We start from the raw sequence: 144,179 nt of genomic DNA on the forward strand, positions 1-144,179 counted from the left end.
TAATTTTCAAGCTAGGAGCCTGCATGAGATCCCCTAACACATCTAGGGAAAATAAAAGTTTGAGGATTGATCTCTGGGGAACTCCCACATTTAGAGTTGAGGACACGACAATAAACCACCAAAGGAGATTGAGAATGATCAGTTCCCAAGACAGGAACAGAACCAAGAAGAGTGTCCTCTTAGACAATGTGACATAATGACATGACAAATGCTGCTAATGGATCATGTAAGACAAGGACTGAAAATTGACCTTGACATTCAGGTAGGTGGAAATTATCAATGACATCAACTCAGGCAATTTCAGAGGATTGATGAAAAGAAATCTAATGGGTTAAAGAGAAGATGGGAGAAAATAAGTAGAAGACAGAGTGTACATAACTCTTTAAAAAATAGTAGTCCAAACTGGAAACAACTCAGCTGCCCCATCAACAGGTAATACATAAAAAATTATGTATGTCCGTATGGTAGAATACAAGTCAGAAATGAAAACGGGTCAGTGAAAACACAACAGTAGCGAATAAAAAAAAACATGATGCTAAATGAAAGATGCCAGAGCATAAAGAGAAAATAGGAGGAGAAAAATAGAACACTGCTTTTGAGCAGTTTTTCTGTAAAGACAGAGAAATGGAACAAAGGCCAGAGGGTAATGTGGCATCAAGAAAATGTATTTCTTTTTTTTTTTTATTGTTGGGGATTCATTGAGGGTATAATAAGCCAGGTTATACTGATTGCATTTGTTAGGTACAGTCCTCTTGCAATCATGTCTTGCCCCCAAAAGGTGTGGCACACACCAAGGCCCCACCCCCCTCCCTCTTTCCCTCTCTCCGCTCTTCCTTTCCCCACCCTCCCTCCTTCTTTCTCTCTCTGCTCTCCCCTTCCCCCACCCCCACCGTGGCCTTAATTGTCATTAATTGTCCTCATAACAAAATTGAGTACATAGGATTGATGCTTCTCCGTTCTTGTGATGCTTTACTAAGAATAATGTCTTCCTCTTCCATCCAGGTTAATACGAAGGATGTAAAGTCTCCATTTTTTTTAATGGCTGAATAGTATTCCATGGTGTACATATTCCACAGCTTGTTAATCCATTCCTGGGTTGGTGGGCATTTAGACTGTTTCCACATTTTGGCGATTGTAAATTGAGCTGCAATAAACAGTCTAGCACAGGTGTCCTTATGATAAAAGGATTTTTTCCCTTCTGGGTAGATGCCCAGTAGTGGGATTGCAGGATCAAATGGGAGGTCTAGCTTGAGTGCTTTGAGATTTCTCCATATTTCCTTCCAAAAAGGTTGTACTAGTTTGCAGTCCCACCAGCAGTGTAAAAGTGTTCCCTTCTCTCCACATCCACGCCAGCATCTGCAGTTTTGAGAATTTGTGATGTGGGCCATTCTCACTGGGGTTAGATGGTATCTCAGGGTGGTTTTCATTTGCATTTCTCTAATAGATAGGGATGATGAACATTTTTCATATGTTTGTTAGCCATTCGTCTGTGTTCTTTAGAGAAGTTTCTATTCATATCTCTTGCCCATTGATATAAGGGATTGTTGGCTTTTTTCATGTGGATTAATTTGAGTTCTCTATAGATCCTAGTTATCAAGCTTTTGTCTGATTGAAAATATGCAAATATCCATTCCCATTTTGTAGGTTGTCTCTTTGCTTTGGTTGATGTCTCCTTAGCTGTACAGAAGCTTTTCAGTTTAATGAAGTCCCATTTGTTTATTTTTGTTGTTGTTGCAATTACCATGGCAGTCTTCTTCATGAAGTCTTTCCCCAGCTAATATCTTCCAGTGTTCTTCCCATGCTTTCTTTGAGGATTTTTATTGTTTCGTGCCTTAAATTTAAGTCCTTTATCCATCTTGAATCAATTTTTGTGAGTGGAGAAAGGTGTGGGTCCAGTTTCAGTCTTTTACATGTGGATATCCAGTTCTCCCAACACCATTTATTGAATAGGGAGTCTTTCCCCCAAGGTATGTTCTTGTTTGGTTATCAAAGATTAGGTGGTTGTAAGATGTTAGTTTCATTTCCTGGTTTTCTATTCAATTCCAAGTGTCTGTGTCTCTATTTTTGTGCCAGTACCATGCTGCCTTGACCACTATGGCTTTGTAGTACAGCCTAAAATCTGGTATGGTGATGCCCCCAGCTTTACTAAGAACTGCCTTAGCTATATGGGTTTTTTTCTGGTTCCATACAAAATGCAGAATCATTTTTTCCAAATCTTGAAAGTACGATGTTGCTATTTTCATAGGAATGGCATTGAATAGGTAGATTGCTTTGGGAAGTATAGACATCTTAACAATGTTGATTCTTCCCATCCATGAGCATGGTGTGTTCTTCCATTTGTTAATATCCTCTGCTATTTCCTTTCTGAGGATTTCATAATTTTCTTTATAGAGGTCCTTCATCTCCTTCGTTAGGTATATTCCTAGGTATTTCATTTTCTTTGAGACTAGTGAAGGGAGTTGTGTCCTTAATTAGCTTCTCATCTTGACTGTTATTGGTGTACACAAAGGCTACTGACTTGTGAACATTGATTTTATATCCTGAAACATTACTATATTTTTTGATGACTTCTAGGAGTCTTGTGGTTGAGTCTTTGGGATTCTCTAAGTATAAGATCATGTTGTCAGCAAAGAGGGAGAGTTTGACTTCCTCTGCTCCCATTTGGATTCCCTTTATTTCCTTTTCGTGCCTAATTGTCTTGGCTAGAACTTCCAGCACTATGTTGAATAGTAAAGGTTGACAGAGGACAACCTTGTCTGGTTCCAGTTCTAAGAGGAAAAGCTTTCAGTTTTACTCCATTCAGTAAACTATTAGCTGTGGGTTTGTCATAGATAGCTTCAATCAGTTTTAGAAATGTGCCACCTATGACTATACTCTTCAGTGTTCTCATTAGAAAAGGATGCTGGATTTTATCGAATGCTTTTTCTGCATCTATTGAGAGGATCGTATGATCTTTATTTTTGCCTCTGTTAATACGGTGGATAAAGTTTGTGGACTTATGTAAGTTAAACCAGCCTTGCATCCCTGGGATGAAACCTACTTGATCATGATGTATGACTCGTTTGATGATAAGCTGTAATCTATTGGCTAGTATTTTTTTGAGAATTTTTGCATCTATGTTCATGAGTGAAATTGGTCTGAAATTCTCCTTTTTGGCTGGGTCTTTTCCTGGTTTTGATTTCAGGGTGATGTTTGCTTCATAGAACGTGTTTGGGAAGATTCCTTCTTCCTTGATTTTTTTGGAATAATTTCTGCAGTACAGGAATAAGCTCTTCCTTGAAGGTTTGATAGAATTCTGGTGTGAAGCTATCTGGACCAGGGCATTTTTTGGTTGGAAGATTTTTTATTGTTTCTTTAATCTCAGTGCTTGAAATTGGTCTGTTCAGGAGCTCTGTTTCTTCCTGGCTAAGTCTAGGGAGAGGGTGTGATTCGAAATATTGATCCATTTCCTTCACATTGTCAAATTTCTGGGCAAAGAGTTTCTGGTAGTATTCAGAGGTGATCTCTTGTATCTCTGTGGGATCAGTTGTTATTTCCCCTTTATCATTTCTGATTGAGGTTACTAGAGATTTTACTTTTCTATTTCTCATTAGTCTGGCCAATAGTTTATCTATTTTATTTATTTTTTCAAAAAACCAACTCCTTGTTTCATTGATTTTCTGAATGATTCTTTTGTTTTCAATTTCATTGATCTCTGATTTGATTTTGGAGATTTCTTTTCTTCTACTGAGTTTAGGCTTAGATTGTTCTTCTTTTTCCATTTCCATAAGGTGGCTTGTGAGTTTGTTGATGTGCTCTCTTTCTGTATTTCGAATGTAGGCATCTAAAGCAATACATTTTCCTCTCAAAACTGCTTTTGCAGTATTCCACAGGTTTTGGTAGCTTGTGTCTTCATTGTTGTTATGCTGCTCAAGGAAGTTAATGATTTTCTGTTTTATTTCTTCCTGCACCCATCTGTCATTCAACAGAAGGTTATTTAATTTCCATGCCTTTGTATGGGGTTGAATGTTTTTGTTACAGTTGAGTTCCACCTTTAGTGCCTTACGGCACCTTATACAAGGTAAAATTTCAATTCTTTTGATTCTGTTGATATTTGTTTTGTGTCCCAGGATATGATCAATTTTGGAGAATGTTCAATGGGGTGATGAAGAGAATGTATATTCTTTACCTTTGGGATGGAGTGTTATATATGCATCTATCAAGCACAATTGTTCTAGGGTCTCATTTAAATCTCTTATATCTTTGTTTAATTTCTGTTTAGAGGATCTGTCCAGCTCTGTAAGAGGAGTGTTAAAGTCCCCTGTTATGATGGTATTATCGGATATCATATTGCTCAGACTGAGTAAGGTCTGTTTTAAGAATCTGGGAGCATTTAAATTGGGTGCATAAGTATTTAGAATTGAAACATCTTCTTGTTGTATTTTCCCTTGACCAATATAAAGTGACCATATTTGTCTTTTTTGACTTCAGTTGCTTTAAATCCACATGTATCTGAAAATAAGATTGCAACTCCTCTTTTCTTCTGAATGCCGTTTGCCTGAAAAATTGTCTTCCAACCCTTGACTCGGGGTTTTATTTTGTCTTTTGAAGCCTGGTATGTTTCTTGCAGATGGCAAATGGATGGCTTATGTTTTTTAATCTGGTCAGCCAATCTATGTCTCTTCAGTGGGGAATTCAACATTTATTGAGATAATTGATAAGTGTGGTGGTATTCTAGTCATCTTATTTTGTGAGAGTCCATTGCTTAGTTTTATCTTTTGCATCAGTGTGGAAGTTAGGTTCTGTCCTTTAATTTCTGAGTTCTTACTTTGCTGCTGATCCATTGTGATGGTCAGTGTGTAGAACAGGTTGAAGTATTTCCTGTAGAGCTGGTCTTGTTGTGGTGAATTTCCTCAATGTTTGTATATCCGTAAATGATTTGATTTGTCCATCAATTTTAAAGCTTAGCTTAGCAGGGTATAGATTTCTGGGCTGGAAATTGTTCTGTTTAAGTAGATTAAAGGTAGATGACCACTGTCTTCTTGCTTGGAAAGTTTTATTAGAGAAGTCTGCGGTCACTCTGATGGATTTGCCCCTGTAGGTCAACTGGCGCTTAATCCTGGCAGCTTGCAGAATCTTTTCTTTGGTCTTGACTTTGGACAGGTTCATCACAATGTGTCTTGGAGAAGCTCGGTTAGAGTTGAGGCGACCTGGGGTCCGATATCCCTCTGAAAGCAGTGTGTCAGAATCTTTGGTGATATTTGGGAAATTTTCTTTTACAATATTTTCTAGTATGGCTTCCATTCCTCTGGAGCATTCTTCTTCCCCTTCTGGGATTCCTATAACTCATATGTTGGAACGCTTCATAAAGTCCCATAATTCTGACAGTGAATGTTCTGCTTTCTCTCTCTTCTTCTTGGCCTCTTTAACAAGAAAATGTATTTCTAAAATCCAACTTCATTGAGGCATAATTTTCATACAATAGAGCATTAATATTTTAAGGGTACTCTTCTGTGAGTTTGAGAAACATAACACATGTACACCCTAGTAACCACTACCACAGTCGCTATATAGAATATTTCCATGCAGGGCAGCTCCTGTGGCTCAGGGAGTAGGGCGCTGGCCCCATATACTGGAGGTGCTGGGTTCAAACCCAGCCCCAGCAAAAAAAAAAAAAATATATATATATATATTTCTATGCAGAAAGTTCCCCACACGTCTTTCTGTCAGTACTCTTGCACCTATACCCTCTCTGATCAGATTTAGTTTTTTATGGTTCTAGACTTAATATGATCAAATCATACATTATGCCATCTTTTCTGCCTGGCTTCTTTTTGTTAGCATAACGGGAGCTCCCTTGGTTGGTTCCCATGTCCCTTTTCCATGCTGTAATCATTGCGTGTGTGTGTGCATGTGCATATCTGAGCACTTTTTACTTTCTGGCACTACAAGATGCTCCAGGCTCATCTTGTATATTTTCTGCCCCTGGAAAATATACTCCTAGAATTAACTATCACTCCAAGGATATGTTTTTCTTTAATCAGAGAATGAAATTAAAACCCAGATCTAATACATGGGAACCTTCAGAAACAAAGACTCATAGACCCTTGGACAACTGTGCATTTTTCTTTTCTTTTCTTTTTTTTTTTTTTGAGACAGAGTCTCATTCTGTTACCCTGGATAGAGTGATATGGCATCATAGCTCACAGCAACCTAAAACTCTTGGGCTCAAATGATTCTCTTGCCTTAGCCTCCCAAGTATCTGGGACTAGAGGCGCCTGCCACAATGCCCCACTACTTTTTTTCTTTTTTTTTGCGACAGAGTCTTAAGCTGTCACCCTGGGTAGAGTGCTATGGCATCATAGCTCACAGCAACCTAAAATTCTTGGGCTCAAGTGATTCACTTGCCTCAGCCTCCCAAGTAGCTGGGACTACAGGTGCTCACCATGTAGTGGTGATTTTTTTTTTTGTTTGTTTGTTTTTGGTCATAGTTGGCTTTTTTTTTTTTTTTTTTTTTTGTAGTAGTAGTTGTCATTGTTGTTTTTAGCTGGCCTGCGCTGGGTTCAAACCCGCAAGCCCTTGTGTATGTGGCTGGTGTCCTGCCTACTGAGCTATGGGTGCTGCCAATGCCAAGCTATTTTTAGAGATGGGGTCTTGCTCTGGCTTAGGCTGGTTTTGAACCCGTGAACTCAGGCAATCCACCTGCCTGGGCCTCCCAGAGTGCTTGGATTACAGGTGTGAGCCACTGTGGTTGGCCTAAAACTGTGCGTTTTTATGTTAAGTCTGATGAAAGTTGTTAGGTGTCAAGAAACATGATTAGACAAACAAGGTATAATCTAATGGTAAACTGGGGGGACTCAGCAAGGGGTGTCTGCTCAGATTCTTCTTGGCTTCTCTGTGTAGCCTCCCTTCTCCCCACCTGCCTCCCCAACACTCAGAATGAGGATACTTGACCTACTGTCCATTGATGTGGCTCAAAGAATTCCTTTATGAACATGCTTCACACAGAAACAGAGTAGAAAGTCAAAGTGACCTTGATTCTGCAGCCTTCTCAGTTGCCAAGGTGGCGTTTTGGGGATATTGTGTTTTGAACCCTGACAATATCAACATATGTTTTCTATTTTTTTCTCGAAGTAGTTCTGCAGCACATCTGGAGTTTTGTTTTCTCAGGAATCGTCAACTTACTCTGCCTGTAGTTTAAACCTAAAAACAGTTGCATCATATGTTTTGTCCAGTTGTGTGGGGTGGGCAAGTGGGAGGAGTAGTCTTCAACCGTTTACAGAAGATGAAACCAAATAGCCAGGAATGAAACCCAGGAAGATGTAGCCTTAAAATGGGGAATATTATCACATTTGCATATTGATGAAAATGATCCGTAGACAATGAACAACGAATGATGCTGTAAGTGTTGGTCTCTCGAGCAGCTATGAAGGCTTTCCCTGTACCCCTTCTGGGCAATTTGCTGCTTCAATTTTAGGCTCTTGAAAAAGAGGCCTTTCTGGCCCACTCCCCAGCTACTACCTTCAAGCTTCCTCCGTGTTTTAAACTCCAGATTACCTAACCTCCTGTAGGACTCTGGCGCTCCCTGGCTGTAAGTACATACCTTATAGATCTTGCCAAACTATGCAAAAGGGAACAAATTTGTGCTGAAAGTGACTATTTTCTGATTAAGATCAGAATTCACAAACTCAGAATTTTTTCCTCGTGGTTTACTTCCTGGGCCCTTAGTGTAATACAGGTAGAATACCATCTGCCTTATCATCACTTTCATTCACTTTCTAGATAGATCTTCATGAGCCGCTTGGATCTAGGACATTGCTTCTTAGATGACATTCTCTGGCCCTCTGCCAGCTATAATTTGCTTGTAACTTTAAAATCTGCCAGAGTTGATGACTTACTTAGTTGTCTAGTCAGTTAATCCTATAGGGCAATATACATTATACCTTTGGCTACTTCTGGTCAAAATGGTTCAATATATCGTGGTCCCAGACTCCTGCATATGCCTTCATAGTACACATTTTACATCAATGCTGATCTTTGTTTGATCCTGTGGTCTGGGGGTGTTATCACCTCCCAGGCAACTGTCTGCATTTCAGTTGGAGAAGTGGGGCATAGCATTCCCTGTAAAACAAGAGGATCCCCTCTTATTCTGGAGCATCTGGGCCAGAGGGGCCTGAACACAGAAAAGTCACGTCTTACATAATTCCTTTTTGATTCCACTTCACCCGGTAAGCAAGTTACACACTGTAGAATGGGCCATTGCCCATTCGCCCTCACTTGTTCTCAGCACTGCACAAAGAGGGGTTTATAGATACTTCAACACATATATAAGGGATCAGCAATATAAGGAGATGAGAAAGGAGCTCGGTGCGTAGACAGAAGATGAAACCAAATTGCTCTTTCTTAGTAGGCATTTGAGAAGAAGCACAAAGGACATAAATGGTGTTGGCAAATGGAGTCATTAAAAAGGCAAGATTATCTGATCCAATGTACAGCTGGAAGGGCTGGGAGGACCGAAAAATGAGATATGTGTGCAGCTATATATGTATAATATATTAAAAAAATATCAAATATGTCAAAAATTATTTACATGCAATTATATGTGCAAAATATATAAATTTAATCTTAACTATAGAAATTGGTTTCTTTATATGATGAAAACTTTTTTTTTTTTTTTTTTTTGTGGAGACAGAGTCTCACTTTATGGCCCTCGGTAGAGTGCCATGGCATCACACAGCTCACAGCAACCTCCAACTCCTGGGCTTAAGCGATTCTCTTGCCTCAGCCTCCCGAGTAGCTGGGACTACAGGCGCCCACCACAACACCCGGCTATTTTTGGCTGCAGTTTGGCCGGGGCCGGCCCAAACCCGTCACCCTCGGTATATGGGGCCGGCGCCCCACCGACTGAGCCACAGGCGCCGCCCATGAAAACTTTTTCTAACCAACAACTAGTGTCAAGGAACACTGTCAGAATGTCCAAGATAATATATGTTTATCATAACCTGTTAGATTATGGGATGACAGCAAAAACAAACAAACAAACAAAAAAAAAAACATCTGATTGCATCCAAGAAAGATTTTTATTTTCTTTTCCTCCATCCAAATACATCAGGCTATTTATTATGTTTTCTGTAAAAAAGTTTATATTGACTGAGTTACAAGCCAAAGTAAAACAATTACTAGAATGAGTTAGAAGAAAACAAGAAACATTAAATGTATACGTTGTATAGGTAGGCACAGAAAGAGTATGAGATTAAAGTGAGGAAACCTAGATTGAGCTCTTGAGTCATTACTCGTATGCTATCGGTCCTTGGACAGAATATTCAGCTGTTACTCCAGCCCGCCCGCCCTCCCTCCCTCCCTCCCTCCCTTCCTTTCTTCCTTCCTTCCTTCCTTCCTTCCTTCCTTCCTTCCTTCCTTCCTTCCTTCCTTCCTTCCTTCTTTCCTTCCATCCATCCTTCTCTCTCTCTCCTTCCTTCCTTCCTCCCTCCCCCCTTTTCTCTTTTCTCTCCTTCCTTCTTTTCTTCCTTCCTTCCTCCTTTCCTCCCTCCCTCCCTCCCTCCCTTCCTTCCTTCCTTCTCTCTCTCTCCTTACTTCCTTCCTCCCTCCCCCTTTCTCTCTTTTCTCTCCTTCCTTCTTTCCTTCCTTCCTTCCTCCTTTCCTCCCTCCATCCCTTCCTTCCTTCTTTCTTTTTGAGACAGAGTCTCACTATGTCACTTTCGGCAGAGTGTTGTGGCATGATAGCTCACAGCAACCTCAATTCTTGGGCTCAAGTGATCCTCTTGCCTCACCCTCTGCAGTAGCTGAAACTACAGGGACCCACCACATTGTCTGATTTGTTTTTTCTATTTATTTTTAATAGAGATGGGTCTCACTCATGCTCAAGCTGGTCCAGAATTCCTGAGCTCAGGCTGTCCACCTGCCTCAGCCTCCCAAAGAGCTAGGACTACAGGCCCGAACCACCACACCTGGCCTAAATCTTAGTTTTTCATCTGTAAAATGAAAGCAATGATAATGACATTGAGGGAGCACATATTCTAGGTCCCAGGCTTAAGTCCTTTATGTGCACAACCTCATTTAGTCTTCACTTCACTTCATCTCTTTGAGGGAGGTGCTGTTATATGCCAAATCTACAGATGAAGAAAACTAAGCCTGAGAAGTGAAGTAATTTTCTAAGGTCACATAGCAAGGAAGTGACGAAGTAGGGATTCAAAATCTGACTTTGAAACCCAGAGCCTTAACTATTACACTCTACTCTGCTATTGCCATGGTTTCCATATGGCTTGTCCCTACCAAAACTCATGTTGAAATTTAATTGCCAATGTAAAGACATTGGAGGTGGAACCTTTAAGATGTGGGATCTAGTATGAATGTCTTAACACAATAACTAGGAAAATGCCGTAAAGGCAATGTTAATCAGTTTGATGAAAATATTTCAAATTGTGTGTGGAACCAGCACACTGTACCCCATGAATGCATTAATGTACACAGCTATGATTTAATAAAAAGAAAGAAAGAAAGAAAGAAAGAAAGAAAGAAAGAAAGAAAGATAGATAGATAGATGTGGGACCTAATGGGAGGTGTTTTGGTCATGGAGAGTCCACTCTTGCAAACAGCTCTGTTTGTTGCCTCTCTACACAAAGAGAGGTCCCCTCCCCGTCAACCTCCTGTGCTGTTATGAGGCAGCACAGCTGCTGAGCAGATGCCGGCACCAGGCTCCTTGTACTTCCCAGCCTGCAGTACCATGAGCTAAATACACCTTTCTTCTTTATAAATTACCTAGCCTCAGGTATGCGTTATAACAACAAAAATGCATTAAGCCAACTACCTTATTATAGTGACACTGTTGTAATCAAAATAGAGTCTGTTCGAATGCTTAAAGCACTTCTAATATATCAATATATTCATCATTCAGAGGGGTATCATTAATCAGTAGAAAGACACAAGACACAAAGAAATACATCTTGAGATTGCTACTTAGGAGGCCTGAGATTCTAGTCCTGTTATCTGTAAATTAGCTGAGTGACTATAGCAAACCGCTTAACATTTTGGGCCTGAGTTTTCCTTTTTAAAATGTTATTTATGTTTTTGTTGTTGTTGTTGTTCGTTTGTTTTGTTTTGAGACAGAGTTGCCCTGGGATAGAGTGCTTGGGATCATAGCTCACAGCAACCTCAAATTCTCAGGTTCAAGCGACCCTCTTGCCTCAGCCTCCTGAGTAGCTGGAACTACAGGTGCCCACCACTGACACCCAGCTAGTTTTTTAATTTTTTTTTTTTAGTAGAGACAGGGGTTTCACTCTTCCTCAGGCTGGTCTTGAACTCCTGAGCTCAAGCAATCCATCTGCCTTGACCTCCCAGAGAGCTAGGATTATAGGCACGAGCCATTGCACCTGGCCTGTTATTATGTTTTTTAAAATTTTTTTTTTATTTTTAATTTCAGTTTGCTTATTCATTCTTCTTTGTTTGAAGTACTCCTTTTTTGTTCATTCTCTTCTTCCTCTGGCTGTGCTAGCTGTTTTTGATGTTGTTAGTAGAGACGGGGTCTTACTCTGGCTCACTGCTACTCATACTGGTCTTGAACCTCTGAGCTCAGACAATCCACCCGCCTCGGCCTTCCCCAGTGCTGGGACTACAGGCGTGAGCCACCACGCCCGGCCCTGTTATTATGTTTTAAGAAGTTTTATTTTTGGGTGGCGCCTGTGGCTCAAGGAGTAGAGCGCCGGTCCCATATGCTAGAGGTGGCAAGTTCAAACCTAGCCCTGGCCAAAAACCACAAAAAAAAAAAAAAAAAAGAAGTTTTATTTTCTTTTAATTTTTGAAGACGGAGTCTTCCTCTGTTGCCTAGGCATGAGTGCACTGGTGTTGTCCTAGGTCTCTGCAACCATGAATTCCTGGGCTCAAGTGATTTTTCCCACCTCAGCATCCTGAGTAGCTGGGACTACAGGTGTATACCACCATGCTCTGCTAAAAAATGTTTAATTATTAGGGTACATAATAGTTGTATACCTTTATAGGGTACATGTGATTTTTTTTTTTTTTTTTGTAGAGACAGAGTCTCACTTTATCGCCCTTGGTAGAGTGTCATGGCATCACAGCTCACAGCAACCTCCAGCTCCTGGGCTTAGGTGATTCTCTTGTCTCAGCCTCCCCAGTAGGTGGGACAGCCGCCACAACACCTGGCTATTTTTTGTTGCAGTTTGGCCAGGGCCAGGTTTGAACCTGCCACCCTTGGTATATGGGGTCAGCGCCCTACTCACTGAGCCACAGGTGCTGCCCACATGTGATGTTTTGATACAGATATACAATGTGAATTAATCAACTCAGGGTAATTGGGGTATCCATCACCTCAGGCATTTACCGTTTCTTTGTATTGGGAACATTTAAATTCCACCTTTTTATTTATTTTAAAACATACAGTAACTTATTGTTGATTATAGTCACTTTGTTGTGCTATCAAATATTGTTCATTCTATTTAACTCATTAATTATCCTCACTTTATTGTTCCTCCCCCACTACCCATCTCAGTCTCTGATGACCATCATTCTATTCCCTGTCACTATAAGATCAATTGTTTTTAATATTTAGTTCCCACATGTGAGTGTGAACATGTGAGATTTGCCTTTCCGTGCTTGGCTTATTTCACCTAATGTAATGCGCTCCGTTCCATCCACGTGGTTGCAGATGGCAGGATTCCTTCCTCCTGTGCGATGTAATATTCCACCTTGTGTCTCTACCACGTTTTCTCTATCCATTCATCCACTGATGGACACGTAGGTTCATCCCTAGTCTTGGCTATTGTGAATAGTGCTGCAATAGACATGGACATGGAAATATCTTTTTCATGAATTGAATTCCCACCCTTTGGATATAGAACCAGCAGTGGAATGACTGGGTCATAGGGCACTTCTATTTTTAGTCTTTTGAGGAATCCGCCATACTGTCTCCTGGAGGCTTCACCAATTTACATCCCACAGTGGTAGATGAGGGTTCCCCTGTCTCCACATCCTTTCCAGCACTTGCTATTGCCTGGGGTGAGATGGTCTCTCATTGTAGTTTTGATTTGCATTTCTCTGATGACCAATTTGAGCATTTTTTTTCATATAACTCTTGACCATTTGTACATCTTCTTTTGAAAAACTTTTAAACTGGATTATTTGACTTTTTTTCCCCATTGAATAGAAGAAAGTCCTTATGTAGTCTAGCTTTTAATTCCTTGTCAGATGGGTAGTTTACAAGTATTTTCTCCCATTCTGTGGGTTGTCTCTTCACTTTTTTTTTTGCTTCTTTGCTTTGCTGGGCAGAAGCTTTATTGCTTGATGTGATCCCATTTATCCAATTTTGCTTTGGCTGCCTGTGCTTTGGGGGTATTACTCAAGAAGCCCTCACCCAGACCAATGTCCTGAAACAGTTTCCAGAGGTTTTCTTTTAGTAGTTTCATAATTTCAGGTCTTAGATTTAAGTCTTTAATCCATTTTGGTTTGTTTTTTTATATGGTGAGAGATAAGGGTCTCATTTCATTCTTCTGCACATGGATATCTAGTTTTCACAGCATCATTTATTGAAGAAACTGTCCTTTTCCCACTGTATGTTCCTCATTTTTCTTAATTTATAAAAATGATAAGGTATCATTTGGAAGCTTCTAGCTGGGAAATTAAGTCATTTTCTCATTTTGTGATCTTAAAGATCTGGCTTTCTCATGCTGACTCCACGTTTTCTTTGAAAAGAGATTGTTACATTTTTCTCCCTTGTTCCTGCCTTGTTGAATGCCTCGAGTTCATATACATGATTGTCTGTCAAAAAGTACAACATGTGGGCAGCACCTGTGGCTCAAAAGGGTGGGGGCGCCGGCCCCATATGCCGGAAGTGGCAGGTTCAGACCCAGCCCCAGCCAAAAACTGCCAAAAAAAAAAAAAAAGTACGACATGCTTAGAAAAATCTATGACAAATAGGGAGAGTAATTTTTTTCTTTTGAAATTTTTATTTATTTATTTATTTATTTATTTTTGTAGAGACAGAGTCTCACTTTATGGCCCTCGGTAGAGTGCCATGGCCTCACGCAGCTCACAGCAACCCTCCAACTCCTGGGCTTAAGCGATTCTCTTGCCTCAGCCTCCCGAGTAGCTGGGACTACAGGTGCCCGCCATAACGCCCAGCTATTTTTTGGTTGCAGTTTGGCCGGGGCTGGGTTTGAACCCGTCACCCTGGGTATATGGGGCCAGCGCCTTACTGACTGAGCCACAGGCGCCACCCTATTTATTTTTTTTTATTGTAATATAGGCAATATGTGTCCAATGCCCAGAAGTCAAAACACTATGGTCAGTCAGACATTGAGAAGTCTTCTCCCTGCCGCATTTGTTTCTTATTTATCTGTCCAGTGTTTATGCAAGTTCAAGCCATATAAATATGAATATGAATATTCTTCCTTTGTTCCCTGTCTTTCACAAAACATAATAGATTATATTTACTGTTAGATATTTTGTTTTTTTCTCTTAATAATATATCCTGGAAGTTAGCATACATCAGTATGCAAAAGAACTACCTTCCCTCTATCTTTTTCAGCTTCATATTGTTTAACTGTGGGGTAGAACCATTGTTCATTGAACTAGTTTCCTAGTGAGGATACTGGAGGTGTGTTGCTAATATGTAGCTATTACAGAAAATGCTGCAAATTAATGGCAGACAACATTTCATATTACATAGTGGTGGATCTTTAGGATAAATTCCCTAAAGTGGGATTCCCAGGCTAAAGGGCAAATGAATTTGTATTTAAAAGAATATTATCATATTGCCCTCATTGAAAAGTCAGACTATTTTGCACACCAACTGGTGACGTATCCAAGTGCCTTCTTCACAACAGCTTCACCAATGCAACGTGCTGTCAAATGTTGGATCTTTAAATAATCTGATAGGGAAACTGGTAGGTAACATGATTTTAATTTGCATAAGGAAGCATTTTAAAAAGAGTCAGGAAGCTGCAATGCCCAGGAAAATTTAAGGTAAACTTTGATAGGAATGGATTCTTTAAAGTATCCCCCAAATCTGAAGCTTTGCAGTTAGCTAATATATAGAAACTCTTGTAAATAACAATTGGCATTGAAATAGAACAAAATATTTTTCTGCAATCTAAAGCTTTTTGTCAACCAAGTTCAAGGAACCTTGGCAATTGCTCACCAGTTATCAGTCTTAAACTGGAGAGATCAAATATTGTATTCCTGATGCCTGGCCTTGAGCTTTCCCACAGCATTGGCAACTGAATTTTCTTTATTCTTGGGCTCTTACTTGGTCAGCATATTAATAGCTCCAAATTAATAACTATATATTCATAAACTCCAAAGGCAAGATAGTATACATGTAATGTCTTGAGCAGATATAGCAAAATGGCAGAAACGAGATGAGATACAGACTGTAGGAGATTTTTTCTGCAGTTCTGTATCTGTGGAGAAGACTGAGTCAATTAAACTCATTCTTCTCCCCTACCTGATCCTCCTGTATTCACCCCCCAAAAGAAGCATTGCTTTCAAAATCAGAGAAATAGAAATGTGTAGATCCATTCAACTGTCCTCTCAACTCAATTGTTTTGTAGAATGCTATATAAAATATGCACTGTGATTATATGTTACAAAAACTACTCTACTGAAGACCATCTGGTACTCTTTTGGGAAGACTCCAAACTTCATTTAAGGATACACTGTGCTTCAGTTTATTCATCATTAAAATGGTAATGATGCTGATACCCGCCTTGTAGAGTTTTTAGTGAAGATTAAAGTTAAAGTATGTAAAGCACCTTGAAGAGTGCTTGGCTCAAGTAAGTAATAAATGTCAGCCATTGTTATCTTTATTCTTTTGTTAGTAAGAAGTTTCCTGTGATCATAGAATCTTTGGACATGTGCCCATGGTGTCCATAGTAAGCACAAATCACACCATTTCTGTGTATTAGGACAAGTCTTGAAACCTTACTGCTTAATGTATAGTGGCCTAAAAGCAGCTCAGAAAACAAGATAATGGAAAGGACTCTGTCATGGTTGGCATAAATGCTGAGCTTGTCTGATCCTTAAACCAGGAGCTGGAGGCAAAGTAATGACCCTTATAGATGGAATCCTAGCACTTTGGGAGGCTGAGGCAGGCGGATCACTTGAGCCCAGGAGCTCAAGGAGAGCCTGGGCAACTTCATTTCTATAAATATATGTATATATCAGCCAAGTATCAGCCAGGTGGCCCATTCTTATAGTCTCAGCTACTCAGGAAGCTGAGGTAAGAGGATCACCTGAGCCCAGGAGTTTGAGGCTGCTCTGAGTTATGATCATGCCACTGCACTCTAGCCTGAGCAGCAGAGCAAGTTTCTGTCTCTTAAAAAAAAAAAAGTGGCGGCGCCCATAGCTTAGTGGATAGGGCTCCGGCCACAAACACCAAGGCTGGCTGGTTCGAACCTGGCCCAGGCCATCTAAAACAACAATGACAACTGCAACAACAACAACAAAAATAGCCGGGCATTGTGGCGGGTGCTATATATATATATATGTTACAGTAAACTAAGGTTAATCTATTATTATTATTTTTTTTAATAGACAATTTCCCTTTGTCGCCCTCGGTAGAGTGCCATAGCGCCACAGCTCACAGCAACCTCCAGCTCTTGGGCTTAGGCGATTCTCTTGCTTCAGCCTCCCAAGTAGCTGGGACTACAGGCACCCACAACAATAATGGGCTATTTTTTTGTTGCAATTTGGCTGGGCACCGGTTCAAACCCGACACTCTCGGTATATGGGGCCAGTGCCCTACTCACTGAGCTACAGGTGCCGCCCCAGGTTAATGCATTATTATTGAAGAAAAATATCAGTGTTTCTTATAAACTTAGTATAGCCCAAGTGCACAGTGTTTATAAAGTCTACGATAATATACAGTAATGTCCTAGGTCTTCACATTCACTCACCACTGACTCACCCAGAGCAACTTCCAGTCCTCTAAGCTCCATTCATGGTCAGTGCCCTAGACAGATGCACAGTTTTTCATCTTTTACACTGTATCCTTACTGTGAGTTTTCTATGTCTAGATATATAAACCCTTACCATTGAGCTACAATTGCCTATAGTATTCAGTACAGTGGCATACAGATTTGTAGTCTAGGAGCAACGGGCCATACCAGATAGCCCAAGTATGCCTAGGTTATGCCATCTGGGTTTGGATAAGTACACCCTATGATGTTTGCATAACGACAAAGTTGCCTAATGACATATTTCTCAGAACATACCGCTTACCATGAAGTGACCAGTGACTGTATTTTTATTTTAGCCTTATTTTTGTCCTTTCTTTCTAGGAGCTCAAATAGAAATATGTTAGACCATTTGATATTGTCCCACAAGTCAATGATACTACATGGTTTTTTTTAGTATTTTTGTCCTCTTTGCACATGATTTTGAAAAGTTCCTATTGCTGTTTTTTCAAATTTACCGATTTTTTGTAGCATTTTTTTTGTTTTCGTATATTAAGAAATTTAAAAACTTCCTGGGCGGCGCCTGTGGCTCAGCGAGTAGGGCGCCGGCCCCACATGCCGAGGGTGGCGGGTTCAAACCCAGCCCCGGTCAAACTGCAACAACAAAAAAAAATAGCCGGGCGTTGTGGCGGGCGCCTGTAGTCCCAGCTACTAGGGAGGCTGAGGCAAGAGAATCGCGGAAGCCCAGGAGTTAGAGGTTGCTGTGAGCCGTGTGACGCCATGGCACTCTACCCGAGGGCGGTACAGTGAGACTCTGTCTCTACAAAAAAAAAAAAAAAAAGAAATTTAAAAACTTCCAAATGAATCATTTGTCAAAGAAGAATGGAAATTTGAAAATATTTAAACTGAACCAGTAAAGGAAATATGTTGAAATATGTTTTAAATTTGTTGGATGAAGCCAACCATACTTCTGAGAGAGAATTCCAATACTTAGAGAAATTTAAATACTTATTTTAAAAAAACAAAATTAAAACTTGATGACCTAAACACCTAGCTCAAGAAGTTTGAAGAAGAGCAAAAAGCCAAATCTAAATAAAGTAGAATGAAAAAAAAAAAAACAAATAAAGTAGAATGAAGGAAATTATAAAGATAAGTGAAGAAATATAAATAAAAGTAGAAGACAAAAATAGAAAATAAAACATCATTGTCCAAAGTTGAGAATTAAGAAGCCCAGCAACATAAATTAATAAAATAAAACAATCTTTTGGCAAGATTATTCTAGGAAGAAAGAAAGAAGGACCTAGAAAACAATTCAAGAAACATAAAAGGCAAGAGAAATGTAGACGTTCCAGAGATTTTTTTAAAGGTAACTAAATACTAGGAAAAACTTTTTGTCAATAGATTTTGAAAATGTAGGTGAATGGAACCATTTTCTAGAAAATTATAACTTTCCAAAACAAATTTTGACTAAATTGAAAGTATGAATATGTTCACAAGCATAATAAACAAACAAAGGTAAATAATAGAGCACTTCTCCTGCCTTTCTCATACAAACTGTGCCTCAGGGTCATCTGAATAGAAGGAGGGCAGGTCTGTATGAAAAGTATTCTAGATATGCAGTGAAGAAAAATGATTGAATTAAAACGCAGCATTTTTGCAACCCCCAAACCTTTTTTTTTTTTTTTTTTATAGGAGTGGCTTCTATCAAGAAAGGAAACAATCAATTATTACATTTGAGGAATATAGTTTCACCTAAAAAGTGATCTTAACAAAGAAATCGGTTTGAAACCAAGGCATTGATCCAAGTTCCTGTTTGCACGTAACCATTTAATTGCTAGCCATGACAGAGGGGTTTATAGTGTGTCAGGACACAGAAGGTGCGTATGTCAGAAAGTGCTTCCTTGGGGGATTCTGAACTGAGTTCTTGGAAGCTGGCTCTGAGTCAGCCAGATAAGTACGTCCCTCTCCCTCATAGGAGAAAAAAGCATGAGGCAGGACTGATGGGCAATGGAAAGAGCTTAAGGGCTTTGTTTATTCAATTAGATCAGTTTGTTTTATTCTATAGGTGAGGAAATGTTATTCAAAGGTTTACAGAAAGAAAATGATATGATTGTATCACAACTGTAATAGGATCAGTTTACTGGCAGTGTGGATCGTGCTTTAGTTGAATAAGACAAGATTTCAGGCAGAGAGATCAAAAGACTGGGATAGCAATTTATTTTAAATATCAGTTATATCTTTAATTTAAATTTAGGAGACTAACCAGTATCGTTAACTATATTTATAAATGGTTTTGGGCAGCATGGTAATTTATTGGGATGAAATCTACTGAGGTCTAATTACATACTTAAAAATTTCAGATAATAATACTTTCTGACCTTATTCCTAAATAACATGGATTGTGTAGATTCTTAAGCATCTACTGTTGAACATAGAATTAAAAAAATACATACACTTATAATAACCGAGAGGTACAGAATAGAGGTGGGGGAAGGGTCTGTAAAAAGGAGAGGAGGCCAGTCGCCGCCAGATTAGAAAGGCTTTATTAGCAGAGGGAAAGAGAAAGCGCAAGAGTGAAGTCTGCCGGGAGTGAGTCAGCTACCTCTCACACACTTTCAGGAGGCTTTTATTAGTGTAGTTGGAATGCAGGCGAGAGGTGTTTTTTTCTTCTTCTTTTTTTTTTTGCATAGTGAATGAAGCAATTATTCCCTTCAGGCAAAGGTGTTAATCTTGCACTAGCCCCTATCTCTGGTGTCAGCCAGGACCAAGGTAGGAGATTCTGATGTTTCCCAAGAGCACAGCCTCCCAGCATTCCAGGAATGTGAGGAGGGGTTGCTGTGGCCCCACCATTTGGTCTCTGACCTGCTTTCCAGCACTAGCTGTCCTCCCAAGATGGCTATACCCATGTCAGGGCTGTGAGGATTTCTTCCCCACAACTCCCCTCTTTTTATTTAAGGAATGGGGTTGCTGTAATCTCTCAAAACAGCTGCCTGCTGGACGTAGACTCTTTTAAGGGTCTGGGGGAGTTTCTTTGCTGTTGTCTTGAGCAAGTCTCTTTGAGAAGAAGGACCTGGGTGATGCGTCAATGGGTTAAGCTGCTAACAGTGTTTTGAATTAACTGGACTGCAGAAGAAGTGGACCTAGGGAGACACAAAGTAATAAAAGAATTAAAGGAGTAATTAGAGGTAAGACCTAGAAAAACCAGCTTTGTTAGGCAGATCAAGATGGCCAGCTGTTTTCTCTTTGTCTTCGGAGGTTGGCAGCCTGTTTAGCTAATTTCTTGGCCTTATTTGGTAGGAGTCCAGACTGGTTGACTGTAGGAGCAGCATCCTCCATCTAGAAAAAAACACGAGCCTCCCTTTTCTGTGAGAAGGTCTAAGCCATGTTTTGGAGAGTCAGGACTGCTAAGGAATCTGTTTGGTTTTGTTGTTTTATAAGGTTCTGGGATTTTTTTGTTTGTTTTAGGTTTTCTTATAAGAATTAGGATAATGTGTGGAAAAGTGTACAGAAGACTTCATGTTTCCATGTCTTGTCTTAATCCCTATGGCTATTTCCAGGGCAGTGAGGAGTGGGATTATGATGGGGGTTCTGGGGGGCCTGACATGTGTTTTTAATGGAATGGGTAGAGATTAATCAGGAGGGGCAACGTTTATATTCTGAGAATGATATACAAGAGTACAGCTGCCTGTCCAGTTGGTGGGCAGGTGGGAGTATGTTTTGTTTCTTATACAATTTTAACATTTCAAACAAGTCTAATATGTCTCTTTTAGACTTTCAATGGTTTTAATATTTTAAAGGTTAATTTGAGGTTAAAAAGACCAAGTTTAGAATTTTGATTTTGGAAAGGTTATTAAACATTAAAAGCTTAAAATATTTCTTCAAATAAGTTTACATATTAAAAGATTCTATAGGCAGCCAGGTGCAGTGGCTCACACCTGTAATACTAGCACTCTGGGAAGCTGAGGCAGGTGGATTGCCCTGACCTCATAGGTTCTAGACCAGCCTGACCGAGAGTGAGACCCCTGCCTCTAAAAATAGTCAGGTGTTTTGTGTGTGTGTGTGTGTGTGTGTGTGTGTGTGCCTCCCAGCTACTTGGGAGGCTGAGGCAAGAAAATCACTTGAGCCCCAAAGTTTGAGGTTGCTGTTAACTATGACATCGCAGCACTCTATGGAGGTTGACAAAGTGAAACTCTGTTTCAAAAAAGAAAAAAATAAAGATTCTACAGGCAATATGGGAGGTTATACGAGTGTAAACCTTAACCTTTGTAAAGTTTAGTTTTTATCTAGTTAGCCAAAACCCTAATAAAGACAACGCAAGGGTTGCTTCTTACAGGTAAGTTATTGAAAAGGTAAAAAAAAATCTCCTGTAGTGTGATTTTTAAATGAAGGGGAAACAGGACATGTAATTTCCTCCAGAGTAACTTAACATTTCGAGAAAACGTTGTTATTTTAAGCAAATGTAATAAATTCTAGCTAACTGGATCAAATGTAAATTCCTGCCTATGAGTTCTGTCCTACAAATATGGAGATTGTGTACATCCTTTGTTTTGTCCTTACTTTCCTTTTTCTTAAATAACCAGTCATTTTATTTCAGGACAAAGTTTACCATGCAAGATTCCTTCTTATGTAATATTATTTTCCCTTCTGTTTAATCTTTCTTAGCAAAAATATTTTCATAAAACAGTATCACACCTTATATAAAGTTAGTCATTAACTGAGCTAAACTGATAATTAGAAGGTTTTTTTCTTTTTTTGAGGCAGAGTCTTACTATGTTGCCTTTGGTAGAGCACTGTGGCATCACAGCTCACAGCAACCTCCAACTCTTGGACTTAAGCGATTCTCTTGCCTCAGCCTCCCAAGTAGTTGGGACTATAGGCACCTGCCACAATGCCCTGGCTATTTTGTTGTCGTTGTTGCAGTTGTCATTGTTGCTTTAGATGGCCTGGGCCAGGTTCGAACCCACCAGCCTTGGTGTATGTGGCTGGTGCTGTAACCACTGTGCTATGGGTGCTGAGCTGATAATTAGAAGATTTTAAAAGGGAAAAATCTTATTCATTGACAAGGAAAGACTTAGCTCCTAAAAAGTTAATAGACAACTGAAGTATTACCTCTTACAAATCATTCAGACATTTTGTGATTATTTTCTAACTTAATATAACATGACTTTAATGTTTTAAGTTATTGAGAAGTTTTTTGAAACCACAATATATGCACCATCCCTGATGTCTTTTCTGTTCCTCTTAAGTCTTACACGGCTACCTAGCATCAAAAATGGCCATAAAGGACAGGAAACAGGCTGGCTGGTGGATTTAATTTTTTTTAGAACAGCCAAGGGGCAAAGCTGGAAGAAGGTGCCCTGCGGCCTGACTGTGTCTTGCAGCTGCTGGCCGAGGCATGAACACGTTCTTAGGTTTTATTACAGCCACTATCTAGACCTCAGAATCCAGAGGCTCAAAATTAAGAACATAAGGGGACCTAGGGATCTTAAAATATCTGAATTTAAATAACAAATTTAAAACTGCTTTTATCTATTAAAGATTACCAAGTCACATGACACACGAACATTCAAAAAGAAGCAGATTTAAATTAAACATCTGGTTTTCAATTCTGTCAAGATGATTTTTGAGGTTAGCCATGAAATTGTTGTAAGTTTTTTTTTAGTACTGATCTTTTTGTGAGAGAGGATACCTGGAAAAAATAAGGTCTAAGAGAACAGAGGTCTTCTCAAGGAGACCCCAGGATACACCTGTGAAGTCCTCCCCTGGTGACTCAGCTCTTAGGACTTTATAGAAACTTAACTTCCTGGGACCTGGAAAATAATGCTTGCTTCTACTTCTGTAAAAGCCAGAGCCACTACTCCAGCTTGATTCAAACTGACAAATGAGAAAGGTACCCATGGGCCAGAACTTTTTTTTTTTTTAGACAGAGTCTCAAGCTGTCACCCTGGGTAGAGTGTCATGGTGTCACAGCCCACAGCAACTTCAAACTCTTAGGCTTAAGCAATTCTCTTGCCTCAGCCTCCCAAGTAGCTGGGACTACAGGCGCCCACCACAACGCCCGGCTATTTTGGTTGTTGTTGCAGTTGTCATTCTTGTTTAGCTGGCCCGGGCTGGATTCAAACCCGCCAGCCTCAGTGTATGTGGCCAGTGCCCTGCCAAATGAGCTATGGGTGCTGCGGGCCAGAACTTTTTGACTGGAGATAAAAAGGAGAAAACATCAGCTGTAAAGTAGTAATTATAGAGATGTAAATAAGGGACAGCAACTAAATTTTACCAAGCAAACCAGGAGTAGGAGACACTCTTCAAAGAGTGGAGACAATTTGAAGGCAGGGAGCCTCTGACCACTTTCGTGGTGGCATGGGGGCAAATGTTGTCATGGTCCTGAAGGACACTTAAATAAAAGATGTCATTTTTTAGGCTATTGAGAGTCATTATTAAGTTCACATTGAGGCCCAGCCACGTTACAGGAGAAAATGAGGCACTTAGGCTGGATATTCAGTGTGGGATAGAAGGCGTTGCGGTTGTGGAGAGGTAGGACTTTGAGGGCAGGCCAGAGGAGAGAGGGCATCCTTGATTTCAGTGTGACTGCCCTGAGAGTGAGAGGCGGTTTTAATCAGACATCCTTAGAGTTAGAGGAAGTTAGGGAGTGGGGCCCAGGGCTCGGCTCACAGGGATTTCTGCCTTAGAAATGGATGTTGGTGTAAGAGAGTAAGTGGATATTTTCTGAAAAGATTTGGAACAGTTTGATTGTTCTGTTGGCTATAGTGGTGGGATAATTTTTAAGTGGAGTGTCTTGTTGGGTCAGAGAAGGAGGCTCCCTTCTTCTCGTGGTAGGTTTGTTGCAGGAAGATGAGGCCCCATGGAGAGAACAAACACCCAAACTCTGCATTTCAAAGAGGAAGGGCTTTTTTCCAGCCGGAGGAGTGATGGCCCAGAAGAATTCAAAATGGCCGTGCTCCCCAATGGGCTCAGTCTTCTCCTTTTTATTCCCAGTCAAAAAGTTCTGGCCCAAGGGTACCTTTCTCACCAGTTTGAATCAAGCTGGAGTAGTGGCTCTGGCTTTTACAGAAGCAGAAGCAAGCGTTAGTTTCCAGGTCCCAGGAAGTTAAGTTTCTACAAATTCCTAAGAGCTGAGTCACCAGGGGAGGACCTCACAGGGGTCTCTCCTTGGGGTTTCTCCTTGACAGACGTCTGTTCTCTTAGACCTTACTTTTACCGGGTATCTTCTCTCAGGTTAAGTGTGGATGGATGTATTTTAAATGTAATCAGGAGCTGGAATGGCACTGTATGTGGGGAAAAACTCAGCATCATTGAGATAAAGTTGATGAAGACTGGTTTTGTCGAGGTTTATTGTGTTTAGTAAGCACTAAAGTCTAACATCAGGGATGTTTAAAGGGGCTAGTGAGGGTATAAGGGTGAGGAAGAAGGCAGATTTAACGAGAGTTAAGTATTGTTATGAGAAATCCAAGAAGTCTCCTTGGAGGTAGAGATTTCAGAGAAGTGTGAGGTTTTTGACAGTTAGAGGAGGATTTGGGATAATCCTATAGTTTTCTCAGGGAGGGCGAGTTGATGTCTTATAATCTGTAAATTAAATCTTGAAATGTAATGTAAATCAAAACAGGCCATTTGTTAAGGATTTGCCTTAAGGAGCCAGACACAGTAGTGTCAATTAAGAAAGAAAAGCGGCTGGCTAAGCACAGTGGCTCACACTTGTAATCCTAGCACTCTGGGAGGCTGAGGCAGGAGAATTTCCTGGTCTCAGGAGTTTGAGAGCAGCCTGAGAAAGACCAAGACCCTGTCTCTAAAAAATAGCTGGGCGTTTTTGTGGTGGGTGCCTATAGTCCCAGCTAATCAGGAGGCTGAGACAAGAGAATTGCTTGATCTGAAGAGTTTGAGGTTGATGTGAGCTATGATTCCACAGCACTCTACCCAGGGTGACAAAATGAAACTCTCAAAAGGAAAGAAAGAGGAAAGAAAAGAAGAGAGGAGAAGAGAGGAGGGGAAGGGAGAGGAGGGGAGGCTGGTCAAAGAGGACTTTAATTTTTCCTTTAGTTTCCAATGAGTAACTGACCTTGGGTTTCCTGCTCAGTGCTCGTACTTTACACCTGAAGGAGTCCATAATTTAGCAACCATTGTTTTTAGAAGGCAAAAAGTTAGAGAGCCAGTTTAACAAACTTTGCATTTTAACTCTACAGTAGCAGATTGACCTTTTGGATTCTAAACTTTTGGTGTATTTACTGAAAGACTTGGGGCAGGACCCCCCACTCTGCCCTGAGCTCTGACGACCCCAATCAACTGCAAGAGACGGCGCTTGATGCAAATAGCAAGAGGATTTTATTCCAGCATGCTGGGGCTTGACTCACAACTCTTTTAGGAGCCGAGGAGTCAAGCCCTGAACAGCAGGTTTTACAAGTTTATAAAGGCAAAAACCATAAAGTAGGGAGGGGCAGCAGACATAGCAGGGGCTTTAGGGAGGGGTAGGAGACATAGCAGGGGCTTTAGGGAGGGGTAGCAGATATAGGGGCTTTTCCAGATAAGAAGAACTCTGGTTCATTACTCATCTGTCTTAAGACAAGATCAGCAGTTAAACATTTGCTTAGCTTTTTTCTTTCAGAACCAGTTACCGGTTATCTGCTTCAGCTCGGGGCTATTTTCTAGGATAGTTACAAAAGGTCACATTCTTATGGTAGGGGGCGAGGGGTGCTGCCACTTATCTGGTCCCCCCCCCTTTTTGGATTTGGTAGTACTTTCCTTCATTCCCGCATTTGTTTTTTGGGAAGTTCCAATCATGGAACTTCTGGCTATGGTCCTTTCTACCGTGGTTCAAGGTTGGCTGTTCGGTGGCGCCGGATGTACACCGAATCTCCAACCTGGAACTGGTGAGGTATTTGCAGATCTCCAGGCTTGTAGGCTTCAATCAGCCGGCTCCAAAACTTCCTTTGCACAGTTTCAAGGGCTTTTAATCTGGTGTATAGAGATTGAGAGGAGTAAGATTATGGGGAAGGGAGGTGCTGCATGGCAACGAGTGGGGGGTGAGCTCCATATAGGATTTCAAAGGGGGTCAGCTTGAGAGTACTAGGGGTGTTGCGCACACAGAACAGGGCAAAGGGAAGGAGGACTGTCCAGTCAGTAATGCCAGTCTCTAAGGATAATTTAGTCATGGCCTCTTTTAGGGTTCTATTCATCCTCTCTACCTGCCCTGAGCTCTGGGGCCGATAAGCACAATGTAATTTCCATTCAAGCCCCAGGATTTTGGCCAAACCCTGACTAACCTGGGCAACGAAAGCGGGACCGTTGTCGGATCCGATTATTTTGGGTAGTCCAAATCTTGGAAAAATCTCTTCTAATATTATTTTGGCCACAACTTGAGCAGTCTCCCTCTTTGTAGGAAAAGCTTCGACCCATCCTGAGAAAGTGTCTATGAACACTAGCAAGTACTTGTATCCGTACTTAGCCGGCTTAATCTCAGTAAAATCTGTTTCCCAGTAGCTTCCAGGGCGATCCCCTCGGAGTCGTTTTCCCTGAGGTAGTGTGTTAGGCTGGGTGTTTACTAATTGGCAAGGTCTGCACTCTTTTACAGCTGCATCAACGAGTTTACTTAATTCTATAATATAGTATGGAGAGGACTGAACAATGGTTTTCAGATGCTTGGGGCCCAGATGGGTTAATTTATGAAGTTGCCTGAGAAAGGTGATTGCCTGCTCTTCAGGGAGGATGTTTTTCCCTTCCGGGGTTTCTCGGATCCCCTCTGGGGATTCTAGGTGGAGGCCTAATCTGTCCATCCTCTCGAGATCCCGCTCCGAATATTTAAAGTTTTTGATAAGGGGGGGGGGTGCTATTTCTTTAAGGCTAGGCCTTAAAGTGTTTTCATATAGCGGTAGGATGTTGAGTCCTTGAGCTGCTAGCTTAGCTTCTCGGTCGGCTCTTTGGTTTCTCTCGGCAACTCTGGACCCCCCTTTCTGATGTCCAGGGCAGTGGATTATGGCCACTCTCTTAGGGAGGTGAACAGCCTCTAGTAGACTTAGGATTTCTTCCCTGTGTTTAATTTCTTTTCCTGCTGAAGTCAACAGTCCTCGCTGTCTGTAAATGGCCCCATGGACATGGGCTATAGCAAAAGCGTACCTGCTATCGGTGTATATGTTAACTTTTTTTCCTTCTGCCAAACGTAAGGCCTGGATCAAGGCGACCAGCTCGGCCTTCTAGGCTGACATCCCTTCAGGCAGACTACTTGCCCAGATGGTCTGCTTATCGTCCACCACCGCCGCCCCGGCCACCCTTTTACCTTCTATTATGGAGCTGCTCCCATCAGTGAACCAGGTCAATTGGGCATCCGGCAGGGGCTGATCACAGAGGTCCCTCCGAGTCCAGTCTCCTCAGCCAGTACTTCTTGGCATGTGTGTAATACATCCTCCCGGACAGAGGTATCAGATAGTAGGGTAGCTGGGTTGAGGATGACAGGCGGGCCAAACCGGACTCTGTCTCCATTTAATAGGAGACTCTGGTAGTGTGTCATGCGGGCATTGGACAGCCACCGGTCAGGGGGCTGTCTGATGATGCTTTCTAAGGCATGGGGGGCAATGACTGTCAACTTCTGCCCCATAGTCAATTTGTCTGCATCTTTTACCAGTACCGCCACTGCCGCCACAGACCTCAGACAGGCTGGCCAACCATCAGCGACGGGATTTAATTTCTTGGAGAGGTATGCTACTGGTCTTTTCCATGGCCCTAAAGGCTGCGTCATCACCCCTCGGGCCACTCCTCTCTTCTCATCTACGTATAGGACAAAGTGCTTTGTTACATCTGGTAGAGCCAGGGCCGGGGCTGATAATAATGCCTTTTTAATGTTGTCAAAGGCCCGCTGTTGGCTGGCACCCCACTCGAAGGGAGTGCTTTCCTTGGTCAAAGGGTAGAGGGGGGCTGCCAGAGTAGCAAACCCCGGTATCCATAAGCAGCAGAACCCCGCAGTCCCTAAGAATTCTCGCACCTGGCGGGGCGAGCGGGGAACTGGAATCTGAGTCACAGTATGCTTCCTGACTTCTGTTAACCATCTCTGCCCTCCTCTTAGGGTGTAACCCAGGTACGTTACCTCCTTCTGGCAGATCTGGGCTTTCTTGGCAGAGGCTCGGTATCCTAAGCCGGCTAGCTCTTCCAGTAACAGTTCTGTGCCCCGATGGCACTCTTCCTTTGTCGTTCCAGCTAGTAGTAAGTCATCTACATATTGTAGGAGCGTTACCTGAGGGTGGCTGGCGCGAAAGTGAGCTAGGTCTTGGTGGAGGGCTTCATCAAAGATGGTTGGGGAGTTCTTGAACCCCTGTGGAAGTCGGATCCGTGTCAATTGCCCCGTCATTCCAGAGTCCAGGTCTCTCCATTCAAATGCGAAGATGTTCTGGCTAGAGGAGTGTAGTCAGAGGCAGAAGAAGGCATCCTTCAAATCCAGGACGGTGTACCAGATATGGTCCGGAGGGAGAGAGCTTAACAGATTATAAGGGTTAGGCACGGTGGGGTGGATGTCTTGTGCCTGCTTGTTTACTTCTCTCAAGTCCTGCACAGGGCGATAGTCTCCTGTGCCGGGTTTCTTGACGGGTAATAAGGGGGTGTTCCATGGTGACTGGCACTTTACTAGTATGCCCAGCTGTAGGAGACGCTGAATGTGAGGCCTAATCCCTTCCCGAGCTTCCCTAGTCATAGGATACTGGCACACTGCCACAGGAGTGGAAGTAGCTTTGAGTCCTATGACTATAGGCGGCCTTTCTGCGGCCAGTCCAATTCCGGCAGTTTCGGCCCATGCCTGGGATATTTTTCTAGCCAGTCATGTATGAGACTAGTCCCTTTCTCCCGTTGCTTTTCAAAGAGTCTATGTTCATCCTCCAAATGCATGGTCAGGGCTGTTACTCTCTTATTCTGGGTTACCTCTGGGCCATCAGGAGTGAAAGTGATCTGGGCTTCTATTTTGGTGAGTAAATCTCTCCCAAGGAGGGGCGCAGGGCACTCAGGGATAATTAAGAATGAGTGGGTTACCCGTCCCACTCCCAGATCTACTGATCTTCGGGTAGTCCATGAGTACTGCTGATGCCCTGTGGCCCCTACAACCCAAGATTTTTTCTTGGAGACGGGTCCTGATGGTTCGAGTAGGACTGAGTGTTGAGCTCCGGTGTCTATTAGGAACTCAACTGGCTTCCCCTCCACCTTAAGTATTACCCTAGGCTCGGGGAGGGGTTCCGAGCCCCGTCCCCGCTAATCTTCTTCTTCCTCTAAGGCTAGTACTTTCTTCCTTTTTTAGGACATTCCCTGGCCCAGTGCCCCTTCTCCTTACAGTAGGCACATTGATCCTTATCTAACGGGACGCGGTTGCCAAGGCTACCTGACTTCTTAGTTCTACCTTGGGTCTGTTCTTGGCTCTTCTCCCCTACTACTGCGGCCAAAATCCGTGTTAAGTTTTTCTCCTGTCTTCGGTCTCTCTTATTTTCCCTTTCCTCTCTCTCTTTCTCCTTTCTCTGCTCTTTTTCTTCCTCAGTTTCTCTTTTATGGTATACTTTCTCAGCTTCCTTAACTAAATCTTGCAAGGTATAGTCCTGCAATCCTTCAATCCTCTGCAGCTTTCTTTTAATGTTTACAGCTGACTGCCCTATGAAAGTCATAGCCACGGAAGCCCTCTGTCCTTCAGAGGCAGGGTCAAATGGGGTGTAGTGCCTAAAAGCTTCCATTAGGTGCTCAAGAAACACTGAGGGGGGTTCCGTGGCCCCCTGTATTACTTTTCTTAACTTAGCCAAATTAGAGGGGCGTCTTGCCGCCCCACGGAGGCCAGCCACTAGAGCCTGGCGATAGACTGTCAGTCGCTCCCTACCTTCTGCCGTGTTGAAGTCCCAGTCAGTTCTGGAGAGGGGAAAGGCAGCCTCGATGATGTTGGGGATCTGGGTAGGACGCCCGTCCGCCCCGAGTACATTCTTCCTAGCTTCTAGTAAAATCCTCTCCCTCTCTTCAGTAGTGAAGAGAGTCTGTATGAGCTGCTGGCAGTCATCCCATGTGGGCTGATGAGAGAACATCAGGGACTCTACCAGCCCAGTCAGGCGTTGGGGGGTCTTCTGAAAAAGGGGGGTGATTAGTTTTCCAGTTATACAGGTCTGCGGGAAGAAAATGGCCAGTACTGGAGGGGCTGGAGAGGAGGTGGTCCCTCATCTGTTGCCACCGGTGGGGGGCCGTATGCCCTCAGGGGCAGGGCAACAGTAGTGTCGGGAGACATTCCTCCCCGGCGGTGACTCCTGGTACCTTGTGGGGGCCCCAGTGAAGGTTCCCCCGGGGGTGCAGAGAGGGCAATCACCGGATCTGGCAATGCTGGTCCTCCCTGCTCCCCCCCCGACAGGAGCCAAGGCGGGAAGGTATGGGGGAGGAGGGGGCGGAGGGTTGAGGAGAAGATGATCAGTCTGAATTTCTGGGTAGATCTTCTTAGGGGGGGTCCGAGCTGTCGCCCCCTTTTCTGGAACCGGAAGATTGGACAGCGAGCACCCGAGGATTAGACGGGGGCCTGGATGTGGCAGTCCATGGCTGAACCCAGGGGGGTGGATTCTGCACCAGGTCCTGCCAGACTATGATGTAAGGTTGTTGATCCGGATGGGCTCCCGGTCCTCTCTGTAAAACAATCTCTTTGATAGCAAAAATAAGAGATAAGTCAAAGGTTCCTCCTAAGGGCCAGCCGACGTTTTAAAAGTGGGCCACTCCGAGGAGCAGAAAGTCTGCCATGGGCCTTTTTTTTTAACCTCTACTGACAGGTCACGACCTCTTCTCTTCACTTCAGTCCAATGATCTAGAGTCAAACTCAGAGGGGTTGTCACAGTCTGTCCCATCGTCAGTAGATATGTCAGAAACACAAATAACAGGAATAACAGAAATATTACAGATACAAGGACCTACCTAGCACACTTGGTCCCTCACAAGCCTACAACAGAATCAGACGGGCGCGTTTCCCGTAATTTTTGATGGAACAACCGGACTCGATCAGCGCCCTTACAGCAGGAGACAACCAGGTGTCCCTGGTTCTCTTCAGTTTCTGGGGCGTCCCCCAGGATTTCAGCCTGTGGTCCTCCGGGCACGTCTACCGACCACTGTCCGGCCACTCTCATGAGGTGCCGAACGGCTGCAAACCGAAAGCGCTCACACAAAGCCAAACAAAGGACTGAAGACACAGACCAGACAGTTTTCAGGGTACCCCTTTCTTACCTCCAAGGTCGACTCTGCAGGTGAAGGGTGGTCGTCAAATCCCGGGAGAGCCCCCAAATGAAAGACTTGGGGCAGGACCCCCCACTCTGCCCTGAGCTCTGACGACCCCAATCAACTGCAAGAGACGGCGCTTGATGCAAATAGCAAGAGGATTTTATTCCAGCATGCTGGGGCTTGACTCACAACTCTTTTAGGAGCCGAGGAGTCAAGCCCTGAACAGCAGGTTTTACAAGTTTATAAAGGCAAAAACCATAAAGTAGGGAGGGGCAGCAGACATAGCAGGGGCTTTAGGGAGGGGTAGGAGACATAGCAGGGGCTTTAGGGAGGGGTAGCAGACATAGGGGCTTTTCCAGATAAGAAGAACTCTGGTTCATTACTCATCTGTCTTAAGACAAGATCAGCAGTTAAACATTTGCTTAGCTTTTTTCTTTCAGAACCAGTTACCAGTTATCTGCTTCAGCTCGGGGCTATTTTCTAGGACAGTTACAAAAGGTCACATTCTTATGGTAGGGGGCGAGGGGTGCTGCCACTTATCTGGTCCCCCCCCCTTTTTCGATTTGGTAGTACTTTCCTTCATTACTCATTAGTTTAAATAGGTGTATAATATCAGAAACCCAAAAGACTTCAGGCATAAGTCTTATAAACTGAAAACAGAGAACTTTGTCGGTTTAAGTATATAAAGTTTCAGTTAAGTTTCTCCTCTCCTGAGAAAGGAGGCCTGAAGTATTAAGGGAGTTAGGTGTTTGACTTAACTTTAAGCTTTCATTTAAAGGGGTAGGGCAATTGGACTCCATCTCTCAGTGGGTAGAGAAGTTGTGGAATGTATAGGGGTTGTATTTTACCTTACATTCCAATGATGAAGGTAGAAGAGGAAAATAGAGGTACCAAAAATTTAGGGAAAGCAGAGGAAGTGGATTTGGTGTTACAAAGATCAGTTTGCTTACCTATAACAGAGAGTTACCCGGGACTTAGCCATCCTGGTGCAATGAAGTTGAGTTTGTTCTCAGGCTGGGGTACTGCCAGGTTGAAGTAGTAGTCCTGGAGGGTCCCTGGTGTGGAGGGTGTTGGCTCCGGGGGGGGGCTCTGTCAGTTCGGGCTGTGAGCTCCATTCCTGGAGGCATTTCTCTCCAGAGACCCAGCTGAGGTAGAGGGAAGCAGGGTGCAGTCCCCAGAGCGGGCGCATTCTTGACATTTTCTGGCCTGAGCCTACAGGACAGCTTTGCTTCTGAAAGGTTTCTACCATAGTGTTGGCCACCATCTGAAAAGCTTCTTTCTGCTCTTGGGGCCTGTGGCCTGCCCCACCTCTTCTCCCTCCTCTCTGTCTCCATTTGGTTATCAAAAGACTTTTAAAGGCCAGGTTTGAAGTTCCGCTCGTGGAGTCTGAGGTTTTTACCAGTAAGAGTCTGATTCCTGCATCCAGGCTTCTGTTCCATCATAAGTCTCTACTGGAGATCAAGTGCCCTGCTGATATGATGACTGTCTTCAGTAAAGCATTTTGTATATTCTGCCATCCCATCCTAAAAGCTCCTGTGAATCCAAAAGAGACAGACACAAAGTGGAGCACTCGTAAGGAACTGTCCAGTGCAAGAAATGCTATCATAGCAGAATGACACTTGAGTTAGTGGAGTCCTTCTGGCAATACCAATCTTTAAGAGCCTTGTTTGCTTCTCTAAGAACACAGTCACAGCACATCTGTAGTTTGGTTGACATAGGTGAGCTCCAAGGCCAAACTCTAAAACTTGCTCCATTGTCCAAAAGAAAAGTGCAGCAGGTAGGGGCAGAGTCCCACCCGTCCACAGAAAGGATAAAAATATAAATAAGATATTTAAATCTGATTCATCTGTTCTAAAGCTGGTGTATTTACCATAAACCTGTGAGCAAGGTCACTGGGGTTCTTTTACAAGGTTTTGGAGTTTATGCCGAGTAACAGGGAGACTGGGGTGCAGTGTCAGGATTTAAACTGGGAAGGAGGGAGTAGTGAAAGTGAAGACAGTGAGAGCAGACAGAATGCAGATCAGGAAGCTCAGCAAGCTTCAAGGAAGGCTGAGGTCTTCCTGGTTGACTGGCTAAAATGTTGGGTGTGGAGGAATAGGCATCAGGATCCATGTTCCCAGGACTTTGGCTCCCAGTACTGAGTGGATTGAATGAATGAGCAGAGTAAGCAGGTATGAGTGGGAAAAGAAACCAAGTTTATGAAGGATTAAAGCATAGTATGTTCTAAAGAAAGAATGGGTCAGTCCCCGTGAGTGGAGGAGAAAAGGAGCCTGATGGAGAGGTGGAGGGATGTAGGAGTTGGGGACTGAGCAAAGGCGGAGGGTTTGAGAGGTGGGGATACATAAGTAGGGGGCAGAATGGCCTGTAAGGTCAAAGTCACAGTTGGAAGTGGAAGGCTGGGGTGGCTGCGGCTCCTTGAGAAGGAGAATCTGAAAGATGGCTCAGGTCTGGCAGGGTGAAGGACAACTCCATCAGAAGAAGAAAGGTTGAAGATAGAGGACTCCAGAGCACTTGCCCTTGTGGGTTATAAAATTCTCAAGATCTCTGAGAATGTTTAAATTGAAAGTGACAATCGGTTTCCATTGTCTGCTTGGTATTGGCACCAAGCAGTACTGCAGAAGGGGTTTGATGTCTTCTTTTAAACCCAGGCTGCCTAGGTTTGGGGGGAGACTTCCCAGCGGCAGGTCTCAAGGAGGGAGGGAACTGAACAGCAACTGCCCACGGTGTACAGTAAGGAGAAGAGAAATGGGGTGGAGGCCCACCAGCAGGGAGGCAGGCGTTCCCAGTCACTGGGGGAGCTGGAGGGGAGGATGGAGTCCTGTCCCTGTCCCTCAGCATCCCAGAGGGAAGATGCAGGGGGACATGGGGAGAGGCAGAATAGGGACAGTAATCCCACATCCCGGGGGAAATCTCAACCTAGCACTAGGATTAGGATTTTTGGAGGAGTGAATGAACAGAGGAGAAATGGGAGACCCTGGAGGAGGGGGAGAAGCCCCTTCCTCCAATTTACCCAATCCTAATGAATTAGTACGAAGTAGTGGTCTTTAGGAGGGCTGCGGCAAGGTCTGGGATGGTCCCTGGACTGGTCTCACTGCCTCCTTTCCCGGCCAATGCACCATAAAGATGAGAGGTTTAGGGTTAGGATCCAGGTGAGGGTCGCACCCTGGTAAACTGTTCAGTCCAGGGATTAAAGAAAGGCTTTATTAGAAAAAGCAGAATGGAGCTTGACCAGGAGTCAGCTTGCTCTCTGTTTCCAGAGACTTGTCTTGGTGCAGTTGGAATCTGGCTGGGGCTGTGAGAGGCCAGGGAAGTCATCTCTCTTCTATAGAGTGAATGATGCTGTGTCAGGGACCGCAAAGGTGTTAATCTCACACCAGGGCCTTATCTCTAGGGTTTGCCCAGACCCCCGCTAGGAGACTCTGATGTTTCCCAAGAATACAGGCTGTAAAGCATTCCAGAAATGTGGGGAGGGGGTTGCTGTGACCATGCCATTTGGTCTCTGATCTGCTTTCTCTCACTAGCTGTCTCCCAAGACAGTTGTACTCTAGTCAGAGTCCCAAGGATTTCTTCCCCACAATAATGAAATGATAATTTCCTGTGCATATGCCTTAGACTTTGGCTTCAAAACATCTAGATTTGAATTTTGGATCTATTTAATAGCAGTATGTTACATTTCTAAGACAGTCACAATTACAGTGGGCATCAGTTTCCTCACCTGTAAAATAAGAGAGCAGGGATTGTTTTGTTCACTGCTATTTTGTTCCAGCACTCACACAATTAGCCACACACCGAAATGATGTCAAGACATATCTTTTGATTGAAGGCATATCTACTCCTCAGAGTTGCTGTGATAATTCAATGAGATAAAAAATTGTGAAAGTTTCTAAAATATTAAATGGCTGCTCGGTGCTGGGGGTATGAATGATAATGAATAAGACAGCATCCCTGCATTCCTACCCTTTGGAAGCCTAAGTCTAGATGAGCTACACCAATTATGTGAGACAGAGTAGAAAGTACCAGGAAGAGTAGGTGTTCGATGAACATTGACTTTTTGTGGCACTTTATACTTCACAAAGCCATTTCATGGACATTATTGCATTTGAAACAATGGATGCAATAAGTTTTTTTTTCCCTTTTATTAAGTCATATACACATAGATCATGAATACATTTATGCTTTTGTTGGGTACAATGTGTTGATTTTTTTTTTTACAACTTGGAATGGTTACACCAAACTTATTATATAGCTTTTACCTCATTTACTTAATTATTATGTTAAGACATTTATGTTCTATACTTGGTAGATTTGACTTGTACCCTTACAATATGCTCCATAGGTGTGGTCCCACTGTTTACCCACCCTCTACCGAATCTCCCCCCTCCCCTCCCATCCCATCCCCCTTTACTTCTTTCCCTTCATCCTAGGCCATAGTTGTGATCGATCTTTCATAAGAAAATGTGAGTAATTATAAATCGGTTTCATAAAAGTATTGAGTACATTGGATACTTTTTCTTCTGTTCTTGAGATGCTTTACTAAGAATATTTTCCAGCTCCATCCATATAAACATAAAAGAGGTAAACTCTCCATCTTTTTAAAATTTATTAATTTAAAAATCATTAAATTTTCTACAATTTATTCATCCATTCATGGGTCGATGGGCACTTGGCTTCTTCCGTGACTTGCTAATTATGAATTGACTGCAATGAACAATCTTGTGCAAATATCTTTGTTACGAAGTGATTTTTGGTCTTTTGGATGTAAGTTTTGAGAATAAAGAAACGTTTTAAGTGTTCAGCAGAAGATAAAATAATCTGTTGGGATGGACAGGCATGGTGGCTTCATGGGAAGGATGGTATTTGAGAAGGGTGTTGTCATTCCACTGTTTGTCCCCTCTGAAAGTCTTGTTGATTGCAAGAGGGACTTTACCTAACAATTGCAATCAGTGTAACCTGGCTTATTGTACCCTCAATGAATCCCCAACAATAAAAAAAGAAAAAAAGATTGCCATTGGCCTCAGAGGCAAAAAAAAAAAAAAAAAAAGAAAGTCATGTTGAGTCTTAGCCCCTAGTGCAACAGAATGAAGAGGTGAAGCTTCTAGAAGGTAAGTAGACCATGAAGGCTCTACCCTTACAAATGGGATTCATAGCTTTATAAAACGGCTGGAGGAAGCTTGGGCCTTTTGTCTTCCCCCCTCCCTCCTGTGAAGACACAGCACAAAGATGGCATCTTGGAATCAGAGACTGGACCCCATAAGACACCAAACCCACTGGTGCTTTGATCATGGACTTCCCAGAGTCTTGAATTGTGAGAAAAGAAATTTCTGTTCTTTATAAATTACTCAGTCTGTGCAGTATTTTGTTATGGCAATATGAGCAGGCTTAAAAAAAAAAGATGGATTTTGACAGGGGTAAAAGATGGAGGGATGGGGGTTTTATAGATAAGGAAATACTATACCTCGTGCCCTCAGTAATTTGAGGTTGCTTTATCTGTATTCATGACCATATGTTTATAAATCTCCTCTGCAATTCTGCTGAATATTGATAGCTGTAATCTTTGGATTTAGCCTTCACCCAGCTTTGAAAATCCGGAGAACATTTTCCCATCTCTAATCCCTGTGCATGTGCTTAATGAATTCTGATGATTACTAATGAAGTTACAACATCAATTTATCCACAAATACTGAACTTTTTGTACGTTGAAGACCCTTTGTGTGGTACTGTGGGGGGGTTAAAAGATGAACTATACAAATGGCTACTCTATGTGTACAAAGAACAACCCTACTAAAATGGCTTAAGTGCCATTACTGAGTTGAAACTGCATTTGCCACAGGAGGGATGAGAGCAGATGGGAACAATCTTCACTTTCTTTTTCTAATTCTCTTCCTACAACTAATTCATCTGACGTCGGAGATTTGATTTTTTTTTTTTTTTTTGTAAGTTCACTGTTCTCTCACAACCTCCTCTTCAGAGTTACTTTTCAAGGTTTGTTGGGTCCTTTCCAACTGGAATGCCTTTCTCTTTATCCAAAGATTAACATCGTATGTTCCCACAGAGACTTCACTCAGGTCTCTATTTTCTTGTTCTGAATGTTCTTTTATCTTGAGTAGCATATTTGCAATACCTACCTACTTCGGCCTTCAGGCTCTTTAAGAGGCTCTTACGGAGTGAGGCCCACAAGTCTTATGATTCACTTTGTGACGCGCTGTGAATGTGCGTTAGTTGGTCTAACCCTCAGAATGGCCCTGAAAGATGGAACATCTTATCTGTATTCAAGAGTTACGGAAACTCTGATCCTCTAAGAGAGTAATTTTTTTTCAAGGTTCCGGATCTCCTAAGTGGCAGACCTTGGATTTGAACATTACTATTTATGACCTCAACCCCCACGTTTTTTCCACCATGTATTAACCACGATAAGGTGTATTTTACAATTCACCTGTTTTTGTGAAGTCTTTTATAAATTTCAGTTCATCAAAAAATTTCCCAAGACTTATGGATTTCATACTATACCAACGGGCATTTATTTGCCAGTCCAAGCCTGTTATCTGCCTTCTGTACCGGCCCCAAGTCTTTTCATTTTTGTGATTATTTATAATCTTATATATATTTTTGCGTATAATGTGTATTGGCATTCAGAGGTTTTCTAAAGTTCCTGCCTTCTAACTGTGTACACGAATAATCAATTTCCTACACTTTTTTTTTAAGGGGGAGGGCGGAATAGAACGAAGAGTTGTAGTTTACCGACGGCGTTTATTATATCTCTCCACTGTATCTCTCCAGCAGACCTTCAACTTATCTTTTACATTTTTTCTTCTTGTGTGGCAACCGCAGACGCTAGCAAGGCATCAAGCTTATGACAAAATGTGGTCAGCAGGTAAAACAAAGCTTGGCCCCGCCCCCGGACTGAAGGCCGGGTCCGGGGGGCGTGGGCACCGGCGGGGCGGGGCTGCGCGCGGCCGGCCCGGGCTTATAAGTCAACCGGAAGGGGCGCCGAGACCGCGGCTGTGCTCGGAGCAGGGCCTGGGTATCGTCTGCTGCTGCGCGCCCCTCTCCGTCCGCCCGGCGCCGCGGTACGCCGGCACTCGCCAGCCTCTCGCGTCGCCGCGGGTAGTCAGCCAGCTGGGCTCGGGCTATGGCCACCGCGGGGGGCGCCCGGCTCCTGCGGGCCGCCTGCGCGGCCCTGGGCGGCTCGGCCCGCCGGTGGCGGCTCCTCGCGGGGCCCCGCTCGGGAGTGGGCGGCCTGCCGGGGAGCCGGGGGCCGGGCAGGAGCGCGCGGGCGAGCCGGCCGCTGAGCTTGTCCGCGCCGGCGCGGAGCAGGTAAGGCGTGGGGCTGCGCGGGCGGGCCGGGCTCCTCTGGAGCCGCTGCCTCCGCGCGCCTTTCGCGGCGCCCCACGGCGGCTCGGCGGCGTAGCTGCCTCCCTTTAGTTGCACAGCGGAGTTTCCTTTTTGAGCCTCCAGGCCTAGCGGGAGACCCGGCCCCGGACCCCGTGAGCTCCATTCCCGACGCCTCCGCTGCCCTCGGGAAAGCTGGCATGTCACTGCGGCAGATCGACCTTGCGGGGTGCCTGGAATCTGGCTCTGCGCTGCTCGCAGCCCGCAGTGACCTTTCTACATGCTCCAATTGTTCCGGCCTGATGCTCCTGATGGCGTTTTAGTTCTGGGCCTTTGTCCTACAGTGCTAGCACACTCCGTCCCCAGTGTTTTTTTTTTTTAAAATCAGATAGTGTCCTCGTAGAATACACTCCATTTTCTGTGCTGCGCTGTGTGCTCTTCTCGTTGTTAAAGGGTTGAAAATCTTTGGAGTGGGTGAGGCTGGACTTTAAACTGGACTCCTGCACGTACTGTCTAACCCTCAGTCCCTGGAAATGTCCATTTCCCCATTTTAAAATATGAGGAATCACATGGGGGATAACAATAGTGTAGGCCTCGGAGGGTTTTCGGAAGAATAAATGAGGTAACAGGCGAGATCCAGATGGTCTTGTGCCTGGTAGATAGTGCTGGGCCAATAAATGCCACCTGTCAGCAGGGCGGCAAAGAGGGTTTTGTGTTAAATGTCGAAAGAGATGTGGAAAGTGTTCCCCCAAATGCGTTGACGTTTCGTATTCTTGGGCGTATTTGTTTTCCAAAGACACGGTGTCACTAGAGATAAAATGTACTCACAATTTCAGAGTATGGCAACATAGTGGAGATTTACATAATGTGGATCTCCCAACAGCTCTTTACAAGTGTAGCAGGAAGGAAGAACGGAGGGAGTGTGTGTTGGATTTTAATGTTGCCTTTTTGAGTTTCTTATTGAGAAGGTCCCTGGAACAGAGTCTAGGATTTATCTTTCCGCCTTAATCCTGTTATGCTCAATAAGATTCTCTTGCACGAAGGAAGCCATAGAGTAGGCAAGCCAGATTTCTTTCTTTTTTTAATTAAATCAAAACTGTGTACATTAATGCAATGATGGGGTACAATGTGCTGGTTTTATATACCATTTGAAATATTTTCATCAAACTGGCAAGCCAGATTTTTGTTCCTATTTCCCCTGCACTTCCTTGCCTTTCTGTGAGGCTGCCTTGCTTTCTCCCAGGGGAGCATTTTGAAAAAACTAGATAAATTGGGACAGATATTGAACGTATTTGTGTAACTAGTCTTTAAGGGAACATGAATGTTTTTGTAAATGGAAATTATCTTCCCCAGATTTATTGTTTGGATTTGGATATGTCACCTTGCTTTAAAGGGGAGCACTTCTGGGGCGGCACCTGTGGCTCAAAGGAGTAGAACTATGGCCCTATATGCCGGAGGTGGTGGGTTTAAACCTGGCTCTGGCCAAAAACTGCAAAAAAAAAAAACGGGGGGGGGGGGAGGGTGAGCACTTCTGTTCTATTCTTTCACAGTCCTGCCTTGCCCTTCATTGGCATGGTTTCTGACCATGGCCTCATACTTCCTATCACAAACTTTGGAGCTGCAACTATTCCACCTGTGCTTATCCAAGACTTGCGCTGTGCAATATGGCAGGCACTAGCCACATAGAGCTTTAAGTTTAAGATAACAGAGTTTAAGATAATTAAAGTTAAATAAAATGAAAGATTCGGTGTCCCAGTGACACTGGCCACAGTTCAGGTACTCAGGATTTGGGCATGACTAGTAGCTTCTGTATTGGAGAGGGCAAATATTTGGAGAACATTTTTGTTACTGTGCAAAGTTCTATTGGATAGAGCCATTCCAGAAGCTTTTGTTTTGACATTGTTTAACGATTAGATCAACTATCAGTAACTGAGAGTCGAAAAACTCCTTTTGCTCTTAAAATCCCAGACACAGTCCTTGGTGCTTTGCAGTGATTTAGGTTGCAAAGGGATTTCGCATATTTCACTTGACTCTTAAGACAATCCTATCTAGAATGCAGGGAGGGTAGAAAAATCGGAATAAAATTTTCATATAAGTAGATGGTAGAACTAGGAGTAGAACTCCAGTAGTTTTTGTTTGTTTTTTGAGCACTGGAATGGTTGATAATTCTTGAGCCTATAGTTTATTGGAAGAGGTAAGATGGGTATGGAAGTAGGGAATCCTCCATAGGGCCCTTTCCCGGGGCCTGAGGCTGCACTTGGGTAGGCATCAGCAGCTGTCACTCGTTCCTGTCAGAGCCTGCTTTGACTGTGGGTATTATGGCAACCCCTGACAGCTTGGTTAAAATGTGTGCTGTGGTTAAATGGGGTGAATGGTAAAGGTAAGAAGGTAAGTGAAAGGCTAACATATGCAGAAAATAGTTGTTTATGATGATGGCTGATTAACTGGTAGTGATAGATGATTTAGAATCATCATATTTATTTTTCTTTTTTTGAGACAGAGTTTCACTATGTCACCCTCAGTAGAGTGCTGTGGCATCACAGTTCACAGCAACCTCAAACTCTTGGGCTTAAGCGATTCTCTTGCCTCAGCCTCCCAAGTAGCTGGGACTATAGTTGCCCGCCACAACGCCCAGCTGTTTTTTGTTGTTGCAGTTGTCCTTGTTGTTTAGCTGGCCCAGACTGGGTTCAAACCCGCCACCCTGGGTGCATGTGGCTGGCACTGTAATCACTGTGCTATGGGTACCGAGCCTGTTAATACTCTTAATTCTGCAGTTTTTCCTGGAGCTGTCCATCTTTAACAGCAGTCCTAAACAACTTGTGGCTTTCAGTAGTGTGTATAAATGATGGAATTCTTTCTGTTGCTCTAGCTAACAGGCATTTATTGATGTCAAATCTGTGGAGTTCCCTGCTGGTCTTGGACTCAGCTTCTGGACATTCTTATCTGACACTTTACATTATTAAGTTAAGCATGTCTGAACTTACAGTCATTTCTGCTTTCCCCAAAGCTCCTTCTCCTCTCTTAACCCTAGGTTAAACTGTACCACCTAATTGCCTGAGCTGGAAATCAACCTTACTTCTTTCCTCTTTCTCAATTTACCTTATATAGGTGGTACAGATAGGTCATTAAAACCTTTCATTCTCTTGGTAAATGTGGAATGTAAGTGTCTTGGCACAGTAACTGAGAGAAGGCCAGGAAGGCTATGTTAACCAGTGTGATGAAAGTGTGTCAAACGCCCTGTGAAGCTAGTGAATGATTCCCCATGATCATATCAATGTACACAGTTATGATTTAATAAAAAAATAAATAAATAAAAAACCCCCCAAAACAAAAAACCTTTCATTCTGGCTGGGTACCCGTAGCACAGTGGTAACGGTGCTAGCCACATACATTGAGGCTCATCCGGCGGGGTGAACAATGACAACTGCAACAAAAAAATACAAAACAGAAACTGCAACAAAAAAAATCGTTGGTCATTGTGGTGGACGCCTGTAGTCCCAGCTGCTGGGAAGGCAAATCGCTTAAGCCCAAGAGTTTGAGGTTGCTGTGACGGCAGGGCATTCAACATTCAACAAAAAAACCCCCAAAACAAAACGAAACAAGAACTTTCATTCTGCCTTCTGCATACCTCTCAGGTCAGTGTCTTCTATACCCTTGCTTAGTTTGTGTTTTGTCTTCTGTCTCCAGGGTGTCTTGATTCTCGGCCATTCTTCCTTGAAAAAAATGGATCACGAGTACTGTTTGGGAATACTTGCTTTAAAGTGTTTTTTTGCTACGAAAAGAAGTTGGAGGGCCCAGGCCCTTTTGAGAGACATTCTTATATGTATACTTTTGATAATTTTTAATTAATGGAATTCACTTTTTATTCAGTGTTGTAATATCAGAGAGGACATTATCCAGTTTTGAATTTTTTTTAGCTCTGAAGTTATCATTTTTTATGGTTCTTTCTTTTTTTTTGGAAACGAAAATTCTCTTGCAAAAGATTTAATTTTGCACAAAGAAAAGAGAATTAACTAACAAAAGGTTTTAACATAAATAAGATTATTTAGTAAAGTGGAGACATTATGAATATATAATAGTCAATAATTTTCTTGGGTATCAACAGTTGATTATTCTGTCTATTTAGGCTTTTCGGTAGTTACCTGCAATTGCTGAAGTATGGGAGGGCTGGGCAACTCTCACTATAACTTTGCACCCAAATGCTATGTTACCATGAAAGTAAATCTCAGACAAAATTTTGCCAAAGTGACCAACACTTAAGAGCAAACAGGATCCCTAATAATCACACGGTATGCTCTATAAGTTTAATCAACTCCCAGCTCTCGGTTATTTCAGACACTCCACATAACACCTTAAGGCAATATTCTGGTGACTTCCGGGTCAGATCAGTTTTCTTTTTTTTTTTTTTTTTAATTTGGCCGGGGCTGGGTTTGAACCCGCCACCTCCAGCATATGGGACCAGCGCCCTACCTGCTGAGCCACAGGTGCCGCCCTCAGATCAGTTTTCTAAACATTCTGTACCCGTGACCTAAGCGGTGGTCCCTGGGCCTAGGGCACCACTCTGAATAGCATAATCACAGGACTCACCAGGCAGGTATGTCCTGTTCACTTAGACGATATTTCTGGCCAATCCTTATCTTCTTAAATTTTTTAAAATTTTAGAATATCACAGGGGTACACCTGTTTTGGTTATATAAATTTGCTTTTGTGTATTTTGGGTCAAGGTTAGGAAGTGTGCCCTTCACCCAGAAAGCGTACATTACATTATACTAGTTAGGTGTGACTTTACCAACTCCCTCCTCTCCCTTCCACCTACACGATTTCTGTTGAGTCTTACATAGGTATGTGCACACAGCGTTGATCCACTAGTCCCACAAACACATGTGGTGTTTGCTTTAACATTCTTTATTAGAGGAATGGTTTCCAGTCCCATAGATGTCATTACAAAAGATACTAGATCACCATTTTTTTATTTATTGATTTTATTTTTTTGAGACAGCCTAAAGCTATCGCCCGGGGTAGAGTGCCGTGGCATCACAGCTCACAGCAACCTCCAACTCCTGGGCTTAAGTGTTTCTCTTGCCTCAGCCTCCCAAGTAGCTGGGACTACAGGCACCTGCCACAATGCTTAGCTATTTTTTGGTTGTAGCCGTCATTGTTGTTCGGCAGACCCGGGCTGGATTCAAACCCGCCAGCTCTGGTGTATGTGACTGGTGCCATAGCCGCTTGAGCTACAAGCTCTGAGCCTCACCATTTTTTTTAAAGGCTCCACATTACTCCATAGTGTACAAACACATTATTTCAGGAGGCCTGACAATTAAGTTCATGAACTCATCCTAGAAAAAGTGCTATATACCTCACTGCTGAATATCATCACTATACTCAGCTTCAAAGTACTCCTCTTGGGAAGCCGTGTGTCAACACCAGCTCCTCGTCTACCCTTCAGGGCAGTTTTGGAACTCTTTTTCTGGAATGGTCATCAGAGCTGTCATTGCATTATCCCTGAAGTCCCGAATGTCATGAAAATGTCTTCCTTTCAATATTTCATTTATCTTCAGGGCGTTCCAATACAGTTAGTTGTTTACTGGATGACAGCTCCCTCACAGACAGTGCCATGTGAGCTGGGCAGGAGTTGTTGGCCAAAATTTTCAGTTAAAATTTTCCTAACTGTTGCTCTGTCAATGTTTAGTTGTTTTTTTTGTTTGTTTGTTTGTTAGGCTTCTCACCTGTCGGCTGATGATTCGATGCGTACTTTGACAAATTTTTGCAAACTCTTTTCATCAGTTCTGCTGGTTACTGACCACCCTGACCTCCCTTCATCAGTGATGATTTCTCTCCCCTCAGAAAAAACATTCATTCCATTTGTACACTGCCGTTTCCTTCATGGAATAATCCCTATAAACTTGGACTAACATATCTCTGATTTCACTTCCACTCTTGCCAAGTTAATGAGAAATTTAGTGTTTGTTCATTGCTCTAATTCAAGCTCTGACATTGTAACAACAGCACACAAAAGCACACGACAAAAATAATGAACACCACTCAATAAGACACCACTACATGTTGACACAGACGCAGCTGTGAGACCTTACCGAGTTGTTTGTACAGTGCCACCAACAGAAGCATATAGTGGCAAGTTTGTGAACTTAATTGTAAGGCCTCTTTATATTAATCTATTCATATATTGAGCACTTGCTGAGTTTTACTTACATCAAGTGAAATTTGATGGGCCCTTGTGATCTGTTGGTAGTAGTGAAAATTGAAAGTAGTTTAAATTGAAGTTCATCTTTTTCAATTATAAGGTAAAAATTAAAATAGTGGAAGTTGCAGATCTAATTGATAGTATAATTTCACTCCTCACATTTTGGAGAGATGTTTGTGAGAAGGGAAAGAAATTTTATAAGATAAGTAATATCTTCTAAAACGTGGCTGGGCCTAGTGGCTCATGTTTGTAATCCTAGCACTTTGGGAGGCCGAGGCTAGAGGATTGCTTGAGCCTAGGAGTTTGAAACCAGCCTGAGCAATAATGAAAACCCATTTCTACAAAAAGTGAAAAACTTAGCCAGGTGTGGTGTTGCTCGCCAAGACTGCAGTAGGAGGATGCTTGAGCTTAAGACTTGGAGGTTGTAGTGAGCTATGATGACACTACTGCACTCTGGCTCAGGCAACACAGTGAAACCTTGTCTCAAAAAACAAACAGAAACAAAACAAACACCCCCAAAACACAACACACAAAGAGGTGTTTTCTTTTTCTTTCTTTTTTTGTTTTCCTGAGACAGAGTCTTACTATGTTGCCCTTAGTAGAGTGCTGTGGCATCACAGCTCACAGCCATCTCCAACTCTTGGACTTAGGTGAGTCTCTTGTCTCAGCCTTCCGAGTAGCTGGGACCACAGGAGCCTGCCACAACGCCTGGCTATTTTTCGTTGCAGTTTGGCTGGGGCTGGGTTTGAACCCACCACCCTCGGTATATGGGGCCAGCGCCCTACCCACTGAGCCACAGGCGCCACCCTTTATTTTTCTTCCTACAGATAAAAAGAAAAGATTTTTCTGGTCCCTTTGACTTTTGAGTATATAGTGTGGACTGAAATGAGTTGTTCACATGCCCAGAAAATTAGCAAATCAGAGCCTGCACAGCAGTTGCCCTGTTGATGGGAGTGATTTGCTTTTCTAAAGCTCACTTTGCCACAGCCCTGTCTAGACTTTTAGGGACACGTTCATGTTTTTTCACAGCTGTGTGAGAGTAAAGTAGACTTTTTGAGTGACCACTGATGAGAGACAACTGCAGCCCACCCGGGGCCTTGACCAGGTGGTGTCTGCCATTTCCTTTAAGGAGTTGAGCTTGTCACTTGGTAGGCAGGGAGATAATTCTTTGATTTGCGGTATCTTGCTTTGGAAAGAAAAGATAATATTGTAAGAGAGCACGTTCATACACATGTGCACTATTACTGTGATCTTACAGGTTCTTAAGCCAATTATTTAAAGTTATATTTGAAATTATCAAAAATACTAAAGGACTTTCTTTTCCAGCTCAGAAGATAAAGTAACAGTCCACTTTGTAAACCGTGATGGTGAAACAATAACAGCCAAAGGGAAAATTGGTGACTCTCTGCTGGATGTTGTGGTTGAAAATAATCTAGACATTGATGGTTTTGGTGAGTATGGGACATTTCTTAAAATTCATAAGCAAAACTATTGAATAGATTTCAACCTTTTTTTTTTTAAATTTTAACCTATAGCATGCTATGTAAAATATTAAAATTCAGCATGTATTAGTGTTATTAAGAATAATAGTGTGACACTTTTTCTATTCTTTGTACATTTAAGTAGCTATGTGGCCAGAAATGTACTGTGGCCTAATTACCTTCCTGGTTACCTGTGTGATACAAAGCTAGGATTAGGGAATAGAGTTAAAAGATTCCAAGTTAGAGAGAGTATCTTATCACAGAGGTAATTAAATAGTTTTATCTTAATTTTGAACGTCAGCTCACCTTCCTAGGAAGGGTAACTGATCCTAGAGTGTTTTATTTAGAAAATTTTCACTTCCAGACTTCTAACCATATTAACCACATACACAAAGCCTGTGTTCCAGCACTGCCATTCTGCAGTTCTTTGGCACGTGCTGTTTTGTTCAGGCACTGTCTGTCTAGAATAGTAGGTCTCAGAGAGGGCTCCCTTAACCATTATTAGCAGCAGTATTTCCAGAGTCTCAGACTTCCCCTGCAGACCTGCTGAGTCAGAAAGTCTGCTGCCCAGTGCTTTGTTTACAAGCTGTCCATGGGATTTTGATGCACGGTGGGGTTTGAGAGCTGCTAACCAGAATTAAGTCCAAAAAGCACAGCTAATTTTGCTTCATTCAAGGCACAGTGGACTTTATACTTGTAAGAACCATTTCTAGATAAGAATTAATTTCTCTTCATTTTTCGTGATACAGTAAATTTGCTCTCTAACTATCGTAACTGTTTCCCTTTTCACAGAGAATGCCCCCTCCTTTGTTAGATTATAAGTTCTTGAAAGACTGTTAATCACTCAGATAACTTCCTGGAGTATAATTTTTTTAGTCTTGGAACTCAGTAATATTTGCTGAATATTTAAATATAATTTCTTCTAGAGTAATTACAACTGTAGTGTTTGTGCACTGTATTCTAGGTTTTTTTAACCCTCCATTTCAGGGGTCCTCAAACTGCGGCCTGCGGGCCACATGAGGTGGTGTGATTGTATTTGTTTCCCATTTTGTTTTTTTACTTCAAAATAAGATATGTGCAGTGTGCATAGGAATTTGTTCATAGTTTTTTGTTTTAAACTGTAGTCCGGCCCTCCAACGGTCTGAGGGACAGTGAACTGGCCCCCTGTTTCAAAAGTTTGAGGACCTCTGCTTTATTTTATAGATGAAGAAACTAAGGTTCAGAGAAATTTTCTCCTAGTCATTCATGCATCAAATGAGGGCTAAGGTTCACACCTAGGTCTGACTCCTAAGCTCCTGCCATTTTCTGTTCTGTTTTCTCTAAGAAGTGTTTTTTCTATGTGAACACCTACTATAGAAATTAGACATTGAAATAGTTGATATAGTCCTAATTTTAAGGAGTCATGTAGTTTAATGCAGTGGTTTTTGGCTGGGATTAGGTTTCAGAATTGCTTTACAGAATTTTGAAGTGTAGAAATCTGTGTTCTATCCTAGATGGCACAAGTAAAGAGGGAAATTTTGCAGGCGTATTCTTTTTTTTTTTTTTTTTTTTTTTTTTTCTGCTTCTGCCTCAAGTTTATTTGTACAAATAGCACAGGAGGACCCCAGCCCCATACAGACAGCAGCCTAGAGGTCACACCAGTCCTTTTGTCCTCATGGCAGACAGGTGCCTCTACTCTGGAGCCTTCGTGGGGGCCTGGGCACCTTTGGGAGCCTGAGCTGGAACTGAAGCTGGAGCTGCAGATGAAGCAGCAGATTGGGCCTTTGTCTGATCCTTGGCCTTAGCCTTTGGCCGGCAGAGCCTGCGACCCTTGGCAATGCGTGCACGAGCACGCTTCCCAAGCTTGGGGTGGGCGATGTAGGCAAGTCGACTGAGTTTACGGCTGGCACCCTTTGGAATCTTGGTCTTAGCCTCCTTGGGCTTTATAAGGGCCTTTATAGCTTCAGCACGTGCACTCACGGCCTTGGCATTGTTGGCCTGCATCTTCTTCAGGCCCTTCTTGTTGTGCTTCTTGGCAAAGCGCATGTTCCTCAGGAACTTGGGATCTACCCCCTTAAGAGATTCATATCTTTGTGATCGGGGTTTCTTGATGCCATTTCTGTGCCATTTTCGAGACTGGTTGTGTGTGGTGTGGTTCTTGGACTTGGCCATGTCGCAACCCGCAACGGCCGAAGCGCCTACCTGCAGGCGTATTCTTAAAAGCTTTGTATGATTCACATCCGTGCCATAGTTAAGAACAGCTAATTTAGTGAAAGACGTCCTTGGTAAATTTTTTTTTTTTTTTTTAAAGAAATAGGTCTGAGTCTGTCACCCAGGCTGGAGAGCTGCGGCACGATCAGAGCTCACTGCAGCCTTGAATTCTTGGGCTCAAATGATGCTCCCACCTCAGGCTCCCAAAGTGCTGGGATTCCAGACACAAGCTGTTGATAATTTACTTATAACATACTATAAAACTTACATATAAATGACCTTCATATGAGTTCAGACTTAGCTACACTTTTAAGTAAACTTAGTTTCACTGAATTGTTCTTTCTTGAATGAAAGGTGGTATATTAGTCCTTCCTTATCCACAAGGCGTTTGTTCTAGGAACTCTAATGGGAGCCTGAAACCCTGGATAGCACTGGACTCTGTATGTTTTTTTCCTATGATAAATTTTCACCTTTTCACTTAAAGGAAGCACTTTCTGGTTTCTCTTTGGCATATCTGACATTGCCAGAAATCACTACTCTTGCACTTCAGGGCTGTAATTAAATAAAACAAGGACTATGTGAACATAAGCACTGTGACACCATAATAGTCGGTAGCTAATAGTGACCAGCTGGTGGGTAGTGAGGACAGCACAGAGATGCTGGACAAAGGGGCGACTCCCGTCTGTGGCACGGTAGAGCAGGACGACATGAGGTTTCATTAAGCTGCTCAGAACAGGTGCGATTTCAAATTACCAAACTGTTTTCTAGAATTTTTTACTTACTGTTTTTGGACTGGACTGTAATTGACTGGGACTGAGGGTAATTGAAGCTGTGCAAAGTGATACCCTGGATGTGGGGAACTACTGTACATAGCACAGTAATTGAGAGTAGACTCTGGAATAAGATGATTATTCATTAACTGATGTTGTCACTTAGTAGCCATGAGCCCTGGCACAAGCTAGTTTAATTTCTTCAGGTCTCTATTTCCTATCCTGTAAAATCAGGTAACAATAGTTCTAACCTCATGAGGTCGTTGAAGAATGAAGGGTCTATCAGAGGCAAGTGCTTGACACAGTGCCCACCTTGGTAAGAACAGCAGGGTCTGTGGCATTTTAACTTGGCCTCCTCTCATTCCCCTTCTCCAGATTCACAGAAGCCTTGAAAACTAGTGGCTTTGTAACGATAGTCGCTGTGAAAACCACGACTGGAAGGGCTGATTGGGTTTGAGCTCTTCAAAAGTCTCATTCCCCAGAACATTGCAGCTGTTTGACCCATCCTGCAGCTTCTTGAAAAAGCCCCATTCCAGGGAGCTGGCTATTATTTTTTATTTTTATTTATTATTTATTTTTTAAGACAGAGTCTTAACTATGTCGCCCTCAGTAGAGTACTGTGCTTCACAGCTCACAGCAACCTCAAACTCTTCGGCTTAAGAGATTCTCTTGCCTTAGCCTCCCAAATAGCTGGGACTACAGGTGTCTGCCACAGTACCCGGCTGTTGAGGGAGCTGGTTGTTATTTAACCTTTCTAAGAGATTCCTCTGTGGGAAAAGCTCCACTTTCAGGATATCTGTTTAAAATTATCAGCTGTAATTGTTTAACATTTTAGCTTCCTGAGTCTATGATACCCATTGGGGCAAACAAAAGCCTAGCCAGAAATTTGCAAGGAAGATCTTGGGAATGAGATGTCCATAGTGGACTTTGAAATGCTCTGGAGATAGAGGATCTGTGCACCTGGGGTAGGGCTGTGCGTGTCACCCATGTCTGGCTGGCTGTGAGGTCATAAACTTTCTGAATGTTGAAGGTGTGTCTGGTCATACAGTGAGCCCCTTGGCCAAAAACCTGTTGGTCCGAAACATGGAAGAAAATCTCTGCCCAGTCATTCAGCTGACCATTAAGCTGACCAGAGACTTCCACAGCTGTACCCTATAAAAAACACAAGACTTTAGGGAATTGATCCAGACAGAGTCACTGGAGCAGTGATTTCTACCCACGTGCTGGGGCACCCGGGCATGCCACGAGAGGTGTGCTGCGAAAATCTGTACAGATCACTAATTAAGTTATTTTTGAAAGAAGTTCAAAGCACAGTAAGTATATTCTTTTTTTGATCAACAGAATCTAAGTGTGCAATGTCAGTTTATAGGTTCAAGTGTGCTGGGAGAAAAAAGGTTGAAAACACTGTACTAGAGAAATAGCAGCGTAAAGGCCAAAAAGCCGGCACCAATGGCAAGGCCAGGGGAGGGATAGTGCTCCTGAGCGCCAAAGTTTCCACATGGTTACTTAAAATGTCCACTTTGCAACAAAATGTTTGAGACGTGCAAAGTACCAGAAAAGTATGGCCCTTACTCAGGAAAAAAGCAGAAAGTCCCTGAGGAGGTCCAGATGCTGGACTTACTATACAAAGGTATTAAATCAGCTACTGTGGATGTTTGAAGAATGGAAGAAAACCATGTGGAGATGTCCTTGGCATGTCTCACGTCTCTCTATGTGGAAGCCGTAACCATTCTGTGTAAGGGTACGCAGAAGAACAGTGAATGTTCCTGCTTTTGAGAATGCCGATCTTTGTGCTTTGGGGAGGCCAATGTGGAGGCTGTAATCCACCCAAATCTATTTCTATAAATTTCTCTGCAGATTCAGTCTCACTTTTAGAAAGGGCAAGTATACCGGACTGTTTACTGCAGAGATACTTGTAAGAGCAAAAAGATTTGAAACAATCAGCTGTCCATTAATAGGGAACCCGTGTGCAATGAATACAGTGGGATATAGTGTGTAAAAAAGAAAACTGTGGTTTGATTACCTGTTGGTAGGGAGAGGCAGGAAGGATATTTTCCTTATGAAACTTTATACTTTTAAATTTTAGAACCATGTAAACAGGTTATCTATTTCAGAAACATACTTAGAAAACTAGAGGAAACAATCTGTCTAACAATAGGGATTAAGTCTTGATGGTGTTTCTAAAGCAAAGAAACTGTACATCTATTATGAATAAGTTCACAATGAATTTGTAATTACAAAGGTAGATGCTTATAACTGAAGAATACCCAGCGTATTTAGTTTTTCAATTTTTCATTGAAAGAAAATACTTAAAAGGAAAGGTATCTAAACATGTAATGTTGGTTTTCTCTCCTTGATCTGACTGTGGATTTTTCTTTTTTTTTTTTTTATTGTTGGGGATTCTTTGAGGGTACAATAAGCCAGGTTACACTGATTGCAATTGTTAGGTAAAGTCCCTCTTGCAATCATGTCTTGCCCCCATAAAGTGTGACACACACCAAGGCCCCACCCCCTCCCTCCTTCCCTCTTTCTGTTCCCCCCCCCATAACCATAATTGTCATTAATTGTCCTCATATCAAAATTGAGTACATAGGATTCATGCTTCTCCATTCTTGTGATGCTTTACTAAGAATAATGTCTTCCACGTCCATCCAGGTTAATACGAAGGATGTAAAGTCTCCATTTTTTTTAATGGCTGAATAGTATTCCATGGTATACATATACCACAGCTTGTTAATCCATTCCTGGGTTGGTGGGCATTTAGGCTGTTTCCACATTTTGGCGATTGTAAATTGAGCTGCAATCAACAGTCTAGTACAAGTGTCCTTATGATAAAAGGATTTCTTTCCTTCTGGGTAGATGCCCAGTAATGGGATTGCAGGATCAAATGGGAGGTCTAGCTTGAGTGCTTTGAGGTTTCTCCATACTTCCTTCCAGAAAGGTTGTATTAGTTTGCAATCCCACCAGCAGTGTAAAAGTGTTCCCTTCTCTCCACATCCACGCCAGCATCTGCAGTTTTGAGATTTTGTGATGTGGGCCATTCTCACTGGGGTTAGATGATATCTCAGGGTTGTTTTGATTTGCATTTCTCTAATATATAGATGATGAACATTTTTTCATGTGTTTGTTAGCCATTCGTCTGTCGTCTTTAGAGAAAGTTCTATTCATGTCTCTTGCCCATTGATATAAGGGATTGTTGGCTTTTTTCATGTGGATTAATTTGAGTTCTTTATAGATCCTAGTTATCATGCTTTTGTCTGATTGAAAATGTGCAAATATCCTTTCCCATTGTGTAGGTTGTCTCTTTGCTTTGGTTATTGTCTCCTTAGCTGTACAGAAGCTTTTCAGTTTAATGAAGTCCCATTTGTTTATTTTTGTTGTTGTTGCAATTGCCATGGCAGTCTTCTTCATGAAGTCTTTCCCCAGGCCAATATCTTCCAGTGTTTGTCCTATGCTTTCTTGGAGGATTTTTATTGTTTCATGCCTTAAATTTAAGTCCTTTATCCATCTTGAATCAATTTTTGTGAGTGGGGAAAGGTGTGGGTCCAGTTTCAGTCTTTTACATGCAGACATCCAGTTCTCCCAACACCACTTATTGAATAGGGAGTCTTTCCCCCAAGGTATGTTCTTGTTTGGTTTACCGAAGATTAGGTGGTTGTAAGATGTTAGTTTCATTTCTTGGTTTTCAATTTGATTCCAAGTGTCTATGTCTCTGTTTTTGTGCCAGTACCATGCTGTCTTGAGCACTATGGCTTTATAGTACAGACTAAAATCTGGTATGCTGATGCCCCCAGCTTTATTTTTGTTACAGAGAACTGCCTTAGCTATACGGGGTTTTTTCCGGTTCCATACAAAATGCAGAATCATTTTTTTCCAAATCTTGAAAGTACGATGTTGGTATTTTGATAGGAATGGCATTGAATAGGTAGATTGCTTTGGGAAGTATAGACATTTTAACAATGTTGATTCTTCCCATCCATGAGCATGTGGTATGTTCTTCCATTTGTTAATATCCTCTGCTATTTCCTTTCTGAGGATGTCATAGTTTTCTTTGTAGAGGTCCTTCACCTCCTTCGTTAGGTATACTCCTAGGTATTTCATTTTCTTTGAAACTATGGTGAAGGGAGTTGTGTCCTTAATTAGCTTCTCATCTTGAGTGTTATTGGTGTATACAAAGGCTACTGACTTGTGGACATTGATTTTATATCCTGAAACATTACTGTATTTTTTGATGACTTGTAGGAGTCTTGTGGTTGAGTCTTTGGGGTTCTCTAAGTATAAGATCATGTCGTCAGCAAAGAGGGAGAGTTTGACCTCCTCTGCTCCCATTTGGATTCCCTTTATTTCCTTGTCTTGCCTAATTGTATTGGCTAGAACTTCCAGCACTACGTTGAATAGTAAAGGTGACAGAGGACAACCTTGTCTGGTTCCAGTTCTAAGAGGAAAAGCTTTCAGTTTTACTCCATTCAGTAAAATATTGGCTGTGGGTTTGTCATAGATAGCTTCAATCAGTTTTAGAAATGTGCCACCTATGCATATACTCTTCAGTGTTCTAATTAGAAAAGGATGCTGGATTTTATCAAATGCTTTTTCTGCATCTATTGAGAGGATCATGTGATCTTTATTTTTGCCTCTGTTAATATGGTGGATAACGTTTATAGACTTGCGTATGTTAAACCAGCCTTGTATCCCTGGGATGAAGCCTACTTGATCATGATGAATGACTTTTTTGATGATAAGCTGTAATCTATTGGCTAGGATTTTGTTGAGAATTTTTGCGTCTATATTCATGAGTGAGATTGGTCTGAAATTCTCCTTTTTGTTTGGGTCTTTTCCTGGTTTTGGTATCAGGGTGATGTTTGCTTCATAGAATGTGTTGGGGAAGATTCCTTCTTCCTCAATTTTTTGGAATGATTTCTGCAGTACAGGAATAAGCTCTTCCTTGAAGGTTTGATAGAATTCTGGAGTGAAGCCATCTGGACCAGGGCATTTTTTGGTTGGAAGATTTTTTGTTGTTTCTTTGATCTCAGTGCTTGAAATTGGTCTGTTCGGGAGCTCTATTTCTTCCTGGCTGAGTCTAGGGAGAGGGTGTGATTCCAAATATTGATCCATTTCTTTCACATTGTCAAATTTCTGGGCATAGAGTTTCTGGTAGTATTCAGAGATGATCTCTTGTATCTCTGTGGGATCAGTTGTTATTTCCCCTTTATCATTTCTGATTGAGGTTACTAGAGATTTTACTTTTCTATTCCTCATTAGTCTGGCCAATGGTTTATCTATTTTATTTATTTTTTTCAAAACACCAACTCCTTGTTTCATTAATTTTCTGAATGATTCTTTTGTTTTCAATTTCATTGATCTCTGATTTGATTTTGGATATTTCTTTTCTTCCACTGAGTTCAGGCTTAGATTGTTCTTCTTTTTCTAATTCCGTAAGATCTCTTGTGAGATTGTTGATGTGCTCTCTTTCTGTTTTTCGAATTCATCTAAAGCGATGAATTTTCCTCTCAAAACTGCTTTTGCAGTATCCCACAGGTTTTGGTAGCTTGTGTCTTCAGTGTTGTTGTACTCAAGGAAGTTAATGATTTCCTGTTTTATTTCTTCCTGAACCCATCTGTTATTCAACAGAAGATTGTTTAATTTCCATGCCTTTGGGTGGGGTTGAGCATTTTTGTTGGAGTTGAGTTCCACCTTTAGTGCCTTATGGTCTGAGAAGATACAAGGTAAAATTTCAATTCTCTTGATTCTGTTGATATTTGTTTTGTGTCCCAGGATATGATCAATTTTGGAGATTGTTCCATGGGGTGATGAGAAGAATGTATATTCTTTATCTTTGGGATGGAGTGTTCTATATGCGTCTATCAAGCACAGTTGTTCTAGGGTCTCATTTAAATCTCTTATATCCTTGTTTAATTTCTGTTTAGAGGATCTGTCCAGCTCTGTAAGAGGAGTGTTAAGGTCCCCTGTTACTATGGTATTATCAGATATCATATTGCTCAGACTGAGTAAGGTCTGTTTCAAGAATCTGTGAGCATTTAAATTGGGTGCATAGATATTTAGAATTCAAATGTCTTCTTGTTGTATTTTTCCCTTGACCAATATAAAGTGACCATCTTTGTCTTTTTTGACTTTAGTTGCTTTAAATCCACATGTATCTGAAAATAAGATTGCAACTCCTCTTTTCTTCTGAATTCCATTTGCCTGAAAAATTGTCTTCCAACCCTTGACTCGGAGCTTTAATTTGTCTTTTGAAGCCAGGTGTGTTTCTTGCAGACAGCAAATGGATGGCTTGTGTTTTTTAATCCAGTCAACCAATCTATGTCTCTTCAGTGGGGAATTCAAGCCATTAACATTTATTGAGATAATTGATAAGTGTGGTAGTATTCTATTCGTCTTATTTGGTGAGAGTCCATTGCTTAGTTTTATCTTTTGCATCAGTGTGGAGGTTAGGTTCTGTCCTTTAATTTCTGAGTTCTTACTTTGCTGCTGATCCATTGTGGTGGTCAGTGTGCAGAACAGGTTGAAGTATTTCCTGTAGAGCTGGTCTTGTTGTGGCGAATTTCCTCTATGTTTGTATATCGGTAAATGATTTGATTTCTCTGTCAATTTTGAAGCTTAGCTTAGCAGGGTACAGAATTCTGGGCTGTAAATTGTTCTGTTTAAGTAGATTAAAGGTAGATGACCATTGTCTTCTTGCTTGGAAAGTTTCATTAGAGAAGTCTGCGGTCGCTCTGATGGATTTGCCCCTGTAGGTCAACTGGCGCTTACTCCTGGCAGCTTGCAGAATCTTTTCTTTGGTCTTGACTTTGGACAGGTTCATCACAATGTGTCTTGGAGAAGTTCGGTTAGAGTTGAGGCGACCTGGGGTCCGATATCCCTCTGAAAGCAGTGTGTCAGAATCTTTGGTGATATTTGGGAAATTTTCTTTTATAATATTCTCTAGTATGGCTTCCATTCTTCTGGGGCATTCTTCTTCCCCTTCTGGAATTCCTATAACTCGTATGTTGGAACGCTTCATAAAGTCCCATAATTCTGACAGTGAACGTTCTGCTTTCTCTCTCTTCTTTTCTGCCTCTTTTACTATCTGAGTTATCTCAAAAACTTTGTCTTCTACCTCTGAAATTCTTTCTTCTGCATGGTCTAACATGTTGCTGATACTTTCCATTGCATCTTTAAGTTCCCTGATTGACTGTTTCATTTCCTTCAGCTCTGCTATATCCTTTTTATATTCTTCATATCGTTCATCTCTTATTTGATTCTGTTTTTGAATTTCCTTTTGGTTATTTTCCACTTTATTAGCAGTTTCCTTCATTGTTTCCATCATTTCTTTCATTGTTTTCAACATGTGTATTCTAAATTCACTTTCTGTCATTCCTAACATTTCTGTATAGGTGGAATCCTCTGCAGTAGCTACCTTGGCGGGGTTGTTCTGGACTGGTTCTTCATGTTGCCTGGAGTTTTCTGCTGATTGTTCCTCATGAGTGATTTCTTTTATCTGTTTCCTTGCCCTAATTTTCCTTTCACTTCCTCTTGCTCTTTAAGTTCTCGTGCCTGTGGACTAAGGGTTACAGGACCAGAAGGGTGAGAAGGTTGAAGAGCAAAAAAGGGATGAAAGAAAGGAGGACCGAGTGATAAGAAAAAAAAAAGAAAAATAGAGAAAGGAGAGGGGATGGGTAAAAGGAATATTGACAAAAAGAAGAGAGGCACAGAAAGAGGGAGCCAGAGCAATATAGGTGTACAGTAGGGTACTTTGATACAACCTTAAAAAAAAAACCACCTTCTGGGGGTGCCCAGTTGCGTGGTTCCCTTGAGGTCAGCAGCTCTTTGCTAACCTGATCAGACATAGTACCCCACCTCTACCAAGTAGAGAGGAAAGACAAAAATGCTATAAATCAAACCAAAAGAAGCAAACAGAAAACTTTACGGGATAAAATTGGCTGGAAAAACCAAATAATAGCTGTAGAAAGACTAACAAAAATGAAGTTCTAATTATTGAAATAGGCAGCAATGGGAAATTATAAGTAAACTAGAAAAATTGAGAAAGAAAAAGGATCTGTATGGAAAAGGTTGAACTTAAAAAACAAAACAGCAATCAACAACATCAAAATAAACAAAAAAAACAACCAATCCAAAAAAAAAAAACACAACCAAAAACAAAGCAGTATGTATATGTTATTGAATATTGTCTGGGCAACACGTGGTCTTCTGGGGTATGAGATGTTAATCACAGTTCTGATACGACTGGAGGCTGCTAGTTTCTCAAACCCCAGCAGGTAGACACCCTAAATCTCTCTTCAGCCCACTTAAAAGGCACTTTGAACTTGTAAATTTGCTGAGCAGAAGCTTTCCCAGGGAAGTGCTTGTCGCTGGAATCAGTGCTGAAGTGGCTATCCACTTACCCTGTGTGCCAAAACTGGTCTCCCTCTGCCCCCGAGGGTTAGGGCTGCAAGGCGGCTCAGACCCCGCCCTTAGGCTACTTGGTCGCTGGGTTACCAGCTCCCACCCAATTCTAGCTCTGCGACCCTGAGGGTGAAGCTTGCCGAGGCAGATCGCTCACAATGGCTGCCTGTGACCCAGAGCCAAACACTATTAGCTCCATCTGGCTCAGCGGCTCAGACTGGGGCCCTAGACAAAGGCCAAAGTTCTCCGCACTCCCGCTCAGGCTCTCCCCAAGGCAGTTCAGCTGAGTGCCAAGTCCGAAGAGTTCTCAGGTAAGGCCTTTCTGGTTTGCAGTCTCGCTGCTACTGAACTTACAGTTGCGGGCGGGTTTAGACGGGTTGAACACACGCGACCACTTGCCGGTTTTCCACTGTTTTAGTCCTCCTCTTGGGGTCCAGAAGTCTCTCGCTGACTCCCTGTATCCTCTCAGGGGTGATGATAGGCAGATCCCACCAGCCAGAGATACCTGGAGTCCTATCTCCCCAGACTCACGGTGCCCCGATGCAAGGAAGCTGTTACTCAGCTGCCATCTTGCTCTGCCTCTGATTGTGGATTTTTCATCTTCCTTCTACTTTTTTCTATATTTTAATTGTTTTTTCTATAGTGACTTACTACCTTAATTCCCTGTTTCTCATTTTCATTATCTGATGAAGGTAATAGTACTTACCTCAAAGGACTTTTGTAATGACTTAATGAATTAATATTTCTGTTCATAACAGTATCTGACACATAGTATTATAAATAATTGTATTAGCCTATTTTATTATATAAAAATAATCTGTATACACGATAAAATAGCTCTTCATGCCCATGAGGCATGACTGTTACTAAAAAGGAGATGACAAGTGCTGGCAAGGAGGCAGCACTGGAACCCTGTGCATTGCTGGTGGGAGTGTAGACGGTACAGACACTGTTGGAAATAACGTGGTGTCTCCTAAAAACGTTACATACAGAATTACCATATGATCTAGCAATTCCACTCCGTGGTATGTATCCAAAAGAAAGCAGGGACTTGAACAGGCACTTGCACACCAGTGTTGAGACCAGCATTATTTCCAAAGGCCAAAAGGTAGAATCAACTCAAGTATCCATCTGTATTCCATTGATTCAAGTTATAATAAATTATCCATCAATAGATGAATGGATAAAATGTGGTATATGCATATAGTGGAATATTATTAAACCATAAAAAGAATAAAATTCTGACACAGACTATGACATGAAACTTTAAAAACATTATGCTAAGTGAAATAATCCAGACACAAAAGGACAAATACCGACCTAGAATAGGCAAAGTCATAGAGACACACTGTGGAGTCGATACGGCCAAGGACCGACAAGAGGGAGGAATGAGAAATTAGTGTTAAGTACAGAGTTTTTGTTTGAGATAAATTTCTGGATATATAGTGGTGATGGTTGTACATTATGAATGTGCTTAATGCCATTGATTTGTACATTTAAATTAAAAGTGGTTAAAATGTAAACTTTGGGCTGCGCCTGTGGCTCAAAGGATTGGGATGCCGGCCCCATGTGCGGGAGATGGCGGGTTCAAACCCAGCCCTGGTCAAAAATTGCAAAAAAAAGTAAACGTTGAGTGTATTTTATAGCAGTTAAAGATTCAGATTAAAAATCTGTATAAATATAAAAATAACATTTTTATCTGATTTTCAAAATGAATAAATAGTCATTATAGGAAATTTTGGAAAATTAAAACACATAAAACAAAAATCATACATTTTTCTCCTTATAAACTACAAATAGCATTTTTATGCTTTTATTTAAACATAGATTATTATTATATTTTATGCAAATATGAATTACATAAAGTAAAGGCAATATTAAAGTATTAGTTATATATTCTGTCCACACTTTTGACGTTCTAAGAATCTGTCCACATTTTTAAATTGTGAAGAGATTTGCTTAATTTTAAAGCTGACTGTCTTGGTGAATTGTAAGCTGTATATTGTGCTAATGGTATATGGTGGAGCCAGTTTAGCTGTAGAAATTATTTCCTGATCTTTGACAGAAGCCAGTGAACCATGCTGTTGTTTATGTGCATTCGAAGTTGTGACTGTTACACTGTTGAAAAAAATCTAAATCATGGTATCTTGAGCAGTGTTAACTTTCATTTGTGAGGATGTGGTACTGAAATACACCCCAAATCGGTAACTTTGGAATGGAAGTTAAACATAGTCTAACACTTTACCTAGAAAGTGAGAACAATGTAACCTAAAAATTTTTACCCTCATATTAATTTGAAAAAAGAAAAGGTTAAACAATCATCCTGACATTCTATTTATTTAGAAGTAGATATTATCTAGGTAAAAGTGCTTAGAACATATGATTTTTAAAAAGGCATTAGAGTAGGTATATTTTTAAGTTCACAAGAATCATTTGGGCAAGGGTAGTGGAAAACAATACTGCAGGCACACCTCTTTGTGTTTAGTTCTATGAAAAAATTAGTCTCGGTTGGTGCCTGTGGCTCAGTGGGTAGGGCGCCAGCCCCATATACTGAGGGTGGTGGGTTCAAACGCAGCCCCGGCCAAACTGTAACAAAAAATAGCCAGGTATTGTGGTGGGCGCTTGTAGTCCCAACTACTTGGGAGGCTGAGGCAAGAGAATTGCATCAGCCCAAGAGTTTGTGGTTGCTGTGAGCTGTAGCACCACGGCACTCTACCGAGGTTGACAAAGTAAGACTCTGTCTCTAAAAAAAAAAAAAAAAGCAAGAAAAAATTACTCTTGACTTGAGTTTTGAATTATGTGAAGATTTCAGAACTACTATCTTTTGAAAAACAAAAAGTTCATTGGTTTTAGGTATTCCTCTCCCCCATTGAACATATGGGAGAATATCTGTGATTAATTATTCTCTCGTAAGCATAATTTTTTTTTTTTTTTTTTGGCCGGGGCTGGGTTTGAACCCACCACCTCTGGCATATGGGACCGGCCCCCTACTCCTTGAGCCACAGGTGCTGCCCCTCGTAAGCATCATTTTATTTTATTTTTATTTATTTATTTATTTTTTATTAAATCATAGCTGTGTACATTGATATAATCATGGGGCATCATTCACTAGCTTCACAGACCGTTCACCTAAAGTTTCACATATATCCTTGTAAAATGCACCGCTGGTGTAATCCCACCAATCCCTTCCCTCGACCCACCTCCCCCCCTCTCTCCCCTCCCTTTCCCTCTTCCCCTTATTCTTAGGTTGTAACTGGGTTATAGCTTTCATGTGAAAGCTATAGTAGTTTCATAGTAGGGCTGAGTACTTTGGGTACTTTTTCTTCCATTCTTGAGATACTTTACTAAGAAGAATATGTTCCAGCTCCATCCATGTAAACATGAAAGTGGTAAAGTCTCCATCTTTCTTTAAGGCTGCATAATATTCCATGGTATACATATACCACAATTTATTAATCCATTCGTGGATGGATGGGCACTTGGGCTTCTTCCATGACTTAGCAATTATGAATTGGGTAAGCATCATTTTAAATGGCTGTTTAGTTTTGTATAAATATGTAATGATTTATTTAATCCTTACTCTTTTTTGGACAGTTACATGACTTTCGATTTTCAACTCTTATAAATAATATTAAGGAGAATAACCTCAGAAATGCTTTTCTATGTATATATTTTATAATTTTCTTATAATAAATTCCCAGCTATGTAATTACTTAGTAAAGTATCTCAAGAATGGGAAAAACATACCCAAGGTACTCAATAATATGAAACAAATATATAAATAATCATTTATTGATTGGCAAAAATTTTTAAATGTCCTATTTGACAAGAAATCATGAAGACAAAAATTAACCTTAAACATGTACGTAAATGGCACTCAGCCTCTATTTTACATTAAGCAACATTTTCTCAGCGTAACGTAAAATACTTTATTTGTGTAGGTAATTTTCATGAATTGAGTTATGTTAATGTATTCTAAATTAAATCATAAGTATTATGATCTTAATATTTGTAATTATATCTTTATTTATTTATTTCTTTAACAATACAAAACTGTACTTTTATTTAAGAGTAGATCGATCTGCCTGGTTTTCAGTTTGACACCCTCTTGGAAAAACGAATGAATTCAAACCATTGGTTCCTAAAGCCATCACACTCAAGAATAATACATATTAGTGGGTTATGACAACACCTTCAACTCCAGACAGCATGTTCAAGATAAAGGCCTTCTTGGACATTCATGTTCCCGTCTCCTTTTCAGGCCCTGGTGTCCTCTGTCCACTGCTTCTGGCCCTGGTAGCTCTCTTTTTAGACAAAGCAGCTTCTTTAGTACCATTATTTTGTTCTAAATAGACATTGATCTTCCTTGGGAAATCAGAACTTATTATGAAACTATCATCTGCTCCCGACTTGATATCACATTCACCATGTTCACCATGCGCTGCATCCTCATCCTCTGCTGCTGACTCTTCAATAGGAGAAATGGATCCATCATCATCCAAATACTTGTACCTACGACTATCAAAATCTTCCTTTTCTAAATCTTCACCAGCATCCATTTGTTTCAAAGATTCTTTAAGATAGTGCTCATACTTCAGTTTTTCAATGTAGTTGAAAAATCCTCTTGCAACAGCTTGCTCATTAGTTAAAATTTTTCTCCAAGGTAATGGTTTTCTTTCATTCTCCAATTCCACAAATGGGAACCCAGGTCCTTTGTTAAATAGTTTCTTACCTGTTCGTGAACTTCTTGTATTTTTCCTTCCTTTTGGTCTTCCCCTTTTTCTTCCTGTTGGTTTATATTTCCTCTTTTTATGTTTATGCTTCCTATTCTTATATCTATCAAAAATAGCTTTTAAAGTCACTGGTTCTATAGATGAGTCACTTGAGTCACTTGATGAATCTCTTGCTTGAACACTTTCAGACAAAGGAACAAATTTTCTAATGGAGCTTCTTTGCCTCTGTTTAGGTGAGTAAGGAACACACTGTGTTGTAAATAAGCTGCTACCAGAAGAGTTATCACTTTGATTTTCAATTTCCACAGATGAATCCAAGGTCACGTTGTCAAGAGAATCCATTCCTGACTCACCCATCATTTGCTCTTTAATTTTTTGTTTTCTCCTCCGACCGCGACGGAGTAAAGGCCTGTAATTATATCTTTAAAAAAAAATTTTTTTTTTTAAAAATTCAGATCAACATGCCAGTATATACAATCAAGTTCCATAGTTTGATTTTGCAAGGTTAAAGTCCAAGTCGTCGTCATGCCCATCACCCAGGAAGTGCGCCGTGCCTGTGCAGTGTGCACGTTGGCTGGGGACTCAATCACCCCACTCTGTCCCTTCTCCTACTCCAGTTTAATTGAGCCTTTCTGTTATGTGAGCATGTAGTTGTTAGTCTACTAGTTTCAGTGTAGGACTGGGTATATATGATGCTTGTTTTTGCATTCTTGTGATATGTCACTAAGGAGAATGTTCTCTAAATCTATTCAGGTTGGAAGAAAATTCCAAGAATATTTTTACTCCCATCATTTGTGATTGTATATTGCAGCACTGTACAATGTTTTTCAAAATAGGTGGTGACCGTTACTGGGTCTTGAAATCAGTATAGTAGTTCCCAGCTAGCATTTTGAAGAAATCAAAAAGAAAGAAAACATTTAAAGACATACCATCTGTTGCAAGGGAGTTATTTTGTGAAATATTTGTTCAGCTATTCTACAAAGTAGTATCATGATGTAAAATGAAATTCATACTGTGAGTCACAGTTATAAAATTGGAGGCTGTTGGTTGGAGTGGCTGGCAATGGGTCTTCCTGCCTGAGTTTGTTTCCCAGCTCTGTCAGTTTATCTGCTTTGTGACCTTGGGTAGGTACCTAGCCCCTTCACTCCTCATCTTATCTGTAAAATGGGCATAAGGATAATATTAACATCTACTTCATGAGATTGCTTTAAAGATCAAATGATTAAGCAAATGCTAAAAAAGTTAGTGATTTTTTGAGACAGAGCCTCAAGCTGTTGTCCTGGGTAGAGGGTTGTGGCATCACAGTTTACAGGAACCTCCAACTCTTGGGCCCAAGCGATTCTCTTGCCTCAGCCTCCTGTAGGTGGGACTACAGGTGCCCGCTGCAACGCCTGGCTATTTTTTGGTTGTAGTTGTCATTGTTGTTTGGTGGGCCCAGGCTGGATTTGAACCCACCAGCACTTGGTGTAAGTGGCTGGTGCCTTAGCCGCTTGAGCCACAGGCACCAAGCCAGGTTAGTGTTATTGTTAACAAAGGTATTAATGCAGATTCAGTGTTCATTATAGCACATTTTAAAAATACATTAAAAAATAAAACTTCATAATCTACTCATACAGAGGTAAGCACTAAAAATAATCTTTTTTCCCCTAATACCCCAGAAATATAGAAAATTTAATGCCAACACAGCCTTTAGGACTTTGGTAAGATTTCTGCTGGTGTTATAAAAATTCACATATTTAGAAGGAAAGCTTTAAAGAGCAGGATCCTGATATGTCCAGAAATCTTGGCACAAGGGGATAAACTTGAGATTAGCTAAAGTAGGTTCACCAAAGACAGAGTTAAGCCTAAGCCTCTTTATAGATAATAAAGATGAGAGAAATTAAATCAAGAAATCTAAAGTGTTATCCTTATAAGGAAGAATTTATTATGCCAACATTATGGGGGGGCACCTATTTCATTAATTCCAAAGCTGAGTGCAGGAATCCCTCTAAATATTGCCCTTGTCTTGAGTCGTACTCACAGAGGGCAGACACCAGACTTCAGATGGTGCTGACCAAGTTCACAGTTCCTTTACGATTTCTATCTGGGTGATGTCAGATATTCTGTCATCCTAAATCTTTTTGAGATGCTGATAAACTCTTCAGTTTTCTTTCTTTTTTTTTTTTTGTGGTTTTCGGCCAGGGCTGGGCTTGAACCTGCCACCTCTGGCATATGGGACTGGCGCCCTACTCCTTTGAGCCACAGGCGCCGCCCTGAGCCACAGGCGCCGCCCAACTCTTCAGTTTTCATTCTTAGCTCAGACCTGTGAGCCTTGGACTTAGAGCTTTAATTTCCCACTTGACATAACTTCTTGGAAATCTCACATATTTTATTTTATTTTATTTTTTTATTAAATGATAGCCGTGTACATTAATGCGATCATGGGGCACCATACACTGGTTTTATAGACCATTTGACACATTTTCATCACACTGGTTAACATAGCCTTTCTGGCATTTTCTTAGTTATTGTGTTAAGACATTTATATTCTACATTTACTAAGTTTCACATGTACCCTTGTAAGATGCACTGCAGGTGTAATCGCACCAATCACCCTCCCTGAAACCTCACATATTTTAAACAGCTTCTGTTCCCCTCACCCCCCATCCCCTCCCCCGCTCTTCCTCCAGTCTTTCCAGCTCTGTGGTGAGCACTGCCCCGCTGCTCAAGCCTGAAACTGGAGGGCATCTTTCCTTCCTCCCTCCCCACCTCCTGTGTCCAGTCCGTCGGCCACTCCTGTCAGTTGTGCTCCAAGATGTGTCTCCAGTATGTCCTGTCAGCTCCGCGCTTACAGTTAGCATCTGGGGCTGGCAGTCACTGTGTGCCCAGAACTGCGCTCCCTTGCTTCTGCTCTGCAGCCCAGCAGCCAGGGTGGCTTGTAACAGCAATCAGACCACGAATGGCTCCTGTTGCCCTTGTGGCGAAGTCCATGTTCCTTACCCGCCTGAAGGCTCTGCGTGTCTGGCCCGTCTGCCCTTTTTCTCCTTTTCCTTATTGTTCTTGTCTCGCTTTCGCCACGCTGGCCTTTTCTCAGGAGCTGGCACACAGCCAGAATCTCTGACTTGCAGACTTGGTGTGCACTTTACCCTCTGTCTCAGACGCATCTTTCTCCCACGTTTCCAAAACCTCAGTTTGCTGCTTTTCATCTCGTCGGTTGGTGTGTTTCTTGGGCGCGGCTTTGCCTGAATGCCCAGTCCAGGTCTCCAGCGTGGATGCCCCGACTCAGCATCCCCCTTCGTAGCATCCTGGGCACTTCTCGTACAGCATTTGTCACAGCCTGCTAACTGTGTATTTCTTTATCTGTAACTCTCTTTCCCTGTAGACTCCTATGAGGGATAAAATCATTCCATTATTTATGCCTCATTATATATGAAATGAAGTAATGAGAGAATAAGTGATCAAAAAGGGACAATTGTAAATCTTGGAAGCAATGCAGACTTATAAACATTCTAATTGCTGACTTTTATTTTAATATAGATCTTTCAGATGATGTAGTATCTTTAAATGTTCAGAGCCGATTATAATATTTTTTCACTAGGGGGCAGTTACACATCTGTGATTCAACTTCCCTGTTTTTTTTTTTTTTTTGCTTTTATATTACCTATTTCTTTCATAAGTCTTTTTTGAGGGAAATTATTCTAGTTGGACGATCCAGATAGTGTTTATATAAATCTATATTTATTTATAGATTTATTTATTTCATTATTATTGTGCTTGACTTCCTATTAGTATATTTCTGACTTTGTTAGATCAATTATTGCTTTAGAAAATTAGGTTTTATGTTTATAAGTAATTTCACATTTTAACATATGGTGTTCCATGCAGCCATGCTCTGGGTTTTTGCTTGGGAAAGAGGTTAGGTGTGGGGGTGGACAAATGGTCTTGTCAGCATCATAGTAGGTACACGGCATGACCTGAATGGAAGATGCACACACAAAACTATCTTTTTCTGTTGTCAGGACCCTCAAATTATATGAAAGGGCCAAGCACAGTGGCTCGCGCCTGCAATCCTAGTATTTTGGAAGGCTGAGGTGGGAGGATTGAGGCCATAGTTCAAGATCTTCTTGGGCCATAACAAGACCCCATCTTTACCAAAAATAAAAATTAGCCGAGCAAGGTAGCATGCTCCTATAGTCCCCAGGAGGCTAAGGCCGGAGGATCGCTTGAGCCCAGGAGTTTCGTGAGTTTGAGGTTGCTGTGAGCTGTGGTGATGCCTGAGCCAGAGAGTGAGACCCCTATCTCCAAAAAAAAAAAATTGCAGGGAAGGAAAGGAGCAATAGTCTGCATATCTAAGTTTCCCTGTGAGTTAATTTTGTGGCAAGAATTTCTGAAGGTTTGCTCAAACACTGTCATTATTCTTTTTTAAAAACCCCAAAACTCAGTGTAGAAGTTTTATTAATCACCAGCTTTGAAATTTGTAACCATGCTTTACTATTTCTTATTTAAAAATTATGTAGATTTGAAATTTTGAAGATTAACAATATTAAGATTCTTACTCTAGCAAAGTACAGGGAGTTTCAAAATTTACCCCTAAAGTTGGCACAATCTTTATAAAATTTGGTAATGAATATTTTGTAAATAAAAGTACATTTTGTGGTGGTGCTCATAGCCCAGGTGGGTAGGGTTCCAGCCACATACAACGAGGCTGGCGGGTTCGACCTTGGCTCAGGCCAGCTAAAAACAACAGTGACAACCGCGACCAAAAGATAGCCTGACGTTATGGTGGGTGCCTGTAGTCCCAGCTACTTGGGAGGCTGAGGCAAGAGAATCGCTTAAGCCCAAGAGTTTGAGGTTGCTGTGAGTTGTGACGTCACAGCACTACAGAGGACAACAGCTTGAGGCTTTGTCTCAAAAAAAAAAAAAAAAAAAAGTACATTTTGCTACAGTTTCTCATTTTGCCTTATGTATGGGTCACTGTGTTAAAGGACCGCGGCATTAGGAAGGTTGAGAACCACTGCCGTAGGTGTAAGTTAAGAGTGGCAGATTTGAGCTGGGTGGAAGCCAGCTGACCGAAATTGGCTGACTTATGCAGTGTAGTTTTCCTCAGCAGGAGATTTTTCTTTCTTTTTTTTTTTTTTTTGTAGAGACCGAGTCTCACTGTACTGCCCTCAGGTAGAGTGCCGTGGTGTCACACGGCTCACAGCAACCTCTAACTCTTGGGCTTACGCGATTCTCTTGCCTCAGCCTCCCGAGCAGCTGGGACTACAGGCGCCCGCCACAACGCCCGGCTAAGCAGGAGATTTTTCAAGCAGAGTCTGGGACCTGTTGCAGAAAGGACTCCATCCTGGTTTGGTTGAGTTAGTTCCCTTTCACGGTGTCTGACATATAATAGGCACTCACTAAACTATTAAATTAGTGACTTAAAAATAACAAAACAGGACAAATACTCTCTAACGAAACCAAGGTGACACTTTTACAAATAGTACACTAACCGATTTGCAACTGAAGCTTCAGAGAGTGACTCTCAAAAGACTTAATTGTCCACATCATAAGGAATGGCTGAGAGGGACAAATATTTAACTGCACTGAGGTATAGGTTTGGTTGTTCTTTATTCCTCTTATACACAAGTCTTCACAAACTATGTTGAGCTCTCCCAGAAAAGGTAGGTTAATTTGCATCGCTGTTATCTAAATTATAACTGTGTAATTTGAAAAATGCACATATTTTTAAAAATATGTGCACATCTGTGATACCAGGACACTGTGTTTTCACAGTTCCCCTTCCCAGTACAAGCCCAGAAGCTTTGTGAAGGAATATGTGAATGTTTGTGAACTCTGTGTGTGTATTGCGGGGTGGGGTGGGGGTATTGCCTAATGCTCATTATTATTATTTAGAAACTAAGTCCTTCCGTTCTGTATTCTAATGCTGACTCTAAAATTTGGAAATACTTCACTTTAGGGAAGCGGTTTGAGCCATGTGTGGTGTAGAGTGGAGCATGTTCAGTGTCTGTGCTTCTGTGCAGGTGCGTGCGAGGGGACCTTGGCGTGCTCCACCTGTCACCTCATCTTTGAAGAACACATATTTGAGAAGTTAGACACAATCACAGATGAGGAGAACGACATGCTCGATCTGGCGTTTGGACTGACAGACAGGTGAGAGTTTACTGCTAACCTGGGAAAGGACATGTTTTATTTCTTTGTGTCTAGTTAAGTCCAGACTCACAAATGCGATAATCATCATCTCCCGCTTCAGATTTCAGTCATGGATTCTGAACTTCAAATATGTGGCATTTTCTCCTTGTTTTCACTGTTTTATACTTTCCTTTTTACAAAAGTAAAAAAAAAAAAAGCTGGAAGTGTAAAGTTCTGGATCCTAATAAATTCTAGTAAATCTTCTTTGGCCTATTTTTATTCCAGGAATTAATATTTATCACAACTTAATGGGATGATGTTAAATTTAATGATTTTTAGATAATTGAACACAATTATAGGGGAAAGTTTTACCTATTTGAGAGGACAGAATTTTAAAGCAACTTAGTATGTAATAGTAATGTTAAGATGAATAGTTCTTTTTATAAGTGTACATTAAAGGAAATTATTCAAAGCTTATTATTGTCATTAATTAGTGAATAGAGTTATTCTTTAAAATGATAAGTAAAAATTGATCCCTTATTTTTTTATTATCTTTTGGTTGGAATCAAGGAAGATAGCTAGTTGATTTATTATTTTAAGAAGTAAGGTAATGAGGGATTATTACTGAAGATTGTCCTTTTTAGCTGTTATTTGGTGACCCTAATGTAAGTAATTTTTTATAAAACCAAAAATAATAGTAATAATAATAGTTTCAGTTTCATGTTTACTATGTGAGTAACTGTAATTTTGTTAGACATTTTTTTTTTTTTTTTTTCTGTCTCTACTGGTTAGTTTTATTTATTTATTTTTTTATTGTTGGGGATTCATTGAGGGTACAATAAGCCAGTTACACTGATTACAATTGTTAGGTAAAGTCCCTCTTGCAATCATGTCTTGCCCCCATAAAGTGTGACACACACTAAGGCCCCACCCCCCTCCCTCCATCCCTCTTTCTGCTTCCCCCCCATGACCTTAATTGTCATTAATTGTCCTCATATCAAGATTGAGTACATAGGATTCATGCTTCTCCATTCTTGTGATGCTTTACTAAGAATAATGTCTTCCACTTCCATCCAGGTTAATACGAAGGATGTAAAGTGTCCATTTTTTTTAATGGCTGAATAGTATTCCATGGTATACATATGCCACAGCTTGTTAATCCATTCCTGGGTTGGTGGGCATTTAGGCTGTTTCCACATTTTGGCGATTGTAAATTGAGCTGCAATAAACAGTCTAGTACAAGTGTCCTTATGATAAAAGGATTTCTTTCCTTCTGGGTAGATGCCCAGTAATGGGATTGCAGGATCGAATGGGAGGTCTAGGTTGAGTGCTTTGAGGTTTCTCCATACTTCCTTCCAGAAAGGTTGTACTAGTTTGCAGTCCCACCAGCAATGTAAAAGTGTTGCCTTCTCTCCACATCCACGCCAGCATCTGCAGTTTTGAGATTTTGTGATATGGGCCATTCTCACTGGGGTTAGATGATATCTCAGGGATGTTTTGATTTGCATTTCTCTAATATATAGAGATGATGAACATTTTTTCATGTGTTTGTTAGCCATTCATCTGTCGTCTTTAGAGAAAGTTCTATTCATGTCTCTTGCCCATTGATATAAGGGATTGTTGGCTTTTTTCATGTGGATTAATTTGAGTTCTCTATAGATCCTGGTTATCAAGCTTTTGTCTGATTGAAAATATGCAAATATCCTTTCCCATTGTGTGGGTTGTCTCTTTGCTTTGGTTATTGTCTCCTTAGCTGTACAGAAGCTTTTCAGTTTAATGAAGTCCCATTTGTTTATTTTTGTTGTTGTTGCAATTGCCATGGCAGTCTTCTTCATGAAGTCTTCCCCCAGGCCAATATCTTCCAGTGTTTTGCCTATGCTTTCTTTGAGGATTTTTATTGTTTCATGCCTTAAATTTAAGTCCTTTATCCATCTTGAATCAATTTTTGTGAGTGGGGAAAGGTGTGGGTCCAGTTTCAGTCTTTTACATGTAGACATCCAGTTCTCCCAACACCATTTATTGAATAGGGAGTCTTTCCCCCAAGGTAAGTTCTTGTTTGGTTTATCGAAGATTAGGTGGTTGTAAGATGTTAGTTTCATTTCTTGGTGTTCAATTCGATTCCAAGTGTCTATGTCTCTGTTTTTGTGCCAGTACCATGCTGTCTTGAGCACTATGGCTTTGTAGTACAGACTAAAATCTGGTATGCTGATGCCCCCAGCTTTATTTTTGTTACTAAGAACTGCCTTAGCTATACGGGGTTTTTTCTGGTTCCATACAAAACGCAGAATCATTTTTTCCAAATCTTGAAAGTACGATGTAGGTACTTTGATAGGAATGGCATTGAATAGGTAGATTGCTTTGGGAAGTATAGACATTTTAACAATGTTGATTTTTCCCATCCATGAGCATGGTATGTTCTTCCATTTGTTAATATCCTCTGCTATTTCCTTTCTGAGGAGTTCATAGTTTTCTTTATAGAGGTCCTTCACCTCCTTCGTTAGGTATATTCCTAGGTATTTCATTTTCTTTGAAACTATGGTGAAGGGAGTTGTGTCCTTAATTAGCTTCTCATCTTGACTGTTATTGGTGTATACAAAGGCTACTGACTTGTGGACATTGATTTTATATCCTGAAACATTACTGTATTTTTTGATGACTTCTAGGAGTCTTGTGGTTGAGTCTTTGGGGTTCTCTAAGTATAAGATCATGTCGTCAGCAAAGAGGGAGAGTTTGACCTCCTCTGCTCCCATTTGGATTCCCTTTATTTCCTTGTCTTGCCTAATTGTATTGGCTAGAACTTCCAGCACTATGTTGAATAGTAAAGGTGACAGAGGACAACCTTGTCTGGTTCCAGTTCTAAGAGGAAAAGCTTTCAGTTTAACTCCATTCAGTAAAATATTGGCTGTGGGTTTGTCATAGATAGCTTCAATCAGTTTTAGAAATGTGCCACCTATGCCTATACTCTTCAGTGTTCTAATTAGAAAAGGATGCTGGATTTTATCAAATGCTTTTTCTGCATCTATTGAGAGGATCATGTGATCTTTATTTTTGCCTCTGTTAATATGGTGGATAACGTTTATGGACTTGCGTATGTTAAACCAGCCTTGCATCCCTATTTTGTTAGACATTTAACGTAAGCTCCCTCCTTTAATCCTCACAAACCTTTTCAGATCATTTGTACTTGCCATTTTGTCTCTTTTATAGTTCCTTTTTCCCTTGGTGGAGGCGAGACTGATTGATACTCTGGGACAAGAAACTGGGAAAATGGTATCTTTTTAGACACCAAACACAGTGGATTGTGGCTGCCATGGACCTGTCCCCTCTCATGTTTTCAGTGCCATACTCTCTGTACAGGGGTTCTCAACTGCGGCCTGCGGGCCATATGAGGCGGTATGATTGTATTTGTTCCCATTTTGTTTTTTTACTTCAAAATAAGATATATGCAGTGTGCATAGGAATTTGTTCATAGTTTTTTTTTTAAAACTATAGTCCAGCCCTCCAACGGTCTGAGGGACAGTGAATTGGCCCCCTGTTTAAAAAGTTTGAGGACGGGCGGCGCCTGTGGCTCAACGGGTAGGGCGCCGGTCCCATATGCTGGAGGTGGCGGGTTCAAGCCCAGCCCCGGCCAAAAATAAAAAAAATTAAAAAAAAAAAAAAAAAGTTTGAGGACACCTGCTCTATCAACACCTCTTTTTTTCTTTCTTTCTTTCTTTTTTTTTTTTTTTCAGAGACAGAGTCTCACTTTATCGCTCTTGGTAGAGTGCCATGGCCGTGGCGTCATAGCTCACAGCAACCTCCAACTCCTAGGCTTAGGCGATTCTCTTGCCTTAGCCTCCTGAGTAGCTGGGACTATAGGCGCCCGCCACAACACCCGGCTGTTTTTTTTTTTTTGTTGCCATTTGGCCGGGGCTCAGTTCGAACCCACCACCTTCAGTATATGGGACTGGCGCCCTATCCACTGAGCCACAGGTGCCGCCCTACTTTTTTCTTTTTTGAAGGATAACACAGATAATCTATCCAGTAGCTATATTAGCCTGGTTCTGAGAATTGTGTCTAAGTAAGAGGGTTAAATCACAGCCAACTACTTGCCCTTTTATTCTGATAAAATTTGTGGGTACATGTGGTAGATAATATTCTAGGTGAAAAGAAAATGGAGGGAGAGCTGTAGTTAGAAAATACAGAGAATGAATAAGATACAGAAGGCCTGTAATAAATATAAAGTAGCCAGGAGCCTTGATAATAAAATTTCCACATTCTAGAACTGAATAATGGAGAGTAAGAAATAGGTGTTACAGTGTTTTATAGTTGGTATTTTTAAGTGCACAGAATTTTTGTGGAGATACTTTGTGGGGAAGGAGTCTAATGTGTTTCACTGGTGGGATTCATGTAGCACTTTGACATGTTTGGAAAGGCAAGTATTTTGTCTAAAGCTAGTAACCACATACACACTCTTTTTTTTTTTTTTGTAGAGACAGAGTTTTACTTTATTGCCCTCGCTAGAGTGCTGTGGCGTCACACAGCTCACAGCAACCTCCAACTCCTGGGCTTAGGCGATTCTCCTGCCTCAGCCTCTCGAGTAGCTGGGACTACAGGCGCCCGCCACAACGCCTTTTGTTGCAGTTTGGCCGGGGCTGGGTTTGAACCCGCCACCCTCGGTATATGGGGCCGGGGCCCTGCTCACTGAGCCACAGGCGCCTTGAGGGTCCATAATGTTCCAAAACAAAGAAACAAGGAGACTCGGCTTTTTGGTTACATTTACTTTTCTTTAAAGTTAAGAGCTATGCAAGTGCCTCTTTAACTTTTAGGAGAAAACCCCATTGTTTTAACTGTTCATATTGGATGTAAAGTTGATGGACTGGTGGTACATGGACAGCCTCCTGGTTTTTCCATACTGGTCGTTTGTATCTTTTTCCCCTTCGAGGAGAGGGTGTATCTCATTTGATCATTGTCATTTCGGTGCCTGATTCACAATAGGGAATCACCAAATGTTTGTAGAATTAGTAGTTGGTGGAAAGGGTGATTCAGGAATTATCTGTGGATCTACACTGGATGAAGGTAATAATAGTACCTGCCTTGTGGGGTTACTGTATAGCATTCATGAATATGTGATGCTCTCAGAGCAGTGCCCGGTAGAGAAAGTGTTTCTTAAATGCTCGCTGTCAGCGACTGTAACTACAATCATATTAAGGCACTTGATGTGATCTTCATCCAACCTTCAGCGTGAGGCAGTATCATCACCGTTTCATAGGTGGGAATACAGGATTTAGTTATCGCATATTTGCTAAAGGCTAGTGGGTGACAGACCCCTGATTTGAATCCAGCTATGTTGGGCCCCAGCTGCTTTTCTGAATTGAAAACCAAATTTTAAAAGTAAAGTAAATAAATACAACACCAAGTGTATTTTCATTGTTGGGGATATTTGGAAGAATGCCTGGAGAAAACGTTTGCATAAGTGTCAGAGCTTTGTGGGACTATCAGTGTGAAGTGAAGGAGGCTTGCTGTCCGTCTTCTCTGGAGGGGTGCGATGCTGTCTGTTCGGGGTGGGTCTTGGACCCACAGACCCTTGAGAAGGTCGGCAAAGCAGGAGAGTGAGAAGGCCGCCACGGAGCACCACGCCTCATCTTCTGGAGTGAGCGGGAGCTCTCTGTGCCTTCTCTCTGAGTTCCCGTAACAGACTTCTTGTTCCATCACCACACTGTGGTGTCCTGCCCTATTTCATTGATAATTGCTCCCATCTGTTTCCCTTACTGAAGTAACAGTTCCTCGGAGGCCACCATCATCTTACTGGCTTCATGTGAACACCAGGTGCAGCCAGGTCTCTGCAGCACCCGCATTAGCAGTCCCAGTGAATTTGTCCAGATTGGCTTGTCATGTTTTCTCTTGCAGAAAGAGCTTAATGCATAATTGAGTATTGTCAAGGTTACTTCTAATTCTACAAGAAACTATTAGTAGAGGAGATTTTTTTTTTTAAAGCATCCTCCTTACTCCAGAACTTCCCAGTGGGTCCTCATTACTCACAATTCAAACAAAAACTCCTGAATTAGCATTTAAAGCTGGTTGGGGCCCTGGCCCCTTCTGGCCCCTCATTCTCCTTGTGCTGATCTACACTGTGAAGCAGCCAAGCTGAAACACCCATCTTGCCTCTCCTATGCCTGGAGTGTCCCTGCGTTCTGTTTGTCTTATGCATCAAATGCTCCTTCTCATCAAATTCTCCTTCACCTTTTCCTAAATGGTGAATCCTACTTGTCCTGCAAAGCCCATTCTAGACACTGACACCATCTCCCCACCATCTCTCCTGACCTCCCAGAGCCATCTGGCTTTCTCTCTCTGTGGCATTTGTCATGTCACAGTCTCACCGTTGATCCTCTGCCCATGTGTCTCATCTCTTTATTTGATTGAAAGTTCTCTTTTCTGATGCTGTCGTTAGCAGCGAATCCTCAGCAGTCCTGTGAGGGGAACTCTCTTACCCATCTTGAAGATTATGTTAGGAAACCAATCTGGGGAGGTTAAGCAAAAGGAAGTTGCTGAGAACAAGCCATGTGAGGGACTGGACTCTATCTAGACACTGGTCTGTTTAACTCTCACTCTGCACCATGTCCTTACCTGCCTACCTAGTGCCCTGGGGCCGGGCACGTGCAGGTGTTCAGTAAGAGCCTAGTGCCCTGGGGCCTGGCACATGCAGGTGTTCAGTAAGAGCCTAGTGCCCTGGGGCCCGGCACATGCAGGTGTCCAGTAAGAGCCTAGTGCCCTGGGGCACGGCACATGCAGGTGTTCAATAAGAGCCTAGTGCCCTGGGGCCCGGCACGTGCAGGTGTTTGGTAAGAAAGTGTCGATTGGGTTGCTTGTCTCGTCTTCGTGTTTTCACTGACGTTTAGTACTGTGCTGTTACGAGCTCAAATAATGCTTGATGAATACATTAATGAAACCAAGACCTGGGTATCACATGCCATCAGACTGAAGACAATTTGATTGGAAGGTTAACATTTATTTTTGTGTGCCAATAAGAAAGAAAAATGTGGCACAGTGTTGTCACTTAACATCTTTTGTTCCCATTGGAAGAGTTACTTAGACTTCTCCAGACATAGATTTTCATTAAAAAAGGAAGATATGAATAAAATTAGTGGTAATTCTGTGAAAATAAAAAGAAAAGGAAATGAATTACCGTCATCTTTCCAATGACGTGCATTTACTGATACCAGATTTATACTTGGCTATTTTTGTATTCTTAATTTTTGGAGTTATTTTGAAAGGTAGTTAAAGTCAGCAAATGTGGTAATAACATACTTTCTTTTTTTTTTTTTTTTGAGACAGAGTCTCACTATGTAGAGCTCTTTGGTGTCACAGCTCACAGCAACCTCCAACTCTTGGGCTTAGGTAATTCTCTTGCCTCAGCCTCCCAAGTAGCTGGAACTACAGGCGCTCGCCATAACACCCAGCTATTTTTTTGTTGCAGTTGTTTAGCTGGCCGGAGCCAGGTTCGAATCCACCACCCTTGGTGTGGATGGCACCGTAACCACTGTGCTACGGGCACTGAGCCATTAACAACATACTTTCTATAACTAAGTTGAAGAGTCCCCCTCATGAATATTATAACCAGAATTGAGGTATGACATGACCATTAACCTCTCAGTGTAGCAGTGATCATAAAATGCCCTTGATTCAAAGATGCGTCTTGATTTTAGAGTTAGTAAAAATATTGGAAAAGATATGCTCTTACAATTTATGATTTAAGTTTATGCAGTTATTCCAAATTGTTTTAAAGACTTTTTAAGAAGTGTGGCTTTCTTTCGTGGTCTGTGTGGTTTTGATTAGGAATGGATGGCTGACTTTCTTGGCTTTGCTGATAATTTCACCTCTCCTCTCCCCTTGCGCCTTCTCATTATTTCATGCTTGTCAGCTTTTTAATCAAAAGTAGTTGTTCTAGTGAGACAGTCCCTACTAACTAGAAACATAGTTTAGAAACTAAAGACTTATGAAACTGGGGCACCCCAGGTCTATTATTGTTTTACATATTTACCTTCTGTGCCTTCTAGTTGATTGGGTTGGTTATATCTGTTTTGACTTAATGGAAATTTAAAAAGTTAATAAATTCCCTGACTGATTTGGATAAGAAAGAATAAAAATATCTTAAACAACTGCATTGCCTTGTGAATAATGTATACTTAACTACTAAATTATACCTTCTCCTTTTTTATACAGGTCACGGTTGGGCTGCCAAGTGTGTTTGAAAAAATCTATGGACAATATGACTGTTCGAGTACCTGAAGCAGTGGCCGACGCCAGGCAATCCATTGATATGGGCAAGACCTCCTAGGAGAGAATAAATAGGAATATTTTCACCAATCTTTACCTATTTTTATAATTATTGTTGGTATAATTAAATGTGAACATGGATGAATGGATTTACTTTGACTAGCTTTGCTATTTTAATTCACATTATATAACTACTGAATTTTGTAGTTCTGAAAGTATGCAGTTTTTATTTTGGTTAAATTGTAAAAATGTCAATCAAACATTAGAAAATAGTTTGTATGATAAAACCTTACATCTTTTACCTTGTATTTGTTTAGCAACTTGACCAAAATGTTGTCACATAATCTGTTTACCCAGAAAGTAGATTTAAAGAAAGGTATTATTGTTCCTCTTTGATGTGAGTGAAGGCAGAGATCTAAAATGGCTTGTTTAGGGCCTTACAACTAATTATAAAATCTTTAGTAGAACCTCAGACTGAAACTGGATATTGTATGTTTAAACTGAAACTGGAGAAATTATTAAATCTGCAGTGTATGGACAAAAATATTTAATTTGTCAATGAAATACCTAGCTTGAAAGATAGTTATTAACCTTGTGAATAAATATTTCAAAATTTTGATTCAGTGAAAAATACGTCAGACCACAGACAGTATAACACTGTCAAAGAAGTTTGAACTGTTTTGACTTAATAGAAGGAATAAACTAAAATTAGATGTCTATTCTTTTTGTTCTAAGCAGAATAGTCTATCTTTATAATCTTTTAAAAATAATGCTGATTTATGAATCTCTGCCTATACTAGAATGGAAATTTTTAAAGCTAGGTTTTACTGTCCTGAGCTGAAGAAAAGAATGAGCAGGCTGCTACCTCGCACAGCCCCAGAGGGCGCCATTCCCTCAAAAAAGGACAGAGCTGCTCAGGAGCAGTGCCCATGGCAGTGCAGGGCCCTCTCAGAAAAGAGGGGATGGTCTGAGCACCACGTTGCCCGTTACATGTGGAAGACATTTGTATCCTTATCTTTACTAAAAATAAATGCATAAAAGTTAATGAATACACAGTTTAGTCTTTGGAAATACAACAAAATATCAACAAACTTGGATTAATTGTGAGGAAGAGCAGAACATATTAGTAAAAAAATGAATGTAAGACAATCGTGTTAGCTTCATGTATATCATCATGGTTTTGACATATAACACCAGGGATACAGAGATAAACAAGACAAGGAATGCCTCAGGGAATTCACCCTTTTTGGGAAAAGATAAAATGTATGTATGCAAGATAATTAATTGGCTTGAGCTAAAATGGCCAGTTTGCAAAATAGAGCTTTAATTAATATTTGAAAAGTAATTAGGAAGAACTTGAAGCTTCTAACTTTCACTCAATGCGCAATAACTATGGAATGCTTTCTCTGTGGAGAGTTCTTGTCTTAGTTTGTTTTCTGTTTTCTGTTCCTGCTCATGCCTACAGAGGGGGTGATTTATAAAGACATTTATTTGGGTTGTGGTTCTGGAGGCTGGGAAGTCCAAGAGCATGGTGCCAGTGTCGTCTTGGCATGTGGTGAGGGGCCTAAGAACATCATAACTGCATCAGAACACAGTGAAAGAGCAAGAGAGTAAAGAGAGGCCAAACTTACCCTTTTCATCAGAACCCCACTCCTGAGATAATGGCATTAATCTGTTCATGACCTAATCTCTTAAAGGCACCACATTTGATACCATTACATTGGCAATTAAACTTCAACATGAGTTTTGAAGGGGTAATTCAAATCATAGCAGTACTTAAATTTTTAAAGTACCTTACAGACAAAATATTCTCTTAATTAGCCTCAGTACTGTGTATTCTTATCTTCTTGTGCTGAGTACCTAAACTCTCTGGAGCTACTTTAATGATGATAATCAACCAAAACACTCTGAAGTCTGGAGTCTAAATTCTCAGTTTCGAATTAGGAAAGTTCAAATTAATAAAATTTAATCATATTACTTATATAAAGCCTTCTAAAGTTATTAAATGGAGGACATAATCTATGAGGTCTGATGATTAAGTTCATGAACTTGCCACCACGTGCCTGTATTGGCAGCACTGTGCAGAGAGCTTGGTAAGGTTTCACAGCCTCGGTCTGTCAGAGCTTCACAGCTGCGTTTGTCTTGCTGAGTGGCCGTGTGTTGCTGAGTGGCGTTCATTAGTGTTGTTGTGTATTTTTCTGTGCCATCGCGAGAATGTCAGAGCTTGAATTAGAGCAATGAAAAAACATTAAGTTTCTTATTAAACTAGGCAAGAGTGGAAATGAAATAAGGGACATTTTAGTCCAAGTTTATGGAGATAATTCTTTGAAGGAAATGGCAGTGTACAAATGGATTAAATGTCTTTCTGAGGGGAGAGAAAGTGTCAGTGATGAAGAGAGGTCAGGGTGGCTGGTAACCAGCAGAACTGAGGAAAGCATTTCCAAAATATGTTGAATTGTGCATCAAAATTATCAGCTGATTGTGATAAGCACAGCAGACCAAGTAAACATCAATAGAGGAACAGGAAAATCTTAACTGAAAATGTTGGTATGTTAAAAAATGTGCAAAAAATGGTCCCAAAGATGGTCACTCATGAACAAAAGCAAAGGAGAGTTGACGTTTGCCAAGACCTTTTGGAGAGGCAAGAGGATGTTTTGAGTCATGTTATGGCTGGTGATGAAGTATGGATGTACCAATATCACCCTGAAGCAAAGTGTCAAAGTGCACAATGAAAATCAGCAAATTCTCCATGACCCAAAAGTTGCCACCAGTTCAAATTAATGATGTTTTGATATGAGAGAATTGTTCATTATGAATTTGTACCAACTGGAAAAATAGTTAACTAAGTTTACTATTTGGAACTGCTGAAAAGGCTGTGTGAAAAAGATGGAAATGACCTGGACATTTTGCCAACAACTCATGACTTTTGCACCACAACAATGCGCCAGCTCACACGGCACTGTCTGTGAGGAAGTTTTCGGCCAGTAAATAAATAACTGTATTGGAGCACCCACCCAACTCACCTGGTCTGGCCCCCAGTGACTTTTTTCTTTACCCAAAGATAAAGGAAATATTAAAAGGAAGACAGTTTAATGATGTTCAGGACATCAAGTGTAATGTGATGATAGCTCTTACAGGCATTCCAGAAAATGAGTGCCAAAATTGCTTTGAAGGTGGACTAGGTGCTGGCATCAGCACATCACTTCCCAGGGGGAGGACTTTGAAGGCAACCATAATGATATTCAGCAATGAGGTGTGTAATACTTTTTCTAGGATGAGTTTGTGGAGTTTATTGTCAGGCCTTGTATAATTGCTTTGTATAAAGGTTATTTTTTCAGGTTGAAAAAGTCTGTAGGCGGCTCCTTCCTGTGCCACAGCAGTGGAAGGAGAAAAATCCTTTCATATTTGGTGTGTGTTTGAGGTAAATGGTTTATCTGTTGCTGCAAAACAAACTTCTCTTTAGTAGTAAACAATGATAATCTTTTTATTATTTCAGACACTTTCTATGAGACAGGGAATAGAGAACTCAGAGCAGGGATGGCTCGTCTCTGCGCACGGTGCCTGGGTCCTAAGCTAGAAGACTGAGGGGCCAGATGCTGGAATTGTCTGCAGGCTCATCCCTCTAGTGACTGGCAGCTGATGCTGGTCTGGAGGGGATACTGGCTGGAACACCCACAAGTGGCCTCTCTGCATGGCCTGGACTTCCTCAGCATGGTGGCTGCGTTCTAAGAGCAAGTGCCTTGAGAAGAGAGCATGCTAGCAGGCAGAAGTTATCCTTTCTGTGACCTACTTGTAGAAGTTACACAGTATCCCTCCCACTTTTCTTTAGAAGTGAGTGGGGATCATCATTTGAGGGGAAGGGTACCAAAGAATTTTTAAATAACACAGTAGCCATTATTTTCAGGGAACCTACTGGCCCTTTATTTTCTATAATCTTGGCTGCTTAACCAACAGAGTTCTAAGCTTCTTAAAAGAGCTAGTTTTTTTCCTCTTCTGTTTGAAAGATTTTTGTGTCACTTTTATTATGATGGCTTATTTGTTTGTAACTCTCAACATTTTTCTTCTAGATTTAAATGAAAGGGGAAAACAGTGGCCTCTGTTTAATGCTGTGTGATTTCAGTTTATGTTTCTTAGTCATTTTGCCATCAAGAAAGGCATCTTCCTTTGGTATAGTATTCTCTGTAATTACTGGTTGTGTGCTAATACCTGTATTTGGCTTTCATAGATAAAACTAACCAATAATTACATAAGTAATTCAGAACCACTGAATTTGTTTCTTAAATTCTGAGGATTTCTAAAACCTTTTGCCTAACTTTCACTGTGAAAATACTGTATAATTTTTCTATCTCAAAGGACAACTTTCCTCTTTTGTTAATAGCGGTTTAAGTATCATATTATCCATGTGGGCTCTGTAATGTAATTCAGCAGTTAATAGAACAATTACATTTCATTTGAAAAGTTGTTTTCTAAAAGAGACATAGATTATTTTGAATATTTTCCCATCTTTTCTTTTTCTTCCTTTTAACAGCTCTTTTAATTGCTTTTCCTTCCTTAAAGTACTTAGAATTATATGATAAAAAACATTTTGGATCAGAATTTGTTAGACGACTTTCTTATTTATAGAATAACATTACTTTGTAAGTGAGAAAATCAAAATAATGCATTATGTACATTACTAAAAATAGTATATGAAAGTTTATTATATTTTATATATTTTTAAGGGAAGGGTCTTGCTATGTTGCCCAGGCTAGACTCCTAGGCTCAAACAATCCTCTTGTCTCAGCCTCCCAAAAAGCTAGGACTAGAGGTGTATATCACTATACCTGGCTATGAAACTTTTTAAGTGTAAGCCACAGTAGGACTTCAAACATTAAATGAAAATGTTGAGTTTTAAAAAATTAATTAATTTAAAAAAATTAATTACTATTTTGAGACAGGTCTCACTGTTACCCTGGGTAGTATGCTGTGGTATTGTAGCTCATAGCAACCTCAAACTCTTGGGACTGAGCAATCTTCTTGCTTCAGCCTCCCATGTAGGTGGGACTATAGGCACCCGCCATAACACATGGCTAGTTATTCTGTTTTATTAGAGATGGGGTCTCTGTCTTGAACTTTTGAGCTCAAGCAGTCCATCCACCTCAGTTGGAATGCTAGGATTAGAGGCATGAGCCACCACACCTGGCCTAAATTTTGTGTTCTGTTGGAGAAATATTAAAGACTAGAAATAGGATCTTGGTTAAGCAACAATAGGATTCCTTTAATGTGACAACATATCACATAATACCAAGATTTTTGTTGTCTTTTGTTTTTTTTGAGACAGAGTCTCAAGCTGTCGCTCTGGGTAGAGTGCTGTGGTATCACAACTCATAGCAACCTCAAACTCTTGGGCTTACGCGATTCTCTTGCGTTTGCCTCCTAAGAAGCTGGGACCACCACAACACCTGGCTATTTCTTGTTGTTGTTGTTGTAGTTGTCATTGTTTTAGCTGGCCTGGCCGGGTTCAAACCCGCCAGCCTCATGTATGTATGTGGCTGGCGCCCTACCCACTGAACTACAGGTGCCGCCTGATATCAGATTGTTTTTATCAGTTTTTCTTTTGTTTATAAAATTCTAGAAACCCCAAAATTAGAAAACCAGCTGGCAGGAAGAAGGCGTGGTTGCTAGCAAACACAAAGGTGGCTGAGTTCAAAGATAGTTTAAATCTACCAGAGTCAACTTCTCAGAGGAGTTGGGGAGATAGATCTTCATAGAGGTGTCAATCCTGCAAGGACTGCTGGTACTCAATTTTGATATGAGGACAATTAATGACAATTATGGTTATGGGGGGGGAAACAGAAGGAGGGAGGTGGGTGGGGCCTTGGTGTGTGTCACACTTTATGGGGGCAAGACATGATTGCAAGAGGGACTTTACCTAACAATTGCAATCAGTGTAACCTGGCTTATTGTACCCTCAATGAATCCCCAACAATAAAAAAAAAAAAAAAAAGTCTAACAGATGTCTCGTGCCTTTTTCCTTTTAATTATTTGCTTATCTAACATTGTCATTTAATTTTTAGACTTGATGTCATAATATTGTAAAGTTGGGGAGAGCCTTTTGGCCTTCCTGGTTCCCTTGTTTGCTGCTGATTCAGAAGTCATCCCCACTCGGTCTCATCTACCTGGGTAGTCTGTCTTTACCACTCTCCCATCCACCCCACTGCTCCGCCTCAGACTGCCCTGTAGGGCCCTTGCTGTATGTAGCATTCGGCACTAATTACATCCAAATCCCCCCCCACCCCCAGCCCCCATAGAATAGCATTTATTCTTTCTAAGAATAAGGGGTGATGGCAGCACCCGTAGCTCAGTGGGTAGAGTTGTCAGCCACATACACCGAAGCTTGACAGTTTTGAAACTAGCCTGGGCCAGCTAAAACAACAATGACAATTGCAACAAAAAAAAATAGCCAGGCGTTGTGGTGGGTGCCTGTAGTCCCCGTTACTTGGGAAGCTGAGACAAGAGAATCGCTTAAGCCCTCACTCCTGTGAGCTGTGACACAACAGCACTCAACACAGGGTGACAGCTTGAGACTTTGTCTCAATAAAAAAAAAAAGGACTGAGTTGTGTTCAATTTTGTAAACTACAATGTCTGTCATAGTGTTTAGTCCATAGTAGGGATATAGTGTCTAAATTATGAACACTTAGGCTTATAAGAATACGCTCCTAGTCGTCAGCTGTGTGGCAGTAAGTAACCTGTTATGGGTGGGACTATGTGAGCTCAGCAGAGGCCACTGTACTGAGCATGCCTGCTAACTTCAATTCAGATGATTTCCACTGTATTGAAAAGGCCTGTGTTTAATTCAGCTTTTTTTTTTTTTTTTTCCAAACATATCTCGATGAAACAGCTTTTGAATGAGCTCAGTGCAGGTCCCTGTGCTGGTTTTGAGCTTGTAGGCCAGTGGTTCTGAAGTGCAGCAGGTCCTATATGTGGCACCCGGACTCCATCCCCTTGAATCACGTGGTACGCTCTGGCTGTGTCCCCGTGGAGTGCTTCCTTTGAGTTCTGATGAGGGTTCCTCAAGGCAGTGGAAAAGGCAAGGGTGGTTCACAAAATATTTTCTCCAAGCAGGCAAGCCAAAGATGGAGAAATATCGAGAAATGCTTTTCTTAGTATTGTTTATTTTAACCTCCTTTCTTTGGTAGAGCCTTATTTCTTAATCTGAATGCCAAAGACTGAGCCTCAGAGAGGCATCCAAGTAAGTTCTTTCATGTTGCAGGGGAAGCTATCAGATTTAATAGCCTGAATTTGAATGCCTGAGTACTGTTTGAAAAATTATCTGGACCTTGGAAATAAAGCAGAAAGATCATTGCATGTTTCTTCAGAGTTGTACTGTCCTCTCTGGATAGCTCTGAAAAGACGTGCAGTGGGAGTGAGGATTGTCTGGTGTTCTAGGAGGGAGGTTGGCAGACTGTATCCTGTGGGTCAGATCCCGCCCACAGGGAGCACAGACGTGCTAGTTCATTGCCCACACCAGTAGCCGTCTTCATGCTACAACAGCGACGTTGAATAGTTGTATTTGCTGTCAGGCCTGTACAGAAAAAGTTGCTAACCCCTGCTCCCCGTCCCCTGACCGACGGACTGTCTACTGCTGAGCAGTTCCCCCACCCTCTCAAGTCAGAGGTTAACTTAGAAAAGATTGATAGGTTGCAAAAGATTTCTGTTTGCTAGAAAAGGTAATTCCAAGAGTTACAGTTTTCATGCCTTGTAGGGCGTTATCCCGTTTTTTATTTCTCTCTATAGTCTTGTTATGTCGCATTCTTTTCCCCACTGTGTGCGTCAGTTTCTCGTGTCCTCATAACCAGCTTTGTCATTCTGCAGGTCCCCTCGTTAAGGAGTTAAGTAATCAGGGCGGCGCCTGTGGCTCAAAGGAGTAAGGCGCCAGCTCCATATGCCGGAGGTGGTGGGTTCAAAACCCAGCCCCGGCCAAAAACTGCAAAAAAAAAAAAAAAAAAAAAGGAGTTAAGTAATCTTAGACGCACGCTCACCATACATTTGTATGAGAGTCTTTATCACGTGGAGAATTATTCAGAGACTCTGTGAGTCCTGGTCGTGCTGCCATCTTGAGTGAGGGAGGCAGTTAACCCTCCTGGGCCTCCGCTTGCTTCTTTGTTAGGTAGAGATAATTATACCCAGGGTCTCAGCCACATTACTCTCTTACTCATATAATAATATCCACTGGACATAGTTTTGTAATTGTTCAAGTTAAAAGATGTTTATGAAATACTTTGTTAACTGCAGACCACTATGTGATTGTTGGATATTGCTTCTTGACAAAATCTGCATCTTAAGGTATTTGTGAATTGCAGAGACTTGATTCTTTGACTTCTGCATTTAGAAGAGTTATTTTTATAAAGCACATGTATAAAGGGATTATCTTAAGCCTAACTACTCACCTGATGAGTATAATGAAAACAGAAGATATGTGAGAGAAATATTCTACTGATAACCACATATGTCAAATCTTCAAGAAGTAGTTATGACTTTGAAATTTCTAGGCCATGACAACTAGAAAAAGAAGCAAATAATAAGATGTAGCTATATATTTTTCGAAAGTGGGTTGGAAATAATTCACTGCCCTTTTATTGAAAGAAAAAGTAAGAGGAGATACTTCCAATAAGAGAAAAAGAAGGGAAGTACTCAAGACTGAAAATGGAAATATAAATTGTTTACTTATTATGGCAACCGTTCTTTCAAACTGTGCAGTTCCTCATAGTATTCCAAAAGAAATTGCCATATGGAAACCTTTTTTGAAAGAGATAATAGCACTCTATCAGACTCCTGAATTACATACATAAGAATTTAAATATTTTTTAAAATCAAGCTCAATTTTTTTTTTTGACATCTGACAGCCTAGATGCTAATTTTTTGAAGCATGATCATTGGGGAGATCTTGCCTAAATAAAACCATTCTTTGAGCACAAGCAAATACACTTTGGTGAAAGCTTTAGTAGTCTCAGAAGGGCCCCATGTGATGTAATTCTGTCACAGAGCAGGAGGCATGCTCTAGCTGTTCTGTGAAAAGAGCTGTGTCCTGTATAATCGAGTGAAATTGCCAAAAACTATTCTCATGTAGGCAGGGAACCTAAAGTGATGTGGTCTATCTAAGATCAGGTTTGCATTAGCAAATAAAAAATGATAGCTGCTATAGTCTTTAAATGTTTTTAAAGTCCAAGCTCTTTTATTCATTGTTACAGTCCAAATGCCTTAAGTCCCAGACATAGTAGGTGGTCGGCAAATATTGGTTGAATATCCTAAGTAACTCCCCTGTTAAGAGATCCATTTCCTTCGTTTATCTGTTCCCCAGGGCTTCTGGGGTGAGCTAGCAGGAGGTTGAGAAGGAGAAATTCTGGTTAGAGTTGTTTTATGTTTATTTTTTAGACAGGTCTCACTCTTACATAGGCTGGAGGGTAGTGGCACAGTCATAGCTCATTGCAGCCTCCAACTCCTGGGCTCAAGCAGTCCACTGGCTTCAGCTACATTCCGAGGAGCTGGACTACAGCTGCACTGTGCCACCATGCCCAGCTGGTGTTTTAAATTGTTCATATGGACAAAATCTCACTATGTTGCCCAGGCTGGCCTCAAACTCATGGCCTCTAGTGGTCCTTCCTGCTTTGGCCTTGGAAAGTGCTAGGATTACAGGCATGAGCCATTGCACGTGGTCTTGGTTAGAGCTTTGGAAACATATGATTATACTGAGTCCTGTGATCCAAGGGAAAAAAAAAAAAAAAAAGGGAAAGCCAGGGCGGCACCTGTGGCTCAAAGGAGTAAGGCGCTGGCCCCATATGCCGGAGGTGGCGGGTTCAAACCCAGCCCCGGCCAAAAACTGCAAGAAACAAAACAAAAAGGAAAGCCAAAAAAAGGTTATACCATCAACAACTTTTGAGGCTAAAGTCTTGAGCCGTAGCTCCTATCAGGATGATGAGATAAACTCTCAAGTGTTTTAAAATCTTTATTGCTTTTACAAAATAGTTGAACTCCTCAGGAGCACAAATTGATTATTTCCTTTGAGAACACTGCCAAAATTTACAAAACTGAAAATAAAGTGTTTATGTGCACAGTCACGTGGACATAACTCTGATCTGGCACCCACCTCTTGCAGCTTGTATTTGTATGTCCTGAGGTGCTACAGGGGGCTGAACTTTTAGGATACAGAGGTTTCTTTTATTGTAGAGGATAAAGAGAGGATGGTCCCAGGAAACTGACTTTGCTAGCTTTTCCTTTCTCTACCAGAGACTAAAACCTTTTTCCAGTTTCAGCCAAGTGAGTAGTTACATTTGTTTGTTTATGTATTTCTGAGACAAACTTTTACTTTTTTGCCCTTGGTAGAGTGCTGTGGTGTCACTCAGGTGATCCTCTTGCCTCAGCCTCCTGAGTAGCTGGGACTATAGGCACCTCCCACAGTGCCTGGCTATTTTTTAGAGACAGGGTGTCACTCTTGCTCAGGTTGATCTTGAACTCCAGAGCTCAAGCAATCTACCCTCCTCAGCCTCCCAGAGTGCTAGGATTACAGGCATGAGCCACTGTGCCCAGCCATGTGGCTAGTAACTTCTGTGCAGTAATCATGCAGAGTCATGGAGCAGTGGTCCCCAACCTTTTTAGCACCAGAGACTGGTTTCATGGAAGACAGTTTCTCCACGGTCTGGGAGGTAGGGTGGTTTTTATAGGCGTCTACAAGCAATTGATTTATCCTGGTCTCTATGCAGTCAACCTCTCCACTGATGATAATCCGTGTTTGTGGCTGTTGCCCAGCACTGGCATCACCAGCTCAATTCCACCTCAGATGATCACGCATTAGATTCTCCTAAGTAGCTTTCAGCCTAGGTCCTCAGAGTCGCAGTTTGCAGTCGGGAGGGTTCGCAGCTCCTGTGAGGATCTCATGCTGCCACTGCGGAGCTGACATGGTGCTCAGGCAGTGACGTGAGAGGTGGGAGCTCGCTCCTTGTCCGCTGCTCACCTGCCGTGCGGTCTATTACCAGGCTTATGGGACCACAGTCTTAAAGCTCCTCTTGGCAGGGGAGAGGTGGAGAGGACACACAGCCTCATCTTGATATGGTTAACATACACACTTCAAAATATCTATTATCAAGCTCAGAGTTCATGCCGGGCGGCAGGGGAATAATCACAAGGCCTTGGATGATGAAATGACTTGTTGGCACTCTCCTGTCTCCATTATTGTCCAACTTTCTAGTGCCACAAGTCCAGTTGTGTGGGTTGAGCCTTCCAAGCCTAGTGTTGTTGGGAGAGAGAGTAAAGGCAAAACCAAACAGGAAATAAGTAAGCCAGAAGTCATCGCCTAACACAACTGCCCAGAGAAGTTGAAACATATTTTAAGTGTTTTCAGAATGTTTGTAGATATCAAAGAACCAAACCATCTGGGTGGAATATTTCACTACTCTTACATCTTTCATACAGAGATAAATTTTGAACTGGAAAAAGCTTATCCCTGCCCAAGTTAACATACTTTGTACTTAACACCTCATTCAGAACTTCCAAGCAACTTAAGTCCTAATTAGTAATAAAGCTTAGAAGCACATAACTATTAATGTTTTCCTTTTAATCATTTGCCCAAGAGCCAAGGAATCCCTCCCTATCCCACTCTTACTTCTGCCAAGATATTAATTTCAGTCTACTCCTCCCCTGTGCCCTGCCCTGCCCTCTTCATGCCTTTGGGTTTTTTTTTAAATATTCTTCCCAGTGGCTTGAGCCTCCTGCTCTGATTCTCTGGGGACTGTGCCAATCCTACTCCTCACCTGACCCTACCCTGTTCTCTTATTCTTGTCTTTCAGTAGAGTCTACTCTGTCCTTTTCCAAGGTATCTTCCATCCTGGCTAAATACTGGCTCCAGGCGGTTAGCAGGGGAGAGCGTATCTGTAGGACTCAGTATTTCTGAAAGAAATTTTTAGTTTGGTCACCTTATAAGCCCAGACTGGAGATTGGAGGCTATGAGCTGGAGGAGGAGGAAACATCCAAGAATGTTTAGGGTCCGTTTCAGAAGGCTCAGTGGCCACCTGCAGAGACCGTGTGAGGACTGGTGAAGGGAATCGTGCCCAGCCCAGAAGGAGAGGTGGATGGGAGGTGGCAGCAGCCACTGTTTGCCTCTAGCCTGCTGTTGTCAGACAGGAGAGCAGGCCGTTATTTTTGGATTATTTTCTAAAGAGAAGGTGGAACCCAAATTTATGTGTGAAATGTGATTTTATATGTTTGCAAGGATTTTAAGTTGTTTTAGTTTGTTTTTAATACTGGACAAATAAAACAGCTGTGGGCAGATATGATGGGCTTCCAACCTATAACTTATAGAGAATCTGTGAAAAGTGGTTCAGGTAAGCCCTAATTATTAGGACTTTTGTTATACTTACAAGCCTGTGAAATGCCAACGTGAGACTCTTTGAGTGAATTTGATTTGTGTGCAACTTCAAAATTGATGTGTCTCCTAAGGGATTGTGAGGTGTTAGGAAGCTGGCCTGAGCTGGGGTGAACTTGTAAGGGTGACCGGGGTCTGGAACAGATCACCTGGCCTCTCTAGGGAACATGCCTGATTCTAAAGTGGCCCTTAGGCTACATGGGTTTCTGAAGGGTCAGTGTCCTCTCCCATCACCACCCGGAGAGGGAATTCCCTCTCCCTCAGAAACATTATAGACTCTCCCCCAAGTCTTGCTTTTACAGCTTTCTAAATCTGTAATAAGCCTGGATTAATCCATCAGGATGATCAATCTGCAGACAGATTGGCTCAATTCCAAAGGTAAAGTCTAAGCTCCTTCGTATAAGAGAGGCTGAGCCTCACATCTTACATTCTAATGACAAAACCTTGTGTGTCCCCTGAATACCTTGTTTTGTTTCACACCTGAGCGTTTGCTCAGCTTGAGGGCTGCAGGGCACACACCCCTGCCCCTTCATGACGGGGCTGACTCTTGGTTATCTTTCCAGATGTCTCTGGGAAGCTTTCTCTGAACTCCCATCTGGGATTAAATGCCCCCTTTGGAGGACCCTCAGTGTCTGTCTTAGCATTAACCATATTATAGTGTATCGAGATGGGTTGTTGGTGTCTGTCTGCGCCGCTGAGCTATAAGCACATCCTGTGAACTGTCCTGACAGAACGTCAGTCAGTAAATACTCCCTACTGAAATGTGGGCAAGCAGAGTGAGGCTGCCTTCAGATGATAACTTATAAAAGGAAACATAGAAAGTCCTAGAATACTTCAGACTCAGGAAGGGGTTAATAGTGTGGTGAAGCCACATTACTTGTCCCGAGTTTGGGTGTGTCATTTGTCCTGGAATCCTTTTAATATGTGTCATACTTGCTGACAGTTCAACTTTTTCTCCTGTCTTTTTCATGCTTTAGAAGGGCAGAGACTACTGATGTAATAAGGCGTGTGACTTTAGGAGAGGATGGAAAGAAGAGAACACCCATTTATTCATTGAATAAATATTAATTGACCATCTACTGGGTGCTGGGGATTTGGCAAGAACAAAACCAATGAATTCACCCCTCACAGCTTGCTTTCTGGTGTGTAGGGGAATAGAAAATAAATAACAATATATGGTGTTTAGGATGGTGGAGGAGCTACAGAGAGCAAGAAATCAGAAGATGGATGGTGGTGTTGGGAGAAGAGAGCCAGGAGCTGCAGTGTTGGGCAGGGTGGTCTCTGAGGTGGGCGCTGCAGGAAGGCTTGCAGGGGTAGGCAGAGCCCTGGAGCAGGTGGGCCAGGGAGGGCGGGGGAGGGCTGGTCAGAAAGCCACGTGGGTGGGGAAGGGAGTTTACAGAGGGTGCAGGTCCTTAAGCCATGGCAAGGGCTCAGGATGGAAGTTGCTGGGAGGTTTTGAGAAAATTCAGTGCTCTGACTTTCCACATGTCCAGCACAGGGCTAATTGTTCACGTAAACTACCTCATGTAATCTTGTAAAGTACCCACAAGCTATATGGTGTTATCATCTCGTAGATGAGGATGTACGTGGACCTTCTCCAAGTCAGACATGCAGTCAGTGAGGGAGCCTGGAAGACTCTAGCCCTCTCTAAGTCCCAGCTTGTCCTCTGCAAATAAGCAGGAGTGACAAAAGAGAAACAAAATGTATTCTGAGAGAGTATCATCAAGAGAAATGGTACCTGTAGACTTGATGCAGTCGTGGGAATCAAACGGTCATATGAATAAAGGGCCTAGCACAGTGCGGGAATTCAATAAATGTTCATTGTTTTTTTTTTTTTTACTGTAGAATTATCTTTTTATTTTGGGTAAAAACCCACAGTCATTTTGGGGAGCTGTAATTAAGATTTAACAGCATTATAATTCTAACAAATAACTTAAATATCCTTGTGAGATAAATATAGTAATATTTTATGGGTATTTTGGAACCCAACAGTATTAAGACTACAAATCACACTAGCTTACATCTATCACCAATGATTCATACTGATTCTTTCTAATGAATTGACCATTACATTTCCAAAGTTCTGAAATGGCCAACAGACCATAGAAAGATAATTCTTTAGGCTCCTGCTTGAAACCAACAGCTTCAGCAAACTGCTGGCCTTGATTCAGGGCCAACATTGTTTTTTTTTTTGCAGTTTTGGCTGGGGCTGGGCTTGAACCTGCCACCCCCGGTACAGATCTGCTGCTCCACGTCAGAGAGCCCCACACGGGCACTGGTGTGCCCTTGATAGAGTTTAGCTGCTGCATCCTCCTCTACCTCCTTCCTGACTCTGGGTTCAGTTTTCTTATCTGAATTTTGAGCCCATTGCACTGCTCTCCAAGGCAGTTTCCAGGCATAAAGGTCTTTATTGATTCTACATTGTCTTGGCTGATTGTTACACACTCCTCTTAACGCCCAGTGAAGGGTGTGCACTGTAGGAGCTTGTCGGTCCCCAGTGGGTGACTCAAGGGGGGTGATGACAGAATGGTCAGGTTAAATACCATGTCCTGTTCACGTTTGGTTGGGTCAGTTATCTTGCCAAAGGGGCCTGACTGACTGCTCCAAGGAAGATCTTAGAGTTTCTGAAAACGAATGCAAAACACAAAATATCACTGCTCCCCCAGCCCTGCTGGCGTGTGTTTGCCGCCTGGCTGTCATCCTTATTACTTTATGATTTTACCTTCTGACCTTACTGACTCTGACAGTTGTTAGTCTCTTAAAAAAGGATTCAAGAATATTACCATTATGCAGTTGCCTAGCAACAGGTCCTAAAATACATCTGGCTTTAATAGAAGAGCTAAAATGAGTTTTCATTTTTTGGCATTGTCTCTCTCCTTTTTCTCCCTCCTCCCTCCCCCTTTCTTTTTCTTTTTCTTTGTGTGTGTGTGTGTATCAACCATGAATTGCACTAGAATTTCTCACTAATCCTTTTTGAACTGTCCAAAGCTGAGATACAACATAGCATTTCTCCATCCTGGGAAGCTGTAGCAACACTACCTTGGCACAGGAACCCTGGACGCCAGCCCGCTCACAGCACGCGTGGAATCCGTATTGTCAAATCTCTCATTGCTCTCTAAGGAGGCTTTGCCAGCACTTTTAAGAATGTGAGGAGGAGGAGGTTCTGTTCAACCCTCATGCAGGCATGTTCCAGTACAGTTTGCCAAACGGTTACAAACATCATTTTCTGACCTGTAAAACATTCTGTTCATCATTCCAGTTTCTCTTCCCCAGCAAATTCTCTCTCTTCCTTTTTTTTTTTTTTAATAATTGCAATATTTTCTCAGTCTGTATCTAGTGCACTTTGCCTTATCACCTGGTGAAAAGAAAAGAAACAGGCTCAGTGCCCGTAGCTCAGTGAGTAGAGCGCTGGCCACATTCACCCAGCCTGGCTTGGGCCTGCTAAATAGCAATGACAATTGCAACCAAAAAATAGCTGGGTGTTGTGGTGGGTGCCGGTTGTCCCAGCTACTTGGGAGGCTGAGGCAAGAGAATCACTTAAGCCCAGGAGTTTGAGGTTGCTGTGAGCTGTGAGGCCACGGCACTCTACCAAGGGTGACATAATGATACTCTGTCTCAAAAAAAGTAAAAAAAAAGAACAAAAAAAAAACAGTGAAAAGGAAAAACAGAATGTATTTCATTTCTCTTGTCTACTGCTGGATTTCTGCATGTGGAAATATATCAATTTGCAGAAATACTTCCAGTGGCAAAGGTCGCCCACAGCCTCACCAGGCCATGAGGTCCAGAAGTCTGTAGGCCAGGTCTGCACACAAGCCCTTGGTCACCAGGCAGTGCCTACAGAGATTCAGGGGTATGGAGTTTGGGAAGGGGAACATGGCGGGGAGGGTGTGCCTTGAGGGGTTAGAACATTCACATTTAGTTAAGAACTAGTCTAAAATTAGTTTCCATTGCCCAACATCAATCCCAGGCTGTTTCCAAGCTGACCTGATCATAACCAGTTAAAGGTACTGATTCAAAGCCTCTTTTCTGCAGATTCTGCTTCAGTAGATCAGGCGTAGAACTTGGGAAACAGCTTCTAACAAGTGCCCTGGTGATTCACAACAGGCAAGTTTAGGAAACAGGGTAGAGTCCAGGTGGTTTCAACTGCAGATCAGGCGTTCTGTGGCCTTACTGGAGATCGACTGTCAGCTGCAGATACACCGCCGGCTTGTGCTGCCCCATGGCTCAGCTCCATGCCTTTGCTCATTGCTCCACACACTGCCCACTGGCTTCTGGCCCCTGGCCGTCTTCACCAGGCTTCCCTGTGTCTGAAGGCTCAGCGTAGGTATGGTTTCCTTATGTTTCTGGAATACCCAGCTCTCGCTTCTAACAAAGGAACAGTACCTAGAATTTATTACACTTAGTGGTTTGCCTGCCACAGTGCCATTTCCTGCTTTATTTTCTTTGCAGGCCTCTACCTCATATTCCTCAATTTGAATGAAAGCTGTGGGAGGGGGAACCTGTGTGTTTGCATTCCTGTGTGCTTGGTCCCAGGCTCTTGCAAGAGGCCCTGGCAAGTGGGGATTGCTTGATAGACACTTGCCTGTTAACCTTTGTTTGCAACGTTGGACCATGAACTTCTGCATAGCTGGGTCCTTCATCTCTGCAATCCTAGCACTGCACTCAGTGCCAGTCCATCAAAGGGTAGTTGGTTGAGTCACTGAGTTATATGACTCTATAACCTGTATTGTCAAAGCACTCATCACTGTGCCCCACTTAGGGCTCTTAGTGCAGGGGGATTAGGCAAATGCAAGCTTGAAAGGGGAAAAAAAGAGCCAAATGGGGGAAAAGCTTGGAAACCTGGAAGAGGGCAGAGGAAAGGGATGTGCAGAGAGAGAAGGAGAATGGTGGGGAGGAAGTTTTCTGGGAGTGGATGGGAATAACTGCTGAATGTTTCTAAACAACTCAGCTTTTGTTAGTAGTTTCTAAAGCCTGGGAGTCACCCAATGCCGTCTCTACAACCTGCCCTTCCCTGGAAATGGCTCTGCACACCACCTAACCTGGGGGGAGCATTGGCACAGCCTGTGGTTATGAGGGCATGTGCCAGGGTACTGTCCTTAGTTCCAGCCCTGGTCGACATTTGTCTTGGGCAAAATGCTCTAAAGCCTTTACTGTTCAGCCTCCTCATCAATAAACATGGTTGTACTAATAGTAACCTGTGGCATAGGGCTATTGTGGAAATCTAAAATGGTGATTCATACAAAGTAGTTGACCCAGTGGCTAGCACATCATTTCTGACCAGTTGTGGTTTAGTTGACCCAGAGGCTAGCACCTCATTTCTGACCAGTTGTAGTTTGTGCTGGCTGGGTCAGTGCTCAGCAGGAGAGCAGCTAAGTGCCTGGGCTTCAGAACAAGATGAGAGCTCTAGAGAGTAGCCCTCTGATACTGCTGAGATTTGTGACCATGCGGAAGTATTTACGTCTTTGAGTCTCACATCCTCCAAGTGGGGATGAGAGCTCCTTTCTTCACGCTGAGTACTTTACCTCCATTAGCGTGTGTGCTCCACCCGACTAGCCTATAAGAATATTACGCCTGGTGTGGTGCCTGTGGTTCAAGCAGCTAAGACGCCAGCCACATATACCTGAGCTGGCAGGTTCAAATCCAGCCCGGGCCGCCAAACAACAATGATGGCTGCAACAAAAAATAGCTGGGCGTTGTGGCGGGTGCCTGTAGTCCCAGCTACTTGGGAGGCGGAGGCAGGAGAATTGCTTGAGCCCAGGAGTTGGAGGTTGCTGTGAGCTGTGAGGCCACAGCACACTACCCAGGGCGACAGCTTGAGGCTTTGTCTCAAAAATAAATAAATAAATGAATAAAAAATAAAGAATATTATGTCCAGGTACCCATGACCCAGTTCCAGCAAGTATCAACTAACAATCATCATTTCATTTAAAACCTCCACCTACCCCGCCCTTGCCTATCCCTGCCATCCTGGTTATTTTTAAGCAAAATCCAGATAGAATATCACTTCCTCTGTCAACATATCTCACAACATTTTGGTGACTTTGCCGTAACTGGACTTCTAAGTAAACAAACTTGGTTCTAGACAAGGCACAGGGTTGGATTCCTTGACTGTTGTTACGTTCTTGCCTTTCAGCTTCAGAGCCACCCTTGTCAGCCCACTGATGAGCTGACACCAGTCAGGCTGCAGGTGGCACTGGAGATGGAGAAAGAATGACAGCTACACGTAAAACTCACCAAGAAACAAGGCTGGCTGGGAGAGTTGCAGGGAACGATTTTTATTTATTTATTTATTTTGGTGTTGGCCTTGTGCAGAGAAACATGGAAAAGGATAGCTGGGCAACTGTTGGAGGCAACAGCCCAGCCAGGTTCTCCCAGTGGAAACCTGTGTCCAAACCTAAAGGGCACACATAGCGCACAGCCTCTGGGGACTGTCCGGAGACACCAAGGCCTCTTTAGAGCTGGTCTTTTAAAGCAACAACAATGAGCTTTAGCAGCTGCACAAGCAAAATAGTAACAAGAAAAGCCCATTTGACAAAACTATTGCTTGGGCTTGTCACTTCGAGCTGTCATTTTGGCTAACTTGTCAAGAATTCTTTACATCCCAAATCTGAAAGAATTCTAAAATACCTAAGCTCTGTGGTGAGCAGAAAGCGGAGCACAGATCCTTCTCAGTATGGATGCCTCAGCCATTCTGAGACTACAGTGCTGTTTGAAAGTGTCTTTCCCTGTTTTTCTCACAGAGCTCACTCTACTACTTAAGCAATTAGCTCCAAAAAACCCAGCAGTGCTTGTGTAAGAGAAAATATGGTAAAGCTGCAACTTCCTAATTCTCTCTGTAGATAATATCTGTTCATCCTGGGGGGACTCCAGCCCCAGTGCAATCACCTGATACGTTCTTTGTGATTGGCCTAAGGTGAATGAAGGTAAGCTTGGAGCACAGAGGGAGCTTTTGATTTATTTATTTGGGGTAGTGCTGCCAGTATTCCTATCACAGTATGATTTCTGAGGGAGACAGTATTATGTAACCAGTGAATCACATAAAAACCACCTCCAGTCTTCCAGCTAGGGAGAGTTTCTCTCTTTTTCTTGGTAACAAGCTTCAGATTGTCAGTGAGGAGAGGCAAGTAGCCCACTGTGTTCTGTTGCAGAACAGTTTTGATGTCACCTCTAGCTGTGAATGGGAGTCCAGACGCCTTTGGAAGGTGAGCCTGCATATCTGCCCCAGGCCAGGCAGAGGTTTCTATGCTTCAGTCAGCAAGGATAAAGTTCTCCTTTAAAGGGGCTGCTGAGATTCCTGTTTCAAGACATCATCTATCTCATCACAGGACCAGGGGGAGGGGGAGGGAACATGGCTTCTCTGAACTTGCTGTGCTGCAAGAGCAAGTTTGATTGGAACTTTCGATCATAACTTTCCATGGATTCTTATTCTCCAGCAGCCACTGGCTGTGGCTGCATGTTTGCCACTCTTTTGAATTTGTTTGCGCAAGGCAGGGTTGTCATAGTGAGGGGCTCACGGCAGTGGGTCTAATCCAAGAATTTCCCTCCTCCAGCTGTAACCAGCAGGGGCTGGCTGCAGCTGTTCCAATCTCTACACAGCAGAAACTTCAGCAAAATACTGTGGCTCCTTTAAACTAGGTGGAGGACAGGCTGACACCGGGACAGAATCAGGTTGCCCTATCTAAGCAAGGCTGGCCCTCAGAGACTCTCACTACAGGCCTGAAAGATAGCTTCAAGATACTTCCTGAGGCTGTAGGGGAAGGGCCATAAGCACAAGCTTACTGACAAAGAGGAGGTTAGCTATAGTTCCTGGGGCTTCCAGATCTGTTCTAACCCCACTAGTTTGAGTTGCCAAATAGTTCTGTGCAATGCTTCCTAAAGGTCCCAAATTAAATTGTCTACCAATAACTATTCAGAGACAACCTAACATTTCAAACTTACAATTATAAAAAGCATAATTAATATTTTAAAAAATGCTGAAAGGAGCCAGCAGAAGGATTCTGGCAACATAAAAAATCAGAGCAGATCAATTCCCCCAAGAGATTACAAGGGAGATGCAGCAGAAAATACCATTCACTGAGAAATTGCTGAAATGTCAGAATCCAGAATATGGATAGCAAATAAAATGGATGGAATTGAGGAGAAGGTGAAAAAAGAATTCCAAAAAATAGTTATCTCAAGAAAATAGTGAATTTAAAGACAAAGTCATCAGGATTTGGACATAATGAGGAAAGATATAGCAGGCTCTTCAAAACACTATAGAGAACCTCAGTAATAGAATGGAACATGGAGAAGAAAGAATTCATAAATTGAAGATAAGACTTTTGAACTGTCCCAATCATTCAGAGAGGTAGTAAAAAAAGAGACAAAAAGAAATATTCCCAAGTGGCGCCTGTGGCTCAGTCGGTAAGGCGCCGGCCCCATATACCGAGGGTGGCAGGTTCAAACCCGACCCCGGCCAAAATGTAACCAAAAAATAGCCGGGCGTTGTGGCGGGTGCCTGTAGTCCCAGCTACTCGGGAGGCTGAGGCAAGAGAATCGCTTAAGCCCAGGAGTTGGAGGTTGCTGTGAGCTGTGAGACCACCGCACTGTACTGAGGGCCATAAAGTGAGACTCTGTCTCTACAAAAAAAAAAAAAAAAGAAATATTCCCTGAGAGAGTTATGGGATTGTTCCAAAAGATTAAACATCTGAATTATAGGGATTCCTGAAGAAGAAGAAGAAGAAGAAGGTCCTAAAAGCACTGATGCTCTACTTCAAGATATCATGGTAGAGAATTTCCCAGGCATTGTAAGAGACACAGAAATTCAGATAGTAGATAGTTTCAGAACCCCAGCATGACTTGATCCAAACAAAGCATTTCATAGACACATTGCAATTAACTTTGCCAAAGTCAATATGAAAGAAAATAGGCCTATGTGAGACATGGAGGCCATCTCCAACAAACCCACAGCCAGTGCCATATTTAATGGAGTAAAACCGAAAGCATTCCACTTAGGACTGGAACTAGACAAGGATGCTCATTATCACCATGGCTATTCAACATAGTGCTGGAAGTCCTAGCCATTGCAATTAGGCAAGAGAAGGAGAGCAACAGTATTCAAATGGGGACAGAGGAAGTCAAACTCTCACTCTTCACACATGGCTTGATCTCATATCTGGAAACCCCCAGGGAGTCAACTACAAAGCTCTTAGAAATGATAGTAACATCTTGGGATACAAAATCAGTGCCCACAAGTCAGTAGCCTTCATGTATGCCTATAACAGTCAAGGTGAGAATAAAATCAAAGACACAATACCAGTAGCTCCAAAGAAGATGAAATATGTGGGAATATATCTAACAGAGGATGTGAAGGATCTCTATAAAGAGAACTTTGAAACCCTGAGAAAAGAAATAGCAGGAGATGTTAACAAATGGAAGAAAATACAATGTTCATGTGTGAGAAGAATCAACATCATTAAAATGTCCATCCTACCTAAAGCAATCTATACATTTAATGCAATCCCCATCAAAGCACCAATGTTATACTTTGAAGAGCTTGAAAAAATAGTAATTCATTTCATATGGAACCAGAAAACCTGAATAGCCAATAATTTTTAAAAATAAAACAAATCTGGAGGCATCACATTACCATACTTCAAGTTATACTACAAGTCTATAGTGACCAAGATAGCATGGTACTGACAAAAAAATAAAGCTAGAGTCTATGGAATTTGACAGAGAATCTAGAGATAAACCCAGCCACACATTGCCATCTGATCTTTGATAAACCAAACAAAAGGATGCACTGGGGAAAAGAATCCCTATTTAATAAATGGTGCTAGGTGAACTTGTTAGTCATATGTAGAAAACTGAAACTGAACTTGCACCTCTCACCATTGACAAAAATTGATTCTCACTGGATAAAAGAGTTAAATTTAAGACATGAAACAATAAAAATTCTAGAAGAGAGTGTGGGGAAAAGGCTCAACAAAATTGGCCTGGGAAAAGATTTTATGAAGACCCCGTTGGCAATTGTAGCAACACTAAAAATAAATACATGGGACATGATCAAGCTAAAAGGCTTCTGCACAGCTAAGGGTACCATAATGAAAGCAAACAGACAGCCTTCAGAATGGAAGAAGATATTTGCATGTTACAAATATGACAAAGGGCTGATAACTAGAATATACAGAGAACTCTAATCAACAAGAAAAGAGCAAACAACCTCCATTGAGGAGGTTGACTTGGGTAAGAGACTTGAACAGAAACTTCTCTGAAGATGACAGACTAACAGCCAACAAACATGTGAAAAAATGCTCATCATCTTTAATCATCAGAGAAATGCAAATCAAAACCTCTGAGATACCATTTAACTCCAGTGAGATTAGTCTACATCACAAAGCCCCAAATCTGCAGATGCTGGCATGCTGCCACATGTTAAGGCAGTGGCCCATTTATGCCCATGGTGTCTGCTCACACATTTCTCTTTGGCTTGGAGAGAAGGGAATACTTCTATACTGCTGGTGGGACTGCAAACTAACACAACCTTTATGGAAAGAAGTATAGAGAATTCTCAAAGAACTAAAAGTCAACCTTCCATTTGATCCTATAATCCCATCTACTGAAAGGAAAAAAAAAATGTTTTAACACAAGGACATTTGCACCAGAATGTTTATCATAGCTCAATCCACAATTGCCAAGACCTGGAAGTAACTGAAGAGCACATTAATGTATGAATGGATTAACAAGTTGTGGTATGGCTCGGCACCTGTAGCCAAGTGTCTAAGGCACCAGCCACATACACCAGAGCTGGCGGGTTCAAATCCAGCCTGGGCCTGCCAAAGAAGAATGACAACTACAACCAAAAAATAGCCAGGCATTGTGGCAGGTGCCTATAGTTCCAGCTACTTGGGAGGCTGAGGCAAGAGCATCGCCTAAGCTCAGGAGTTGGAGGTTGCTATGAGCTGTGATGTTATGGCACTCTACCCAGGGTGACAAGCTTGAGGCTCTGTCTCAAACAAACAAACAAAACAACAAAAAGAAAACAAACAAACAAAAAAAAACAAGCTGTGGTATATGTATACCATGGAGTACTATTTGGTCATCAGAAAAGATGGAGACTTTACACTATTGTGTTTACCTGGATGGAGTTGAAACACATTCTTCTTAGTAAAGTATCTCAAGAATGGAAATAAAGTATCCAATGTACTCAATACTAATATGAAATCAATATATAAACATAGCCTACATGCCCATATAAAAGAAAAAAACACAAATATACTCCAGCAAGGGGGAGGGGAGAGGAGGGAAAGGGCAGGTGAATGGGGAGGACAATTGGCGAGAGGAGGGAAGGCAGTTGGTGCGATCTCACTTAATGGGCACAGTGCAAGGTGTTCAGCACAGCCCGAGTGAAGGGCTCAACTACAATGTGAACTTACCTTGGCACTGAGAACAACATAACAAACATTTGTACCCTCACATTAATTTAAATTAAAATAAATAAATAAATAAATAGAAAGAAATCATGACAATGGAGAAGGAGTTGCATACATTATAGCCCATCAATTCAGCAGAATATTACATGTACCCTAAAAAATGACTGTTCTTATGAGCCTATAATAATTTGGAGGAAATGTTCCTTAAATGAAAATGAAGCAGGCATTATGACCATAATTAACAGTATCATCTAAGCTATACTTAGAAACCCAAATAAAAATTTTGTACAGAGTAAAGACCGAAAGGACTACACTGGAAGTGTTAATAGTGAGTGTTATCTTTCATAGTGAAGAGTAGTGTTTCCCTACAAAGAACCTATTAATTACAAGTGAATATCTTTTCACGGTGTTTTGCAAACAACATTCTTTTATTAGTTAACTTCTTACCTAGTCAAGCCTTTAGCAGGAAACAGAGTGATACAACCCAGGGCGGAAGACTATATTTGAAGTGAAGGGAGAAGAGATAGCTGAAAGAGGAAGAGGATGCTGTCGGGAAGATGGGACATGCCATGGAAAGTCTTGCTTTCCCATTGCACCTGGAGCCAGGAGTGTTCACTCTCATGCCCCAGGCTACTGTGGAAATCACTCTGGGGCCATCTTATGTAGAGACCTGTAAGGCAGTGGCCCAGTTATGCCCATGTTGTCTGCCCACATTTCTCTTCGGCTGTTCCTATGGGAAAGGATGTTGCTCATTCATGACAATAATTGCAAGGACTGTGATTAAATTATTAACAAGCTGCAAAAATCATTTGCTGATCTTCTGTTCCAAGCAGAAATCCAGCTTTTGTCACACTAACAAAACGTTGACCTTAGTTTATGCTTTACTTGTACATACTTAGTTGCAGGGAGAAGATGGCCTTCCTCTTTTCTTCTTTCCCCATCTTCTCATTTATTCTATTATTTCTGTGGTAATTTTTTCCAATCACATATTGCTCACGAGATAAGGCAATGCAAAAAGTTACCTTGCTTCTTGGGCACTGGTTTCTGGTCAACACTTTATTGCCTAGAGGGGTTGGTAATTTTAGCTGTGGATGGAGCACGTAAGTTACATTGACACAGCTGCTGTCAGAGATGCTGCATATCAAGCTTTTGCCTACTGACTATACCTTCAAGGCTTAGAAACTGGAGATGGCCCTAATGGCCATGGGTGCTCTTTCATTTTTCTTTAAGACATAAAGAAAGTGGGGCTGCCTTTGTATATCGGCTGCAGTCTTGGAAATGTGGGCCTTACTCTTCAAAAGGAGCCAACTGATGAAAAAATATTTGGAGCACTTCCATGGGGCAAGCTGGCTAGAAACCATACCCAGTGACAGCCAGCCTGGGGTGTGCCTCTCTTCCCTGTCCCCAGGCAACTGAGGCCCAGTGAAAGGAGAGGGTGTTCCTAGTCACCACACTGCAACCCTGCCAAGGAGAGGTTATCACTGAGGGCAATCAGAGGCTGTATGTTTTCAAAAACAATTATTTTATTTTTTCCTTATTACTAAAACATGCCAGGTCATTGCTGAATTGGAAATACAGAAAAAAATTATAAAACAATGTTTTAGGCTATTTTATTTTAAAAATATTTCATTTTGGGGGAGACAGGTAGGGCCCAAATTGGGAAAGACTTTAAATGTTTAGTAGGCAGTGAGGAACCATCGCTTTGTTTTGAAAACTATTCCTACGTATTGGTGACCACAGTACTTTCCTTCTATACGTATTGGTGACCACAGTACTTTTCTTCTAAAGGGGCACATGGTCATTTTAGCTTCATTCCGGGTCTGTTGGCTGCTCTGTGGACGCTACCGAGTTCTAGTTAGAAGGAGAGCACAGTGCGCTACATCTGAGACTACTGTTTCCTTACCTTAGACCATTCGGTGGTATCCACCCAGTACAAGGTGATTTTTCGGGCGATCATGACTTCCTGGACTCTCTTGGGCAACAACTTCTCCATCACCTGCTTAGGGGTTGGCGGCAGGGGATGGGCCTGGGCCTCGTACCCGGACACGAACTGCAGCAGCTCCCTCTGCGAATGTGGGCAGGGGGCCAGGAGGAAGACGGCATTCACAAAGCCCCGGAGCACAGCCTCGGCCTCCTTGGCCTCGCTCTCCACATCCAGCAGTCTCCTCCCGGAGCTCCGCAGGATCGGCTTCGTGGGCGACGTGATCTCGGGCCGGTCCCACTGGTAGTCCAGCAGCGTCTCCATCAGGGCGCTGTGCGTGTGGAAGGCCCCGGGCGCAGGGCCGGACAGGTGGGCGCGATCATCCAGCCTGGCCTCCAGCTCTTCCTCGAAGTCCTCCCACGAGTGAGCCCCCATCTCACGGAAGTCAGACACCCGGGAAGGCTGGCTCCGCGCCCCCTGCGAGTCAAAAAACTTGAAGTCCTAGTGGATGCCGGCCAGGCCGAATCAGCAGCTCAGGTGAAGATGATGAAACTGTTCTCCTCCTCAGAAAAAGCAGTCAAGGTATCTGGACCACTCTGTCCGTTTGGGAAGCAAGTCTTGAGATCTTGGGTCTGTGGAGTTTATTGTCAGTGACATAAAGAGTATGTGTCCTTGGTGGATCTGGTTAAGAGTTTGGCCAGGACCAGGTTCGAACCCGCCACCCTTGGCATATGGGACCGGTGCCCTACCCACTGAGCCACAGGCGCCACCCTAGGCTAGCAATTCCTGACCAGCCTGAGCAAGAGTGAGACCCTGTCTCTATAAAAAATAGAAAAATTAGGCGGGGATCATGGTGCAATCCTGTAATCCCAGCTACTCAGGAGGCTGAGGCAAGAGGATCATTTGAGCCCAGGGGTTTGAGGCTGCTGTGAGTGATGATGATAATGTCATGGAGAACAAAACAAAACAAAACTGAGCCGGCTCTTGTGGAGGCAGCTAGCGCGAGGCTGGGCAGGGCCGAGCTACGCATCGTGCCCTGCGCTGCCCAGACTAGCGAACAATACAGTCAAGATGGCTAAAGGTGACCCCAAGAAACCAAAGGGCAAGATGTCTGCCTATGCCTTCTTTGTGCAGACATGCAGAGAAGAATGTAAGAAGAAAAACCCAGAGGTCCCTGTAAATTTTGCAGAATTTTCCAGGAAGTGCTCTGAAAGGTGGAAGGCAATGTCTGGGAAAGAGAAGTCTAAATCTGATGAAATGGCAAAGGCTGATAAAGTCCGCTATGACTGGGAAATGAAGGATTATGGACCAGCTAAAGGATTAAAGAAGGACCCTAATACCCCCAAGAGGCCACCGTCTGGATTTTTCCTCTTCTATTCAGAATTCCGCCCCAAGATCAAGTCTACAAATCCTGGTATCTCTATTGGAGATGTGGCAAAAAAACTGGGTGAGATGTGGAATAACTTAAGTGACAGCAAAAAGCAGCCTTACATCACTAAGGCAGCCAAGCTGAAGGAGAAGTATGAGAAGGATGTCGTAGACTATAAATCTAAAGGACAGTTTGATGGCACAAAGGGTCCCACTAAAGTTGCCAGGAAAAAAGGTGGAAGAGAAAGAAGAGGAGGAGGAGGATGAATAAAAAACTGTTTATCTAAAAAAAAAAAAAAACTGTTTATCTGTCTCCTTGATTAGGAGAACACCGTAAATGACACATCTCTTTTTTTTTTTTTTAATTATTATTATTATTTGTTTTGCAGTGTTTTTTGCAGTGTTTTTTGCCGGGGCCAGGTTTGAACCTGCCACCTCCGGTATATGGGGCCAGCGCCCTACTCCTTTGAGCCACAGGCGCCACCCAATGATACATCTCTTAATCGAGAAAAGTCTATTGCCCTCATTGGGTTTAATCACAAAATTTGATCACGATCATATTGTAGTCTCAAAGTGCTCTAGAAATTGTCAGTGGTTTACATGAAGTGGCCACAGGTGTCTGGAGCACCCTGAAACTGTATCACAGGTGTACATATTTCCGAACATTTTAAAAATGTTTGGAAATGAGTGTTCTCCTCACTCTGTGCACTTTGCTGTTGGTGTGACAAGCATTTAAAGATGTTTTTGGCATTTTTTTTAATTTGTAAGGTGATGTTAACTATATGGTTATTGGCTAGAAATCCTGAGTTATCAACTGTGCATATCTATAGTTTATAAAAAGAACAAAACAACCGAGACCAACTCTTGCTGCTCCTTGCCTGGTGTTAAGGCCCTGGGGAAAGATGCCCTCCTGAGGGGCCCTAGCTCAGGGCGTGCACTGTGAGCTGGACCTGTTGACACTGCGGCAGGCGTCCATTTAGCTTCAGGTTGTCTTGTTTTTGTATATAGTGACATAGCATTCTGCTGCCATTCTTACCTATGGACAAAGATGGGTGAGCTGGCATGAGAAGTGTTTGGATGTTTTTTTAGTTAAGTGCGGTAGTTTTTAAACTGTTTTAAAACCAACCGTAGAACTCTTCATTGTTGGCAAAGCAGCAAGTGGAAGAGCCACTGCATCAATGAAAGTTCAAGAATCTTCTGTACTTAAACACATTTGCAACATTCTGTTATTTTTTGTATGTTTAGAATGATGAAATGTTTTTGAAGTTAAATAAACAGTATTACATTTTTAAAACCATTAAAAAAATGACAAAAAAATTTCATTTTTATTTTTTACATAATTGAACACATTGCAATGTATAAAATTTGGGGGTCCTGCTTCTATCACTTTATATAGTATGAGTATTTTTAGATAGTGTTAGGAATACTTTGCAATCAATTTTAATGGCTGCTTAATATTCTCTCCTGCTATAGTTTCTTTAGTAATTCTTCTATGGTTGGATATTTGTCAATATTATAAGTAGTACATCAATAAAAACCTTTGATCATTAACACTTTTTATATTTTATGTTATTTCCTTAGCATAGAGTACCAAAAGAGGAATTTATGAGTGAAGATAATAAAAGTAGCATCCATTTATTAAGCAGTGTACACAGGGTATATACATTTTAAAATTTAATTGTTATAACAATCATGGAAGATTTGTATTATTATTTGCATTTTACAGATGAAGGAAGACTCAGAAAGTCACACAGCTAATAAGTCACAAAATTGGGATTCAAATGTAGGTTGGTCTAATTACAAAAGTGTTGGCTAATTTTATGTGTCAACTTGGCTGGGCCATAGTGCCCAGATATTTGACCAAACATTTTGAATGTTTCTATGTGGATGTTTTTAGATGCGATTTACATTTAAGTTGGTGGACTGAGTAAAGCAGATTTCCCTCCATAATGTGGGTGGGCCTCATCCAATCAGTTGAAGGCTTGAATAGGAAAGAATGACTGGTCTCCAATTGAGAGGGAATTCTGCAGTGGACAGCCTTTGAACTTGAACTGCAACACTAGGTTTTCACTGGATCTGTAGCTGGACAGCACACTCAGCAGATTTTGGACTTCCCACCCTCCATAATCATATGAGCCAATTCCTTAAAATAAATCTGTTTTTACATATATACATATTCTATTTAAATTTTTTTAAAATTATAATGGGTAAATAATAGTTGTATATGTTTATAGAGAACATGTGATGTTTTGATACATATATACAAAATGAATTAATGAAATCAGGACAATTGGGTATCTATTGTCTCCAGTGTTTATCACCCATCTGTGCTAGGAAACATTCCAGTTCTGCTCTTTCAGCTATTCTAATGTGTACTATAACTCATTATTGATCCTAGTCACTGTTGAACACTATTTTACTGTCAAATATTGTTCATTCTATCTAATTAACTATATTTTTGTACGCATCAACCATCCCCACTCCATTCCCCATCCCCTACTATCCTTCCTAGCTTCCGGTAACCATTATTCTACTCTCTACTTCCAGGAGATCAATCGTTTTTAATGAATGAGAACATGAGATTTGTCTTTCTCTGCTTGGCTTATTTCACTTAACATAATGTTCTCCAGTTCTATCCCCATTATTGCAAATGGCAGGATTTTATTCTATTTTGTGATTATATAGTAATCCATTGTATACACATTCTGTTGATTCTGTTTCTGTGGAGAACCCTAAGTAATAGAACATTCTTTGGCTAAAATACTTTCAGTTTTTGATAGGTATTTTTAAATTGCTTCTCCAAAGGCTTAACAATCAATATTCCCACCAGCAATGCATGAGAAGTCATGGAATGACAGTTCACAAAGAAGAAACACACGGAGTAGGGGTCTCTGTGTCATCCACAGCATTCTGCATTCGTCTGCAAAATATCCTATTTATATACAATATAGAAAAAGAATATTACACTGTTGCTTTGTTGCTTGAATTCACATTTCTTTTTCTAGAGAAATTGAGCATTTCTTTTTAATAGATAAATATTCACTTGTTTTGTTCTTTTTTTCTTTTTGGGGGGATTGAGTTTTTTACATTTAGGTTTCTGGAATTTATTTTGGTGTACAGTACATGTCAAAGATCTGATTTGATATCTTCCAAAATGGCTAATATACGGGCCTATTGGCTTTTATTGTCTTATCTACTGGGCTTTGGTGTTCCCATCTGCAAAATGAGAGAGGGCTGAAGCTAGAGGTTCTTAACACTTTTTCCACTCCTTGCACAAACTTTTTGGAGCTTTCTGGAGCTTCCTGGGAGGTCTCTATGCACCTACTGGCCCAGGTCACAGAGGTTAGTTGTGCCCCCTTGGCTCTGATTTCCAATGATTTCTCAGGCTTGAATTTCTATGAAAACTTTGCCAAAAAGAAATCGGTAACAGAGCAAAGTACTGTATGTTTTCTCTAAGGCAGTGGTTCTCAACCTTCCTAATGCTGCAGCTCTTTAATACAGTTCCTGTGGGTTGCGACCCACAGGTTGAGAACTGCTGCTCTAAGGAAATCAGCCTCCGGTTTATTTTGCTGGGTGATTTTTGGCTTAGGTCTGTCTTTACCTACTTTTGTAATCCATAGATTGTACTGTACTCAGCATTTCTGTTACTCATTTCCGCTGGGAGGTGAAATCCTCAGGAAGTAATTCTCAAGCCTGGCTGCCTGTTAGAGCTCCTGGGAGCTTTGAAAGGATGCTGATTCTTGGATCCTACCCTCAGCAATTCTAAATTAGCCTGGGGTAGGGTAAAAGCTTCAGTACTTTTGTATTATTCCCAAGCTAGTTTTAATGTATATCCAGATTTGAGATCCACTATCCTGAGAGGTGGTGGTACAGAGAGACAGAAATGTTGAGACAAAATATTCTAGACAAATAATAATAATTATTATGATTTACAATCAAGGGAAAATAATAAAAGAGGTAGATGAGCTAGTGTGGATAAATCATATTCAAGGGCCAGAATTGCTTTAATGTAGGACCAGGCTTAATGAAGCATACTGGGGCTTGGACTTCATTATAGCCAGGCAGAAACTGGTGGGATGGAGCTGAAATACATCAGACTAGCTCAAGAGGCATCCAGGTGGGCAAAAGGGCCTGGAAAAGTTGGAGGGAAGTTGGGCAAATAATGGCACTCTGGAGACCCACTCCAGCAAGAGGGCATGAGTTGAGTGTGTGGTGGTTTTCTGGTTCTGGCCAAATGCCTACTTTAAGTAAATGGCTGGATCAGTGTTTAGGAACACGCAGGTCAGGATACAACCTCCACAAAATGAGTCAGAGGAGCATGACATGGTGGCTCCATCTGCAGGGAGGAGTGGGGTTGAGAACTGGGGCTTTGCAAGATTGTTTCTGGGGAACTTTTTCTTTTCTGGTTTCTCTTACTGGGATCTACATTCCTGAGAGCAGACACACATAATTTTGTTGTCAACCACTCTATCTTGACCACATACCATGCTGATGCTTGTGCAATAGTAGGTTCTTAAATATTTTCTAATTGTTGGAGGTCTGTGTTTAGCACATCCTGAGTCTACATGCAGCAGGGTATGGGCTCGGGCCCCTCTTGCTGATACCCTCCCCACTCAGGTATACAGTAGGGTAGGCCTGAGCCAATAGGAGTGTTACTGGATGAAGAGGGTCCCACTGACTGTCACTGTCAGCCGATATGCAGAGACAGGGATAAGTCCAACCAAACCTTATTTGTCAGAAGGCCAGTGATTCTGAGAATAGGAAGAGTAGCCTCTCCCAGACTGTTCTGTTCTTCCAAATCACAGTTTTATACTTAGAAGTTCAAAGCAGAGACCATATTAACCCTTATTTTAAATAATAATCAGCACAACCCAGTGACCTATTACAACATTCCAACTTAAAAGCTAACCTCCTAAATCAATCCACCTAAACTACTCAAGATAGGTATCTTGAGGGTGGGAGCTAAATTTACAAACAGGAAGAATGGGAGACGGGGTAAAGGTCACGTAGGACCTAAACCAACCAGACCAGTTGTGTCACCTCCTCTCAAGCCTGACCGACTCCATCAAATTCTTGCTACATGTTCTTACTACATTTCATATACATGAAGTAGATTTTAAATAGAAATAATTACTACGATTTATTGTATTTGTCCAGGGATTGAGCTTATTCGGGTGAGGGGTGGGTTTAAAGTTATACTGGGAACAACCTGTAGCACTGTTAACAAAAGACAACAAGGGGCACACGGAATACAGCAACAAAGGTGTCCAAGATAATAGAGTTCCCATCCCAACAACCAAAGCCTTTTCATCCAATCAGCTTCATGTCCAATCAGTTTTGCCATCACTGTTCTGGCTTGAGTTTGCTGGTTTTTCTTAGGGGATCAGGCTAGATGCGGGAATTCAGACAATTTGACCACATAGGGGTTGAGATCAGGTCATCCCAGAGCACAGTCCACTTTCCCTTAAGTTGGTTATTGAGTTGGTTTTCCTCTAAATCTTCAGGAGAACCTGATCACTGGCTAGTATATATGCAGGTCTCACAAAGCAGAGCAAGGAGCCTCTTTTCCAGCAGTTCAGAGTGTGGCATAATGTAACTTAGGAGGTGGCAGGGTGTGCTGCCATGACAGAGATCAAAGGTCATCTGTTAGAGGCCTAGGGCCATCTTGGGTGGAGCGTCTAAAACCAGTTGAGTAAGTTCCTGGGTCTGGATGAGTCCATTACTAGAAAGCAGGACATGGACGATATCTCAAAAACTACTCCAGGGTAAAGAAGTAAACAGAGGCCCAATCTGCCTTCTTTACACTGACAGGGATGAAGTCAGCATTGTGTCCAGCGTAAGAGAATGAAACCATTTAGCAGTCACCTACAAATATCCTCAAGTTTGGGTTTTGAGGCTAAGATTTGCATGATGAGAATATTAGTATTCTTACTTAATAAGAAGAATTAAGCTGAGCCTTAGCACAGCTCTTAAGATACCTCTTAGCTTTAAGAGTCCTTACAGAACTGATCTGAAGTTCTGGGCAATCCAAGTGAATATTCCTGAAAACCAACTGCTTGTTGGGGTGGGGCTGCTTGTGAGGCCTTGTTGCAGCCACACCACTTACTGGGAAATTTTTATTCAGGTTTCATTTTCCCAAGGCATCTATAGAGACACAGCCAATAGTGTTAGTACTACACAGATTCCCTCCAGTGTGGCCGACAGGAAATCCAGCACGGTCTGATTATCTGGGAGTACCTGGGCTAGTGAGGTGAGCCATCTTTGTTGAACCTTAAGCCTTTTGTAGTTTTTATCCCACCAGTCTGTGAGAGTCAGAGACAACTCTCAAATCACATTTCTTTTGGCATATAGTCTATAGATTGGGGCCAGAATTTTAGCAAGCTTTTGTAATATTCTGGGGCAGTCATCCCAAAATATGTCAGAGACATGCACTTTGGGGTAAATATTTTTAACTTTTTTTTTCAGTGCCCACTTTGAAATTAAAAGATTTTACATATTAAAACTCAATATGTTATCTCAGGACTAAGAAACAGAAAAAACAAAAACAAAAACAAAAACAAATTGGAGCAGATCTGACCACTCTCTTAGTCCTATGAACAGATCAGTTTAGTTAAATAGTTATGTGTAATTTTATGAGCTGGCATTGCAGATAAGGCTGGGATCTAATGTAAGTGGGCCATAGTTTCTTATTTTTGAATCATATTTTTCTCTCTTTAATTTTCCATCTTATTAAAGATAAATCACAGCCAATAGGAGTGTTACCGGATGAAGGTAGGGTCAATTTATCCAAAATAAACTGGACTCTCAGTATAATGGGTATGATTATTTACATAAAGTGCAGTAAGAATAATTATTAGCCATCTAGGTTTTGCTTTCTTTTAAACTTGGCTTTGACAGAATCTATTTTTTTTTTTTTTTGCAGTTTTTGGCCTGGGCTGGGTTTGAACCCGCCACCTCTGGCATATGGGGCCAGTGCCCTACTCCTTTGAGCCACAGGTGCCGCCCTTGATAGAATCTTTTATAAGGAATCTCAGGTCAGACTTGAAAGCCTCTTGAATCCAGCCAAGGTTTCATTTGTGCCATTAGATACTTGTATGTTGTATGCATTAGGTAAATTCCTCTTTTCTTGAGGTCCCAAAGGAACTTGCAGTTCCTGTACCTATCAGAAAGTAATATACTTTACTCACCACAGATCAAGAAACATTATTGATGAGGTATCTGGCCAGTTTTTCCAACACTTGATCTGGCCTTATAAAGTCAACCTTAATTCCTTAAAGCAGTCTGGACACCTCTGAAAATGTTGTTCCAGTCAAAGCCTTGGTAAAATAACCAATGTCTTTCATTGTGTCCTATAGAAGACAATAGATGCAAATAACTATATTGACAGAAATTAAGAATACTTACAAATGGTTTTCAAATTCCAGAGAAATTGAGAAAGAAAAATAAATGTTTCAAATTTTGTTTTACAAATACATATATTGCTGTAGGCTATAATTATATCAAGAGATGGAAAAAGGGTTTTATTGACTTCTAGAGAACAGAACACAGAAAGAATCAGCAACGTTTCAAACAAAAAGCCATAAAAATCGCTCAGTCTCATAGAGTTGATTTTTGTTTTAGTTAGATTAGCAATACTCATGGACATGTTAGCTTTCTAATTAGTCCTGGAGGTTTGCTTTTAGTCTGATGGTATATAATCTCCAAAGCTGTTAAAAATATGTATTCAAGGGCGGTGCCTGTGGCTCAGTGAGTAGGGCGCTGGCACCATATACCAAGGGTGGTGGGTTCAAACCTGGCCCTGAAACAAAAAATAGGCATTGTGGTGGGTGCCTGTAGTCCCAGCTCCTCAGGAGGCTGAGGGAAGAGAATCACCTAAGCCCAAGAGCTGGAGGTTGCTGTGAGCTGTGATGCCATGGCACTATACCAAGGGTGATAAAGTGAGACTCTGTCTCAAAACAAAGAAACAAACAAACAAAAACAAAGGTGGCTGCAAAGGACAGGACTTATCTGTGTTCTTAATTAATTTACCAGGTGCAGAGTTCAAGACAGAAAGCAGGAAGATGAGAAGGTTCAGTTTCTCCCAGAATAGCCAGGGGGTGAAGTTTGAGCACGGAAGGGGCCATGTGGGCTAGACTGTGCCTTGTAGCTGCTATCCTAGGCAAAAACATGGCTCTGGGCCTCACCACAGCCACCTATCTGACCTCAGAATCCAGACGCTAAAAACCAAGAACCAAATCCAGCAAAATTTAGAAATATTACAGAGGTGGCTATTCTATAATCTTTAAATGTCTGAACTTCAATAACAGTTTTAAAACTAGTTTTACTCATTGAAGAATACCAAAGTCACCTGAACAAAAAGGCATTTGAGTTATTTTCTGTCTTCTGATAAAATGCTTGATGTAAACTACTTTTTTAAAAAAGCTGATTAATTAAAGCTCTTTTGCCTATTTTGGTAGTGAAATGTCACAGGCATATGACAAATAGACACACAGACAGAAGCTGAATTTATATTTGCCGACTTTTAAACATGTATTTTTATTCAGACTATTGATTTTTTAATTACTTATTTATGTTAGCAGTTTACCTAGGTTTTTGTTATCATTTTAAGTTCTTTTTCTGTTAACCATTTTTACATTCTGTAAATTAGATATATTCACTAATGAGTTCAATTACTGCTTTTGAACTCATAAATTCTGCCAAGAAAAAGAACAAACCTAAGTATTTTAACCAGACTTGTTTAAACAATGTAATATCATTATAATTATTCAAGGATCCATGTAAAGGCCATTTTTCTCCAAAGTCAAGATGATTCATTGGCCAGCCTGTGTTAACAGTAAAATTTCATCGCTTTCTAGTTATAGGTGGGTACCCACACTGAGACCAATCAGAGAGAATATACCTCAATGTGCTATCATTTGGGATTGAGGCCTGCGCTCCCTTAATTCAGACTAGATACAGAAACACCAGATTTCTCAAAAACAAAACCAGAACTGAGGAGAAGTAAAGTTCTCAGTGGAAAACAAAAATAACGCAAGTGAGACCTTAGTGAGGGATGGTGAGGGCAGGTGTGTGAGTTCCAGCACTGCACCCCTGGGCCTGCCTGTCCAGACAACTGCCAGGCTCCCCCACAGCACTGACCAGAGCAGTCTAGGGGCCCTTTCATGGTTGCCAGAGATGTTAGCCGATGAAGCCAGTCCAGCTGCCCATCACTATCAGGCAATATGCAGAGATAGGGATAGGTCCACCAAATTTTATTTGTCAGAAGGCCAGTGATCCTGGAGAACAGTGAGAGTAGCCTCTCCCAGATGGTTCTGTTCTTCCATTTCAAAATCACAGTTTTATACTTAGAAGTTCAAAGTAATTCTGGGAAGATGGCCGACTAGTAGCAACCCTCATCAGAGGTTCCTGAGCAGAGGAAGAAAAACTGGATGTAATCGGACTCTATGAAGCCAGAGATGGGGAGCTGAGCCAAGAAAGAACTCCGTCAAGCTGTAACTCCAAGGAAGAGCATTCAAGAAAACAAATTACAGGTATCTATTGACTAGAGGACGGGAAACTCCTCCCCCAAGCAGAAGGCCTGTCACAGGCTATCTGTGAATGAGCAGGGAAAAAAAGACCTCTCATTTTACCTCGCTGGAGAGAGGCGCTAAACTCCAGGTCTCTTTCTCCAGGGAGGTTCCACTTATGAACCTAGACACCACCCCACCAGGCGTAAAATTGAACAGATATTTTCCCCCACAAGTCCAAACTCCCAGTCCACCTTTTCCCCCTTACTTGGCAGTCTGAAGTTCTGCCCCCTGCAGAGCATAGAGTGTTTGCTCTTGTCATGAGAGACCTGGGCATATTGTGGACTGCCAACCATCAGGATGGAATCTGTGACTAACAGGGAAGAAAGAGGGTATAGGAAGAAAGGGACACTCAGTGGGAGGAGGAGAAGTTATGACTGTACCTGGCCAGTGGTAGTATTGACCCTCAGTTTGGGCTGTGTCTGGTGGGACGGGGTGCAGAACCCCTGGCTCTGATGGCACCCACAGTGGGAGAGTGGCTGCCCCATGTGGACTGAATTTGGCAGACAGGGCTGGTCCCCAGCCCCTCCTGGGCCTGTGAACAGAGGCTTGATAGGCATGGACTGCTACCTGAGAGCAAAGGTATGGTCTCCTGATTCCAGTGGAACCCTCGAGCAGTGGCTTACTGGGTGTGAACCAAGCCCTGAGGGCTAGGGCATGCTCCACTGCCTCCAGTGGGGCTGGTGAGCAGAGGCTTACCAGGTGAGGACTGAGACCTGCAGGCAGAGTGTGGTGCCCTGACTCTAACAGAGCCTGTGAACAGAGGCTTGCCAGGCAGTGGACTGAAACTGGCAGGTGGGGCGTGGTCCCCTGACTCCAACTGGTCTGGCAAGCAGAGGCTAGCTGTGTGTGGACTGAGACCGGTGGGCGGGGGCATTGCCCCTGGCTCCAGCTGGGCCTGTGAGCAGAGAAGCAGACAATAGTGTGGACTGAGTCTGGTGGGTGGGAGTGTGGCTCCAATTGTGCTTTGAATCCCTTTGCTTTGAATTGTCCTTGAATCCCTCTCTGTTGGGCAGGGTTTGCACTGCCAGTGACAATTTGGTTGGAACCTGTGTCTGGGGCTGTCCACTCAGGGACATTCTGAGGTTGACATTCAAAGTTCTTTAGTAGAAAAGAACTGAAGGGTGGGGGCTGGGTGCCACAGCTGTCTGTATCTCTTCACAGTCAAGATTTAAATCTAATAGTGTTGTTCTTAGGATAGGGTAGAGGTTGGCTGATATCAAAACAGAGCTAGCTTGCACTTTCTCACCAAGGTCCTCAGAGTCTCCAGCCAAAACTCTGAAAGGGGCCTTTGTAAGGTTGTAGGAGATAAGCCACAATTACAAAGCCTAGAGCTTTGATAAGGGGCTATCTATACTACCTGGGAACCCCAATTCAATCTCACCCTACCAGTTCTAATAACCAAACAGTGGAAAATAAACATAGTTCAGACCCAATAGAAGAACTCTGTCAACATGAATAACCAGAGTAGATCAACACCCCCAAGAAATGACAAAGGAGATACAACTGAAGATGCCATGCATAGACAAATGACAGCAATGTCAGAAATTGAATTCAGAATATGGATTACAAATAAGATAAATAGAATGGAAGAAAAGATAGAAATTGAATTCCAAAGCATAGTTCTAAAGTTGTCTCAAGAAATTAATGAATTCAAAGTCCAAGTCACCAAAGATATGGACATAATGAGAAAAGAGATAGCAGAGCTCAAGGAAACGAAAAAGTTAGTTGAGGAGGTCCAAAATACAGTAGAATCCCTCAGTAATAGAGTTGACCAGGCAGAAGAAAGAACCTCTGAAACTGAGGACAAAGCTTTTGAACATTCCCAAACACTCAAAGAGGCAGACAAATGGAGAGCAAAAACTGATCATTCCCTTAGAGAGTTGTGGGATCACTCCAAAAGATCGTACATTCGTCTTATAGGAATTCCCAAAGGAGAAGAAGATGGTCCTAAAGGTACAGATGCTCTACTCCAAGATATTTTGGAGGACAATTTCCCAAACATTGCAAGAAATATAGAACTTCAGATAGCAGACAGTTTTCAGAACCCCAGCAAGACTCAATCCAAATAAAGCATCTCCTAAACACATTGTGATTAACTTTGCCAAAGTTAAGGCAAAGGAGAAAATTCTGCAAGCAGCCAGATGTAATAAAAGCATCACCTACAAAGGGAGAAATATCAGAATAACTGCAGATCTCTCCGCTGAAACATTTCAAGCCAGAAGAGGATGGTCATTGACCTTCAGTCTCCTAAAACAAAACAACTTCCAGTTGAAGATCCTGTATCCAGCTAAACTGAGTTTCATTTGTGATGGAGAAATCAAATAATTTAATGACATAGACATGTTGAAGAAATTTTCCATAGCTAAACCAGTTCTCCAGGATAGTTACAGACCCATCCTCCACAATGACCAGTACAATCCTCTACCTCCAAAGTAAACTCACCCAGAAATTTTTTGAATAAAACCCAACTTCCACAGTGGTGAAAGGATTAAAATTGTCCACTAGACACCCGAAAATCATGACACCCAAAACACTACCAGGCTTATCAATTCTCTCAATTAACGTGAATGGTTTAAATTGTCCTCTAAAGAGGCACAGGCTGGCTGACTGTATACATAAACGCACACAGGATATCTGATGTATACAAGAACCTCACCTTACCTTAAAGGATAAGAATATACTCAGGGTGAAGGGATTGACTTGTATAATACAGGCAAATGGAAACCACAAAAAAGCAGGGGTTGCAATTTCAGTAGCAGACACAATTGGCTTTAAACCAACAAAGATAAAGAAAGATAATGAAGGTCACTACATATTTGTCAAAGGGAAACACCCAACATGAAGAGATTTTGATAATTAACATTTATGCACCCTACCAGAATGCTCCTCAATTCATAAAGCAGACCCTAATGGATATGAACAACTTGATATCTTCCTGCACTATAATAGTTGAAATTTTACACCCCTTTGACAGTTTTGGATAGATTCTCCAAGAAGTAACTAAACAAAGAAATATTAGACTTAAAACTGACCCTAGAACAAATGGCTTTACAGACCTCTACAGAACATTTCATCCTAATAAAACTGAATATACATTCTTCTCATCAGCTCACAGGTCATCCTCCAAAATAGATCATATCCTAGAACACAAGTATAACCTCAGCAAATTTAAAAGTATAGAAATTATTCCTTGTATCTTCTCGGACCATGATTAGAAATCATGGTATAAAAGTTGAACTCAACAGCAACATGAATCCTCATACTCAATCAAAGTCATGGAAGCTAAATAATCTTAGGCTGACTGATAGGTGGGTCAAAGACAAGATTAAGAAGGAAATCACCAGATTTTTGGAACAAAATGATACTGAAGACACAAATTATCAAAACCTGTGGGATACTGTAAAGGCAGTCCTCAGAGGGAAATTTATAACATTGGAAGCCTTCATCAAGAAAACAGAAAGAGAGGAAGCCAACAACCTAATGGATCATCTCAAGCAACTGGAAAAAGAAGAACATTCCAACCCAAAATCAAGCAGAAGAAAAGAAATAAACAAAATAAAGGCAGAGTTAAATGAAATTGAAAACAAAAGAAACATTCAGAAGATCAATGAAACAAAAATTTGGTTTTTTGAAAAGATTAACAAAATTGATAAACATTTGGCCAACCTAACCAGAGATAGAAAAGTAAAATATATAATATCATCTATCAGAAATAATAAAGGAGAAATAACAACAGACACTTCAGAAATTCAGAAAAATCCTCAATGATTACTACAAAAATCTCTGTTCCCAGAAATCTGAAAATCTGAAGGAAATGGACCAATACCTGGAAGCATGCCACCTTCCTAGACTCAACCAGAAAGAATTAGAAATCTTGAATAGACCTATATCAATCACTGAAATAGCATCAACAATATGAAATCTCCCTATAAAGAAAAGTCCAGGACCAGATGGTTTCACATCTGAATTCTATCAAACCTTTCAAGAGGAACTAGTATCTATATTATACAATGTTTTCCAAACCATAGAAAAAGAAGGAATACTTCTCAACACATTCTATGAAGAAAATAGAACCTACCCTGATCCCTGAACCAGGAAAGTATCCAACAAAGAAAGAAAATTATAGACCAGTATCATTAATGAATATTGATGCAAAAATATTCAATAAGATCTTAGGAAACAGAATTCAACAACACATCAAAAAAATTATACACCATGATCAAGTTGGTTTTATTCCAGGGTTACAGGTTTGGTTCAACATATGCAAATCTATAAATATAATACATCACATCAATAAAATAAAAAACAAAGAGCATATGATTCTCTCGATTGACTCAGGAAAAGCCTTTGATAATATCCAATATGTTTCATGATCAGAATTCTTAAGAAAACAGGCATTGAAGGGACATTTCTTAAACTGATAGAGGCCATCTACAGCAAACCCACAGCCAATATCATATTGAATGGTGTAAAATGGAAACACTTCCACTCAGATCAGGAATGAGGCAAGGATGTCCACTGTCTCCACTGCTATTTAATGTAGTAATGAAAGTCTTAGCTATCACGATCAGGCAAGAGAAGGCAATCAAGGGTATACAAATAGGGTGAGAGGAGATCAATCTCTCTCACTCTTTATTTATTTATTTATTTATTTTCTTTCTTTTTATTTTTATTTTTATTCTTTTCTTTTTTATTGTTAGGGATTCATTGAGGGTACAATAAGTCAGTTACACTGATTGCAATTGTTAGGTACAGTCCCTCTTGCAATCATGTCTTGCCCCCATAAAGTGTGACACACACTAAGGCCCCACCCCCCTCCCTCCATCCCTCTTTCTGCCCCCCCCATAACCTTAATTGTCATTAATTGTCCTCATATCAAGATTGAGTACATAGGATTCATGCTTCTCCATTCTTGTGATGCTTTACTAAGAATAATGTCTTCCACCTCCATCCAGGTTAATACGAAGGATGAAAAGTCTCCATTTTTTTTAATGGCTGAATAGTATTCCATGGTATACATATACCACAGCTTGTTAATCCATTCCTGGGTTGGTGGGCATTTAGGCTGTTTCCACATTTTGGCGATTGTAAATTGAGCTGCAATAAACAGTCTAGTACAAGTGTCCTTATGATAAAAGGATTTCTTTCCTTCTGGGTAGATGCCCAGTAATGGGATTGCAGGATCAAATGGGAGGTCTAGCTTGAGTGCTTTGAGGTTTCTCCATACTTCCTTCCAGAAAGGTTGTACTAGTTTGCAGTCCCACCAGCAGTGTAAAAGTGTTCCCTTCTCTCCACATCCACGCCAGCATCTGCAGTTTTGAGATTTTGTGATGTGGGCCATTCTCACTGGGGTTAGATGATATCTCAGGGTTGTTTTGATTTGCATTTCTCTAATATATAGAGATGATGAACATTTTTTCATGTGTTTGTTAGCCATTCGTCTGTCGTCTTTAGAGAAAGTTCTATTCATGTCTCTTGGCCATTGATATATGGGATTGTTGGCTTTTTTCATGTGGATTAATTTGAGTTCTCTATAGATCCTAGTTATCAAGCTTTTGTCTGATTGAAAATATGCAAATATCCTTTCCCATTGTGTAGGTTGTCTCTTTGCTTTGGTTATTGTCTCCTTAGCTGTACAGAAGCTTTTCAGTTTAATGAAGTCCCATTTGTTTATTTTTGTTGTTGTTGCAATTGCCATGGCAGTCTTCTTCATAAAGTCTTCCCCCAGGCCAATATCTTCCAGTGTTTTTCCTATGCTTTCTTTGAGGATTTTTATTGTTTCATGCCTTAAATTTAAGTCCTTTATCCATCTTGAATCAATTTTTGTGAGTGGGGAAAGGTGTGGGTCCAGTTTCAGTCTTTTACATGTAGACATCCAGTTCTCCCAACACCATTTATTGAATAGGGAGTCTTTCCCCCTAGGTAAGTTCTTGTTTGGTTTATTGAAGATTAGGTGGTTGTAAGATGTTACTTTCATTTCTTGGTTTTCAGTTCAATTCCAAGTGTCTATGTCTCTGTTTTTGTGCCATTACCATGCTGTCTTGAGCACTATGGCTTTGTAGTACAGACTAAAATCTGGTATGCTGATGCCCCCAGCTTTATTTTTATTAGTAAGAACTGCCTTAGCTATACGGGGTTTTTTCTGGTTCCATACAAAACGCAGAATCATTTTCTCCAAATCTTGAAAGTACGATGTAGGTACTTTGATAGGAATGGCATTGAATAGGTAGATTGCTTTGGGAAGTATATAGACATTTTAACAATGTTGATTCTTCCCATCCATGAGCATGGTATGTTCTTCCATTTGTTAATATCCTCTGCTATTTCCTTTCTGAGGATTTCATAGTTTTCTTTATAGAGGTCCTTCACCTCCTTCGTTAGGTATATTCCTAGGTATTTCATTTTCTTTGAAACTATGGTGAAGGGAGTTGTGTCCTTAATTAGCTTCTCATCTTGACTGTTATTGGTGTATACAAAGGCTACTGACTTGTGGACATTGATTTTACATCCTGAAACATTACTGTATTTTTTGATGACTTGTAGGAGTCTTGTGGTTGAGTCTTTGGGGTTCTCTAAGTATAAGATCATGTCATCAGCAAAAAGGGAGAGTTTGACCTCCCCTGCTCCCATTTGGATTCCCTTTATTTCCTTGTCTTGCCTAATTGTATTGGCTAGAACTTCCAGCACTATTCTCACTCTTTTTTAAATTAGTATTAGATCATAGCTGTGTACATTAATGCAATCATGGGGCAACATGCACTGGTTTTATAAACAGTTCGACACATTTTCATCACACTGGTTAACATAGCATTCCTGGCATTTTCTTAGTTATTGTGTTAAGACAATCATATTCTGCATTCACTAAGTTTCACATGTACCCTCCTCTCACTCTTCACTGATGACATGATCCTATACTTGGAAAATCCCAGGGACTCAACTTCAAAACTCTTAGAAGTGAGCAAGGAATACAGCAGTGTCTCAGGATACAAAATCAGTACTTACAAGTCATTAGCTTTTATATACGCCAACAATAGTCAACTCAAAAAACAATCAAGGACTCTAGAAATATCTGGGAATTTACCTAACAAAGGATGTGAAAGATCTCTATAAAGAGAACTATGAAACTCTGAGAATAGAAATAGCTGAAGATGTTAACAAATGGAAAAACATACCATGCTCATGGCTGGGAAGAGTCAACATTGTTAAAATGTCCATACTATCCAAAGAAATCTACAGATTTAATGCAATCCCTATTAAAGCACCATTGTCATAATTTAAAGAACTTGAAAAAAACAGTACTTCATTTTATATGGAATCAGAAAACACCTTGAATAGCAAATATATTACTCAGAAATAAGAACAAATCAGGAGGTATCACATTACCAGATTTCAGGCTATACTATAAATGTATAGTGATCAAAACAGCATGGTACTGGCACAAAAACAGAGAGGTAGATGTATGGAACAGAATAGAGAACCAAGAGATAAACCCAGTGGCTTATCATCATTTGATCTTCGACAAGCCTATCAAAAATATTCAGTAGGGGAAAGACTTCGTATTTAACAAATGGTGCTGGGTGAACTGGCTGATGACCTGTAGAAGACTGAAACTGTATCCCCACCTTTCACCATTAACAAAAATTGATTCTCACTGGATAAAAGATTTAAACTTGGGTGGCACCTGTGGCTTAAAGGGGTAGGGCGCCAGCCCCATATGCCAGAGGTGGCAGGTTCAAACTCAGCCCCTGCCAAAAACCGCAAGATTTAAACTTAAGACATGAAACTATAAAAATACTAGAAGAGAGTGCATGTAAAACACTTGAAGAAATTGCCTGGGAGAATATTTTATGAGGAGGACCCCATGGATAATTGAAGCAACACCAAAAATCCATTACTGAGATCTGATCAAACTAAAAAGCTCTTGGACAGCCAAGAGCACACTAAGTAAAGCAAACAGACAACCTTCAGAATGGGAGTTGTTTTTTTTTTTTTTTAAATCAAGTCATTTGTACATAGATCATAAATACATTTATGCCATTATGGGATTCGATGTGTTGATTATTTGTACAAATTGGAGTGCTTACATCCTACTAATCAACATTGCTTTCACCTCATTTACCCAATTACAGTATTAAGACATTTGTGTTCTACACCTGATAGATCAGACTTGTACTTGCAATATGTGCCATAGGTGTGGTCCCCTACTCACCCGCCATCAACCCACCCTCTCCCTTCCCCTGTCTCTCCCCTTTTCTCCTTCATCCTAGGCTATAGTTGTGTTTCATTTTTCATATGCAAGTGTGAGTGATTATAAATTGTTTTCACAGTAGTACTGAGTACATTGGACATTTTTTTCCATTCCTGAGATACTTTACTCAGAAGAATATTTTCCAGCTCCATCCATGTAAACATAAAAGAGGTAAAGTCTCCATTTTTTTTTTACCGCTGTGTAGTATTCCATGGTATACATATACCACAATTTATTAATCCATTCATGAGTCGATGGGCACTTGGGCTTCTTCCATGACTTGGCAATTATGATTTGAGCTGCAATGAACAATCTGGTGCAAATATCTTTATTTCCAAATGATTTTTGGTCCTTTGAATATACACGTAGAAGAGGAATTGTGGGATTAAACAGCAGGTCTACATTTAGATCCCTGAGTGTTCTCCAAACTTCCTTCCAAAAGGAATGTACTGGCTTGTATTCCCATCAGCAGGGCAGAAGTGTTCCCTTTTCTCCACATCCATTCCAACATCTGTAGTTTTTGGATTTTGTGATGTGGGCTACTCTTACTGGAGTTAGATGGTATCTCAGAGTAGTTTTGGTTTGCATTTCTCTGATGATTAAAGATGATGAGCATTTTTTCATTTGTCTGTAGGCCATGCGCCTATTCTCTTCAGAGAAGCTTCTGTTCATGTCTCTTGCCCACAATGAAATGGGACCACTTTTTTTTTTTTATTAGTAAGTTTGAGTTCTCTGGATTCTGGTTATTAGACCTTTGTCAGAAATATAACTTGCAAAAATCCTCTGTGGCTCAGTGAGTAGGGCGCCGGCCCCATATACCAAGGGTGGCGTGTTCAAGCCCAGCCCTGGCCAAACTGCAACAAAAAAATAGCTGGGCATTGTGGCGGGTGCCTGTAGTCCCAGCTGCTCGGGAGGCTGAGGCAAGAGAATCGCGTAAGACCAAGAGTTAGAGGTTGCTGTGAGCCGTGTGACGCCACGGCACTCTACCCGAGGGTGGTACAGTAAGACTCTGTCTCTACAAAAAAAAAAAAAAATCCTCTCTCAGAATGGGAGAAGATTTTTGCAGGTTATGCTTCTGACAAAGGTCTGATAACTAGAATCTACAGAGAACTCAAACTAATAAATAAGAAAAGAATAAATAACCCCATTTCTATGTGGGCAAGAGAATTGACCAGAAACTTCTCTGATGAAGATAGGTGCATGGACTACAAACACATGAAAAAAATGCTCATCATCCTTAATCATCAGAGAAATGCAAATCAAAACCATTTTTAGATATTGTCTAACTCCAGTAAGATTAGCCCACATCACAAAATCCCCAAACTACAGATGTTGGTGTGGATGTGCAGAGAAGGGAATGCTTCTACACTGCTGGTGGGAATACAAGCTAATACAACCTTTTTGGAAAGAAGTTTAGAGAACACTCAAGAAACTAAAAGTAGACCTACCATTCGATCTTGCAATTTCTCTACTAGGTATATACCAGATAATCAAAAATTATTTTACAACAAGGACATTTGCACCAGAATGTTCATTGCAGCCCAGTTCATAATAGCCAAGACATGGAAACAGCCAAGTGCCCATCAACCCATGAATGGACTAACAAATTGTAGTATATGTACACCATGGAATACTACACAGCCATTAAAAAGATAGAGACTTCACATTTTTTATGTTTACCTGGATGGAGCTGGAACATATTCTTCTTAGTAAAGTATCTCAAGAATGGAAAAAAAAAGTATCCAATATACACAATAGTACTATGAAATCAATATATAATCACCTACACACTCATATGAATGGCAAAACATACTACAGTCCAGAAAGTAGAAGGGAAGAGAAGAGAGAGGGGAGGGGATGGGGGATATGGAGGAGGAAGGGTATCTGGGGGGACCTCACCTAATGTGCATGATGCAATGGTATATTACAAAAGTATTAAGAAATGAGTACAATTGTGGTGGATGTGCTACTTAGTACAATGTAAACATTTCACATTACATATCGAAGCAGTACCCTAACCCCCATAAATTCATCAATGTACAAAGTTATGAGTTAATAAAAAAATAATTAATAAAAAAAGTTCAAAGCAGATACCTTATTAACCCTTATTTTAAATAATAATCAGCACAACTCAGTGACCTATTACAACATTCCAATTCAAAAGCTAATCTGATGAGAGCAAGATGGCAGCTGAGTAACAGCTTCCCGGCAACTGGGCACCGTGAGTTTAGGGAGATAAGACTCCAGGCATCTCTGGCTGGTGGGATCTGCCTATAATCATCCCTTTGAGGATACAGGGAGTCAGCGAGAGATTTCTGGACCCTGAGAAGAGGACAAAAACAGTGAAAATCTGGCAAGTGGTTGCGTGTGTTTGATCGGTCTAATCCTGCTGGCAGCTGTAAGTACAGCAGCAGTGAGACTGCAAATCAGAAAGGCCTTACCCGTGAACTGTTTTGGTGTTTTTGGACTAGGCACTCAGTTGAATTGCCTTAGGGAGAGCTTGAGCAGGAGTGTGGAGAAATTTGGGTGTTGTCTAGGGCCCCAGACTGAGCTGCTGAGCTGGATGGAACTAATAGTGTTTGGCTGTGGGCCGCAGGGAGCCATTGTAAGAGAACTGCCCTGGCAAGCTTCGCCCTCAGGGTTGCAGAGCAAGGATCAGGCAGGAGCTGGTATCCTAGTGACTAAGCACCCTAAAGGGTCATGGAGGGAGCCGCCTTACAGCCTTAACCCTCAGGGGCAGAGTGAGACCAGATTTGGCACATTGGGTAAGTGGATAGCCACTTTAGCAGTGATCCCAGTGACAAGCACTTTCCTGGGAAAGCTTCTGCTTAGCCAAGTTTAGAAGTTTAAAATGCCTTTTAAGAGGGCTGAAGAGAGATTTAGTATGTCCACCCTGTGGGCTTTGAGAAATCAGTGGAGGCCTCCTGTCGTATCAGCATTGTGATTAACATCTCATACCCCAGAAGACCACTGGTTGCCCAGACCATACTCAACAAGATATATATACTGCTTTGTTTTTGTTTTTTGTTGTTGTTGTTTGTTTGTTTTTTGTTTATTTTGTTGTTGTTGTTTTGTTTTTTAATTTCAACCTTTTCCATATAGATTTTTTCTTTTATTTTTCTTTCTTTCTTTTCTTTCTCCATATTTCTAGTTTAAATACAATTTCCCATTGCTGCCCTTTTCAATCATTACAACTTCATTTTTGCTAGTGTTTCTATCCCTATTGTTTGTTTTTTTCACCCAATTTTATCCTGTAAAGTTTTGTTTGCTTGTTTTGGTTTGATTTATAGCATTTTTGTCTTTCCTCACTACTTGATGGAGGTGGGGTACTGTGTCCGATCAGGTTAGCAAAGAGCTGCTGACATCAAGGGAACCACCCACTGGGCACCCCCAGAAGTTGGGTATTTTTTAAGATTGTGTCAAAGTACCCTACTGTACACATATATTGCTCTGTCTCCCTCTTTCTGTGCCTCTCTTCTTTTTGTCAATATTCCATTTTACCCACCACCCTCCTTTCTCTATTTTCTTTTCCTTTCTTTCTTTCTTTCTTTCTTTCTTTCTTTCTTTCTTTCTTTCTTTCTTTCTTTCTTTCTTTCTTTCTTTCTTTCTTCCTTCCTTCCTTCCTTCCTTCCTTCCTTCCTTCCTTCCTTCCTTCCTTCCTTCCTTTCTTTCTTTCTTTCTTTTTCTTAGTTCTATCCCTTCTTTCTCTTCAACCTTCTCATCCTACTGGTCCTGTGCCAAAAGGATTCATCGAAACCTTAGTCCACAGGCATGGGAAGTCAAAGTGCAGGAGGAAGTCAAAGGAAAATTAGGGCAAGGAAACAGATAAAAGAAATCACTCATGAGGAAGAATCAGCAGAAAACTCCAGGCAACATGAAGAACCAATCCAGAGCAACCCCTCCAAGAGACCATGAGGTAGCTACTGCAGAGGATTCTGTCTATAAAGAAATGTTAGGAAATGCAGCAGGGAATTTAGAATACACATGATGAAAACAAGGAAGGAAATGATGGAAACAATGAAGGAAACTGTTAATAAACTGGAAAATAACCAAAAGGAAATCCAGAAACAAAATCAAATAAGAGATGAACGAAATGAAGAATATAGAAAGGATATGGCAGAGCTGAAGGAACTGAAGCAGTCAATTAGGGAACTTAAAGATGCAATGGAAAGTATCAGCAACAGGTTAGACAATGCAGAAGAAAGAATTTCGGAGGTAGAGGACAAAGTTCTTGAGATAACTCAGATAGTTAAACAGGCAGAAAAGAAGAGAGAGAAAGCAGAATGTTCATTGTCAGAATTATGGGACTTTACAAAACATTCCAACACACAAGTTATAGGAATCCCAGAAGGGGAAGAAGAATGCCCCAGAGGAATGGAAGCCATACCACAGAATATTATAAATGAAAATTTCCCAAATATCACCGAAGATTCTGACACACTGCTTTCAGAGGGATATTGGACCCCAGGTTGACTCAACTCTAACCAAGCTTCTCCAAGACACATTATGATGAATCTGTCCAAAGAGCAGACAAAAGAAAAGATTCTGCAAGCTCCCAGGAGTAAGCGCCAGTTGACCTACAGAAGCAAATCCATCAGAGTGACTGCAGACTTCTCTGAAACTTTCCAAGCAAGAAGACAATAATAATCTACCTTTAATCTACTTCAACAGAAAAATATCCAGCCAAGAATTTTGTACCCTGATAAGCTAAGCTTTAAAATTGATGGAGAAATCAAATCATTTATGGATATACAAACATTGATGAAATTAGTCACAACAAGACCAGCTGTACAGAACATACATCTACCTGTTCTACACACTGACCATCACAATGGATCAGCAGCAAAGTAAGAACTCAGAAATTAAAGAACAGAAACTAACCTCAACATGGATGCAAAAGATAAAACTAAGCAATGGACTCTAACAAAATAAGATGATTAGAATAGTACCACACTTATCAATTATCTCAATAAATGTTAATGGCTTGAATTCCCCACTGAAGAGACATAGATTGGCTGACTGGATTAAAAAACATAAGCCATCCATTTGCCGTCTGCAGGAAACACACCTGGCTTCAAAAGACAAATTAAAACTCCAAGTCAAGTTGGAAGACAATTTTTCAGGCAAATGGAATTCAGAAGAAAAGAGGAGTTGCAAACTTATTTTCAGATACATGTGGATTTAAAGCAACTAAAGTCAAAAAAGACAAAGATGGTCACTTTATATTGGTCAAGGGAAAAATACAACAAGAAGACGTTTCAATCTAAATATTTATGCACCCAATTTAAATGCTCCCAGATTCTTGAAACAGACCTTACTCAGTCTGAGCAATATGATATCTGATAATACCATAATAACAGGGGACCTTAACACTCCTCTTACAGAGCTGGACAGATCCTCTAAACAGAAATTAAACAAAGATATAAGAGATTTAAATGAGACCCTAGAACAACTATGCTTGATAGACGCATATAGAACACTCCATCCCAAAGATAAAGAATATACATTCTTCTCATCACCCTATGGAACATTCTCCAAAATTGATCATATTCTGTCACACAAAACAAATATCAACAGAATAAAAGGAATTGAAATTTTACCTTGTATCTTCTCAGACAATAAGGCACTAAAGGTGGAACTCAACTCTAACAAAAACATTCGACCCCCACGAAGGCATAGAAATTAAACAACCTTCTGTTGAATGACAGATGGGTGCAGGAAGAAATAAAACAGGAAATCATTAACTTCCTTGATCATAACAACAATTAAGACACAAGTTACCAAAACCTGTGGGATACTGCAAAGCAGTTTTGAGAGGAAAATTTATCGATTTAGATGCCTACATTTGAAAAACAGAAAGAGAGCACATCAACAAACTCATAAGCCATCTTATGGAATTAGAAAAGGAAGAACAATCTAAGCCTAATGTCAGTAGAAGAGAAGAAATATCCAAAATCAAATCAGAGATCAATGAAATTGAAAACAAAAGAATCATTCAGAAAATTAATAAAACAAGGAGTTGGTTTTTTAAAAAAATAAATAAAATAGATAAACCATTGGCCAGACAAATGAGAAATAGAAAAGTAAAAATCTCTAGTAACCTCAATCATAAATGATAAAGGGGTAATAACAACTGATCCCACAGAGATACAAGAGATCCTCTCTGAACACCACCAGAAACTCTGTGCCCAGAAATTTAACAATATGAAATGGAATCAATATTTGGAATCACACCCTCTACCTAGACTTAGACAGGAAGAAATAGAGGTCCTGAACAGACCTATTCCAAGCACTGAGATATAAGAAACAATAAAAAAGCTTCCAACCAAAAAATGCCCTGGTCCAGATGGCTTTACATTAGAATTCTATCAAACCTTCAAGGAAGTGCTTATTCCTATACTGCAGAAATTATTCTAAAAAATCAAGGAAGAAGCAATCTTCCCCAACACATTCTATGAACCAAACATCACCCTGATACCAAAACCAGGAAAAGACCCAACCAAAAAGGAGAATTTAAGACCAATTTCACTCATGAATATAGATGCAAAAATTCTCAACAAGATCCTAGCCAATACAATACAGCTTATCATCAAAACAGTCATACATCATGATCAAGTAGGTTTCATCCCAGGGATGCAAGGCTGGTTTAACATACGCAAGTCCATAATTGTTACCCACCATATTAACAGAGGCAAAAATAAGGATCATATGATCCTCTCAATAGATGCAGAAAAAGCATTTGATAAAATCCAGCATCCTTTTCTAATTAGAACACTGAAGAGTATAGGCATAGGCGGCACATTTCTTAAACTGATTGAAGCTATCTATGACAAACCCACAGCTAATATTTTACTGAATGGAGTAAAACTGAAAGCTTTTCCTCTTAGAACTGGAACCAGACAAGGTTGTCCTCTGTCACCTTTACTATTCAACATAGTGCTGGAAGTTCTAGCCAAGACAATTAGGCAAGAAAAGGAAATAAAGGGAATCCAAATGGGAGCAGAGGAAGTCAAACTCTGCCTCTTTGCTGACAACATGATCTTATACTTAGAGAATCCCAAAGACTCAACAACAAGACTCCTAGAAGTCATCAAAAAATACAGTAATGTTTCAGAATATAAAATCAATGTCCACAAGTGAGTAGCCTTTGTATATGCCAATAACAGTCAAGATGAGAAGTTAATTAAGGACACAACTCCCTTCACCATAGTTTCAAAGAAAATGAAATACCTAGAAATATACCTAACAAAGGAGGTGAAGGACCTCTATAAAGAAAATTATGAAATCCTCAGAAAGGAAATAGCAGACGACTAACAAATGGAAGAACACACCATGCTCATGGATGGGAAGAATCAACATGGTTAAGATGTCTATACTTCCCAAAGCAATCTACCTATTCAATGCCATTCTTATTAAAATACCAACATCATACTTTAAAGATTTGGAAAAAATGAGTCTGCATTTTGTATTGAACCAGAAAAAACCACGTATAGCTAAGGCAGTTCTTAGTAAAGCTGGGGGCATTTTAAATCTGTAGTACAGATTTTAGTCTGGACTACAAAGCCATAGTGGTCAAGGCAGCATGGTACTGGCACAAAAATAGAGACATAGACACTTGGAATCGAATAGAAAACCAGGAAATGATACTAAGATCTTACAACCACCTAATCTTTGATAAACAAAACAAGAATGTACCTTCGGGTAAAGACTCTCTATTCAATAAATGGTGTTGAGAGAACTGGATATCCACATGCAAAAGACTGAAACTGGACACACACCTTTCCCCACTCACAAAAATTGATTCAAGATACATAAAGGACTAAAATTTAAGGCATGAAACAATAAAATCCTCAAAGACAGCATAGGAAAAACACTGGAAGATATTGGCCTGCGGAAAGACTTCATGAAGAAGGCTGCCATGGCAATTGCAACAACAACAAAAATAAACAAATGGGACTTCATTAAACTGAAAAGTTTCTGTACAGCTAAGGAGACATCAACCAAAGCAAATCGACTACCTACACAATGGGAAAGGATATTTGCATATTTTGAATCAGACAAAAGCTTGAATCAGACAAAAACTAGGATCTATAGAGAACTCAAATTAATCCACATGAAAAAAATCCAACAATCCCATATATCAATGGGCAAGAGACATGATAGAACCTTCTCTAAAGATGACAGACGAATGGCTAACAAACATATAAAAAAATGTTCATCATCCCTGTCTATTAGAGAAATGCAAATCAAAACCACCCTGAGATATCATCTAATCCCAACAAGAATGGCCCACATCACAAAATGTCAAAACTGCAGATGCTGGTGTGGATGTGGAGAGAAGGGAACACTTTTATACTGCTGGTGGGACTGCAAACTAGTACAACGTTTCTGGAAGGAAGTATGGAGAAATCTCAAAGCACTCAAGCTAGACCTCCCGTTTAATCCTGCAATCCCATTACTGGGCATCTACCCAGAAGGGAAAAAATCCTTTTATCATAAGGACACTTGTACTAGACTGTTTATTGCAGCTCAATTTACAATCGCCAAAATGTGGAAACAGCCTAAATGCCCACCAACCCAGGAATGGATTAACAATCTGTGGTATATGTATACCATGGAATACTATTCAGCTATTAAAAAAAATGGAGACTTTTCATCCTTCGTATTAACTTGTATGGAAGTGGAAGACATTATTCTTAGTAAAGCATCACAAGAATGGAGAAGCATGAATCCTATGTATTCAATTTTGATATGAGGACAATTAATGACAATTAAGTTCCTGGTGGGGTTGGGGGAAGGGGAGAGCAGAGAGAGAAAGAAGGAGGGAGGGGTGGGGAAAAGAACAGCAGAGAGAGGGAAGTAGGGAGGGGTTGGGAAAGAAGAACAGAGAGAGGGAAGGAGGGAGGGGGTGGGGCCTTGTTGTGTGTCCCACCTTCTGGGGGCAAGACATGATTGCAAGAGGGACTTTTTTTTTGTGTGTGTTGAATTACATTTATAGATTTATGTATATTGAACCAGCCTAGAGACTCTGGGATAAATCTGACTTGGTGATGGTGTATAATTTTTTTGATGTGTTGTTGGATTCTGTTTGTTAGGATCTTATTGAGTATTTTAGCATCTGTATTCATTAGTGATATTGGTCTATAATTTTCTTTTCTTGTTGGGTCTTTCCCTGGTTTGGGGATCAAGGTGATGTTTACTTTGTAGAATGTGCTGGGTAATATTCTTTCTTTTTCCATATTTTGGGAGAGGTTTAGTAGTATAGGTACTAGTTCTTTAAATGTTTGGTAGAATTCTGACGTAAAGCCATCTGGTCCTAGGCTTTTCTTTTTAGGGAGATTTTGTATAGTTGATGCTATTTCAGAACTTGATATAGGCCTGTTCAACATTTCCACTTCATTCTGGCTAAGTCTTGGTAGGTGGCGTGCTTCCGGGTATTGGTCGATTTCTTTCAGATTTTCATATTTGTGAGAATAGAGTTTCTTGTAGTATTCGTTATGGATTTTTTGAATTTCTGAGGGGTCTGTTGTTATTTCATCATTACCATTTCTGATTGATGAAATTTGAGATTTTACTCTTTCTTTCCTGGTTAGGTTGGCCAAAGGTTTACCTATTTTATTGATCTTTCAAAAAACCAGCTTTTGGATTTATTGATCTGTTGTATAATTCTTTTGTTTTCAATTTCATTTAATTCTGCTCTGATTTTGGTTATTTCTTTTCTTCTGCTGCATTTGGGGTTGAAGTGTTCTTCTTTCTCCAGTTGCTTGAGATGTTCCATTAAGTTATTGACTTCCTCTCTTTCCATTTTCTTGAGGAAGGCTTGCAGTGCTATAAATTTCCTTCTTAGGACTGCCTTTGCAGTATCCCAGAGGTTCTGGTAATTCATGTCTTGATTGTTGTTTTGTTCCAAAAATATGGTGATTTCCTTCTTAATCTCGTCTATAACCCATGTATCCTTTAACATAAGGTTGTTTAGCTTCCATGTTTTTTTATGGGTATGCAGGTTCCTGTCATTATTTAGTTCAACTTTTATTCCATGATGGTCTGAGAAGATGCAAGGAATAATTTCTATTTTTTAAAATTTGCTGAGGTTAGATTTGTGGCCTAGGATGTGTTTGATTTTGGAGTATGTTTTGTGGGCTGGTGAGAAGAATGTGTATTCAGTTTTTTTGGGATGAAATGTTCTGTAGATGTTTGTTAAGTCCAGATGTTGAATGGTTGAGTTTAAATCTAAAATTTCTTTGCTTAGCTTCTTTTTGTAGGATCTATCCAGGACTGCTAAAGGGGTGTTAAAATATCCAACTACTATGGAAGTGGAGGAAATCTAGTTGCTCATGTCTGTTAGAGTTTCTCTTATAAATTGAGGTGCATTGTGGTTGGGTGCATAAATATTAATAATTGAGATCTCATCATATTATTACCTTTAACAAATATGAAGTGTCCATTTTATCCTTAATTATTTTGGTTGGTTTAAAGCCTATTGCATCTGCGAACAGGATTGCAATGCCTGCTTTTTTCTCCTTTCCATTTGCCTGGAATATAGATGACCATCCCTTCACCTTGAGTCTATATCTGTCTTTTAATGTAAGATGCGATTCTTGGATGCAGTAGATATCTGGCTTGAGTTTTTATATCCAGTCCGCCAACCTATGCCTCTTTAGAGGACAATGTAAATCATTCACATTAATTGAGAGTATTGATAAGCCTTTTGAGAGACCGGTGGACATTTTTAATCCTTTTGAGACTGTGGAAGTTGGAATTGGATCAAAAATTTTTTGGGTGGGTTTACTTTTGTGGTGGAGAATTATGCTGGTGTTTATGGAGGATAGGTCTAAGAATGTCCTGGAGAGCTGGTTTAGTTGTGGCAAATTTCTTCAACATGTGAAGTATTTAATTTCTCCGTCATAAATGAAGCTCAGTTTAGCTTGGTACAGGATCCTGGGTTGAAAGTTATTTTGTTTTAGGAGATTAAAAGTTGATGACCACCCTCTTCTAGCTTGAAAGATTTCAGCAGAGAGATCTGCAGTTATTCTGATATTCTTTCCCTTGTAGGTAATGGTTTTCTTTCATCTGGCAGCTTTCAGAATTTTCTCCTTCATATTAACTTTAGTGAAATTGATTATGATGTGTCTAGGGGATGTCTTATTTGGTTTGAGTCATGCTGGAGTTCTGAAACTGTCTGCTATCTGAATTTCGGAATCTCTTGGCATGTCTGGAAAGTTCTTGTTCATAATCTCATGGAGAAGAGACTCTGTGCCTTGTGAAGCCACTTCGTCACTTTAGGGGATCCCTATAAGACGAATATTCATTTTCTTCAAATTATCCAAGAGCTCTCTGAGAGAGTGGTCTGTTTTTGCTCTCCATATCTCTTCTTCTTTGAGGGTTTTGGAGCGTTCGAAGCTTTGTCTTCAATGTCAGAAATCCTTTCTTCTGCTTGCTCCATTCTGTTACTGAGGGATTCTACTATGTTTCTCAGATCTTTGAGGGATGCAACTTCTTGTCTCAATGTGTTGAAATCTTTGGTGATTTGGTCTTTGAATCTGTTGAATTCTTGAGATAACTTTTGGAATTCTAATTCAATCTTACTTGCTATCCAGATCCTGAATTCAATTTCTGACATCTCAGCTATTTGTTTGTGCATGGGGTCTTGTGTTGTTTCTGCCCTATTGATCCTTGGGGGAGTTGATCTACTCTGATTATTCATATTGCCAGAGTTTTTCTGTTGATTTCGCCTCATGATTGTTTTTCACCATTGACTCTGGCTGTCCTCAGAGTTGGGGAGGTGTCTCTCTAAGATTAGACCCCCGTGGGATCGCTCTATTGTTGCTGGATCTTTGTAGGGAGTGACCCTGTGTAGTTCCTCTGGGGCTGCTCTAGCTAGGGAGTTCTGATTGTGGAAGCAGCTCTGGTTTGTGACACACCCAGATCCAGCAACAGGGCTGGGGTTGGTGCGCATGGTTCTGGGAGTGCCAGGTGCCCAGTGACTTTGGCACAGAGAGCCCAAGGCTGTAGCAGTCTCTGGCCAGGAGAAAAACTCTGCACAGAGGAAGGGAGGGCTCCAAAGGGCACGCAGCTACCAGAGTCCCTGTCCAGATGAACGGGCTAGTGTGGAAGCTGGGAGGATGCAGGAGGGAGGACACAGGGTTGCATGGCTCCCACAGTTCCTGGTCAGGGAATGTGGAGGCCCGGTGGATGCGGGTCACCGGTCAGGGGTTGCTGCACAGCTCTTATGGAGGTCTGGGTGGCACCAAGCCCAGGAGTTTGAGGTTGCTATGATCTGTGATGTCATGGTACTCTACCCAGGGCAACAGCCTGCAAGAGGGACTTTACCTAAAGAATGCAATTAGGGGGAGAGATGAGATGGCGAACTGAAGCCAGCTTTCCACAGAGGCTCCCATCCAGAAGGAGAGTTAAGGGACAGGAATTTAGTAAGTATCCTGGTGGATTTGAGCCACACCAAGAGAGAAGGTTGAAGAACGCACATCAACACCACTGAAGCAAGCTGGATCACAAGGATGCAAACAAAAGGTACAAAATCCACGACCAAGTGGATGGGAGACCGGCTCAAGAGCCCCACAATTAAACAAATGGGCAGAAATTAAAGGCCCTCCCACTACACTCCACGGAAGAGACATTCTAAAAACTGGACCTACCTCCCCTACTAGGGTGCCATGGTGTTCTCCTGCCAGGCATAACACTGTATAAAACTTTAAAAATCTTTTGCCAGAAACCCTGAACCCCCAACACTCCCCTCCCACTCACTGAGGTCTGGAGGCCTGTCCCCCAGGAGTTCGGATTCTTGTGTGATTTCTCAAGGGGAGTGGACAGTTCCTGAGCTGCAACTGGTCAGCGCTGACTCTGAGGCACCCGAATGAGGAGAGGGCACCTGGCTAAGGGGGAGTCACGCCCCGGCAGCACCTCCCTGCGGTGCGGTGCAGCAGCCCTCCCCGTGCATCAATATGGCCAGGCATAAAACTGAGTAAAACTGTAGCTTCCCCATTTCCAGCGCTGAGCTCCCAGCACTCCCCACAACTCTCACTCGGGGGTCTGGGGGCCTGCCCCCCAGGAGTCTGGATTCTTGGGCGATCTCTCGAGGGGTGTGGACAGAGCATAAACTGCAGCCACTCAGTGCTGACTCTGGGGCACGAGACAGAGGAGAAAAGGGTCGGCTGGGTGCCCACACCAGAGCGGCAGTTCCTGGAGGCAAATCAACAGCTGTTTTTTCTTTAACAGCAAAACAGCTCACTTCTGGATATTCTGAAGACACACCCCCTGTCCCCCTGGGCAACAAGAGGAGGCCACCAGTGAGCAAAGCATTCACCTGATGCTGCTCACAAACCCGGGAAGCTTCCAGGGCAGGGCCGACTCAGAGAGGTAATCGGACACAAACCTCCAGCAGCAAAGACGTTTGAACTCAGAACAGCCCGTCTTCTGTAGGCGATTTTAGCAGAAACAGAGACAGAACCCCGCAAAGTTGTCTGTTCTGTTCCATTCTGTTAGCAACATCAATCAGGGATGGGGCTAAGCCTGAGTGAACACCTCCCCGCCACCACCTGCATCAAGCACTCAAAGATGTCAGGCCCCACCTCCTCCTGCTAGATAGCAGCAGACTGCAGGGGCCTGGCAGACTTCTTTGCAATTCAGGCAGGTGCAAACCCCTGGAGTATCTGTTCACTACAGGCAACTGGGTTAGCCATCTGCAGAGATATCAGTGATGGGGTCTGATGGAGGGGCAAAGTGGGGAAGGAGACATCAACCTTCCCAGACTGATCTATTTGCTAGGTGGCTCCTCCTGACTCCACGCAGCACTGGAGTAAGCCATATCAGAGGAGTCACCAGACCCCTGTGATCCAGTTCCCAGAGACCTCTTGAACTCTCCCACCTGAGACAGGTGCCAATTGAGACAATCGATTTGGACCTTTTGAACTGAACTAATAGACTGAGGACTTTTTAGACAGTGCCCTGGGTATGCGGTGGTAGGAAGGTGTGATTTTCCTTTTCCTTTAAAAATTGGTGCCAGATGGGCGGCGCCTGTGGCTCAGTGAGTAGGGCGCCGGCCCCATATGCCGAGGGTGGCGGGTTCAAACCCAGCCCCGGCCAAACTACAACAAAAAATAGCCGGGCGTTGTGGCGGGCGCCTGTGGTCCCAGCTGCTTGGGAGGCTGAGGCAAGAGAATCGCGTAAGCCCAAGAGTTAGAGGTTGCTGTGAGCTGTGTGACGCCACTGCACTCTACCCGAGGGTGGTACAGTGAGACTCTGTCTCTACAAAAAAAAAAAAAAAAAAAAAAATTGGTGCCAGAGGTGGGCGGGCGGGGTGACTTAATTGCTGGTTTTTCCACACAGCTGAGACTTGAAGCCAGAGTAAATGTTACAATAGGATCAAACAGAAACCAGCTGAAAACAAGACAGAACCACTTTGCCCCACCATACAAGACAGGGCCCCAGTTTCTCAGGCCACAACACTGTACGGGCCCTTGATAAAGCCCCAGGGAGTAAAATAACCATGGGGCGGAATCAGTGGAAAAACTCTGGTAACATGAATAACCAGAATAGATCAACACCCCCAAGAAAAGGTACGGCAGATGTAATTGAAGATCCCATTCATAAACAACAGGCTGAGATGTCAGAAATCGAATTCAGAATTTGCATTGCAGACAAGATTAATAAAATGGAATTAGGAATTCGAGGAGAAATTCAAAAGTTATCTCAAGAATTTAATGAACTTAAAGACAAAACCACCAAAGACTTAGACACACTGAAGCAAGAATTTACAGCCCTCAAAGATATGAAAAATACAGTAGAATCCCTCAGCAACAGAATGGAACAAGCAGAAGAAAGGATTTCTGACATTGAAGATAAATTCTTTGAATGCTCCCAATCTCTCAGAGAGGAAGAGAAATGGAGAGCAAAAATGGATCATTCTCTCAGAGAGGTCTGGGATAATTAGAAGAAAATCAATATACGAATAATTGGGATTTCTGAGAATGATGAAGTGGCCTCGATGGGCACAGAGGCCCTTCTGCATGAAATTATGAAAGAAAATTTTCCAGACATGCCTAGAGAATCTGAAATTCAGATAGCAGACAGCTTCAGAACCCCAGCATGATTCAACCCCAATAAGTCATCCCCCAGGCATATCATAATTAGCTTCACTAAAGTTAATATGAAAGAGAAGATTCTGAAAGCAGCCCAGTGAAAGAAAACCATTACGTACAAAGGAAAGAATATTAGAATAACTGCAGATCTCTCTGCTGAAACTTTTCAAGCCAGAAGAAGGTGGTCATCGACTTTTAATCTTCTAAAGCAAAATAACATTCAACCCAGGATCTTGTACCCAGCTAAACTGAGTTTCATTTATTATGGAGAAATTACATACTTCAATGACATTCATATGTTGAAAAAATTTGCCATAAATAAACCAGCTCTTCAGGATATTCTCAGACCTATCCTCCACAATGACCAACCCAATCCTATACCACAAAAGTAAACTCACTCAGAAACTTCGGATCAAACTCCAACTTCCACACTGGCGAAAGGATTAAAAATGTCCACTGGACCTTTGAAAAACTCGATACCCAAAATTCCACCAGACTTATCAATACTCTCCATCAATGTGAATGGCTTAAACTGTCCTCTAAAGAGGCATAGGTTAGCTGACTGGATCCGAAAACTCAAGCCAGATATTTGTTGCATACAAGAGTCACATCTTAACTTAAAAGATAAATACAGACTCAGGGTGAAAGGATGGTCATCCATATTTCAGGCAAATGGTAACCAGAAAAAAGCAGGTGTTGCAATTTTATTTGCAGATACAGTAGGCTTTAAACCAACAAAAGTAAGGAAGGACAAGAATGGTCACTTCATATTTGTTAAGGGTAATACTCAATATGACGAGATCTCAATTATTAATATCTATGCACCCAACCAGAATGCACCTCCATTTATAAGAGAAACTCTAACAGAGATGAGTAACTTGATTTCCTCCAGCTCCATAATCGTCGTAGATTTCAACACTCTTTTGGCAGTGTTGGATCGATCCTCCAGCAAGAAGCTGAGCAAAGAATTCTTAGATTTAAAACTAACCATCCAATATTTAGATTTAGCAGACATCTACAGAACATGTCATCCCAACAAAACTGAATACACATACTTCTCATCAGCCCACGGAACTTACTCCAAAATTGACCACATTTTAGGTCACAAATCTAACCTCAGTAAATTTAAAGGAATAGAAATTATTTCTTGCATCTTCTCGGACCATCATGGAATAAAACTTGAACTGAGGAACAACAGGAATATGCATACTCATACAAAAACATGGAAGTTAAATAACCTTATGCTGAATGATAGCTGGGTCAGAGATGAGATTAAGAAAGAAATCGCCAAATTTTTGGAACAAAACAACAATGAAGACATAAACTATCAGAACCTCTGGGACACCACAAAGGCAGTTCTAAGAGGGAAATTTATAGCACTGCAAGCCTTCCTCGAGAGAACGGAAAGAGAGGAAGTTAACAACTTAATGGGACATCTCAAGTAACTGGAAAAGGAAGAACATTCCAACCCCAAACCCAGTAGAAGAAAAGAAATAACCGAAATTAGAGCAGAATTAAATGAAATTGAAAACAAAAGAATAATACAACAGATCAATAAATCAGAAAGCTGGTTCTTTGAAAATGTCAATAAAATAGATAAACCTCTGGCCAACCTAATCAGAAAAAAAGAGTAAAATCTCTAATATCATCAATCAGAAATAACAAAGATGAAATAACAACAGACTCGTCAGAAATCCGAAAAATCCTTAATGAATATTATAAGAAACTTTATTCTCAGAAATATCAAAATCTAAAGGAAATTGACCGATACTTGGAAGCACGTCACCTTCCATGTCTCAGCCAGAAACAAGTGGAAATACTGAAGAGGCCCATATCAAGTTCAGAAATAGCATCAACTATACAAAACCTCCCTAAAAAGAAAAGCCCGGGACCAGATGGTTTCATGTCAGAATACTACCAAACCTTTAAAGAGGAATTAGTACCTATATTACTCAATCTGTTCCAAAAGGTAGAAAAAGAAGGAAGACTACCCAACACGTTCTATGAAGCAAACATCACCCTGATCCCCAAACCAGGAAAAGACCCAACAAGAAAAGAAAATTATAGACTAATATCACTAATGAATATAGATGCAAAAATATTCAACAAGATTCTAACAAACAGAATCCAGCAACACATCAAACAAATTATACATCATGACCAAGTTGGTTCTATCCCAGGGTCTCAAGGCTGGTTCAACATACGTAAATCTATAAATGTAATTCAGCACATAAACAAATTAAAAAACAAAGACCATATGATTCTCTCAAATGATGCAGAAAAAGCTTTTGATAATATCCAGCATCCTTTCATGATCAGAACACTCAAGAAAATTGGTCTAGAAGGGACTTTTCTTAAACTGATAGAGGCCATCTACAGCAAACCCACAGACAATATCATATTGAATGGAGTTAAATTGGAATCATTTCCACTCAGCTCAGGAACCAGACAAGGCTGCCCATTGTCTCCATTGCTTTTCAACATTGTAATGGAAGTTTTACCCACCGCAATTAGGGAAGAAAAGGTGATCAAGGTTATCCATATAGGGTCAGAAGAGATCAAACTTTCGCTCTTCGCAGAAGATATGATTGTGTATCTGGAAAACACTAGGGACTCTACTACAAAACTCCAAGAAGTGATCAAGGAATACAGCAGCGTCTCAGGTTACAAAATCAACATCCATAAATTGGTAGCCTTTATATACACCAACAACAGTCAAGTTGAAAAAGCAGTTAAGGACTCTATCCCATTCACAGTAGTGCCAAAGAAGATGAAACATTTGGGAATTTACCCAACAAAAGACGTGAAAGATCTCTATAAAGAGAACTATGAAACTCTAAGAAAAGAAATAGCTGAAAATGTTAACAAATGGAAAAACATACCATGCTCATGGCTAGGAAGAATCAACATTATCAAAATGTCCATACTACCCAAAGCAATATATAATTTCAATGCACTCCCTAACTCCCTATTAAAGCTCCGCTGTCATACTTTAAAGATCTTGAAAAAACAATACTTCGTTTTATATGGAATCAGAAAAAACCTCGAATAGCCAAGACATTACTCAGAAATAAAAACAAAACAGGAGGAATCACACTACCAGACCTCAGACTTTACTACAAATCGATAGTGATCAAAACAGCATGGTATTGGCACAAAAACAGAGAAGTAGATATCTGGAACAGAATAGAGAACCAAGAGATGAATCCAGCTACTTACCTCTATTTGATCTTTGACAAGCCAATTAAAAACATTCAGTGGTGAAAAGATTCCCTATTTAACAAATGGTGCTGGGTGAACTGGCTCGCAACCTGCAGAAGACTGAAATTGGACCCACACCTTTCACCATTAACTAAGATAGACTCTCATTGGATTAAAGATTTAAACTTAAGACATGAAACTATAAAAATACTAGAGGAAAATGCAGGGAAAACCCTTGAAGAAATTGGTGTGGGCAAGTATTTTATGAGGAGGATCCCCTGGGCAATTGAAGCAGCTTCAAAAATACACTACTGGGACTTGATCAAACTCAAAAGCTTCTGCACAGCCAAGAACACAGTAAGTAAAGCAAGCAAACAGCCCTCAGAATGGGAGAAGATATTTGCAGGTTATATCTCTGACAAAGGTTTAATAACCAGAATCCACAGAGAACTCAAACACATCAGCAAGAAAAAAACAAGGGATCCCATCGCAGGCTGGGCAAGGGATTTGAAGAGAAACTTCTCTGAAGAAGACAGGCGCACGGCCTTCAGACATATGAAAAAATGCTCATCATCTTTAATCATCAGAGAAATGCAAATCAAAACTACTTTGAGGTATCATCTAACTCCAGTGAGACTAGCCTATATCACAAAATCCCCAGACCAGAGATGTTGGCACGGATGTGGAGAAAAGGAAACACTTCTGCACTGCTGGTGGGAATGCAAATTAATACATTCCTTTTGGAAAGAGATATGGAGAACACTTAGAGATCTAAAAATAGATCTGCCATTCAATCCTGTAATTCCTCTGCTGGGCATATACCCAGAAGACCAAAAATCACAACATAACAAAGATATTTGTACCAGAATGTTTATTGCAGCCCTATTCATAATTGCTGAGTCATGGAAAAAGCCCAAGTGCCCATCGATCCACGAATGGATTAATAAATTGTGGTATATGTACACCATGGAATATTAAGCAGCCTTAAAGAAAGATGGAGACTTTACCTCTTTCATGTTTACATGGATGGAGCTGGAACATATTCTTCTTAGTAAAGTGTCTCAAGAATGGAAGAAAAAGTACCCAATGTACTCAGCCCTACTGTGAAACTAATTTGGGGCTCTCACATGAAAGCTATAACCCAGTTACAACCTAACAATAGGGGGAAGTGGGAAAGGGAGGAGAGGGAGGGAGATTGGTGGGATTATACCTGTGGTGCATCTTACAGGGGTATTTGCGAAACTTGGTAAATGTAGAATGTAAATGTTTTGGCACAGTAACTGAGATAATGCCAGGAAGGCTATGTTAACCATTGTGATGAAAATGTGTCAAATGATCTATGAAGCGAGTGTATGATGCCCCAGGATCACATCAATGTATACAGTTATGATTTAATAATAATAAAAAAAGAATGCAATCAGTGTAACCTGGCTTATTGTACCCTCAATGAATTCCCAACAATAAAAATAAATAAATAAAAAGAGAAAATGGTATGTGCTTGATTCTAGAAAATTAGAAAATACAGATAAGCAAAAATAATAAAATAAAAATCATGTTATTTAAAAAAACAAACAAACAAAAAAACAACGAAAAGCTAATCTCCAAATCAATCTACCTAAACTACTCAAGATCAGCATCTTGAGGGTGGGAGCTAGACAGGGGTAAAGGTCACATAAGACCTAAACTACCAGACCAGGTGTGTCATCTCATCTGAACATGCCTGAACAGCTCTATTGTATTCTTACTACGTGTGCTTTCAGGAGGGCCTGAAGATCGCTGTTCTGTGGGGAGTGGGGAATGACAGGGTGATTTCCACCAGGTGAAGCCTCCTAATTTTGGGACTAGCAACTGCCTCAGTCACTGTTACTCCCCCAGGCCCTCCAGCACCTGCTGTTAGGTCAGGCCCCTGAGGAGAGGGCAGAAAATGCTGGGGATACCTATTTTTGACATTCAAAAAGAAGCGAGCAAACCTCAGAAAAGAGAAGGTTTGTCTTTCCAAACACACATTAAAAGCTTTCCCAGCACCTTTGTAATTCTTTGCATTTTAGCCAAGTAATTCAAGGATTGCTCTTGAAACTTGGAAGAGGACTTCATCAACTTCAGAAAAGCTGGAACATGCTATTGCCAAGGCAACCAACAGAATCCATAATATTTGGCCTTAGCACTTTAACCATGCCCAAGCCAATCAGAGGGGTCAGAGGGAGGAGGGAATATGCCTTCCTAAGTGGCTGGTCCCTGCTGTCATCCAGCTGTGTCCCTGCTCTTCAGGAAATGCAAGTTAGTACATTTGACAGCCGGCTCTGCAGCTGCATTACAAATCGGCCATCTCTTTTTTCATCCCATGATCTGAGGCTGCTTCCTTATTAAACACACTTACTGATTCCGAGAAATGGATTTTTAAGACAGGCTTTCTGAGAGGTTCAGAGGAATCAGTCTTTCCCATCAGCTTCTCCTGAGCAAGGGCAATTCCCTAGTAAATGGCCTCCTTATTTCCATTCTCCCTGTCCTACAAGCCAGGCTTGTCACAGCTCAGCCAGAAGGATCTTTTTAAAATGACAGCAATGCCATGTCATCTCCCCACATCATTTCCTCTAGTGTGATGGTTTTGTTTGTTTTGTTTTTGTCATCTCTGTCAGGGTAAGTTCCTTCTGAGGGAGGGTCAGGAGGTCCTCCTGTGACCTCAGGCCTAGCTTGCCTGGCCTCAGCTCACAGATCTCCCCTCCCCTGGCCTAATCACAACACTCTTTTCTGTCATTTATACTCCTAGTTGGACCATTTTGTCCATTTCTTCCTAGATCCATCAATCTGGGTCATAGAGCTCATCGTTTTTTTTTCTAGGCAGGTTAACTCTTAAGTAAATGCTTTGTTATTTCATAGGAAAATCCAACATGAACAGATACACTCAAGTCTATAAAATGGGACTAAAAGCTGATCTCACCATGAAAGCACCTGGCACTGGGAAAGATGGGAAAAGAGAATGAGGAGAGAAAATGGAAGGCTGGGGGAAAGGCAACTGTAGAAACTGGTGGCACAAAAGATAAGAGGTGAGTTACTGAAATAATACGGTTGTAAGATTCATTCACTATATGCGAAGTGGTGTAATATTAGTTCTGCATGCACCGTGATGAGTTAGGTACTCATATTGTAATCCCTAGAGCAATCACTTAATATATACAACAAAGCAAAATAGATTAAAAAACAAACAGAGGAAAAATATGAAATACTGATAAAAATTGCTGAATTAGGTAAAAATTAAAAAGGCAAGAAAGAAGGAAAAAGAAATGAAGAGCACATAGAAGATACAGAAACAAAAAGATGGTAGACATGTCAGTCAGGACCCTGCAGAGAAACAACCAGTGGGATATGCAGACGTGTAAGAGCAGATGAATTACGGGAATTGGTTCATACAGTTATGGAGGCTGAGAAGTCCCATGATAAGTCATTGTAAGCTGAAGAACCAGGAAAGCTGGTATTATAATTCAATCTGGGTCTAAAGGCTTGAAAATAAGGGATGCTAATGGTGAAACACTCAGTCCAAGGTCTAAGAACTGGAGACTTGGGGAAGAGGTAGGGATGCTGACTTAAGTCTCAAAGTGTAAAGGTTCAGGAACCAGGAGTCCTGATATTTAAGGGAAGGAGAAAATGGATGTTATGGCTCAAGAACAGAGAGTGAATTTTCCCTTCTTTCCCCTTTTTGTTCTCTATTCGGGTGAGTCCTCAATGGATTGGACAGCACCCAGCCACACTGATGAGAGTGGATTATCTTTATCCATGCTACCCTTTAAAACACTCATTTATTCTGGAAACACTGTGACAGATACACCCCGAAATACCCAGGGATCCATTAACCCAGTCAAGTTGACACATAAAATTAACCATCCCAATAGACACAAACTCAGTCATATCAATGATTGCTATAAACGTTTTGGTTTCCTGGGACTAACATTATAAATTACCACAGAGAAGGTGGCTTTAAAAATTATTTTTTTTGGAAACAGAGTCTCACTTTGTTACCCTTCGTAGAGTGTCATGGCATCACAGCTTACAGCAAGCTCAAAGTGATTTTCTTGCCTCAGTCTCCAAAGTAGCTGGGACTACAGGCACCAGCCACAATGCCTGGCTATTTTTAGAGATTAGGTCTCACTCTGGCTCAGGTTGGTCTCAAACCTGTGAGCTCAAGCAATCCACCTGCCTCAGCTTCCCAGAGTACTAGGATTACAGGCATGAGCCACTATACTTGGCCTGAGAATTGAACTCTTGACCCCTAGGTTTATAAGGGTACTCTAACCACTGAGCTATGGAGCCCAGCCTTAGGTAGCTTAAAACAACAGAATTTATCTTCTCACAGTTCAGGTGGCCAGGGTACAAAATCAAGGTGTTG

At 41.3% G+C, this 144,179-nt stretch overlaps 4 protein-coding genes and 1 non-coding gene across 6 annotated transcripts; 2 read left to right on the forward strand and 3 right to left on the reverse strand.

The window, feature by feature from the left end:
- Positions 1-38,091: 38,091 nt before the first annotated feature.
- FDX1 (ferredoxin 1) lies at positions 38,092-79,604 on the forward strand. Of its 2 annotated transcripts, XR_008380552.1 has the most exons (5): positions 38,092-38,429; positions 45,973-46,097; positions 68,223-68,352; positions 76,531-78,139; positions 78,173-79,604. XR_008380552.1 is itself a non-coding variant. In XM_053593166.1 (4 exons), exons 1-4 carry the CDS (start codon positions 38,245-38,247, stop codon positions 76,643-76,645), a joined length of 555 nt encoding a protein of 184 aa, XP_053449141.1. In that variant the 5' UTR covers positions 38,092-38,244; the 3' UTR covers positions 76,646-79,604. The 2 variants fall into 2 exon arrangements, 1 of the variants encoding a protein (XP_053449141.1); XM_053593166.1 differs by having other exon boundaries at positions 76,531-79,604.
- On the reverse strand, positions 47,690-48,299 carry LOC128587232 (60S ribosomal protein L29-like). Its single transcript, XM_053593167.1, has one exon. The coding sequence runs from the start codon at positions 48,276-48,278 to the stop codon at positions 47,799-47,801; it is 480 nt and encodes a 159-aa protein (XP_053449142.1). The 5' UTR covers positions 48,279-48,299; the 3' UTR covers positions 47,690-47,798.
- LOC128587229 (TATA box-binding protein-associated factor RNA polymerase I subunit D-like) lies at positions 61,535-62,627 on the reverse strand. The gene has a single exon (XM_053593165.1). It carries the CDS (start codon positions 62,578-62,580, stop codon positions 61,726-61,728), a length of 855 nt encoding a protein of 284 aa, XP_053449140.1. The 5' UTR covers positions 62,581-62,627; the 3' UTR covers positions 61,535-61,725.
- An 11,418-nt stretch (positions 79,605-91,022) lies between the features above and the next one.
- Positions 91,023-91,159, reverse strand: LOC128589484 (small nucleolar RNA SNORA2/SNORA34 family). Its single transcript, XR_008381051.1, has one exon. It is a non-coding gene; the product is annotated as a small nucleolar RNA SNORA2/SNORA34 family (small nucleolar RNA).
- A 12,145-nt stretch (positions 91,160-103,304) lies between these two features.
- Positions 103,305-103,952, forward strand: LOC128587236 (high mobility group protein B3-like). The gene has a single exon (XM_053593171.1). The coding sequence runs from the start codon at positions 103,389-103,391 to the stop codon at positions 103,950-103,952; it is 564 nt and encodes a 187-aa protein (XP_053449146.1). The 5' UTR covers positions 103,305-103,388.
- The last annotated feature ends 40,227 nt before the right edge of the window (positions 103,953-144,179 follow it).

This window comes from Nycticebus coucang, chromosome 6 (assembly GCF_027406575.1).
Source record: "Nycticebus coucang isolate mNycCou1 chromosome 6, mNycCou1.pri, whole genome shotgun sequence".
Classification (NCBI taxonomy): Eukaryota; Metazoa; Chordata; class Mammalia; order Primates; family Lorisidae; genus Nycticebus; species Nycticebus coucang.

What these genes read in the sequence shown, in the direction of transcription:
- LOC128587232 (XM_053593167.1), bottom strand. Translation starts at nt 48,278, where the DNA reads ATGGCCAAGTCCAAGAACCACACCACACACAACCAGTCTCGAAAATGG.
- LOC128587229 (XM_053593165.1), bottom strand. Translation starts at nt 62,580, where the DNA reads ATGATGGGTGAGTCAGGAATGGATTCTCTTGACAACGTGACCTTGGAT.
- LOC128587236 (XM_053593171.1), top strand. Translation starts at nt 103,389, where the DNA reads ATGGCTAAAGGTGACCCCAAGAAACCAAAGGGCAAGATGTCTGCCTAT.
- FDX1 (XM_053593166.1), top strand. Translation starts at nt 38,245, where the DNA reads ATGGCCACCGCGGGGGGCGCCCGGCTCCTGCGGGCCGCCTGCGCGGCC. An exon ending in TCCGCGCCGGCGCGGAGCAG is followed by an intron (nt 38,430 to 45,972) that starts GTAAGGCGTGGG and finishes TTTCTTTTCCAG; the next exon opens with CTCAGAAGATAAAGTAACAG. An exon ending in GCGTTTGGACTGACAGACAG is followed by an intron (nt 68,353 to 76,530) that starts GTGAGAGTTTAC and finishes TTTTTTATACAG; the next exon opens with GTCACGGTTGGGCTGCCAAG.